The sequence below is a fragment of the Nelumbo lutea genome, chromosome 4, assembly GCF_056320005.1.
Source record: "Nelumbo lutea isolate HS-2025 chromosome 4, American lotus-T2T, whole genome shotgun sequence".
Classification (NCBI taxonomy): domain Eukaryota; kingdom Viridiplantae; phylum Streptophyta; class Magnoliopsida; order Proteales; family Nelumbonaceae; genus Nelumbo; species Nelumbo lutea.
Window position 1 is genome coordinate 50,088,643 of NC_142687.1, and position 121,896 is coordinate 50,210,538.

The 121,896-nt window shown below is 39.7% G+C and overlaps 1 protein-coding gene and 1 non-coding gene across 10 annotated transcripts; one reads left to right on the forward strand and one right to left on the reverse strand.

Moving 5' to 3' along the window:
• Positions 1 to 1,520: 1,520 nt before the first annotated feature.
• Positions 1,521 to 1,627, reverse strand: LOC148855682 (small nucleolar RNA R71). Its single transcript, XR_016095259.1, has one exon. It is a non-coding gene; the product is annotated as a small nucleolar RNA R71 (small nucleolar RNA).
• Positions 1,628 to 33,751: 32,124 nt separating this feature from the next.
• On the forward strand, positions 33,752 to 119,064 carry LOC148855683 (glucosidase 2 subunit beta-like). 9 transcript variants are annotated; one of them, XM_088984186.1, is made up of 17 exons: positions 33,752 to 34,054; positions 34,136 to 34,249; positions 34,688 to 34,783; positions 42,166 to 42,405; positions 67,746 to 67,921; positions 68,086 to 68,190; positions 68,433 to 68,537; positions 74,502 to 74,648; positions 87,530 to 87,860; positions 87,971 to 88,072; positions 88,166 to 88,267; positions 88,374 to 88,431; positions 88,594 to 88,662; positions 117,601 to 117,703; positions 118,324 to 118,385; positions 118,486 to 118,537; positions 118,628 to 119,064. In XM_088984186.1, the coding sequence occupies exons 1-17, from the start codon at positions 33,946 to 33,948 to the stop codon at positions 118,688 to 118,690; spliced, it is 2,034 nt and encodes a 677-aa protein (XP_088840312.1). In that variant the 5' UTR covers positions 33,752 to 33,945; the 3' UTR covers positions 118,691 to 119,064. The 9 variants fall into 9 exon arrangements, with proteins under 9 accessions (XP_088840312.1, XP_088840314.1, XP_088840313.1 ...); XM_088984188.1 differs by having other exon boundaries at positions 117,601 to 117,688; XM_088984187.1 differs by having other exon boundaries at positions 87,533 to 87,860.
• The last annotated feature ends 2,832 nt before the right edge of the window (positions 119,065 to 121,896 follow it).

The window sequence follows — 121,896 nt, forward strand, 5'->3', positions numbered from 1 at the left end:
ACTTCAAGTACAATTCATGACCATTTGAATGAATCAAAAAGAATTAGATTGCTGAACTGAAATTTTATAAGTTGAAATACATCAAGGAAGAATGGAAACAAGGAGAAAGAAGAAAGAAAATATAACAAAGAAACTGAATTCAAATCAAAAGAGAATGAAACTACAAATGATTTATTACAAAAGATATTTGAATCACAAACCCTCAATTCAAACTCACCTTCTTCTTCTAGCTTGCTTGTCTTGAACTTCCTTCAGCCCTTCTTCTTCTTCTTCCTTGCGCCTAGCCTTCTTCTCTTCTCTTCTCTCAAGGTGGCCGAACCTCTAAGAGTGGGAGAGCATTCCTCTCAAGCAATTGAACAACTCTCTCCCCTCCTAGAGGCCTCCTTATATAGTTTTTCAAGGGGGCTCTTGCCCCTTCTTGAAGTCTCTAGAATTGGGTGTATTACACCCCTCATGAACCATCTAGAGTGCTCCCTCCTTCTCTTCAAGAAACATCTAGGAGTTGCCGCCCCTAGCTCCCTTTGGGCTGCAATTTGGGCTACAACTTAGCTTGCTTTTGAGCTCATGTGGGCTACACTCTAGGCTGTTATTTGGGCTAAAAATGGGCTGGGCCGAAATTTTCTTCTTGCTAGGCTTCTTCCCTTGGGTTTTCCAAAGAGTTAGCTTGCACTACTTGGGCCGAATGAAACTCCCTTGCTCTCATGGCTAGGCTGGACTGAACTTGATAAATTTTGGGCTTTCTTTTCTTGCTTTTGCCTTCTTTTTGTTGATTTGGCTCCCCCTGAAATTTCATGCAAAAACCTCATAAAATATAGATAAATTGTAGGTTCATCATTGTTTGAGATAGAATTCAGGTAACTTTAACTCAGTTTGGTCGATTTGTTCCTTGGAAATCCTAGAGTGCTTGAGAAAGACTCTAAGATTTCATATCTGCTAATCAAGAACCAAATTGAGTGCAAGGTTAGAGATAACTTGCACAATTCGGTTGGTGATCATTCAAATCTGAAATGATGCCCCAGAATTTCTAGATCTTAATGCATGCATGGGGATTAGATTCTTGCTAGAGATAGAAGAATCATCACTCATGCATAGAATGAACATGCGCTTGAGAGAGTCTGTTCAATGCCTTGGGGTTTCACCAAACCAAGGTTGAATCCTAATCTAATCGAATGACCTAGAGATCTAATTGCTGAATCAAACCAGCCATTGTAAGACCGGCCATTGTTGCAAATAATTTTGTGATCAAAGCAGCCATAATTCAAATGATCCAAAACAAAGTTCAGTTTTGTAGGATGGCTCATGAAGATCCAAACTCTCACATAGCCAATTTTTTGGAGATTTGTGACACTTTCAAGCATAATGGGGTGAGTGATGATGCTGTTAGGCTAAGGTTATTCCCATTTTCATTAAAAGACAAGGCCAACGCTTGGCTGAATTCATTACCGACTGGATCTATAGCCACTTGGGATGAGATGGCTAGCTGATTCCTCTCCAAGTACTTCCCTCCATCCAAGACAGCAAAGATGAGAAATGACATCACCACTTTCTTCCAACAAGATGGAGAATCTTTATATGAGTCATGGGAGCGGTATAAGGAGCTGTGAAGGAAGGTCCCTCACCATGGACTTCCTATATGGCTGCAAGTGCAAACCTTCTACAATCGTCTAACCGAATCCAACAAGACCATCCTAGATGTGGCAGCCGGGGGCTCCATCAACAATAAGACCCCTGAAGTGGCCCATGCACTCATAGAGGAGATGGCAACCAATAATTACCAATGGCATTCAGAGAGAACACAAGTGAAGAAGCAACATGGTCTTCACAATGTGGACTCATACACTACTCAATATGAGCAAATAGGTGCAATTAGCAAGAAAATTGATGAGATGTAGATGGCAACCATGAATGTGCAGTCCGTGACATGTGATTGGTGTGGGGGAGGACACATCAGCACTGAATGCCAAGTTGGCAATCAGTTTAGGCAGTCCACAGAACAGGTTGATTTTGTTGGCAACTTTGCAAGGCAGTAGGGAAATCAGCACCACCATGCCTTTAATCCCGGATGGAGGGGCTACCCGAATCAGTCATGGCAAAATCAGCATGGACCGAAGCCTTTTCCCCAAAATAGAGGAGTTGATGACCGAGTTCATAGCCAGTGCCAAAACCAAATTTCAGAACCAAGAGGCTTCAATAAAGAACTTGGAAAATCAGGTTGGGCAGTTGGCGTAAATGATTTCAGCAAGAATACCGGGCACTCTACCAAGCAATACAAAAGTGAATCCATGAGAACAAGTGCAGGCTATCACTTTAAGAAGTGGTAAGGAGCTGCCGAAAGTAGAAAATAAAGCAAGGGCTGAAAACAAGGCAGATGCAACCCTCAAAACCAGAAACAAGAAGGAGGAGCAATCTGAACTGCAGCAAAAAAGACACCAACAGCCGCAAGTTCCCTTTCCCAATAGGCTGAAGCAACACAAGTTGAAAGAGGAATTCGGTAAGTTCCTTGAAGTATTTAAAAGTTTACATATTAATATTCCTTTTGCTGATGATTTAGCCCAGATGCCACACTATGCAAAGTTTTTGAAGGAGATATTGGCAAACAAAAGGAAATTGGGAGATGTGGCTATGGTTGCTCTAAATGAAGAATGCTCAGCAATCCTTCTCAACAAGCTGCCCCAAAAGCTTAAAGATCCAGGGAGTCTCACTATCCCTTGCACAATAGGCAGTTTAAAAATTGAAAAGGCAATATATGATTTAGGAGCTAGCATAAACTTGATGCCATATTTGGTTTTCAAGAAATTGGGGTTGGGAGAACCCCAACCTACCAGAGTTGCATTGCAGTTAGCTGATAGATCCATAAAGCATCCAAGGGGAATCATAGAAGATGTGCTTGTTAAAGTAGATAAGTTCATCTTTCCAGATGATTTCATTGTATTAGACATGCAAGAGGATGTTGAGGTTCCTCTTATCTTAGGGAGACCTTTCCTAGCTACGGGGAAGGCAATAATTGATGTCCAACAAGGGCAACTCAGCCTTAGGATTCAAGATGAGGAAATCATTTTTAAAATGTCCGATGCTATGAAACATGCATCTTCTAGTGATGATTCTTGTTACACGGTTGATGTTATTGATTATGCGGTTGATGATTGCTTTCAAATTAGCAGGATGGCTGACCCCCTTAACCTTTGCATACAAGAGGGAGGAGCTGCAAGAGATGAAAATGATGAGATTCATAGCATGGCAGCATACCTGAATGCCAATCCTCAATTTCACGGGAAGGGATTTCTCAAGTTGGAGAGCTTGGACAGACCGACAGTACCAACAAGCAAGCTTTCAACACAAGAACCTCCCACCCTTGAGTTGAAGCAACTTCCACCACAGTTGAAGTATGCTTTCTTAGAAGCATCGTCAACTCTACCGGTAATCATATCAGCAGCATTGAGCCCTTTGCAAAAAGAAAAACTGTTGAGAGTGTTATGGGAACACAAGACAACATTGGCTTGGGAGGTAGCCGACATCAAGGGCATCAACCCATCAATATGTATGCATAAAATTCTGATGGAAGATGGCAGCAAGCCCTCAGTTCAGCCCCAAAGATGCCTGAACCCGAACATGAAAGAGGTAGTGAAGGCTGAAGTCATTAAGCTCCTGGATGTCGGGATTATTTATCCTATCTCTGACAGTTCTTGGGTGAGCCCCGTGCAAGTCGTACCTAAGAAAGGTGGCATAACCATTGTACCAAATGAAAGATATGAACTCATCCCGACCAGAACTGTCACTGGGTGGCGAATAAGCCACATGCAAAGATCACTTCCCTCTCCCGTTCATTGACCAAATGTTAGAGGCTGGCCGAGCATGAGTACTCTTGTTTTTTGGATGGGTATTCAGGTTACAATCAAATTCCAATTGCACTGGAAGACCAAGAGAAGACCACCTTCACTTGCCCTTACGGTACCTTTGCCTATAGGAGAATGCCATTTGGATTGTGTAATGCTCCAGCAACTTTTCAGCGGTGTATGATGTCAATCTTTTCTGATATGGTTGAAAAGTTCATTGAGGTTTATATGGATTATTTTTCAGTCTTTGGCTCTTCATTTGATGCATGTTTGAACAATTTGGAGAAAGTGCTTAGGCGGTACAAGGAGACACATCTAGTGCTGAATTGGGAGAAGAGTCATTTCAGGGTACAAGAAGGCATAGTGCTTGGGGACAAGATTTCACAGAGAGGTATTGAGGTTGACAAAGCCAAGGTGGAGACAATTGAGAAATTGCCACCACCAACATCACTCCAAACTGTGAGAAGCTTCTTGGGCCATGCCGGGTTTTACAGAAGATTTATCAAGGACTTCTCCAAGATAGCCAAGCCACTGTCCACTTTGCTTCAAAAGGAGGTGGCCTTTGAGTTCACAGCCGAATGCCTACAAGCATTCAACATCCTAAAGGACAAGCTGATTAATGCACCCATTATGATAGCACCGGATTGGACACTTCCATTTGAGCTTATGTGTGATGTGAGTGATTCAGCCGTAGGAGCTGTGTTAGGACAAAGATTGAACAAACACTTTCAGCCGATCTACTACGCTAGCAGAACCTTGAATGATGCTCAACAGAATTACACCACAACCGAAAAGGAACTACTAGTAGTAATCTTTGCTTTTGATAAATTTCGTTCAAATCTGATTTTATCTACAGTTATTGTGTATACAGATCACTCGGCATTAAGGCACATACTCGCCAAGAAGGATGCAAAACCGAGGCTGATTAGGTGGATCCTCTTGTTGCAAGAATTTGATGTTGAGATCCGAGACAAGAAGGGTACCGAGAACCTAGCTGTTGATCATCTTTCCCGTTTAGATAATGCGGATTTAGAAGAGAAGACAATCAGCACCATCCGAGAGGAGTTTCCGGATGAACAGCTCTACTCCATTCAGGAAAATTCATCACCTTGGTATGCTGATTTTGTAAATTACCTTGCTGCACATGTTATCCCTCCTCATCTTTCATATCAGCAGAAGAAGAAATTCTTCTCTGATGTGAAACACTATTTGTGGGAGGATCCCTTGTTGTACAAGCTATGTGTAGATCAGATCATAAGGAGGTGTGTATCCAAGGAGGAGATGGAGTCGGTGCTCCGGTACTACCATGATAGAGAAGTAGGAGGCCACTTCGGAGCCAACCGCACTGCAACCAAGGTTTTGCAATCCGGTTTTTATTGGTCTACCTTATTCAAGGATGCTAATAGGTATGTGTCCGCATGTGATCAATGTCAGAGAACAGGTAACATTTTCAGGCAGAACGAAATGCCCCTCACTAATATTTTGATTTGTGAAATTTTTTATGTATGGGGTATAGACTTCATGGGACCCTTCCCGAATTCTTTTGGCAATAAGTACATCCTAGTGGCTATTGATTATGTATCTTAATGGGTGGAAGCCACGGTACCCACAAATGACTCTAGGAGGGTAGTACATTTCTTGAAAAAGCTATTCACCCGATTTGGCACACCCCGAGCTATCATTAGTGATAGGGGAACTCATTTCTGTAACACCCAGTTTGAGCGGCTGATGCAAAAATTTGGTGTTACACACAAATTAGCTACCCCATATCACCCTCAAACCAGTGGCCAAGTAGAATTAGCTAATAGGGAGCTCAAGAGAATTCTGGAGAAGACTGTAGACTCTACTTGGAATGACTGGGCAATCAGGTTAGATGATGCATTATGGGCATATAGAACTGCATATAAAACACCCACCGGCATGTCTCCATACAGGTTAGTTTTTGGAAAAGCATGTCATTTACCTGTTGAATTGGAACATAAGGCATATTGGGCACTAAAGTTCTTAAATTTTGATTCACATGCCATAGGAGCAGAGAGGCGGTTACAGCTAAACGAGTTGGATGACACCCACCGGCATGTCTCCCTACAGGTTAGTTTTTGGAAAAGCATGTCATTTGCCTGTTGAATTGGAACATAAGGCATATTGGGCACTAAAGTTCTTAAATTTTGATTCACATGCCATAGGAGCAGAGAGGCGGCTACAGCTAAACGAGTTGGATGAGTTCAGACTTGCCGCCTATGAGAATGCCAAGGTTTACAAGGAGAGAACTAAAAGATGGCATGATAGGAACTTGTTGAGACGTAATTTTCATGTGGGCCAGCAAGTGTTGCTGTACAATTCCCGTCTCCGGTTGTTCCCGGGCAAGCTGAAATCGAGATGGTCTGAACCTTTCACCATCACACAGGTTTTCCCCTATGGAACCATAGAGGTCACCCACCCGGCACAGGGCACAATTAAGGTGAATGGCCAGCGCCTCAAGCCATATATAGTGGGAGGAACGTTGCCTACTCCATCCACTGTATACTTAGATTACCGGTGATCTCATTAGACTGTCAAATTTTGGATGAGTTGTCATAAACTTTCTTGTTTGTTTTCTGTTTTTCTTAGTCTCATCAATTGAGTTTAGTTTCATTTCTATTTCTTAGGTTGCTAATTGAATAAAGCTATTGTTCTATCTCTAGTTTTATGTAACTCTCTACAGCTAGAGGCTTCCCATCAAAGGAGCTATTGCAGAGATCAAAATGATCTTCAGGGAAGTCCTCTAAACCCCTCTCCTTATTTGATATTGCCCTTCATGCCCTTACCCTCATTGTTGGACTCATTTTCACTCCCTAACACTAGGAACATTAAGGACAATGTTCATCTTAAGTGTGGGGGAATTAGTATGTAGCCATGCACCTCACTCATCCCAACACATACATACATGCATGGACAGGCCGAATAGACTGAAATTTCCCAAATTATTGCTATTTATTAGGTGAATTTTAAGAGGGAATACATTGAGTCGAGGGAATTCAAGGTAAGTGTCTGAGTTTATTCTTATGGATGATCCAAACTTATCACAATTCATGAGGTTAAGGGAGCTGAATATGATTTTCATCATGACCGGCCCTAGCTACCTTCATGTGCAGGATGCACTTAATTGAATAATTGATGATCATTTGAGCTAGTTCACATCTGAGTTGTTAATGCATGAGGTTCAATAAAAATAAAACAAAAAGAGTGTGAGATAGAGCATAAGATGCACTCACACCAAAAATTTGGGGAAAACAAAATGCGGTCAAACACTCAATGAGGTGTAGTTATAGATTTAAGACCTAGTTTAAAGTGATGGTTAATTTTGACGGTCAATGAGCTGATCTACACATTGAATGGGAGTGAAAGTTGGAACTTGAAGAAACTCATATTCTCCCCTTCCTTGGCTCTTTCATGTTTATTTTCTCCATTAATTCAATCTTTCTTGATGTAATTGAATGATGTTTCATGTAAATTCAGATCTGTAAGGGTTATTCGAATGAAATAGATTCAATTTTGATGTTTCTTGATTAGAAATTCAATTGTAGAACTGTTAGCCGAGTTGCTTTCTTGTAATCTCAGATCTGAAATTTCAGTTCATGCAATTGTGATATCCGAACTGCTATTCTGTAATCTCAGATCTGTAATTTCAGATCATGAACTTGTAAGGTCTGAATTGCTATTTTGTAATCTCATATCTGTAATTTTAGATCATGAAATTGTAATATCTGAATTGCTTGAGAGAGAATTCAGGTAACTTTAACTCAGTTTGGCCGATTTGTTCCTTAGAAATCCTAGAGTGCTTGAGAATGACTCTAAGATTTCATATCTGCTAATCAAGAACCGAATTGAGTGCAAGGTTAGAGATAACTTTCACAATTCGGTTGGTGATCATTCGAATCTAAAATGATGCCCCAGAATTTCTAGATCTTAATGCATGCATGGGGATTAGATTCTTGCTAGAGATAGAAGAATCATCACTCATGCATAGAATGAACATGCGCTTGAGAGAGGCTATTCATTTCCTTGGGGTTTCACCAAACCAAGGCTGAATCCTAATCTAATCGAATGACCTAAAGATCTAATTGCTGAATCAATTCTATGCATAGTTAGCTTGTCTTCTCAATTTGTTTGCAAGGTGTTTGATCGAATTTGTTAGAGCTAGTTTTGTAGTTAGGATTTCAAATTTGAATTAGATTTAAATTTCGGCTAATCAGATAAGAGTTGGTTGATGTACAACTAGTAGTCGCTACATAAGTCCTCGTGGGAACGATACTCTATTCATCACTTTATTACTTGTGTAGCTAGTGCACTTGCTAGTGTAAGCAAATACGCATCAAGTTTTTGGCACCGTTGCCGGGGACTTATTGCAGCAATATTAGGAACTATTAGCCACTGTTAATCTGATTTCTAATTCTGCATATTAGGATTCAGATCTGTGTTTTGTAGCCTCTATTGCTGATACAGATAGTTCTCTTTCTATTGCTAATTTGCTTTATCATTGATTTCTGTTTTAGTCTTAATAGTGTAGCTGCATTTTAGTTCTGCTTATTTTATAAAAAGAGTGTGGTTCAGATCTGTATACATACAGAAAAAAAGTTATAGTTGTTCTAATTCAGTAGTATAGCTGATAGAAGTTGGAGCACAGAAGTTAAAAGTGATCGGTGATGCAAAATTGGTGATTAGCCAGATTGGTGGAAGTACAACAGTAAAGGAGGTGACCATTCTGCCATATAGGACCCTGATCCAACGGTTAGTCTACAACCTAGACATAGATTCCAAACACCAAAGTAGAGTAAAAAATAGGTTCGCTGACGCACTAGCCACCTTAAGTTCCAAGATATAAGCTAGCACGAAGCCAATATAGATCACCATCTAGTCAGTCGACAAGCAATCAACCATCACATTAAGGGATTGGGTAGAAAAAGAGGATAAAGTAACAACAGATGATTGAAGGCATGAAATAATTCAGAAACTGAAGAGTCAGACCATAGGGACACAGGATAGCAAGTTGATCGCAAAGTTCCAACTAGTGAATGGGGTACTATATCATAGACAGTCAGACAGAGTAAGGACGAGATGCCTAGGAAAAGTGGAGGCCGAAACTGTCTTGAACGAAGTGCATAATAGTCACTGTGGGGATATCACGAGCACATTATTCTGAAAATTGCAAAGGTTAGGGTATTATTGGCCTGCGATGAAGAGGGACTCCACCAAGGTGTAATAGGAATGCAATAAATGTAACCCGCAAGTAGACAGAAGAGAATGCCTCATGGTTTGTGAGGAGGATTGGAGAATGATGTATATAGACTACCTAAAGGACCACACATTGCCCATTGATACTACATTAAGGAGGAGGTTATTATCTAAGGCCAGGCGGTTCTACCTCCAAGATGGACTTCTATATAGAAAATCACACACAGGAAAGCCCTTGTAGTGCTTGGCTAGTGACGAGATTGAAAAATACTAGAGGCAACCCATAGCTCCGAACCAACAGCCCATCAAGGACAGCTAGCGTTATACAATCATATCCTAGACTTAGGCTTCTACTGGCCAACCATGATGGAGGATACACAGAGACATGTACGCAGATGCCATAAGTGCTAAATCCATGGCGAAAGAATTCACAAACTTGTCAACAGTCTCCACCCAATCATCACACCTTGGTCATTCCACACTTGGGGGGTAGACCTCATAGGCAAGATACATCCCCCTTCCAAAGGGTACTAATCATAGTGGCTACGGATTATTTCACCAAATGGGTAGAGGCCATACCCTTGTGCAGAAAACATAGCTAATTTCCTAAGGCAGAATGTGGTCAACAGATTCGAAGGCCCAATGAAAATCCTAACAGATAACAGCCTGTCCATAAAAAATCAAGAAGTCTGTAACCTCCTAGGGCAATATGGTGCAAGATTAGGAACATCAACAATATATTATCTACAAGAAAATGGACAAGCAGAAGCCACAAACAAGACCTTACTGAGGATGTTGAGTAAAACAGTGGCCGATAATCAAAATGATTGGGCAGAAAAGTTGTCAGAGACCCTTTAGGCGTATCGCACCTCTATCAGAAATAGTACACAGGCGATGCCCTACTCATTGGTATATGGTCAAAAAGCAGTACTACCAGCAAACATACGGGCCGTATCTGCCCGAGTAGCCTTTGCGATGGGTAAGAAAGTCATACCAAAAGACATGGACCACTTACTCGTAGACAATCTCGAAGTTATAGATGAAGCTAGAAACCCAGCTTTGCAGAGGCAGACCAAATACAAACAAGCCCTAGCCACAAACTTCAACAGACTTTTGAGACCCAGAAACTTCAAAGAAGGAGACAAGGTACACAAAACAGCGATAAACGTTAGGCAGGGCAGGTCTACAAGAAAATTTGCCCCAACATGGGAGGGGCCGTATCTGATAAAAGAAGTCCATGCTTCGAGCTATTATGTATTGAAGCTGTAGACATAGAAGAAGAAGAAGACAAAACAATCAATGGCTATTGGTTGAAACCTTACTACGAGTAATTTTGTACTTCTGTAATTCCACTGCTAGGTATACTTATTTCATGAATAAATGAAAAATGTTTCAAAATATCTGCTTTCTTATTGAACTATATTGTTAATGCATGTATCAACAACTCACACTTTTGCGATAAAGTTTCTTTTTATATATAGTTTTGGTTCCGATAAAGTCAGTATGCATTTATATACTTTGATAGTAATCAAATGATCTGAATGTTATAACTTGTGTACCAATTTTCAGATATGCTCTCCATACTTGGTTACACCTCCTAGAAGCCCCAAGATTGAACTCATTCCCCGGAAACCCCGAGAACGCCCTGACAACCCCAGGCACAATTTCATTCCCTGGCAACCCCAAGCGCATTTCAATCCCTAGCAATCCCAAGCACATTCATTCCCCGACAACTCTAGGAAGGCCCTAGCAACCCTAGGCACATTTCATTCCCTGGTAACCCTAGGACAGCCTTGGCAACCCTAGGCACATTCATTTTCTGGCAACCTTGGGAAGACCCTAGCAACCCCAGGCGCGATTTCATTCCCTAGCAACCCCAAGAAGGCCCTGACAACCCTAGGCACGACTTCATTCCTTGGCAACCCCAGGTGCGGTTTCATTCCCTAGCAACACCAGGAAGGCCCTGGCAACCCCAGGCGTGATTTCATTCCCTGGCAACCCCAAGCGTGATTTCATTCCCTGGCAACCCCAAGCACGATTTCATTCCCCGGCAACCCCGGGAAGGCCCTGGAAACCCCAGGTGTGATTTCATTCCCTGGAAACCCCAAGCGCAATTTCATCCCCGACAACCTCGGGAAGGCACTAGCAACCCTAGGCGCGATTTCATTCCCTGGCAACCCTAGGAAGGCCCTGGCAACCCCAGGCATGCTTATATCACTTGGCAACCCTAGGCTTGCACTTACATCCCTTGGAAACCCCAGGCGCATCCACACCCCTAGGCAACCCTAGGGGGGGCTTCGTTTATGTTAGGTATAATCTTTACACAATCCATAAACACATATGCTTCTGTCTAACTTGCAAATGCAATGGTCCAAAAGGGGGAGGAACACACTCCACCCAACCCGCACAATTGACGCTGACACTTTGCTAAAGAACAACACTAATTTTGGTCATTGATATCTCACTTCCATAGAAAGGCTTAGATAGCCCTCTCATGCGATGGCCAAAACCTTACCACAAAATGAACATGGTTGCGAAGAAACTCTGACTTATGCCAATTATTCATACTACGACCGACCTTAACTGTATCGCCTATGAAGGGTCCCCATCGTCCTCAGACACGACAAGCCTCAACCCTGGCATCGGAGGCAGAACAGCAATGCATCTCAACCTTTTTTTCAAACATGAACCTTAATGTTCACCTTACAGCAAACTATCTACTGGTCTCTCACACTGACAATGTTGTGATATCGGACAACTCCCCATTATTAGCACGCTTAGCATTTTGTGATTTTACGTAACGTTATCGTACATGATAGTACCTCATATGGAGGAATAACACTGCTCGATCCGCGATAAATTTTACTATGTCAGTCCTAATATTAGCGCAACACTCTCCAACATTCGCAAACATTCGCAACTCTCAGAGATCTGCACTGAGCCTCCAAGATAAATGACACATGCGGTATTGTTCCCATTAATGTGCGATTAGTGCCTGATTACGGACACAATGGGACCCAACCATGATTAATCTCCACAGTACTCCAACGTACTTATTTACAACAGAGCACACAAAATGCGTAACTTCAGACAATTTGACTACCATTTGACATTCGCACTGAAACGGATTATTACAAAGTCCCACAAACAACATGATTTTCAAAGGAAAACCGCACCACAAAAAGTTTAGACTATTTCTCATATGCAATAAAGTCTTATGCGACATAATTCTATTTGTGATAAAGTATCTCTCCGGTAAGTCGTAAGAAAGGCTCCCCATAGGGAGCTCGAATTCAAATTATCATGATGAGAAGTACTTTTTACCCTCACAGTCGTAACAGAGGCAAAGTAACTAAGACACAACCACAAAAACATCGAACGACAAATTCAGCAAAAAATGGGTCTTCACATTGCACTAAGCATTTTTCTTTACAACAATGTTTTTACAATCATGAGCGAGCCCAACTCTACCTTATCTCAACAATGGACTCCAAAACCTAGCTGCACCCTTCAAAGCTCTTAAGGTCTTCTAATTCCGCCTCGTAGTCAGCAAGGATCCTCTGCTACCTAGACTGCTCAGCCTTGAGTTCCTCCAATTTACCCATGACCTTGGCAATGCTGGCTTCGACCACCTTCTAACAAAGACGCACATCCTTCATCGAACAAAATAGTACAGATTGTGATACATTTAAATCGGCCTTCCAAAATGCATGAGCCAACACCACGACCTTGCATTCGATGTCAGACATATCAAAACCCATCGCAGCAAGGGTCTTGCATGCCTCAAGCCAATAGGCGAAGTTAGACCAGGACAGCTCCTCAACAGGCGTGTTCATTATACGATCCATCATAGTGGCAATAGTGTTCAACGTAGGCCCAACAACCACTGGAAGAAAATTCGCCGAAGGGAGACACCCATTTCATATAATTGTTGAGGCAAATATAGCTACCGAGCCGGAGAAAGAGTACTTCTCACCCTCGTGGCAGCCCTGAACTTCTACAGGATCATCAGTTTGATAACCCAGAGGAGGGATATTATGCTTATCGCAATACTCCCTCAATTCCCAGTAAATCTGTACCAACTCCTCCGACGAAAAGACAAGCCTAGGCTCCGCATCAGTATCCCCAGACTGATTCTCCATGTCTTCAGGGGTCTCAACTTCTATGACGGGAGACTTCGGGGTCGATAGTGGAGGCAACAAAGGGCTCTTCACAATGAGCCGTCGTCTGTGACTACCGCCACCTGGCCCGCCTCCTGCACCACAGTATCAGGAGCAACGTTGCTACCCCCGATGTCCTCAGCAACTCTTGAACCGGGACTAGGGGGCTGCAGTGATCGCAACTTCTCAACCAGGCGTCTAATGAAAGGCGTGTTCAGCACGCCAAAAGGATACGCAGCAAATGGTACCTGTGATAAAGCTAGACACAAGCAGTCAGCACAATAGACCTGGATATGTGCAAAGCAGTAAACGATTAACGAAAAACAAACAACGCCTACATCTTGACCGGGCTCAGGGACCCCAGAAACATCTATGCTAGGTTGAACCTCCTCAAATCCCACTCACTTCAAAACGAATGACTGTATAACCGTTAGTCATCAAAATGTGCAACGAGAATATCAACATTCAAAACATGTCAAAAAATAATAATAAACAATAGCGCTCGTCTACTCACCAAATTCACCTCTTCAGGGATGAGAGATTCATCACATGGATGGCCAAACCCTGTAGGTGGTTGGGCGAAATTTCAAAAATTTCTCTTCTCCCATGTGGGAATCACATTCCCTATTTTAGAAAACTGCATTTTAAAGGATCAATCTTGAACCTAAACCAGACCAGATCTGAAACCAAAAGGGAGTGGAGGGTTATACCTAATAGGAAATAACAATAACCTCCAATGAAGGTGTTCACGCCCAAGGATAAATCCAAAGACTGCAGATCACCTTTTCTGCCAAAAGGTGATATCAAGAACCCTTTCTTGATCGCACCCAGAGTGGAGATCGAACTGGTTATGGTCGCAATAGCAGGAGAGAGCAAGAGCAGAATATAGAGACAGTCCAACTGTATGCTATCTTCTCTCTTGAATCAGTAGACTAAAGGATGAACTGGAGGTTCACCCTACTCCTCTATTTATAGCCTTAAAAAGAGGTTCTCCTAATACCATTAGAAGTTTCCTAATCCAAATCTTGTATTTGGATCTGGACTCTCTTTAAGAGATAAAGATAACCCCATATCTTATTTGCAAATAAAGATCAGCCCTCATAATCTAATTAGGAGTTTCCTTATCCAAATCTTTATTTGGATCTAGACTCTCTAAGTGGATAGGGACAATCCCTTATCCTATCTGCTGATCTAAATTCCAAAACCACCCATCTTTAATTAATCTCATTAAGCCATTTTGAATTGGGCTTTAGGCCCATTAAGTCTATGTGCTCACTTAACCTCCAAACTGTTGCCCAGTTGGATATCCTTGTATTGCGTGGGACCCAAACATTGATCTACACATCAGCCACATGGGTTCAGCCCAGCCTCTATTACAAGGCCTGGCCGAATTCACTGTAGGAGACAGTGAACCCTTGAGCCCATCACCACGGGCTCTTAACGGGCCCAACATTTACACTAAATGGTCATTCGGTCAAGCCACCTTATTCAAACCCAAGGACTGTGGGCAGAAGCAAGATTAGCCCATCAAATATTACCCTCAATGGTCTTACACTTAACCTCTCAGCCCATAATGATCAAACACTACCCGACAAAAATGACCTCTCCCTCGGCTACAAGGTACAGTCTGCACTCTCTACTCAAATGGATCCCGGGAATTAAAACCATTTGCAAACATTTTGAAACCATAATAGATATATGTATATCTCTATATAAATATATTTTGCAAAACAAATTTCAACGGTTGAAATCGACTGTCGGCAGTTTTTGGTTTCCATCAGAGAGAATGCATCCCCGATCATTCACTTTATCTCGACAAAGGGGCTGATCCTATCACTATGATCACCCACTCAAATGAATTCTCGGACTGTCCCAACATACTCAGGTTTTGACCCCTCTAAGGATCTCACTGATTGGCATATCAAAGGCAGCCCAATCCAACACCTAGTGTAGTATCATAATCGAGTTTAGAGGTCAGGTGTAACATTCCAGTTTTGCCCATATATCTCTAAGGTCCAAGGCAATACTGGAATTCTGGTCTGGTTCAGGGTTTCAAGAAAATCCACACTGCATGTACCTCAAGTCTCACCCTAGCAGTTGAGACAAGCCACCCCAACCAACTTGGCGGCACATCAGTGTCAGCCTTGGCAGGATAAATCTCCCCAGATCTATCCAACGACTATGAAGATTCTAAACTAACACGAGTCTCATAAGTGTCCAGTTTAAGGGTATTATGCAGAAACGCACCATAATAACATGAATCAAATATGTACTTTATTCATTTACCTTAAATGTCATAATGTACATCATTTTGATTAGAGCTAAGGGCATACATTGTCTAACAGCTCCCACTTGCACTTAGGTCCAATCTGGTATAAGCCGGAGTCCCATGCTTTCCACGTGTTTCTCAAACACTTTCTATGTCAGTGGCTTAGTCAATGGGTCTGCTACATTTTCTGCTGAAGCTACCTTCTGAATTAGGACGTCCCCTCTTCCAACTATCTCCAGTAGTACATGGTACTTCCTCTCGATGTGCTTTGACTTCGAGTGGGCTCGTGGCTCCTTAGCCTGAGCAATGGCTCCAGTGTTGTCACACAACAATGTAATGGGTGATGTGCTAAATGGAACTACTCCCGATTCGTGAATGAACTTCTTCATCCAAACGGCTTCTTTGGCATCTTCACTTGCGGCAATGTATTCGGCTTCGGTTGTGGAATCCGGCGTGGAACCCTGTTTGCTGCTTTTCCAGATAACAGTACACGATCCTATCATGAAAATGTATACAGAGGTAGACTTTCTATCATATGGATCTGACTGGAAGTCGGCATCAGTATACCCCTGGATCTGTAGCGAACTAGTATCGAATACCAAACAAAACTCTTTTGTCCTTCAAAGGTATTTTAGTATGTTTTTCACAGCAGTCCAATGCTCCTGCCCTGGGTTTGACTGGAATCTGCTTACCACACTCACTGCCTGAGAGACGTCAGGGCGAGTGCACAACATGGCATACATGATGCTCCCAACGGCTGAGGCATAGGGAACGTCATTCATTCCCTCAATCTCCTCGGGAGTCTTGGGAGATGATAGTGTGCAAAATTTTCATATTATTTGTATTTTTTCTTATTTAATTAGTAAGTTAATTAATGAATTGTGTTGTGTTTTAATTAGAAAATAACAATTTGGGAAGAGAGCTGAAAGGAGCCTCAACACGTGGGAGAAGACCAATCCGAATTCAGCATACAAGAAGTGGGCCCCATCAACCCTAGTAGTACGATTTCAGCATGCAAGAAGTGAGTCCCATCAATCCTAGTAGGATTCGGCTGAGTTGGAGGCGTGAGTCACCAAGAATTCTTGATAGAGTTTCAATTTCTTGCTATACTCCTAAAAAGAAAGAGAGTCAAAGTCTATCTTAGTTAGGATTTCTAATTAGAAAGATAAGGATAAGATTATATCTGAATTAAGCCTTATCCCATTAGGAGATAAGACTTTCTATTTTTGAGAATGAACTCCTAAGAGGTGCTGGAAACAGCCCCTCCCCCTAAGGCTATATAAAGGGGTTCGACTAGCACTCAAGGCACTCAATCTTGGAGACAAGAGTTCAGCAAGCAAGGGAGGAAAAAGCAGAATACGCCCTCTCCATCTAGGGCTGAAATTTCCCCATGAAGTGTGTATAAGCTTTTATTTTCTGGTTGAAGGTTAGGGAAGCTTGATTCTATAAACATTGTGAGATCTAATTGATTTTTATTTCAATTCATTGTTTATGAGTATTCATATGTTTTCTGTGATTTCCTGTGAGGATTATTTTTACTGATTAAGCAAGAAGGATCCTTTGCTCAGTCAACGAAAATAACCTATGGCCGATTAAGCCATCAATTTCATATATGATTGTTCGATTTAATCATTATGGCAACTAACATAAATTGATTATAGACAAGTTTTCGATTTATGTTAGGAGGATATATGATCTGGTTTAAACAATCCGAGCTTGTGTGTTCGCTGACCAGAATTGGGTCTCTCCCCTCATAATGCTATTAATAGATTAAATCCTAAGATCTTGTTTAGGACTATCTATTAATAAGAGAAGCAATCAAAGAGCTTGTTTTGGTTGCCGAAAATTCGAGTAGAGATTGGCTATTAGAACTTGTTAATGGCTATGACCAATTTATTCATAAGCAGATGAATTCACCCTTGCATCGATGATCAATGGTAAGAATCAAAGCTGAACTTATCTCTTCAACCAGAAACTGCCTCCCATCAATTTAATCTTTATTTTATTTTGTTTTATTTTCCTTATCTTTATAACAACCCCCTATTTCGTTTCCTTGGAAATAAATCAATCCAATCCCTGTGGAAACGACCTTTCTCATCACTATCTACAAAAATATTTAATTAGAGCAGGACTTTTATTTTTGGTTGGATTCGACACCCACCAGGAGACATACCCTTCGAGAGAGTGACTCCATGCCTGAAAGGAACATTTCCTTTCTTGGAGTTCTCCATGCTCTATCTCTTGACTATCTTGTCAATGTAAGCAAATTGGGATAATCCTATTATCCTCTTCGATCTATCTCTATAGAGCCGAAGACCCAATATATAGGAGGCTTCTCCAAGATCTTTCATGGAGAATTGCTGTGAAAACCATACTTTCACCGTAGTCAACATTCCTACATCATTCCCAATGAGTAGAATGTCATCTACATACAGAACCAGGAAGTAACCTTATCCCCACTAGATTTTCTATAAACATTGGGCTCATCCGGATTTTGCTCAAAGTCAAACTTTTTGACAGTGGAGTCAAACCAGATGTTCCAACTCCTAAAATCTAGCTTAAGTCCATATATGGATCGGTTTAGTTTACATACCATGTGTTCCTGACCCGCAGATATAAAACCTTACGATTGCTGCATATAGACCTTACGATTGCTGCATATAGATATCTTCAGTAAGATCTCCATTTAGGAACGCAGTTTTGACATTCATTTTCCAAATCTCGTAATCATGGTACGCTGTTACAGCTAGCAGGATCCTAATAGATTTAAGCATGGCCACCGGCGAAAAGGTTTCCTCATAATCGATTCCTTCTTTCTAAATGTACCCTTTTGCCACAAGACGAGCTTTGTAGGTCTCAACTTTACCATCGGGGCCCTTCTTCCTCTTATAAATCCATTAGCAACCAATTGCTTTTACCCCAGGGGGCGGATCTACCAAAGTTCAGACTCAATTGGTCTCCATTGAGTCCATCTAAGCTCTCATGGCATCTACCCACATCATTGAATCTATGTCCAACATAGCTTTCGTATAAGTCACGGGATCCTCCTCACTAGTCGTGGCTTCCACCAAATAACTATCCTAGTCATAGCCGAAACGAACTGGAGGCCTGGAAACCCGGGTAGATCTTCTAGGTTGGCCATTAAGTGGAGCTTGTGGGACACCTCCCACTACCCCTGAGCTCTCCTCATCAAAAACAATTTCTTGACGATGATTGTTCAGGATGTAATCATCTTCTAAGAAATGGGCATTTCGGCTATAAAACACCTTCTCTTCTCCTGGGTCATAGAATAAGTAACCCACAGGGCCTTTGGGTAGCCTATGAATATGCAACGGCTGGTCTTGGGTTCCAATTTTTCCGCACTCGTTCTTTTAACATGTGCCAGACAACCCCAAATCTTCAAGTGTCTCACACTTGGTTTCTTATCAGTCCAAAGCTCATAGAGAGTCTTCATAACTGATTTGGTTGGAACCCGGTTCAACACGTATATCGCAGTCTCTAATGTGTAACCCCAAAAGGATGTGGGTAACTTTGAGTGTACGAGAAGTGATCGGACCATATCTAGTAAAGTCTGGTTCCTCCTCTCTGACACACCGTTTAGCTGTGGTGTAGCAGGAGGAGCTAGTTGTGATACTATCCCATTGACCTTTAAGTAGTCCATGAATTCATCAGAGAGATACTCGCCACCTCGATCCGATCGAAGGGTCTTAATTTCTCTCCCTAACTGCTTCTCGACCTCTTGTCTGAACTCTCTGACTTTTCAAAGGATTCAGACTTTTGTCTCATTAGGTATACATAACTATACTGCGAGTAATCATCGGTAAATGTGATGAAATAAACGTGTTGGTTACGTATCCTAACACTCATGGGACAACATACATCAGTATGTATAAGGTCAAGTGTGCCTGTACATCTTTCAAATTACCGTTAAATGGCGGTTTCGTCATCTTACCCTGAAGGCAAGGTTCACAGGTTGGAAGATCTTCTATAGTTAGAAAATCCAAAGGACCATCCTTTACCAATCTTGTGATACGATCTATGTTGATGTGGCCAAGTCGGTAATGCCACAGGCACATGGGATTAACTGTATCACGGGTTCTTTTTTTGGGGATATCATCCGACGTAGTTTCGGTTATGTTAGTTTCCAGAGAAGGATGGAGAACATAGAGACCATTCTCAAGTTCTCCGTATGCGAGGAATTTGCTCCTCTCTTTATAGCCTTAAAGAAAGGTTCTCCTAATCCCATTACGAGTTTTCTAATCCAAATCTTGTATTTGGATCTGGACTCTCTTTAAGAGATAAGGATAATCCCTTATCTTATCTGCAGATAAAGCTCAGCCATCCTAATCTAATTAAGAATTTCCTGATCCAAATCTTTATTTGGATCTGGACTCTTTGAGTGGATAGGGACAATGTCTTATTCTATCTATTGATCTAAATCCCAGAACCGCCCCTCTTTAATTAATCTCATTAAGCCAGTTCGAATTGGGCTTTAGACTCATTAAGTCTATATGCTCTCTTAACCTCCAAACTGCTGCCCAGTTGGATATCCTTGTATTGCGTGGGTCCAAAACATTGATCTACACATCAGCCACATGGGTTTAGTCCAGCCTCTATTACAAGGATTGGCCGAATTCACTGTAGGAGACAGTGAACCCCTGAGCCCATCACCATGGGCTCTTAATGTGCCCAACATTTTCACTAAATGGTCCTTGGGTCAATCCACCTTATAAAAACCCAAGGACTGTGGATAGATGCAAGATTAGCCCCATCAGGTATTACCCTCAATGGTCTTACACTTAACCTCTCAGCCCATAATGATCAAACACTGTCCGACAAGAGAAGACCTCTCCCTCGACTGCAAGGTACAGTGCTGCACTCTCTACTCACATGGATCCCGGGAATTAAAACCATTTGCAAACATTTTGAAACCATAATATATATATATATGATGAACCTACAATTTATCTATAATTTTTGAGGACTTTAGCATGGATTTTTATGCCGGTTTTATTAATTTTTGTCTTAATTTAGCTTAATGCTAAGAATAAGTTTTAAGGGTAATTAATCCAAGAAAATGAAGGAAAAAGGCAAGGAAAGAAGGTTCAAAAAGACCAAATTCAGCCCAGCCCAGTTGTGGAAGCAAGAGATAGCACTTCGGCCCAAGAAGAGCAATTGGATTCCTTGAGAAAACCCAAGAAAAGAAAGCCCAGTTAAGAATGGAATTTGGCTCAGCAAAGAAGGCTCATTCTCAGACCAAAAGAGCAGTTCAAAGTATAGCTATCATGTGCTAAGAGAGAGCCTAAGTGCAGCCCAAATAGCAGCCCTTAGGAGGCTTTCAAGAGAACTCTAGAAAGTTCAAGAAAGGGGTGTAATACACCCCATTCTAGAGGCTTCAAGAAGGGGCAAGAGCCCCTTTGAAAAACTTTATAAGGAGGCCTCTAGAAGGGGGGAGAGGTGTTCAATTGCTTCAGAGGAAGGCTCTCCCACTCTTAGAGGTTCGGCCACCTTGAGAGAAGAGAAGAGAAGAAGGCTAGGCGCAAGGAAGAAGAAGAAGAAGGGCTGAAGAAAGTTCAAGACAAGCAAGCTAGAAGAGAAGGTGAGTTCGAAATTGGGGGTTTGCGATTCAAAGATCCTTTGTAATAACTCAATTGTAGTTTCATTCTCCTTTAATTTGAATTTTGTTTCTTTGTTATATTTTATTTCTTCTTTCTTCTTCTTCCATTCTTCCTTGATGTATTTCAGCTTGTAAAATTTCAATTCAGCAATCTAATTCTTTTTTATTCATTCGAATGGTTATGAATTGTACTTGAAGTTTCTTGAATAAGGGTGTTTTTGTAGATTAATTCAGCCAATTAACCTTCAAAACTCAGATCTGAATTCTCAGATCTGAGATTGCAAGATCTAAATTGTTTGAAAGAGAATTCAGATCTGCATTTTTCAGATTGGCCGAATGGATCTAAAGCTTGGAATTCCTAGAGTGCTTGAGAGAGACTCTAGGAATTCAGATCTACTATTCAAGAACTGAATTGGATGCAAGATTAGAGATAACTTGCATATTTCAGTTGGTGATCAATTCAGTTTTGAATTGATGCCTTAGATGTGTTTGAAGAAATGCATGCATGAGGATTAGATCCTTGATAGAGATATGGGGATTATCACTCATGCATAGATTGAACATGCACTCGAAAGAGGCTGTTCATGAGCTTGAGGTCTGACCAAACCAAGGCTCAATCATGATTTATTCGAATGGTCCAAATTGATAGATTGCTGAATTCTGAGATAGACTTTTACTGTTTACTCTTCTAACCTGATTTGAAGTCAATTGGGACAATGACTTAGATATATTTTAATTTAGGATTTTTAGCTTTCATTAAAGTTTTGATTTATTTGTTAATCAGATAAGAAGTACTCAATTTAGTATTGATACTTGTTTCCTAAATCCTCGTGGGAACGATACTTCACTCACAACTTTATTACTTGAACGGCTAGTGCATTTGCTAGTGTCACAATGAGCCACACATCAATATATGTATGTATGTATATCTATATATAAATATATTTTGTAAAACAAATTTCAACGGTTGAAATCGATTACCGGCAGTTTTTTGTTTCCATTAGAGAGAGTGCATCCCCGATCATTCACTTAGATGAATTCTCGGACTGTCCCAACATACCTAGATTTTGACCCCCTCTAAGGATCTCACTGATTGGCATATCAAAGACAATCCAATCCAACACCTAGTGTAATATCATAATCGAGTCTAGGTGTCAGGTGTAACATTCCAGTTTTGCCCATCTATCTCCAAGGTCCAGGGCAATACTGGAATTTTGGTCCGGTTCAGGGATTCAAGAAAACCCACACTGCATGTACCTTAGGTCTCACCCTGGCAGCTGAGACAAGACACCCCAACCAACTTGGCGGCACATCAGTGTCAGCTTTGGCAGGATAAATCTCCCCAGATCTATCCAACGGCTGCGAAGATTCTAAACTAACACGAGTCTCATAAGTGTCCAGTTTAAGGGTATTACACAGAAACACACCATAATAAATGAATCAAAGATGTACTTTATGCATTTACATTAAATGTCATAATGTACATCATTCTGATTGGAGCTAAGGGCATACACTGTCTAACAACGGGGCTAAGGGTTCGCCCAAATAAGCTCCTGAAAGCCACCAAAGAGGGTGTAGAGATATGCTAGTCGAAGCGACCAACACCCCTGAACCCTAAAATGACCTGCAATGGGAAACCTTGATATTTCAAAAAAGGTGAGCTCATGACGCCGAGTCCAGAAAACATCCTCCCGCGAAGCTTTTAAAAACTGGGCACCAATATCATCATACTCGAATTGACGCAACACTCGATTGACGGTACACAACTAACTATGTTTCGCTAGTGCGATCAAGGTAGGCCACCACACCCAGCCAAACCACCAATCACGCTATACCCACAGAAGCACTCCTAACGTCCACAGCACAATGCTGGTCACCACCCTCTCGAGCCAACATGCCAATATAGAATGGCATAACATGCAGAACGGCCTGAATATAGGGCCGCCAGGTGAAACCATCGAACGAAGTGAGTCTTACATTGATATAGCTCATCTTGAACTCCTTATGCCTATCAGCCTGCAACCAACGCTTCCCATGGTAAACATTGAACACCTTCTCTTCGAACTCATCCCCTACCATGGTAGCCACAACAACATGCATTGGAGAGAGCTCCCGAGTTGTGACACTGAAATTGAGACGCTCGCACAAATACATCCAAAGAAAGGGGGGCATATTTAACTAATACGGTGCTTGCAGCTGGGATCCATCATCTGGTGAACGGTGTCGTACAGCTGCTCATATAAGCACCCCAAAAACATAGACGCCAAACCAGGGAAAAGAAACCGCGAAGCCACATACAGAATGTAGGCGGCAAGATGTCATTGGCTATCTGACCCACATACCATTGCGTCCCTCCCACCGCGGCATTCAAACCAATACTCCAGCCAGTGTTCCAGTGGCAATTTCCCACGAGCAATGGTCCTGTCTTCTCAAGTTTTAAATGACGCAATCTCCGCAAGAAGCTGGTCATAGAGTCCCCTAAGATCATTCGGGATAGACTCGATATGCTAGAGGTGTTGAAAGGACAAGGAGCCCCCGATGGGCAATGCCAACAACGCCACCACATCCTCCACTATAACCGTAAACTCCCTAAACACGCCAACGAAGGTATGAGTTCAGCAACACCAATGCTCTAAGAGGGGTTTCACATACTTCACACCTTCCTGACCCCTCAGCCCAATATAGCAATCCACGAAATGAAGAAGACTGACATCTTGTAGCATCCTGCTATACATAGGATTTTCCAGCACGAACTGTGTCCAGGCACTATAACTGCTTGGGGACTTTGAGCTGTCAGTCCTAGGCTCTTGGCACTTGTAGGACACCGACCGATCTAATTGGCCACAGAGACACATCAACTCAATGCCCTCTATAAACCGGCATTGGGCTTTCCCCCGTTGGCCACCACAACCGCCTCCCTCTCCAGCAAAAGTTTCACTCAATCAACTTCCTTGACAAAGTTAGGGAAGGGACACTCGACCTTCTTCTACACTTTCTTCCCAGTCTTCTTCTCTGCCCTTTGCTGACGAGGAGCCATTACAAGAAAAGAAAAGAACAAAGAAAGCATTGAGATGAAATTGAAAATACACCCAGAGCAACAAAGATACAAATGCAAGGGTAACTAGAATATAGACCCGATGCGTTGCGCCCTACATGGCTTTTATAGGCAGTTGTCACACACTCGGAATACCAAACGACACCGGAGAAGATGAATAGATGCCAGTACAGGACCCGAAATGATGCTTAGCAAAAAGCAGCCCATGGTAATTTGCATAAATACCCTCATAAGGGTAGGAAGCATTGAGATGAAATTGAAAATACACCCAGAGCAACAAAGATACAAATGCAAGGGTAACTAGAATATAGACCTGATCCGTTGCGCCCTACATGGCTTTTATAGGTAGTTGTCACACACTCGGAATACCAAACGACACCGGAGAAGATGAATAGATGCCAGTACAGGACCCGAAATGATGCTTAGCAAAAAGCACCCCATGGTAATTTGCATAAATACCCTCATAAGGGTAGGATTGAATCTCGCATTAATTCAAAAGAGGCGCCACATCAGCAACCACCACCACATATATTGGATATCGAAATAATCTCACACGAGTGAACAATCCGCATTTATTATAGAATGATAAGTAAGGAGCTGCTCATAATGGCAGACACGTGGCCACCCCTAAAAGGCTCCCCTGGTCCCCATCAACCATAGAATCCCGATACGTCGCCGAATCCCCCACCATCGACAAGCAACAAGCATTGAAGAGCATCACACCATCACATAGGAGGGGCTCTGCCCCTGCCAAGCCATTAATAACATCACCCCCTGCCAATCTCCTTTTCTCGACAATAGTAGTCAAAGAGGGGTTGATGGCAACACCGATATTCCTCCTCCAACAGCCAAGGGGGCTAAAACTCACAAATTGAAAGCAAGTTCGTCCCTTGGTGGAAAGGAAACGGTCAATAGAAATGACTCTCAGTGTCTTTTTCCAATTCCCTTCCCGTCAATGGTCAGGGGGGCTAAACACACATAAATAGAGCACAACATTGACCATTGACAGGAAGCAAATTACCAAAAGACAGGGGGGCTAAGCTGTGGAATGTAAGAAACTACTACAGTAGACACAAGGCATGCAAGATCTATACAAAGCTACAAAATAGGGAAAATCCCCAGACCCAACGTATACAAGCGAATTCATTACAAAACTCAAAAATGAGAGGACAAAGTGCTTATCGATAAGCTCCCACTTACCGATAAGTAGGTGAGCTAATGTAGATATATAATGTCCGCTCAGACCCTCAGAGAACATCAAACACTAAATTAATTAACATCACGAGGTTGCATGCGAATATCCTACAATCAACTTTCCTATTGCGATGAACCCGCAACACACCATAGGTTCTGCGATGAACTCATAGAGCGCATCGCAGAATCTCGATAAACCAATAGTTCACCACACGCCTATGAGCCCATTCGCGACTCAAGCCAAGAGAAACCCAGGCTAAGCCCATGGCGAGGCTCGTGCGTGCCCAAATCCGCGATAAACCCACAGCTCATCAAAAGACGTGGTGCAACGCCATGTAGGGTTAACAAGATACCGCCCACTGGGCAGTGCCGTCATTAAATGCCACGTCAATTAAATAAAGTACACGAGAGGTAATATCACACGTGAGTAATGAGGGATCTTTAGGGGAAGGAAAGTCGATCCTTAGGGAGATCTCCACGAGACACGTGGAGAAAACCCAGTGGTGCACTTAATGATTAACAGCGAATCTAATATTCCCTTTCCCGATAGGTCATAAGTACCTTTATCTCCTACCTTTTAGGATCTCGGGATCTCCCCCATAAATAGAGATCCTCATTGTATTGGAATCCATTCAGCATCTAGCACTCAAGCACCCTTTGGCTTCGACTACTTACCCTAGCACCCTTAACCCGAAAGCCAATCTCCCTACTTCCTGGCCTCTCTCTATCTTTCAAAGAGACTGTTCCCCATGCCTTACCCTACCTACAAGGGGTATTTTGGTCTTTTAGGTTTATCTATTTGAGAGTGAAAGGTCTTTCTTGTAACTGAGTTTATTTGATATAAATACAAGTGGGTCGACTAGTGAGGTAACTTTTCCTCTACTGGCTAAACCCTTCTTCTTCTTCTCCTTCTTCTTCTTCTTCTTCTTCTTCTTCTTCTTCTTCTCTTCTTCTTCTTCCTCTTCTTCTTCTCTACTTTAAACCTAGAATTGGATGGTTGTTCACACATGGCAAAAGAAATAAAAGGAACTAATATAACTACCAACTGAATTAACTGCTAACTGAAACTAACTACCATTATAAACTAACAAACACAATGGGGACCACATTAATGTTCTCTACACTCCCCCTCAAGCCCAACCATCACAACTCTAAATAAACTTAAAATTGGGTGCCATCGACTTGAACCTCGGTGTGAACATCGTCTGTCATGGTCTCCTTCCTGCCCTAACTATCTTTAGGCTTCCCTCATCCTTCTTGGCCTCAGTGAAGATGCCAGCATCAAAATTAGGGACGACAGCTAGCACTTTACCCTTAACAGTTCAAACCCCTCCAAGTAAGATAGGCCTCCGAAGTCAGCTAAGTCCTTGTGCTTTGTTTATAGCCTTGTAAGCCTTGATAGCCATGACTGCCAACTCTTCCAACTTTTTCTCCATGAACCACAATTCCATCTTCAAGCCCTTCACAAGGTATTTTTTCGACATGGCCTTGGCCTTAGCCTTTTGGCGCCTTTCCTCAGCATCCTAAAGCCTTGCCCCAACCTCCTCAAGCTTCGCTTTCAACTTCTGGTTGTTGGCCTTAGCTCCTTGGGAGTTACCTCTAGTCTCAATCAACTCTCGCTTAAGACGGTCGACATCTGCCCTCACCTACTTCGATGATAGGGCTTGGACTTTGAGTCGTAGAGCCTGACAGAGAGGCCAGCTATAGCAAGACGGAGTAAGGATAAAACAACATATTATAACATGATAACTAGCCAATACAGGGAAAAATTAAATACTTACCTCAGCTATTTTTCCAATAACATCCCTTGGATAGTTAAAGATGACACCCGAGCCCAAGTTTGACGGTCATCGGGGAGCACTATCCCCATTGTGATTGTAGATAATGCTAGCAAACTTGGTTGATCAAGGCATATCACCCACTCGAGGAATCTTAGCCCTATAGCCATCGAGGATATGGTACTTATTGCAAAGCCTCTCTATATCTGCATGACGAAGTGTCACGGGGCTAATCGATGGGGCCCCGTGTGGCACTCGATTGGGGTCGAGAAAGCCTACAAATGCGAGCAACAACACACAAAAGGAAACAACAGTGCACACAAATTAGACAAAAGGCAACTGGTATTGCATTAATCAGTGGTAAGCACAAGCACACAGTACAGTGTCGAGGGGATCTCGTGCTTAACATTTACACGCTTATGAGCTCACTCGACTACCTACCTCCCCTCAAAGAGTATGTTAAGCTTTTGGGGGAGTGACAAGAGGATACATCAAAATACTGTACATTCGTACTACTATTTACATAATTGCCATGGGCATACCCCCCTTACAAAAGAGTACAAGGACCCAACCCAAGACACTTAGATGGCGTGCTGATGGCGCTGAAGGAGGTTGAACCATCACAGTCTCCCCCACTCAATTCAATCTTCGTCCTCGAAGATTCTTCCTCAGGTACTCGTCCAGCTTCACTGCGAACGGGAGGAGGTCTGCTGCAAGCTCCCAGGTGTCTTCTTCTGCAGGTCCCTTCCACTTCACCAGGTACTCCCATTCTGATGTTTGGGAGGATTGGGACAACCTATGGTTGAGGATGGAGTCAAGGGATCGATTCTTGGGTGGTCGGTATGATGGGTGCGGGCGTTGACTTTGGTTTCGGGAGGTGTCTTGGTGGTCAGCATGGTAGGGTTTAAGTTGGCTTACGTGAAAGACAGGGTGTACTTTTAGCCATGGAGGTAGTTTGAGTCTGTAGGCTGAAGCTCCTACTTTGGCTAGGATTTCGCAGGGTCCCTCATATTTTCTCACAAGCCCGGGATGAACTCTTCGAAAGAACCTAAGGCAGTGGGTATGGAGTTTTACTAAGGCCAGGTCACCTACTTGGAAGTTCTCGGGTCGTCTACCCAAATCGGCCCATTTCTTCATTCTTTTAGAGGCTTTCTCTAGGGAGGCTCGAGTGATGTCAAGGCATTCTTTCCATTCCCTGGTGAAAGTGAAGGCTCGAGGGCTTCTTCCATGATGGTCGTCAACGATGCTGTGCGGACATCTTGGTAGTTGGCCGGTGATGACTTCAAAAGGACTTTGATTGGTGGAGGAGTTCTTCTGTGTGTTGACGGAAAACTGCGCAATGTCCAGCAATCGAACCCAATTCTTCTGTGTGGCTGATACAAAATGGCGGAGGTACTCTTCAAGGAGGGAGTTCATTCTCTCTATCTGCCCATCTGACTCTGGATGACTGCTGCTGGAGAAGTTCAAGTTCGAGCCAAGAAGCTTGAATAGCTCTGTCCAGAAAGCACTAGTGAATCGGGGATCCCGATCACTAACAATGTTCCGTGGGACTCCCCAATACTTCACCACGTGCTTGAAGAAAATGTATGCCGTGTCTTCTGCTGAAAGGTGCTTTGGTGCTGGGGTGAAAGTGGCATACTTGGAAAATCTATCAACAACAACAACAATGGATGTATAGTCTCCCACTTTAGGAAGACCGCTGATGAAGTCCATGGAAACACTCTCCCAAGGTTGTGAGGGAGTTGGAAGAGGTTGTAGGAGTCCAAGAGGTTTGGCAACATTCACTCCAGGTCCACATACTAGTCTTCTTTAGTAAGTTGGTGAGGGCAGTGGCTCGTGCTGAGAATCCAGAGATGAATCTTCTATAGTAGTTCACGAGGCCGAGGAAGGAGCGAAGTTCGGTGACCCTGGTGGGCGGTACCCAATCTTGAATGGCTTTGACTTTAGCTGGATCCATACTGATTGTGCCGGCTCGGATTATATGACCGAGGAAGGCCACCTCTTCTGTGGCAAAAGAACATTTCTCCTTAACAAATAGGTTGTTGTCCCGCAAGACCTGTAAAACAGTGCGGAGGTGGTCAACATGTTCCTCCAGGGGTTCTACTGTAGATCACAATATCATCAATATACACAACAACAAATTGGTCCAGGTAGGGATGAAATATTCTGTTCATCAATGTACAAAAGGTGGCTGGAGCATTGGTAAGCCCAAAGGGCATGACACGGAATTCAAAGGACCCATAACGAGTAACACAGACTGTTTTGTGTTCGTCTCCTTCGGCTATACGCACTTGATAGTACCCCGACCTCAGGTCTAGCTTGGTGAAGTACTTGGCCCTGCTGAGTTGGTCAAAGAGGTCGGCCACCAATGGTATGGGATATTTGTTCTTGATGGTGAGCTTGTTGAGAACTCGGTAGTCAATACAGAGCCGAAGAGATCCATCGTGCTTCTTCTGAAACAGGACTGGTGCTCCAAAAGGGGCCTTGGAAGGCTGAATCAATCCAGCTTCCAACAACTCATTCAACTGTCTGCGTAGCTCGACCAGCTCAGGAGGAGACATTCTGTATGGCGGACGAGCCGGTGGTTTGGTTCCAGGCTCCAACTCAATCTTGTGATCAACTTCTCTCCTTGGGGGAAGCTTCTTCGGCAATGTGGGAGGCATGACATCCTGAAATTCTTCTAGTGCCATTGTAATCGCTGGCGGGATATGCTCAGTTGGTGGATCAGGCAGGTCGGAGTTCACCAATGTGGCTAGGTAAGTGGTCTCTCCTTTCCGCACTCCATCCTTGAGTTGCAATGCTGAGAGCATCTTGGGGGTGGACGTGGTATCTGGCACAACTGGAACCATGCAAGGAGCCTGGTCTTCAAATATGCACACTTTGTTGAGGAAGGGCATGGGCACCGCCTTTACTTGAGTTAAGAAGTCCATGCCGAGAACAACCTGGAAATCATCCATGGGCACGACTGAGAGGTCTATCATCCCTTCCCAGTCACCAAGTTGCAAGACCACCCCATGAGCTACACCTTGTATGGGTTTGGCATTAGAGTTCACAGCCTTCAACCATCCGGCTTCCTTGGTAGGTGCAAGTTCTACTCGGGATGCCTCCTCCATAGAAATAAAGTTGTGGGTAGCACCGGTATCCACCATGGCTCTTGTGGGCTTACCATTCAAGCGAATGTCTACATACATCAGTCCCTTCGGCTTTAACTTCGATGCTCCTTGTGGGCTCGTCTTTTTCTTCATTGCGTTGAGTCTTCGTAGAGCCCCCATTCTTGTCTCCCCCGGTTCCTTCTCCTCCTCGCTATGCTCATCATCACTAAGCTTTGCAAGCAAGGCATTGAGCTTCCCCCGACTAGGACAATCCTTAGTCCAATGCTTTCCCTCACAGATGAAGCAAGGTGCCGGAGGTGTTCTCTTCACAAACTGGCCACCCCTGTATCCAGTGTCTCCTTCGGGTCTCCTGTAGAACTTGTAAGTGTTGGGTTTACTTGGCCCAGAGTCTCCCTTGGGCGCGTAGTAAGGTTTCCTGTCACCTCCCATCTTGCCTACGCCCTGATATGAGTTGGGTTTGGGGCCGTCTTTGCTTGGTCGCCTGTTGTCTACCAGTTGTTCAGCAACGGCCATGGCTGTGGCGAGGTCCTTTACACCTCGTCTCTGGAGTTCGAGCTCAGCCCATTGTTGTAGGCCGTCCATAAAGTTGAAGAGGAGGTCTTTGTCTGACATGTCCGTGATCTCGAGCGATAGCGCGGAGAACTCCTTCACGTACTCATGCAATGAGCCCGTGTGTTTTAGGTTCTTGAGCTTCCGACGGGCTTGGTACTCCACATTCTCTGGATAGAACTGGCGCTTTATCTCGCTCTTGAACACGGACCACGTATTAATGGAGCATAATCCTCGCTCCACATCGGCACATCTCCTGCGCCACCATAACATAGCAACATCAGTAAGATACATAACAACAGTACGCACCTTGGCCGCCTCCTCGACGAGTTCGGCGGCAGTGAAATATTGTTCCATCTGCCAAAGGAAGTTGTCAAGCTCCCAGGCATCGCGGGTCCCTGCATATGAGGTAGGCTCGCGGACTTTGATCTTTGGAGGGGCTGGAGCAGCAGGTGTGCTGGTTGTACTGGCCATCAGCCTCTTCAGAAGGGTCACTTCGCCCTTCAAGTCTTCAAGCTGGATCTGTAGGCACTTCACCAGGTCTTCTAGTGGGTTATCTGGTCTGTTGGAGCCGTCACCGGACTGGTCCTCCAATCTTTCCACGACCGATGCTACGGTCTCAAGGTTGATTTGAAGCTCGTCCACACGGCCACGAGTTTCGCCAACCACTGCTTCACAGCGCATGATGCGCTTGTCCATGGTCGCAAGCCTGTCAACTGACTTGTCACGCTTGCTATGCTTTGAGCTGACGCCTTTGTCTTTGGGAGAGCTACCTCTAGGCTCGTCCTCATCATAAACCCGTGAGACCCCTTCCTGGATCTCCTCTCGCGTGTCACGATTCTTCATCCGGCTGGTATTGTTGCGGGGCACGAAAGGAACTCGTTGCGCTTGACAACCGCTAGTGTCAACGGGCTCTGATACCAATTGTCACGGGGCTAATCGACGGGGCCCCATGCGGCACTCGATTGGGGTCGAGAAAGCCTACAAATGCGAGCAACAACACACAAAAGGAAACAACAGTGCACACAAATTAGACAAAAGGCAACTGGTATTGCATTAATCAGTGGTAAGCACAAGCACACAGTACAGTGTCGAGGGGATCTCGTGCTTAACCTTTACACGCTTATGAGCTCACTCGACTACCTACCTCCCCTCAAAGAGTATGTTAAGCTTTTGGGGGAGTGACAAGAGGATACATCAAAATACTGTACATTCGTACTACTATTTATATAATTGTCATGGGCATACCCCCCTTACAAAAGAGTACAAGGACCCAACCCAAGACACTTAGATGGCGTGCTGATGGCGCTGAAGGAGGTTGAACCGTCACAGAAGGGTGTTGTCCAACTCTGATTGCACTGCCTCGTGCCCTCACCCTCGACTTCATTCCCATTGATCTAGTTACCCTCGGATTCAACTGATCCCTCTCTTTCCCCACTCTATAGGTTCACCACCGAAGTTCCACTGGGAGTGTCACCCCTCGGAGCCTTTGATCTTGTTGACCTAGTACTCTCCTTTGACATATTAAAAGTTTGGCGACTCGGCCCCATGAGCAACAACCCTCTTTGCAAGACCTCCGGCTTTGGAGGTCGAGAGGAACTCTCGAAATTAGAGCTAGACTCTTAGGATGTGGAATAAGATTGACTAGGTGGGGTCATTTCAAGAGCATCATAAGCCTCTCCTCCCTTTTTTTAGGAAAATGAATGGTCCAGATTTGCATCCAACAATTGCCATTGCCTGGACTCAATTGCCTGCATTGCCAACCACCATGTGGCACTAGCCTCGATAACCAAAACAATGCCAAGAGGTTTGGCCCTAGTTTGTCTCCACCCTTTGGGTCAGACCTCTTGAACCAACACATGTGTGTCCCAAGTCACGATTTTTACCAATGGATGAATACATGGAGTGACGTCAAGCACAACCACTAACTTCATCTCTCTACTCCCTTCGCCCGAAGTCGAGGTCTATTTGCTTAAGCCGACAACGCACACCACGCTAACTCCTAGGCGACACTGACTATATAAAGGACCCTTGGCCTTAGGTATCTCACTTATGCATACTTGTATTCTCAATTTACTCTAGCTTACTGAGACCTCATCCTTCTTTGAGCCCTCAACTAACTTGGCTATTTGATTACTCGCCCTTGGGACAACATTCTGGGGACTCTTAACATCTTATGATTGGTTGCAGGTTGGCCCCTTGGCCTAAAGAACTACATGTTATATTGTTAAAGGCTTCCAGGTTACAGCCTTTAAGATGAAAATATTTTGTTTTGTTCTTTTCTAGGGTCCCGACCCGCCTGGGCTTGTGTCTTAGGCCTGCATTGGGCCGGCCTAGGGTTAAGCCCATAATAATTGATGCTAAGCCTGGCCCACCCAAGCCCATGATCACCATTGGGCAGTCTTAGGGGTGAACAAAAAACAAAAAAATCTGAAAAACCAAACCAAACCAAAAAATTGGTTAACCGAACCGGTTGGTTTGGTTTTGGTTCGGTGTTTTTAAAAATCAAAGGTACCGGTTCGGTTTCGATTAACTAATATAGAAAACCGGTGGTTAATCGAATTGATCGGTATACATATATTTCTATATATTTTATACATTTTTATGTATATTATATATTATATATATTTTAAATATTATAAATTAATAAATATGCATTATATATAAATATATATTTGTAATATATGATATATTATTTATTATTTAAAATATAATATTATATATATAATTTTTTATTATATATTTATATATATTTTTATAATATATTGTAAAAATCAAAAAGCCAAAAAACCGATGAACCGAACCGATCAACCAGTTAACCGACGGGCTTCGATTTGATTTTGGTTACCGGTTTTCCAAAAACCGCTAGTACCTGTTCGGGTCAAAAAAACCGACGGTTCGTTTAACCGAACCGTGAGCACCCCCGGTCTATCATTCATGCAAATTGTTCGTTTATGGACCCCTAGCAGTCTCTCTCTCTCTCTCTCTTTCGTACAGAAGCTATTTATGATTTCTGTCTTTCTGAAAGACTGAAACAGAGAGTAAAAAATTTCACAAAAAAATTGCCCGTCCATCATCGCTATTTGGTTGAAAAGAAATGCATGTTTAATTTATTTGATTCGCATTATTATCTGGTATTTCTCTGTTTGGATTTCATTCGATAATGATGGGAACCTGTCGATTTTCTCTGCTGCTGGGCATCTTCTTTCTGTTTTCAATTCCCAGATCAGGTTCTGCTGCGTCGAAAGATTCACATGGAATTGCTCCCGAAGGTGAGGACTTATTTATCTTCGTATTGTTTGTCTCTGGTTTAAAGTAAACTGAAATATTTCTGGATTTCTTCGACTACTCAGATGATAAATACTTCAAGGGAGAGGTTATTAAATGCAAAGATGGATCAAAAAAATTTACCAAAGCTCAGATGAACGATGACTTCTGCGACTGCCCGGATGGAACTGATGAGCCAGGTTTGCCATTGTAGCCTTTTGCATCGACATAATGCAAATGGGTATTGCATTTGTTCTCTATGTCTCTATGAGGCTTTTCTGGGTGATTTTGTTTTCTGGTCTAGGTGTTTCGAATCTTTGGCTTGGTTGGTTTTTACTGCTAAGAAGTACAGAAAAAAGCGGACATTAGAGATCATTTTGAATATATAGAGAAGGGAATTGATTAGTCGGGTTATTATACTGGTCTGGGGTCTGAACTGATCATAGGGATAGACGCTACAAAGTCTTTTATTCAAAGGAACTGGTTATGGGATTTTGGTTTTCTTATGTGTTTGGGTCTTTTTGTTACATTGTTCATTATGTTGGTCGTTAGTCTGGAACATAGAAGCTGGCCTGATTTTTCTCTACTTTCTATAAATGTTATTGTCAATGTTTAGATATCAGTTTTCTGATTTGCAGGCACATCGGCATGCCCGGGAGGGAAGTTCTATTGTCAAAACGCAGGATATGCCCCTTCTTCACTGTTCTCTTCAAGAGTCAATGACGGCATTTGCGGTGAGAATGGGTTTTTCCTTTTCTGAATTCGTTGTTATTGTAAAAAAGGTGATTGGTGGCAATTTGATTTTATGCTTCTAAAATTAGCTAACAAGACATTGAATTAAGTCAATTTGCTTTATGCTTCCTTTCAATCTCACTATAATGATGTCTGTCTGGTCTATTTAGTTTTAATATTTCTTTATAGTTTTCATGTTAAAAGATTGTGTCATGTCCCATGTTATTAGTATTTTATTATTATAATCTAGTATTTTAACTAACAAACCGAATGGTTTAGTTTAATAATGTCTATTTTATTATTATAATCTCAAAAAATCAAGAATAAAGTATACAATAGCACCATGTAGAAATCACGAAATAGCTAGGCAATTAAGCAAGAGGACCCTCCATGGTTGCCTTTTCCTCTCTAGTTATTGCCTTAACAACTATGGTTCTTATCCTTTTGGATTGTATCCTTTGTACATGTTGAGAGTATATATGGGTGATATGACAATTTAGGATCCATTTCTTATAAATAAGGGCACTCTTGCCAATATCTTATCATAAATAGGGGCATATTTGTAAACCCACTTTATCTTGATTTTAATGTAAAGAGGGTCGACTACTATAGGGTTGGTTGAGCTTTCTATTTTCTTCCTAAGCAGTTTGGTCAATTCTTCTCCTCAGTTCTCCTCTCCTTTTCTTCTTTTTTCTTCTTGATCACTTCTCCTACTGCAACTCTGATTCCATAACAGCATATTAACATGGTATCAGAGCAGGGAGAGTGAGAAATCAGAAAAGAGATCTCTCTTTCCTTATTTGTTTCCAAAAACTTGGTTCCCTATCTTATTCTGTGGTGATTGCACCAACCAAAGGACTTTTTCTTTGTGATCAGTGATGGTTATTACCATCACAGCAGTCGTGATAGGTGATCATTGAAGGGAGACCCTCTAGTGGGTAGAAACCAAGAGACGGCAATTGTTTTGTGGAGATTTCAAGTCTGAAAGTATGTGTGGTGTGATTTGACTGGAGGTGTGATGAATAGAAGTGATTTCTTCAAGTCTGAAAGTATATGTGGTGTGATTCAATTGAAGGAATGATCATATACATGATTTCCTACCCAATTTGATGATTGACTTTAAGTGAGTGACCATGAAGAGTGATTCATCTGGTGACTGGGTTGGTTCTTTCTTATTGTATAATATTATTCAACAGTTATTGAGTGCAGAACCTGTTAGACACCTGCTTATTTGATCCTTGTTGAATATGAATGATTCATCAATTGTGATGGTATCAAAGGCATGTGTGTTCATATGACATCCATAAAGTTAAATGGAACTGGTAATTATGCTGTATGGGCTAAATCAATAGAAATGCAGCTGGTTTACATGGTCAGGTATTCACTAAAGGTTCTGTGTGTGAGATATGAAGGAAGTGATAATGAATCGGATGGAGATATTAGAGAGAGACTCAGGCTCTTGGACGTAGTCTGGTTGGTCATTTTTTTAATTCCGATCTAGATGTGGAGAAGATTGAAGGTTGGGCTGCTGCTGAGTAGCGACCTGGGAAGCCTTTTCAGGTCAGACATTTGAATGCTGGTTTCTTTTTGTTCACTTTCAAAAGTGAGGAGGCAAGCAATGTCCCATTGTCCTGAGAAGTGAACAGAATAAGATTCGTTATCCTGACCTCAGAATGGGAAGGTGGATTCCTTTAGTTGGAGCAATCAGGGATATGGGTCCTTTAAACATGGTGTGGATTACTGTGTTCGGGATCCCTTTGCATGCGTCAAGTCTTCAAACCTTCAAGGCTGTGGGAGATGCTTGCAGAAGATTTACATTTGTTGGTCCTAGAACAATCTCGTGGAGGAATTTGATTGCTGCTTGTATTTTAATCGAAATTGATGAAATCCACCTTGTCTGGATGCCCCTGTCTCTTTGATTTGTTGGTGAAAGTTTTGACTTAGGCTGGTTATAGAAGGTTCCTACCCAGTAAGATGGATCGTAAATATGAAGAGGTGGAATGAGGAAGATAAGAAGGTTTTCTTGCATTCTGGTGGACTTGGAAGGAAGACGAACAGTCAGGTCGAAGGAGAAGGGTGAAAGGTTGATGATGAGGATATTTTTGGAAGTAAAAACTTCAATGGTTTGGTTGGAGATTTTTCCTTGGACCGCATTGAGATTAATGATCGGAGAGTCCCAAAAAGTGTTGAAAGTGGTGGGGCCCATGTGGATTCAAGTGATGAGGCATTTATGAAGATAAATGGGGCTGTTAAGGGTTGTCTTTTATTAGAAGGTGATGGTGATAGGGGGAAAGCTAGTCCTCTGGGACATGTGGAAGATGAAAAAAAGGAGGAGGGTGTTGGGGTGGTTAAAGAAAAGGTGGGTTTTGGAACTTCAGAAGCCGAGGAGGCGTCTTGGATTGGAAGAAGTTATGGAGGGCCAAATGTGGTTTGTGACTCGAGAGTCAGGCTCCCTAACAGAGACGAAGTGATATCCAAGAAGCATCGCTGCAGGTTAAGGGTTTTGAAAAGGAGAAAATTCAAGCAGAGTCAAAGATTCGGGCTTATGGTTCAATCTGAGGATACTGGTAAGTGGCTCTTGAGTCTAATTGTTGAGGCTGTTCGTGTGGATTTCAAGGAGGGAGTTCAATGTGGTAGCTACGAGAATAATTTTGATCCAAAGGAATTCCGTGGTGGAAGAAAGGAGACAAGACTTGGTCAGCAAACAGGTAAATTTATTTCCTGGGTGATTTCGTTGTTGAGCTATCTCCTAATTCATCCCCTACATGGAGATTGGATGTGGAGGATCAAAACACTGGCCTTTCTCCTAATTCATCCCCTCCATGGAGATTGGATGTGGAGGATCAAAACACTGGCTCTTTAGAAGGCCAGAAGGAGGGAAGGTGGGCTTGGGGGAAGCATGGAGTCAGTAAGGTGGGAAGGAGAGGGCAAGGAAGGAATGTTAGGAAGGGATGGTTGGGAAGGAGGCGAAGACAAGAGACCAAATGCTAGTTGCTGTGCTAAGGCTTCAGAAGAGACTTTGGACAAGGATGGGGAAACTGGTTGATCAGCAGAGTGCGAGGAATTCCAAAAGCTTGATGTTGCAGTTAGGAGGATTGGGGTCAATCTAGGTCAGAGAAGAAACGTGAACACGGAAGGAGACGTTAAACCTCCAGAAGAGATGAAGAAAGTCAGAGAGACAAGTTTTATTTTGTCCACGTGTTGAATGAAGAAGAAGTTTGTAAGCGAATGAGGAAAGGTCTGGGACAAGGATGACAGCAGGTATGACAAGTCATTTGAAGCTGAAGACTAGATGCTTTTGCAGTGGGGGGGGGTATCTGTTTTCATTGTGTTTGATTGTGTCTTTGTTGTCTTTTCTTTAGCTGGTTTTGGGTGTTACCTTAGCTCCCATGTCTGGTTGTAATCAGTTATCTTTTTCTATCAATAAAATTTTATTGTTTACTCTTCAAAATTAAAAAAAAAAGAAAACTGAAGTGCATCACATACTAGAAACCAAGATATGGTGATCTTAAGTATGCTGAATGGATTTAAGAAGATGCTCAGATAAAAACCTGGTTGTGGAACTCTATGGAGCCTAAGATTAGTGCACCTTTGATCTTTCTTGATACCTCTAAACAAATCTGGGGTCAGTGCAAGAGGATGTACTCGGGTAGTAACAATATTATCTGAATTTATCAACTAGTCCAAACATTCTTTTGCTTATAGCAGGGAGATAAATTATTGGAAGATTATTATTCAAATATGGTGTGTAAGGCCATGGACTGTGGTCTCACTCTGAATGCCTGAAGAGGGTGGTCTGAACTGGGGGGAGGAGAAAGAAGAGGGAAGAAGATCTGGCCAGACCCCAAGAGGGGTTGCCTACATGCCTAGATTGTCTTTGAAATGATGTTTGTGGTTTGCTTTCTAGCATTTTTGTTAATTAAGTAACCATTAGCCCCCAAAATTTTGAGGAATTTTACAAGTGATTAGCCCCCAAAATTTCGAGGAATTTTACAAGTACGTGGCCTCCAAATTTTCTTGAAAATTTTAAGCAAACCAGCCCCCAATTTTCTAAAAATTTTAAGTAAATCAGCCTCAATTTTCCTTTTTTGAAAAAATTAAGCAAAACAAACCCCAATTTTTTTTGAAAATTATAAGTAAATCAACCCCAAATTTTCTTAAAATTTGTGAGAAATTAGCCATGGTTGCTTGGAAGGGGTCAACCCCTAGTGTTGGCAGGGTAACATTGAGTAGTGTAGGGCTAAATGTTTTGTATAGTAAGCCTGCAAAATTGCATAACATGATCAATGGTGGGTTTGAACTCATAATAGTATAACACTAGGCCATGGGAGGTTTGAACGTGGGAGGTCAGTTGAGTAAAGCTGTAAAGGTGTAATTTCCTTGTGCAAGGCCGTGGGAAGCCAATTGAGTAAAGCTGTGGAGGGGTAATGTCCTCGGGCAAGGCCATGAGAGGCTAGTCGGATAAAGTTGTGAAGGGGGCTCCGCCCTTGGACCCCCGACCACGCCCCTCGAGACAAGCCCGAACAAGTCTGTGTTAGGGTCTGAAATTCTTATTTCTCACATAAAACCTGGGAGAGCTCTGAGAACCCCCTATTTGCTAATGTTGTTCATTCATTCATTGTAATAAAATATCTTCTTAAAAGGCAATAAAAGTTATAAACTCATTATTTTTTATGTGAGAAATAAGAATTTCAGACCCTAATGTAGACTTGTTTGGGCTTGCCTCGAGGAGTGTGGTACAAAGGTGACTCATAGAATCAAGAATGCAATATGTTTTACATCACATTAGCTACTTGAAGCAATGCAATTAAGGAGAAAAAGAGATTGTGGGTTTTACATGCTTGAAAATGCTTTATATGTTTGCTTTTATTTTTAAATTTTCATTTGAATACGCTTTACATGTTATGTTTATGTATTTAATTTTAGATAATAGGTTTTTTAAAACGTTTATTTTAAAATTTAAGTTTATATTTTTATTAATATTATGTTTAATATATTTTGAATTTTTTGCATTTTTTTTTAAATTTTTGGCATTTTTTGAATTTTCTGACTTATTTTTTTATTTTTTAGCTTTTTTCTTTGTAATCTTGCACCTTGCGCCTCAGGCGCAAATTGGCCCTTGTGCTTTTAAAATGCTGAGATGGACTGCTGGAATTATTTGCAACAGCTCCTTAAGTTTTCTGATAAAACTTATGTAAAATCCAAGAGGAAAAAGCTCTCCCAAGTTTGGACTAAATTGACAATCTCCCTTGCTAGTTCAATTGATGAAAATATTAGTCTCTAAGACTGCTTTCAAATCTTTTATAGACTTTGGTCTTTCTAGAGTTCTATTATGAGTTAAGTAGGAAGCTTCCAACTAAGTTAGAAAACTAATTAAAAGATCACACTCTAAATTAAGAGTGCAACTTACCGCTGAACTCATGTTGTCCAACAAGTGAACTCGCCCAAGTGGTGTTGGGCCTAGAATTCAGCTTAGTTAATGTCATACAGTAACACTTGTGTCTTAGCCACCCTATGAGCCCAAGAATATTAATTTGGAAAGTGTAAATGTCCATCATGTTTTTGGTCCTAATTAGACACTTGCAAACAATCTCTTAGCTAGTAATATGAAAAACACTACTGATAGGGGAGGGCCTATTCCCCAATTTCACAAGGCAGTGCCACACTCTTCGCTCAAATGGATCCCAAGATTAAAACCATTTGCAACCCTTTTATTGAAATAAATTATTTGTTAATATAAACACACTTTGCAAATCTGATTTCAAATACAAGTTGACATCCACTACCAACGGTTTTAGGTTTCCATCAGAGAGAGTGTAAACCATGATACTCTCCTTGTCCAACAAAGTGGCTGATCCTATCACAATGATCACACACTCAAGTACTATTCCAATCTACTCCAACATACCCATGTATTTGACCATAGAAAGATGTCATTGATTGGCATGTCAAAAGCAGACTAGTTCGATACTTTAGTGCAATATCATTATCAAGTCAAGAGACCATAAGCAACTTTCCAGATTAATCCAACAGTCACCAAGGTCTAGGATTAAATTGGAAATGGTCCCATTCAGTGTTTACCAAACACCCATTCCTTGTACCTTAGGTCCAACTTGAGCACTTGAGACAGATTGCTCCACCAGTTCGACAGTACAAGAATGTCAACCTTCGCATTACGAACTCATGTTTGTTCATTGGTTGAGAACATTTAAGCTCACATAAGCCTCATAAATGTGCAGCTAAGGGGTATTGCACAGAAACATACCAATTGACACATGAAATAATAAATGTCAGTGTATAACATCCTATTGAAGTTGAGGGCATACATTGTCTAACATTCCATTCCTTAGAAGGTCCTTTTCTATTGGTTATTTGTGTTTTTATTTTGTTACACTGTTATTGCTAAAATACATCCAAGACTCCAAGTCTCTATTCTGAATCATACTTTTTTTTTTTTTTTATCAATAAGCCTCCATTCTGAATCATACTTGTTACTTCATGCCTTGTGATTCTATAATTTAAAGACAGTTATTGGGAAGATCAAGGGGCTGATGTATTCTAGTTTTCTTTCCTGAAAGAATTAGGGTGTTTTAATTTTAATTTTTTTAATTCATTAATACAATAGGAGCTAATTATCTTTTACTTGACTCCACTTTTGTTTTATCGCATCCTTATTTTGCTTATGTTCTGTAAAGGGGTTTTCTATTAGGTGAAGGCTATTGTATTTGGAGTTGGTTCCCTGGTCTTACTTTATCATGAAAGAACACCTTTCTAGCTGAGTTCAAGTTGGAGAACTATGAATTCTTAACATCTTAATGGAATGTTTATTTGCAGGTGGTCATTTATTCACTTGTTTTTTTCTCTTTTGATTAGTATCAAAAGATGTAGAGAAGACATTACAAGGAGAACAGCCATTGCTGACTAAACAGAATACAAATCAGGGGAAAGGCTTGGCTGTTTGGAAAAAAACATCCTGGGATGGTTTGAAGGTTCATATGCATGGGTGTGGGGTAAAAGAGTAATTGCAATTGTTGATAGAAAAAGAGTAATTGCAATCAATATTCATTAAAATGATAAAGAAAGAAGAACTAAGTGGGTTAAGATGTCAGTGCAAGAAGCTTCAAAGCTGTTTTCTCCAAACAGCCAAGCTTTTCTCACAAATCAGAACCCCCATAAAAGGCTATCCTTGTTAACCCCCATTCTTGCAAGTCCATCAGCTAATTCATTTGTTGCTCCGGGCATCCATCTGAACAAGCAGTTTAAGTTAGAAGCCAGAATTCGATCTGAACAAGGCTATTTACTTGTTTTTTTAGTTGATATTTCTTCACCTATTTCATCCCGCTCCTTATTTTTCCTTAATATTCTTTTTATGTATAATAAACAGATTGTTGTGATGGGAGTGATGAATATGATGGTAAAGTGAAGTGTCCGAACACATGTTGGGAAGCTGGTAAAGTGGCTCGAGATAAACTGAACAAAAAGATTGCAACATATAAGGAGGGGGTCATTATAAGGAAGCAGGAAGTAGAACAAGCAAAACAAGCAATAGCCAAAGATGAAGCAGAATTATCGAAGCTGAAAAATGAGGAGAAGATACTTAAGGATCTTGTTCAGCAGCTAAAAGGTATAGATTCGGCACATCACTCTTCTTTTTTAAATTGTAACATTGCATTTGTTTGGGGCCGTTGCTTGGTGCAATGGTAAAAATCCTGGGCTGATAAGTGTGAGATGTGGAATCAAGTCTAAGAGCAGCTGCTTTTTTTCGTAATGATTTAAAGTATAATACAACATAAATGTAGGACATTTTACTTGCATATATAAAAAAGGAAAGGGTATAATATAAACATTTTAATCATATGAATATATCAAAAAAGTATACTTGAATGGAAAGTGTTTCTACTGTTGCTACAGTAGTCCGAACCAGTAAGGAGAAGAAAGAGAAGGAGAAGAAGAAGAAGAAGAGAAGAAGAAGAAGATGAAAGAACTGTCGAACCTGATAGCTAAACCCTATTAGTCGACCTCTTAATAGTGATTAGGCTCTAATTAAATGTACAAGGACTAAACTGCCCCTACTTAAGTATGGGACAGAGAACCTCTATCAAGACTGCCACATAAGCTCATAATTTAACCAAGGTGAGTTGACTAATCTACCCTTATTCGGCTAACTCTAACACTCCCCCTCAAGCTGGAGAATATATGTCATATAATCCCAGCTTGTTACATATATAGTTCACTCTCCCTGAGCTTAAGGCTTTTGTAAACAAATTTGCCCACTGATCACCTAAGCTTACATGTTCTGTGCTTATCTCTCCAGTAAGAACCTTCTCCCTCACAAAGTGGCAATCAATCTCTATGTGCTTTGTTCTCTCATGAAAAACAGGGTTGAATGAGATATTGAGCGCAGCTTGATTGTCACAGTACAACTTCATAAGTTTATCCATGTGGAACCCGATTTCTTGTAGGAGATTCCTCAACCACACTAATTCACATGTAGTGTGTGCCATGGCTCTGTACTCGGCTTCAGCACTGCTTCTAGCCACAACCGTCTGCTTTTTACTCTTCCACGTCACAAGATTTCTTCCAAGAAATGTGCAGTAACTTGTAGTAGATCTTCTATCAGACACAGAGCCCGTCCAATCTGCATCTGTGTACCCAACTACTTCAAGCTTTCCTCCTGGTTTATACAATAGCCCACGGCCCGGAGCTCCCTTCAAATATCTTACAATTCTAAGAATTGCATCCCAGTGAGATATACGAGGGTTCTGCATAAATTGGCTCACCACACTAACTGCAAAGGAGATGTCTGGTCTCGTGATAGTTAAATAGTTCAGCTTCCCCACTAGTCGTCTATACCTTCCAGGATCATCAAATATTTCCCTGTATCACTGCCCAACTTAACATTTGGTTCCATAGGAGTCTCAGCCGGTTTTGCACCTAACAGTCCTGTTTCGTCCAATAGATCGAGAACATATTTTCTTTGGCACAGGTTTACACCTTGTCTTGATCTAGCAACTTCTATACCCAAGAAATACTTCAATGTCCCAAGGTCTTTTGTTTGAAAATGATTTTGCAAAAAGACCTTGAGTTTGTCGATCCCCAATTTGTCACTGCTAGTTATGACAATATCATCCACATAGATCACTAATAAAATCTTTCCAGCTTCTGAGTCATAGCTGAACACTAAGTGATCAACCTGGCATTGTTTCATTCCAAAATTCTTCACCACTTCACTAAACTTCCCGAACCAAGCACGAGGCGATTGTTTCAACCCATAAATTGCCTTTTTCAGTCTGCACACATTACCAGCCTCCCTCTGAGCAACAAACCCAGGTGGTTGCTCCATATATACCTCCTCTATAAGGTCACCATGAAGGAAGGCATTTTTTATGTCAAGTTGAAATAAGGGCCAATCATACATAACTGCTAGGGAAATTAACACACGGACAGAGCTAATCTTAGCCACTGGAGAGAAGGTCTCCATATAGTCCACTCCATACAACTGTGAATACCCTTTAGCAACAAGTCTGGCTTTCAGACGCTCCACACTACCATCTGGCAAGTATTTAATAGTATACACCCATTTACAACCCATAACATGCTTAGCAGGAGGAAGAGTAGTGAGCTCCCACGTGTGAGTATGCTGAAGAGCAGAGAGTTCCTCCTCCATTGCCTGCCTCCACCCAGGTGAACTAAGAGCCTCTTGGACATTGTTAGGTATGGAAATAGATGACAATAGTGAAACAAACTGGCGATGTGAGGCGGAAAGGCGAGATACTGAAACAAAATTGGAAATGGGATGGAGAGTAGAACTACGTTTACCTTTCCGTAAGGCAATGGATAGGTCAAGTCCTGAGGGTTCAGCAACAGGAGAAACGACAGGATCCGCGGACAAGGTAGAAGCTGGAGGAGGGGCCGGTGTCGTTCAACGTGTATACACTTGCCGAATTGGTGGTCGTTCAGTAGGGATCTACACTGGATGAGGTGACGAGTCAACTCCAACAGGAACACCCGGAACGGGATCACTGACCGGAAGAGGAAGAGGAAGTAAAGGTGGAGACGAAGATGCTTCAGTTCCTGAGAAGAAGGGAACAAACTCAAAAAAGGTGACATCAGGACAGACATAGCACTTCCGAGTAATGGGATTGTAACACTTGTACCCTTTTTGAGTCCGAGAGTAGCCAAGAAAGACACACTTAATGGAGCGTGCATCCAACTTGTCTATTCCAGGACTCAGATTGTGAACAAAGCACACACAGCCAAAGATACGAGGTGTTAATGGAAAGGGAGACAAGGTGGGGAACAAGATAGAGAAGGGAGACCGACCATGAAGAATAAAGGAGGGCATTCGATTAATGAGGAAACACGCAGTAAGTACAGCATCACTCCAAAACCGTTTAGGAACACTCATATGATGAAGAATAGACCGAGCTGTTTCAAGGAGATGACGGTTCTTCCGTTCAGCCACCCCATTTTGTTGAGGAGTGGATGCACATGAAGTTTGATGAATAATGCCATGCTGTTCTAAATACTGTTGAAAGGAAGTTAGAAAATATTCACGACCATTATCTGAACGAAGAACTTTGATTGGAACACCAAATTGTGTACGTATTTCAGCATGGAATTTTTGAAAAATGGAAAATAATTCACTCATTTCTTTCATTAAATAAATCCATGTCATTCTTGAACAATCATCAATAAAAGTGACAAAATACTTGTAACCATTATAAGACTCTATTTTGATCGGGCCCCAAACATCTGAATGAACCAAAGCAAAAGGACTCAACATACGACTTTCAACTCTAGGACTGAAGGAAACACGACGATGTTTCCCAAACTGACATGACTCACACTGTAACACTGACAAATGACTCAAAGACGGAACTAGTATCTTGAGTGCCTTGAGAGAAGGATGTCCCAGTCGACAATGCCACTGTAGAGGAGTGAGTGAAGTCTGAAGTGCAACTGACGATCCACCATCGTCAAGATAATACAATCCACCAGCTTCATGCCCCCCACCAATCTTCTTCCCCGTCCTGAGATCCTGAAAAACACAAGAGGAAGGGAAAAAAGTAACAGAACAGTTAAGAGTCTTGGTTAATTTACTAACAGACATAAGATTGAATGGAAACTTAGGGACATATAGAACAGATGATAAAGAAAGAGAAGCCATGTCAACATTGCCAACACCACAGATGGGAGAGGAGGAACCATTGGCAAGGGTAACAGTTTGAGATGTGGAAGTTTCAGAGAGAGAAGAGAACACACCTGGAGTCCCGGTCATGTGATCAGAGGCTCCAGAGTCAATAATCCAAGGAGAAGTTTTAGATGACAGGCAAGCTATACCTGAGTGGGCAAGAGTAGTAGTAGTGTGCTGTGAAGTGGACTGAAGGAACCGCTCATACTCATCACGCGGTACACTCACCATCTCCCTTCCGGAAACAAATGTAGATGTGGAAGGAGTTAGGTCTGGCTGTTGATTATCACTGATATCAACCCCACCAGCAACAGCATGATTGGCCCATTTAGAGGGAGGGCGGCCATGAAGATCATAACAGAAATTTACGGAATGTCCTTCCCTGCCACAGTGGGTACACTTCCTTGTATAGCTGCCTTTTTCTTTGCCACGGCCTCCCCCTGAGTCACGACCACCACCACGGCCAAATATGGAACCACCACGACCTCCTCGGGAGGCATGTCCTCCCCCTTTCGTACCACGTCCACCTCCTCTAGCTGTCACAAAAGCTGATCTATCAGACTGTGTGGGATTCTCTGTCTGTCCCAAAGAAATCCTGCGAAGCCGAGCAAATACTTCCTCAAGTGTAGGAAGGGTAGAGCCCCCCAATATTTGGGCCCTAACTGGTTCATACTCTGATTTCAACCCCACTAAGAACCTTGTGACATCTAGTTGTTCCCTCTTTTGTTGCTGAACCTTAACATCTGGAGTGAGAGGATGATAGACATTGAGTTCATTTCTGAGGTTCTTCATACTAGCATAGTATTCTTCTAGGGTTTTATTTCCTTGTTGCAGACCAAAGTACTCCTGATAGAGCTGATATACCCTTGTAGTATTATCTTGCCCAGAATACAACTTCTTGGCATGTTCCCATATGTCCTTAGCTGTATCTAAGAACATGAAGTTGACACTTATTTTGGGTTCCATACTGTTCCATAGCCATGTCATGATTTGAGCATCCTCTTGTTCCCAATCATCAAACCCTGGAGAGTCAGCCGGTGGTTTATCTTCTTTCAAATGCTTCACTTTTCTCTTTGCCTTGAGAAAAACTTCCACCGACTTGGCCCATGGAACATATTTCTCACCATTCAGTTTAATTGAGGTCATCTGTACGCCTAGATAGTCAGAGGAAACCACCACACTAGGTTTCTGATCACTACAGCCATCTCCCATTGCTGCCATGATACTCTTTCAATGCTGCCTCTAATCTGAGTTCCCAATCACCAACTAAGTGCTGCTGTCAAGAGTTTGATGTTCCAGAACCTACAGCAGTCCCTAAACACAATGATAGATACACACGCCTTTGTTCTTATCCACACCACTACTGATTTCACAAAAAAAACACAGACTACACCGACATTAATTCAGCACTTACTAACCACATGCAAGTTCTCTTACAACTACTCAACAGAGTTTGTGCATCACAAGCACCACCACACAGCCATAGCTGTCACACACAAGACCAACAAAAACTCAACTAGTACCATTGCATTACACCTTGCACCATTCGGCCACCTACAGTAGCAGCCCTTACACCATTTGGTCACTGTAAACACAGCCTGTTCTTGGAATTTTTCCAAGAACCAGGGCAACAACCAACCTAGTTCTCTAGGTTCTGATCAGTCCTCTCAAGTTCTTGAAGATTTTCAACCCAGAAATACCAACAGCACACAGAGGAGAGATAACCAACCTTCGTTTGAGAGCTTCAGCCAACCATTCACTGCTGAAGTTGTTTTCTTAGGAAAGGAGGTTCTGTGCACCAGAAAAAAGAAGAGCTGTGATGTTTCAGGCCTGGGACGAACCACTTTTCTCCATTGACAGCCCAGAGAAGAAAAGGAGAGAACTGAAGCACAAACTGAAGTTGTCATGAACTGAAACAGGTCACGAACTGAAGTTGTCACGCTCTGATACCATGTTTCTACTGTTGCTACAGTAGTCTGAACCAGTAAGGAGAAGAAGAAAGAGAAGGAGAAGAAGAAGAAGAAGAGAAGAAGAAGAAGAAGAGAAGAAGAAGAAGATGAAAGAACTGTCGAACCTGATAGCTAAACCCTATCAGTCGACCTCTTAATAGTGATTAGGCTCTAATTAAATGTACAAGGACTAAACTGCCCCTACTTAAGTATGGGACAGAGAACCTCTAATAAGACTGCCACATAAGCTCATAACTTAACCAAGGTGAGTTGACTAATCTACCCTTATTCGGCTAACTCTAACAGAAAGCATCACACTTGTTTTTGGTGAATGTCCTTTGATTGGGAACTCTGAAGAATGTCTCACTCACCGATTTTTTTTGATTAGTAAATAGCAAGAATTTTATTAAAAGAAAAGAAGTTACAAAAAGAGGGTGATAGACAGCACCTGAGAACAAAGAAAAGAAAAGAAAACAAAACAAAAGAGCCATCTATCAAACTAGATAACAGGCTCTGCATTACATATTTGATATCCCAGGACCTCTCCTAACCCACTCCCAAAATCCTCCTTTTTTAGTTGACTGAATTCATGAAGAATCAACACCCATTCTACCACTGATCTGCCCATAGCCGCAACCATCTTCTCCATGCTACAAGCCTTGTCTTCGAAAGTCCTCCTGTTTCTTTCCTTCCATATGTTCCAGCATATTGCAAATGGGATACAACTCCATAACACCCTCACCTTCTTTCTCCCTGATAGCCTGGGCCATGTAGAAAAAATCTCTGTTGTTGAGGTTGGATGAAATCCAGAGACCCTGAACATGGAAGTAAACACTTTCCACAGGAATCTTGAAAAATTGCATGAGATGAATAGGTGAAACGTGTTCTCCTCCTGAAATTATGCTTTATGGGGTGCCTTTCTATCATACACAGTGAGATGATAGATGCATTTAAATACTTTGAGATAAGTGGGGCTAAACCATAAGGTTAAACAAGTGGTACTTAGGCTGTCAATTGTGAGACTGCAGGTGCTACCCGAACAAAAGTTTAAAATGTCAACATTAGTTATCCAAATATTGGAAACATGTGGGAAGTGTCATGGAAATATTGTAAAAATAAGACCTGGTGGAAACATTGTGAAATATGCAGAGATATATAATGGTATTTTATGAAATGGTAACCTACATACATTTCTTTAGATTATTTTGTTCCAAACCATCAAAGCCTAGAAACTAGGGTTAATAGACAAAATAATACCCTGCAAAGTTGTCTTGTAGACTTTAAGAGTTAAAACTACATACTATAGTAAGTTCAAGAAAAATTTAAATTCACAGAAAGTGCAAATTATTCTACATTACTGCCACTACACATTTACAATACTGTTGCCAACTCATCATGTTACTGTATCATTTCATGCACTCAGCATAGTGCTGGTTTTTCATTGTAATATTTCATGTTAGTACCTATAGAAATGGAAATATGTCATGGAAATATATTTTTTTGATCAATAACAACAGCTTCATTAATAATAAGAAAATTGTGAAACTTTAGATACAAAAGGGGAGATAAAATGTCTTAGCTCCCCATTAACAGAATACAATGAAAGAAAATTAAAAATTAGCCCAAAAGATCGACTCCCTATTCACCCCTTGCTTGGCCAACCCATCCGCAAATGAGTTGGCATTCCTCTTCACCCAGCTCTATTGTATCTCAATGTCCCTACACAGCCATAAGAACTTTTTCTTTTCATTGTTGTAGCTCCACAATTCACTGTCCTCTTTCTTCAACCAACTAACCACCACCTTCGAATCACCTTCCAGGATCAACCGGCTGATATTTAATTCCTTTGCTCTTCGATTTCCTTCCAACGCTGCAAGGATCTCAGCCCTAAGAGAGTCACCTTCTCCAATAGGGCCTGAGAACAAAGCAATAACAATCCCTTCCTCATTCCTAAAAACTCCTCCAATCCCAGAGGGTCCTAGATTCCTTACACTACTGCCATCTGAAGGGATGAGAGATCCATTATATGGATAGCTGAACCCTGCAGGTAGGTAGGGCGAAATTTCAAAAATTTCTCTCTCCCATGTGGGAATCACATTCCCTGTTTTAGAAAATCTGCATTTTCAAGGATCAATCTTAAACCTAAACCAAACCAAATCTGAAACCAAGAGGTAGGAGAGGGATATACCTGATACGGAGTAGCAGTAACTCCCAACGAAGGTGTTCACGCTCAAGGAAAACTCCAAAGACTGCTCCCACTGAAGATGACACAGTGTAGGGTGGAGCAAAATCAGCAGGGTCCGTCCAACGAACCGAATTCTTCAGCAAGAATTCAATGGAGGCAGTGAGCACGACTTCTGATCAGCCTTTCTCCAAAGACTGATATCAAGACTCTTCTTGATCGCTCCTACAATGGAGGTCGAATTGGCAGTGTGGCAGCAACTGGAGGAGAACGCAAGAGCAGAAGATGGCGTAGCTGTCTTCTCTCTTGGTGATCTGAGATCTGATCTCTGGATGCTGGTGATGGGCTGAATGGTTCGCCCGCTCCTCCTTTTATAGCCTTAAAGAGAGCTCCTAATCTCATTAGGAGTTTCCTAATCCAAATATGTATTTGGAAAAGGAGTTCTCTTTAAGAGATAAGGATAAGACCTTATCTTATCTGCAGATTAGATCAGCCCTCTCCTAATCTCATTAGGAGGTTTCTAGATCCAAATCTGTATTCAGATCTAGACTCTCTGAGTGGATAGGGATAAGACCCTATCCTATCTGCTGATTTAATCCCAGATCCGCCCCCTTATTTAACTAATCAAATTAGGCCAGTTCGAAATGGGCTTTAGGCTCAATAAGTCTAAGTGCTCAGAATGCTTCCAAACTGCTGCCTAGTTGGGCTTCTTTGTATGGCGTGGGACCCAAACATTGATCTACACATCAGCCACATGGGTTCAGCCCAGCCTCTGTTACAAGGCCTGGCCGAATTCACTGAAAAGACAGTGAACCCCTTGAAGCCCATCCGTATATAAATATATTTTGCAAAACAAATTTCAACGATTGAAATCGGCTGCCGGCAGTCTTGGTTTCCATCAGAGAGAGTGCATCCCCGACCATTAACTTTGTCCGACAAAGGGGCTGATCTTGTCACTATGATCACCCACTCAGATGAATTCTCAAACTGTCCCAACATACCCAGGTTTTGACCCCCTCTAAGGATTTCACTGATTGGCACATCAAAGACAGCCCAATCCGACACCTAGTGTAGTATCATAATCGAGTCTAGGGGTCAGGTGTAACATTCCAGTTTTGCCCACTTATCACCAAGGTCCAGGGCAACACTGGAATTCTGGTCCGGTTCAAGGTTTCAAGTTAAACCTACACTGCATGTACCTCGGGTCTCACCCTGGCGGCTGAGACAGGCCACCCCAACCAACTTGGCGGCACATCAGTGTCAGTGGCTTAGTCAATGGGTCTGCTACATTTTCCGCTGATGCTACCTTCTGAATTAGGACGTCCCCTCTTCCAACTATCTCCCGCAGTACGTGGTACTTCCTCTCGATGTGCTTCGACTTCGAGTGGCTCGTGGTTCTTTAGCTTGAGCGATAGCTCCATTATTGTCACACAACAACGGAATGGATGATGTGTTGGATGGAACTACTCCCAATTCATGAATGAACTTCTTCGTCCATACGACTTCTTTGGCAGTTTCACTTGCGGCAATGTATTCGGCTTCGGTTGTGGAAACTGCCGTGGACCCCTGTTTGCTGCTTTTCTAGCAAACAGCACACGATCCTATTGTGAAAACATACCCAGATGTAGACTTTCTATCATCTGGATCTGACTGGAAGTCGGCATCAGTATACCCTTGGATCTGTAGTGAGCTACCATCGAATACCAGACAAAACGCTTTTGTCATTCGAAGGTACTTAAGTATATTTTTTCATAGCAGTCCAGTGCTCCTGCCCTGGGTTGGCCTGGAATCTGTTTACCACTCACTGCCTGAGCAATGTCAGGACGAGTGCACAACATGGCATACATGATGCTCCCTACGGATGAGGCATAGGGAACGTCCTTCATGCCCTCAATCTCCTCGGGAGTCTAGGGAGACATCTCCTTGGAGAGAGTGACTTCATGCCTGAAAGGAACATTTCCCTTCTTGGAATTCTCCATGCTGTATCTCTTGACTATTTTGTCAATGTAAGCAAATTGGGATAATCCTATTATCCTCTTCGATCTATCTTTATAGAGTCGAAGACCAAGTATATAGGAGGCTTCTCCAAGATCTTTCATGGAGAATTGCTGTGAAAGCCATACTTTCACTGTAGTCAACATTCCTACATCATTCCCAATGAGTAGAATGTCGTCTACATACAGAACCAGAAACGTAACCTTATCTCCACTGGATTTATTGTAAACACAGGGTTCATCCGGATTATGCTCAAAGTCAAACTTTTTGATAGTAGAGTCAAACCAGATGCTCCAACTCCTAGAAGCTTGCTTAAGGCCATATATGGATCAATTTAGTTTACATACCATGTGTTTCTGACCCGCAACTATGAAACCTTGCGGTTGCTGCATATAGATATCTTCAGTAAGATCTCCATTCAGGAACGCAGTTGACATCCATTTGCCAAATCTTGTAATCATGGTATGCTACTACAGCTAGTAGGATCCTAATGGATTTAAGCATGGCCACTGGCGAAAAGGTTACTTCATAATCGATGCCCTCTTTCTGAGTATACCCTTTTGCCACCAGACGAGCTTTGTAGGTCTCAACCTTACCATCGGGACCCTTTTTCCTCTTATAGATCCATTTGCAACCAATTGCTTTTACCCCGGGGGGCGGATCTACTAGAGTCCAGACTCCATTGGTCTCCATTGAGTCAATCTCAGCTCTCATGACATCTACCCACTTCAAGGAATCTACGTCCAACATAGCTTCCGTATAAGTCACGGGGTCCTCTTCACTTGTCGTAGCTTCCACCAGGTAACTATCCTAGTCATAGCCGAAACGAACTGGAAGCCTGGAAACCCGGGTAGATCTTCTAGGTTGGTCACTACCTGGAACTTTGTGGGACACCTCCCACTACCCCTGAGCTCTCCTCATCAAGAACAACTTCCTGACGATGATTGTTCAGGATGTAATCATCTTTCAAGAAATGGGCATTTCGGCTACAGAACACATTCTATTCACCTGGGTCATAGAATAGGTAACCCACAGAGCCCTTGGGGTAGCCTACGAATAGGCAACGACTGATCTTGGATTCTAATTTGTTCGCACTCGTTCTTTTAACGTGCGCTGGACAACCCCAAATCTTCAAGTGTCTCACACTTGGTTTCTTTCCGGTCCAAAGCTCATAGGGACTCTTCGGAACTGATTTGGTTGGAACCCGGTTCAACACGTATATCGCAGTCTCCAATGCGTAACCCCAAAAGGATGTGGGTAACTCTGAGTGCACGAGAAGTGACCAGACCATATCCAATAAGGTCCTATTCCTCCTCTCTGAAACACCGTTTAGCTGTGGTGTAGCAGGAGGAGCTAACTGTGATACTATCCCGTTGACTTTCAAGTAGTCCCTGAATTCGTCAGAGAGATACTCGCCACCTCGATCCGATCGAAGGGTCTTAATTTCTCTCCCTAACTGTTTCTCGACCTCTTGTCTAAACTTCTTGAACTTTTCAAAGGATTCAGACTTATGTCTCATTAGGTACACGTAACCATACCGACATAAATCATCGGTGAATGTTATAAAATAAACGTGTTGGTTACGTGTCCTAACACTCAGGGGACTACATACATCAGTATGTATAAGTTCAAACGTGCCTGTACATCTTTCAGGCTTACCGTTAAATGGCCGTTTCGTCATCTTACCCTGAAGGCAAGGTTCACAGGTGGGAAGATCTTCTACAGTTAGAAAATCCAAAGGACCATCCTTTACCAACCTTGTGATACGATCTATGTTAATATGGCCAAGTCGGTAATGCCACAGGCACGTGGGATTAACTGTATCACGAGTTCTTTTCTTGGGGATATCGACCGACGTAGTTTCGGTTATGTTAGTTTCCAGAGAAGGATGGAGAACATAGAGACCATTCTCAAGTTCTCCGTATGCGATGAATTTGTTATTTCTTTTGATAGTAATCGTATTACTAAAGAAAACAGAATATCCATCCGCACACAATTTTGAAACAGAAATCAAATTTCTTCTCAAATTTTGTACATAAAGACAATCTTTCAGTACAATAGTTCCTTCTCTGAAAATTAACTCTACGGTTCCTATAGTTGCAGCTGCAACACTTGCAGAAGTCCCCAAGTAAAGAGTTACTTCTCTGTCACTCAGTCTTTTGCTTATCCTGAACCCCTGCAGTGAGTTACACGCATGAGTCGAAGCCCCGAAGTCAATACACCAGGAAGCAGAAGTTACCAACAAATTGGTTTCTATGACACAGGATTCAAAATTACCTTTATTGGATTCCAGGTATTGAGGGCAATTCCTCTTCCAGTGGCCGGTCTGTTTGCAGAAGTGACAAACATCTGATGCTCTGTCCTTCTTCTGCTTCTTGGACTTAGTGGCCTTCTTTTGGGGCTTTCTCTTAGCCTTCCTCTTTTTCTTGCCCGACTTGCTTGTTTCAACAAGCATAGCAAGAGACTCATCCTTCTTTATCAGTTCTTCGGCCCTTTGCAACATATTGTTGAGTTCCTGAATGTTGACATTCAGCTTGTTCATGTTGTAATTAATGATGAACGGATTGAAGGAAGGAGGCGGAGAATTCAGGATGACGTCTACATTCGTGACATGGTCCAGCCCGGATCCAAGAGCCTCAAGTTCATTGATATAGCCCATCATCCGAAGACAATGATCATGAACCTGCTGGTTTTTGGACATCTGTGCGGTCATGAACTGCTTCAAGACCTTTTGGCGAGTAGAACGGTTATGTTCTTCATACATTGTCTTTAGACTGTCCAATATGTCCTTGGCCAGCTCGATCTGATCGAACTGCCTCTGTATCGGATTGTTCAGGGAGGCAATGATGTAACACCGGGCTAGGGAATTTTTCTCTTCCCATTCTTGGTAGTCCGTCCTGCGGGCCTCAGAAGCCCTATCACCCGGATGCTCCGGGGCAAGGTTTTTAGCCACCTTGTCCAACTTTTCAGAAGTTAGGACCAGCATAAGGTTACGGTACCAGTCAGCATAGTTTGGTCCTTTCAGTTTGTTGTTATCCAACAGCTTTGCAAATTGTCCATTTGCCATTTTTGGTAAAAAGCAAACATTAGTCCACAACCTAATTTGATTCATGTTATCTACATAGATATGACTTTTAATCTATGTTCCATTTCCATTTGTTCATCTCTGAGATTTCCCTCTCATCTCAGTGACGGAGACAGCGACTTATGTCTGGAAATGTGGGAAATCACATAGGGTGCATGGAGCCAACTGTTTCAGCTGCATAACCCCACCACCTTTCTGTGAAGGATCATATCCACTCATCGTATGAGCTTTCCCTTTGGCATCTGTCAGACAAGGTTCATTGCCATTTTAGGTTAAACCTTTCTGTCCAGTGAGTGCTCATCCATCATATTTGTGAACGCCAAGGTACCGTGAGAGAGTCTTCCATTTTAGGATAGGCCCCTCCCACATCGGTCTATGATGCTCCTATCATCTTATGAAACATTCCAACAGATCCAGCAGCAAATGGATAGCCCGATTTTATGGTGCGTTTCCTCATTAATAAAGGACCCATCTTCATGCTAATGATGGAAGGCCTTTAGAGAGTTCGTCATATGAATCTCCCTATCACATGCACTCAAAGATTGTAGGTTCTTTCTTATTTTCTGGTTTAACCCCTGCAACCTTTAGCTCCATGGCTCGTAGGTTTCTCATGTTAACCTCCAGCAGAACTCCACCCAAAGATCTTACGATTTTCCTTAGAGTTGACGGGAAGTCCTAGAAGTTTGATCAAGAAGCTACCATCTCTTGGCTCTACTTCATTGCAAACTGGAACCCAGTTCTGTATCTGTATCAGTCTTCCTTCTAGTTGGACTGTGCTAAAGTTCAGTTTCTTGTCGCCAATATCTAAAATGGCTTTCTTCTCAGCGAAGGGTAATAAGACTGCATCTTCTTCTAGGCCTAGTCTCTCTGCAACTGCTTCTAAGACCTTCGTCCGGTCCTCTGTCGCCCTGTCTGCCATTAAAACCATCCTGTTCTCCCGAATACCTCTCCCTTCTTCAAGTGCTATTCTCCGATGTTCAATCAAACTAGATACCAATACTTCAGGGCTTTGCACCTTGTAAGGCTCCGGGGCGCACAGATTGGTTGGGTTACATTCCTTCGAGCTCCTATCGGGTTCTTCTGCCACTCTCCCCTCAACCTCCATGAGAAATGACTGAAGATTAAGGCTCTACTTCATTTGGTTTGGTTTGGGTTTTTGAAAAAACTGAAGCTTCGGTTAACCTAAATGAAAATCCGACGGTTAATCAAATTAACTGATATATATATATATATATATATATATATATATATATAATTTACATGTAGTATATTTTATATTTACTTGCTAGGCTGTTAAAGAGTTGAGACTCGTATTCATAAAAAAAAAAAAAAGAGTTGAGACTCGTGCCCCGAAAAACACCATGAGTCATGAGTGTTGGTCTCTTGGATAAACAAAATATAAAAAAGATAAAAACCAAGAGACAAAAAACCAAGTACAAACGTATCTTGGTCTCCTGGATAAACATAATATCAAAAAGACAAAATCCAAAAAGTACAAAAACCCATTTGGTCTCTTGGACAAACAATTTCAAAAAAGACAAAATCCAAAAGTTCAACAATCAAAGCCCATCAGTCATTTTGTATCTCCTGCTAATGGTGTCATTTGGGATTTAAGCCTTAGGAGGGGTTTAAGGGACTTTGAAACTCAAGATGTGTCTAGTTTAAATTCGTTAGACAAGGATTCCTTGATTTCTTGTGTGTTTTGCTAATGGAGAGTCTACTCACCACTTACTAATCTCCTATGGTTTTGTCTCAGTAGAAATCAGCAGAAATATAGAAAATATAGAAAGAGAAAGAAAGAAAGAGTGGAGCACCTGAAGAGCAGAGGATTCAGCATGACAAGATAGCAGAGGTGACATGAGGTGGTCAGATTGGAAGTGAATTGATGAAAGAAAGATTTATGGAATCAGATCGGAAGTGAATCCACAAAGCTGTTATTATTTGTTGGGGAGACATGAGGTGGTGAAAGGAGATCATAATAGAAGCAAAGAGATTCAGATTGGAAGAGTCGAGATGTAAAGAACTGGATTATTTGGAGTTTTTAAGGAAAACTGGACCTCTTTGTTCATGTCGGAAGACGCAGTAACCTGGTTTAAAGGACTTCTGGATGTGGCTGTTAATGCTGTTAGATTACCAGAATGGAGGAACAGTCTCAAGGAGGAGGGAAGGTTTTATGATGCAGTGATGAAGAGAAATGAGAAAGGTTGGTTCTTTGCCTTCACAGAAAAGCTGGTAGATATAAGAATAGAGAGGATTTGTGTCCCAAGTGGATATCAGAGAAGGGGCTGGGCCTTGATAGCGGAGGCGCTGCAGGAATTTCAAGTATGGAAGGAAAAATCGAAGTTAGAAGGGGATGTTTCGAAAAAAGTGGATTCAAAAGCGTGTGAGCTTGAAGAAGAGAATTTCAATATCATGACGGTGGCTCGATCGACGATGGCTCCTCGGGTGGTTCAGTTTATGGTTCAAAATTGATCATTGAAAATATGATTTTCTAAATGGGGAATACGATTCCCAGTTGAAGGGAGAGAAAAATTTTTAAAATTCGCCCCTTATTCCGCAATCTTTGGGCGTCCATAGGATGGATCTCTCATCCCTTCAGAAGAGGTGGTGACCGTGGTGTCTTGAAAAGATGGGTGGGGCAGGCTTTGCCTCTTGGGTTGTTGGTTTGGGCAAATCGAGTCGGGGGGCCCAAAAGATGTGAGGCCAATTTCTACTAAGGACTGGTTGGGGATTGTCCTTGCTGTAGATTTAAAAGAATCTACAAGAGGAAAGGATCTAAGGTCAATTCCAAAACATAGAATTGTCTGATAAACATTGGTGAAGCTGACTGTTTAAAAGCTGATTTAGCTAAAAGGCCCAGAACATCGTTTCCAGTAATCAAGATGAGAAAGCACTTACAAGGGAGAGGGGGAAAGGAAGATTAATGATAGAGGAGGGAAGAAATGAGAGAAAAAGGAAGAGTTCAGGTAGAGATTGGAATGTAAAGAGGGGAGAGGGAGATAGGAAGGAATAAAGATGAAGAACTCCCCAATGTAAATATCTCGGTGAAAGGAAAAATCGACATTGACCAAATAGTAGACGGACAGGTGGTAGTTGGGAAATCTCTAGGCCTTTTCTTTTTGGGGGGAGATGTGGTGGTAAGGAAGGCAATCAAACATTTTGAGCAAAATAGAAGATAGGAAATTAACAGGACGAACACAGTTGGGGAAGGGGGCGAGGCTTGGGAGGAAGGTGAAAGAGAGGAGTTAGATATTGTTGATGTTATGAAGAGTGAGGGGAAAAATTAGTAGTGTCGTAGGTAAGAGGGGGGAGGTTTGGATGTCTGTGGCTATTTTATGTTGGCTCTCGGGCTCAATTGGTTTTGTTCAAAGGGATGTTTCAAGTATTGGTTGTTGGTTTTCTTCTGTTTCTTGGGAGGTTTGAGCCTGTTAGATGTTTGGGGGTCTTTTGTTCTGGGCGTTGGGTGCCTGTTGTTCTAAGTCCTTTTTGGAGGTGCTGCCTCTTCACCACTTTAGGTTGTATTTGCTTTTTTCTTTTTTAATTAATTTTCTTTTTTGACTGTTCAAAAAAAATCATAGCCCATTTCTTTTTCTTTTTTTTGGGATCAGTAATAGAAAATTTTATTAAATTTATAAAAAAAATAGAAGATTTTATTAAGCATAAGAATCAATAAAGGATACACAGTGAAAGCTTCCCACAAAGAGGCGCGAGGAGCAGCCTCAGGTCAAACAAAGAATTACAATTTAGCCCAAACAAGCTGATTCTTATACACCCCTTGTTTATCTAGAGAATTTGCTAATCCATTTGCCGATCTCCTTTCCCATTGAAAGATGATTGTCATATTTGTGGTCAGCCATTTGTATCTTCTCAAAGCCCCCTATAGGGCCAAGCCACTGTTTCTGGTTCTTTCAACCACCCGATTACCAGTTTCAAACCACCTTCAAGACTTCAATTGACAAATGTTTACAATTCAATTCTTTGGCAAATATTGCTCCTTGTAGCACTGCTTGGATTTCTGCATTAACTGAATCCCCCCACTACAATAGAACTAGAGTTTAAGGAATGGCAATGGGGTGGGTTCAGGGCAAGGCAGCCCTCCCTGTCCCCGCCCCATAGCCAAAATCTCCTACCCCGTCCCCGCCCAGTCACTGGTGGCGGGGCGGGTTTGGGGCTGGCACCCTTCCCCCCGTTGGGGATGGGGAATCCTCGAATTTTCTGTCCTGAAGAAACTACCTAATATGCATCAAATTTAGGGGTATTTTAGATATAGGAATATTGGAATTTGGGGTATTTTAGAATTGTGATTATGGGATCAAGGGAATTTTAAAAATTAATATTAAACCTAAGAATATTTTAATAATTTACCACCGGATTCGGGGTGTTTTTGGAGAATTATATAGAAACCCTGTCCCCACCCTGTTTCCGATTTAGGGCAAAAATATATTCCCCATCCCTGTTTAAGATCGGGGAAAACCCTTTGTTTTATGAGGAAAACTGCCATCCCCATAGAGTATAAAGCAACAATTAAACCCTCTGCATTTCTGAACACTACCCCAATACTATAAGGCTCTAGATTGCCTATGTTGCTACCATCAAAGTTGAGCTTGATGACACCTTTAGGAGGTCTCAACTAATGTTTTTTCTGTTAGAAAGTTCAGAATTGGAAGGTATCTGGGGAAACCCTGTCCCCCCAAGGGTGGAAGCTTTTCCTTGGCTAGTGGCGTTAGATAGCATTTTGACATTGAACCATCTTCAAAACAAAGGTTTTCACTTAGCTAGCAGATGCTATTTTTGTGAGAATGCAGAGGAGAATGCATATCATTTGCTTGTTGAATGCCTTTTTCTCCAAGTTCATTTGGGGCTTCTTCTATGGGCTTTTCAAGACTAGCAGGTGGTCTAAAGTCAAATGGGGAGTTTCATTCGGGTGGAAAAATGGAGAAAAGCCTTTCAACTGGAGAAAAAGAAATTCCTGTTGGAGGAAATAACCAATAGAAGGCAGAAAAACCTGAAAATAAGAGAAGACCGACGTGCAACAATTTTAATGGATTTAGAAGTGGTGGATTGGTTTAAAGGCTTCGTAGATGGTCTACTGTATGCAGAAAGAACACAAGATTGGGGAAATGAAATGACGTACAAAGGAAAGAGATTCACAGTAGCAAACAAAAGAAATAGAAATGGAGGATTCTTAGTTTTAACAGAGTTCTTTGGCAAGGGGAGAAAACAAATGATATGTATTCCAGAGGGACAAGCTAAATAGGGGTGGAGGGTGATTGCCGGAGCACTAGAGGAATTTAACCAGGGGAAATGGGAGAGACTGGACAACGAACAACAAGATAGAAAGAAAGAATTTAACTCAGAGATCTCAGGAGAGAGAAAAGTTGGGAAAACAAACCACTCGTTCTTTCCCATCTCAATACTCTCTATTGAAACCATTTCAAAGGTTTTGTGTGAAGAAAGGAATGCGGACTCGGGCAAAAGGAAAGTGGTTAAAAATCAAAATAGAGGTGGAAGACTGGCAAAAAGTGTTGCACATACTGGTGGAGTCAATTAAGCCAAAGGAGAAAATCACCCTGTAACCGTTTGATAAGTGCCAGGCTCTTCTGGACATGGCCGAACCTCAGTGTGAAAATAGAATACTTGAAACATCACTTGGCCAGATTGCAAGAGAAAATTGGTCGCCCTCTTGTAATGAAGTGAATATTTCTCAAAAATCCCTAGTGATCAAGATCCTAGGTTTACCCTTTAACCTTTGGCAGGAACACATCTTCCATAGGATTGCAGCGGTGTGTGGAGGTGTTCTGGAAGGATTCTCCTTGCAAAACCTCCAAGTGGTAAAACTCGAAGTGGCAGGAGCAAGAGTGGAAAAAATACCAAGAAACCTGGACATTTTCGCCGACGATTGTTGGAGAATGGTGTGGCTGGCGTCGGAAGTTGAAGCGTCTCTCTGGAATAGTTTGGAGGTTGAAGAAGGTGCTGACGTGGACTGTTGGTGAACATGTGGCATCAGCTGGGTGGATCGCCCAAAGGGCCAAGGTGACCAAAATAAGGGGGGAACTGAAACGTCGCGTGAGAGACCTGAACAACTCTTGTCTTCATTTAAAGGAGTAAATTCGAAAGTCTTTGAATGGGATCCAACGGCCTAGATAAAATCATATGTTCAGGTGTTGAAGTCTAAAGGTGGGCCAGCTGGCGTCTTGAATGAGAAGGAAAATGGAAAGTCTAAACTGGGTTCCTACAACTCGACCCAACCTCTTCTGCAGGGTCATAACTCATAAGCTTCAAAACAGGTCACGTGACCTCTTAAACAAGCATGTGCGCAACTCTTTTGCACCTTTGGGGAACAATGATTATGGTCTATCATCGTCCCAATCGGTTCTGTTCGTTCGTTATGTCCCCAAACAGTGGCGGCGATCAGAAATCCCCCTTCTCCTCCTCCTCCGGCTGCTAGAAGACGTTGGTGAATGGGATGAAACTTAAATGGAGATAACTCCACGACGCTTGAGAAGCCGAACCCTCGATATAATAGGGTCACACAAGGAGACTCTGAAGAGGACTTAGATTGGAAGGCGTTGAGAGATGTGGAAGAAGATGAGGGAGATCTTCCGTCAAGTATAGGTAGCATAAACTCGACAAAGGCCTGTAACTTCATAGACTCTGAAGACTTTGGAATTGAGCTGCTCTTCATTGAAGATGCTGGTACGGAGATTCTGGAGACCCAGGATTCGGGGGTTGGTAACCCTACTGTGGAAAGTGGGAGGCCTACAGGTGATTCGCAGAGAGAGAAGAAAATAGAGACAAATCAAGAACAAAGACAGGATTGCAGCTTCATGGAGAGGGGTTTCCATTGCAAACCGACCATGGAACCACTTGAGGAACAGCTCCCCCCAGCTGCGCAGGTGGATACTGTACGAACCCGAACCATCAGGGATTGTCTTAGGAGAAACCGGTGAAAACTAGATTCAAGATCAGGGAGTCTCTTTCCCCTTCCTCTCAATCCAGTTCTTTCTTCGCCCCCTCTTTACTGTCATAGCTCTTTTGGTACTCCTTATTGTAACCTTCAGTCTTTGGTTTTGTAGCTCCAGCTGTTGAAACGTCACCGGTGGAGGATAATGACCCATGTGCGATAGTAAAAGGTGGGGGAGGAGGAAAAGAAAATGAGGAGAAATTGATTTATGTGAAGGAGTTGGAGAAGGATGCTGGGGGGAATGAAGTTGTTGCAGGTACTCAAGAGAAGGAATAGGCAGTCTATTGGTTAGTTGAGGGAGAATATGGCTGTAGAGAGACACCCAAAGTAAAAGGAGAGGAACAAAATGAAGCCAAAAGGAAGTTCGCCAAAGGAAAGGTCTATCTTAGAAAGGAGGCAGAAGATGATAAAAAAAGAAAGAGGAGAATGAATGAGGTGGAAAGGCTAGCCTGTGGTGTTTCCTATGAGAAGACTGCATATAGGAAAAAGGAGAAGAAAAGAGGAGAATAGGAATTGGAAATGAGTTTGGGTCTGGAAAAAGGAGAATCATCAGGAATGTGATAAGAAAAGAGAGACCGGTTATAGTCATGATACAGGTGACAAAGCTTTCGGATTTGTACAGAAGGTGGATAAGAAGTATCTGGAGTAGCAGGGGTCTAAGTTGGTCTTTTGCCCCGTCGTGGGGTGCCTCGAGTGGGATCCTTACAATGTGGAAGAATGAGGAAGTTGACTGTCTGGAGGAATTAATAGGGCAATACTCAGTATCAATAAAAGCCAAGAGGATGAGTGATGGAAGGGAGTGGGTGTTGACTAATGTGTATGGGCCGAATTCATATAGAGAGAGGAACACATTCTGGGAAGAGCTAGCTGCAATCAGAAGCATTTGGGAGGGCCCGTGGTGTTTGGGTGGGGATTTCAATGTAATAAGATATACAAATGAGACAAACAACCCCAACCAGCCTTTAACAACTAGTATGAGACACTTCAATTCCTTGATTGAGTCCCTAGAACTAAAAGAACCTACCTTGTTATAAGCCTCTTTCACATGGTCAAATCTCCAAGAAAACCAAGTTTGCTCAAAACTGGACAGATTCCTTTTTTCCATTGATTGGGAAGAGTTGTGGGGAACATTGACTCTGAAAGCCCTACCTAGAGTGACATCTGATCATTGCCCTTTAAGCCTCTACCAAGAAGATCTTATTGGAGGCCCCACACCTTTTAGATTTGAAAACATGTGGCTAGAAGTTCCAAATTTTTTGCAAAAGGTAAAAGAATGGTGGTCAAAAGGTGGGATAAGGGCTAGAAATAAAGTGGTGAGGTTTTCCAAGAAACTGAAAAGATTGAAGGAAAAGGTCAAGGAGTGGAACAAAGAGGAATTTGGAAAACTTGAGATCATAAAGGAGGATTTAGCCAGGAAGATAGAGGAAGTGGACCAAAAGGAGGCTCAAAAAGAGTGTGGGTTGGAGGACAGAGTAGAAAGAAGGAACTTAAAAGTGCAACTGGAAGAGATCCTAAGAAAAGAAGAGATTTCTTGGAGGCAAAAATCTAGATGTAAATGGCTTTTGGAGGGGGATGGAAATACCAGATTTTTCCACTCCCTAGCAAACGGGAGAAGACGGAAAAACCAAATTTCTAGTATAGAGGTGTGGAGAGAAGAATAATAACTGCAAGAGAGGAAATTGAAAGATGCTTCGTGGATCATTATAAGTCAACCCTAGCATCCTTTGATGAAAACATTGTAGAAGTGGGAGATTTACAGTGGGACAGAGTGCCAGAATCTGAAGTTGTCCTACAAGAGCCTTCACTATTGAGGAGATACATGAAGCAATATTCTCGATGGATAGATCTAAAGCTCCGGGGCCAGATGGATTTTCAATGGCTTTCTATCAAGATTGTTGGGAAATTTTGAAAGATATTAATGGATGTATTTGTGGAGTTCTATCAAGAAGGAAACTTGCCACCTGGAGCAAATGCAACTTTTATTGCTTTAGTGCCAAAAAAGGAGGCCAAAACCCCTAAGGATTACATACTGATAAGTCTAGTGGGTAGCTTATATAAAATCATTGCTAAAGTCCTGGCTGGTAGGTTGAAGACTGTACTGCCCTATGTTATCTCTCAGAACCAAGGAGCTTTTGTAGAAGGGAGACAAATTGTGGATCAAATCTTAGTGGCAAATGAGTGTGTGGCAGCTAAGAGAAAACAAGGTGGCAAAGGTTTGATTTGTAAATTGGACCTAGAAAAAGCTTATGATATGGTGGATTGGTCCTTCTTGTTGAATTTAATGTAAAAGATGGGGCTAGGTGAAAGATGGCGGATGTGGATTAAAGAATGTATTATCTCAGCACACTTCTCTATTTTGATAAATGGGGTAGTAAAGGACTTCTTCCAGGCTAAAAGAGGACTAAGACAGGGTGATCCCTTATCCCCATTCTTATTCACCTTTGTAGCTGAGGCTTTGAGTAGACAGATCATCAAGGCTGATCAAGAAAACCAGTTCAAAGGTTGGAGAATGGGTAGATCAGAAGTGGTGGTGTCTCATTTGCAATTTGCTGATGACATAATCATTTTCTGTGAATGTTGTGATGAATCCAGTCTAAGGAATCTGAAAAGATTGGTGGATGAATTTCAACAGGCCTCCAAACTAAAAGTCAATTGGGGAAAAAGTTGTATAGTTGGAATCAACATTGAATGGGGGGACATCCAAGCCATGGCAAATCTGCTAGGTTGTGAAGTGAAAAATTGTCCTATGGAGTACTTAGGTATGCCCTAGGGTGGGAATCCAAAAGCCGAAAGTTTTTGGAAACCGGTGGTAGAGAGGTTCATAAAGAAGTTGGCAATGTGGAAGAGAAATTATATATCCTTGGGGGGAAGAATTGCCTTGATAAAATCAACCCTAGCAAACCTACCCACTTATTTCCTTTCCACATTTAAGATCCCAGTGAAAGTAGCTAGGAAGTTGGAGAAGATTATGGGGGACTTTTTGTGGGAACCAGGTGAAGAAAAGAAAGATCATTTAGTGAAGTGGGAGCAAGTCTATTACCCTAAGGAGCAGGGTGGATTAGGTATAGGGAACCTATTAAAGAAAAAACAAGGCCCTTCTAGGGAATTGGCTGTGGAGATTCCCTTGTGAAGAAGAAAGATTGTGGCATAGGGTCAATAAGAGCTTACATGGTGAAGCAGACAACGGCTGGGATGCAAGACTAGCCCCCAATGCAGCTCCATCTTCTCCTTGGAAGGCAATCTTTGAGGTATATCCAACTTTTCTTCAATTTATCAGGTTCGATGTTGGTTGTGGTAACAAAGTTTTATTCTGGGAAGACCTTTGTGTTGGGGAAGTGCCTCTTATGATCAAATTCCCAGACCTCTACTCCTCATCAAACCATAAAAATAAACCTGTTGCTAGGCTTGGTGTGCTTTCAGATTCAGGGATCTCTTGGGATTTTGGTTTCAGAAGAGGGTTGAGGGAAAATGACTGTGAGTCTCTAGTGCTTTTGATTTCAATACTTGAGAAGGTCTACTTGGACCAATCTATAGCTAATTGTAGAGTTTGGTCCCCAACTTCTGATGGTTTATTTTCCTGTGCATCTTTCTTTGGTTTGCTCACTCACATTGATCCTATGGGGGTGAACTTCCCAGTAAGAGAAATCTGGTCTAAACTGATCCCTCCAAAAGTACAAGCTTTTTGTTGGGAAGTGTTCCTAGGGAAGGTAAACACTTGTGATGTGCTACAGAAAAGGAGGCCAAACAATTGCCTCTCTCCTCATGTGTGTGTCCTTTGTTTGGGATGTGGTGGAACTCTAACCCACTTACTTTTATCCTGCTCTTTTGCTTCTGGTATTTGGAATGTTGTTTGTTCTCTCTTTGGATGCAGATGGTGTCCCCCACAGGATGTGGTAAGCCTATTCAGCCCCTCCTTCCTGTGTCAACAGAAGAAAAGAGGAAAGTGCTTATGGAAGGCAGTAAGAGCAGCTACAGTATGGACTATATGGGAGGAAAGAAACCTAAGAATCTTTTTTGGAAAAAGCAAAACAAAGGAGGAAGTTATTGAAGCCATAAAAATCAGAACTGCACATTGGGTGAAGACCATGGAAATAATCTGAAACTACTCCACGAATGAGATCCTAAGAAATTGGGCTGAAGTAGTACAAACAGATATACCCAAAGTACCTGTATGTATGGAATGGAAGCCACCAGCACTGAACAAACTAAAACTGAATTTTGATGGGAGTTCTCTTGGCAACCCAGGAAGGGCAGGCATAGGGGGTGTGTTTAGAAATCATCTGGGTGTGGTGGTGGCACTCTATTCAGGACCAATAGGTTTTGGTGATTCAATACAGGCTGAATCTCTAGCCACTTCAAGGTCTAAAGATGGTTGAGCAGATAGGAACAACAGACTTAGAAATAGAAGGAGATTCACTATTGGTCATCTCTTGGGCCAAAAACACCACATCAGCACCTTGGAAGCTCAAATTTGTCTTCAGAGAAATTGACACAATTGTAAGGAAGTTCAACTCTAAGTTTAGTTGGGTCAAACGGGATAAAAGTGGGATGGCGGATACCCTAGCAAAACAAGGGGCAAATAGATCTTCCTTGTACTGGGCATAATTGTAACTAATTACTGGAGATTGCAGTTGGTCGCTCTGCAATCTTTATCTATTGTAACTTAATTTCTCTGTTATTAATGAAAACTTTTTTGCTGATAAAAAAAAAGACTAGCAGGTGGTCTCCTAATTCAGTGGAGGAGATTTTCTCCAAGTGGCCAAATGTAAGGGGAAATGTTAAGGCAAAGGGTGCCTGGAGCTGCATTCCTTTTGCTGTCTGCTGGGAAATTTGGAAAGAAATAAATAGAAGAATATTTGAAGAGCAGGCTCGAACAAGGGAGCATATCACATTACTATGCTGTAAAAGGATTATGGACTGGGTTCTCATTCTCCCAAAGTTTGAAGGAATTACAAAAGAAGACCTTGGTTCTGGTTTTTGGAACATTCTGGAGCTGGCTTAAAAGTTTCCCTTATGTTTGGTTTATGTATCTCTCTTTTTTTCTATTGAGTGTCTCCTTTTTGTTTGTTTCACTCTCTTTTGTAGCTTTGTTTTCTGGTGATATCTCATCACTATCAGATGTACCACTTTCTTTTATTAATAAATTTTCTTTTTTATTTATTACCAAAAAATAAAAACTCTCATAATAGAGCTTTTGGCAACCAATTCACATTTATTCCTCCCTCGTCAGTTGTCACTTTTCCAAAACTGAAACCCCTTTTCTTCTTCCCCATCTCTTTGGTCGTCTAAATCCACGAGTTCTGTACTTTTGTTGAGTGTTTTCTCAAGAAAGCACTGTGTTTTCAAGAATGAGTTAAAGGGGAATGGAAGTGATAAGCAAAACATTCTGTGTGGCCAACCAATGAGAAGCATTGGAGAAATCTACAGAAAAAAACCTACCTTGAGAGAAATATCTAAGCTCCAGAATTTTTGGTTTGTACTCTCTTTTACTATTTAATATTAATGAAATCCATAGTTATTGATAAAAAAATTAATTGTTAATGTGAATCTTTCTGTTGTATAACAATTAACAGCACCTTTTCTTCTTCCTTACAGGTCGTAAGGAACAGATAGAGAAGGCAGAAGAACAGGAGCGCTTGGAGAAAGAGAAAGAAGAGAAGAGAAAAAAGGAAGCCGAGAAGAAAGCTGATGAGGAAAAGAATCAAGCCACCGAAACTTCTTATGGTGATGTAATTGGGCTTTTGGAGGACCCTTCAGATGAAACTAAAGTGGTAATTATTGACTCTGATGCTTTACTTTTATTTATCTCTATGGTATTTCATCTTTTTCATCTGTTATCCTACAGTTAAAAGAAGAAATCACCTTAATTATGATATCTTCTTTATTGATAAAAAAATGATATCTTCTTTCATGTACATATGTGATCAATTTGAAGTTTGAAGCTGAGAAGAAAGCTGAAGAGGAAAAGAATCAAGCCACTGAAACTTCTTATGATGACATAATTGGGCTTGTTGAGGACCCTCCAGATAAAACTAAAGTGGTAATTATTGAGTTTTGATGCTTTTACTTTTATTTACCTCTGATGTTTCTTTTTCATCTTTATCCTACAGTTAAAATAAGTAATCACCTTAATTACGGTATCTTCTTTCATTTACATATGTGATCAATTTTCACGTTTTGGCCTTTGATATCTTTAACTCTTTCACCTTAATTATGGTATCTTCTTTATTGATAAAAAAATATGATATCTTCTTTCATGTACATATGTGATCAATTTTGAAGTTTGAAGCTGAGAAGAAATCTAATGAGGAAAAGAACCAAGCCACCGAAACTCCTTATGATGACATAATTGGGCTTGTTGAGGACCCTCCAGATAAAACTGAAGTGGTAATTATTGAGTTTTGATGCTTTTACTTTTATTTACCTCTGATGTTTCTTTTTCATCTTTATCCTACAGTTAAAATAAGAAATCACCTTAATTACGATATCTTCTTTCATATACATATGTGATCAATTTTCAAGTTTTAGCCTTTAATATCTTTGACTCTTTCATCATAAGTCAGTATGGAAAATAAAATTAAAAAAATTTATCTTTGCAAGTTGATGGCTTTAATTGATGACAAAAGCTCCTTAAACATATTGGGTAATGCACCTTAGTTATCATTGGCAGAGTACCTTGTTGCCTAGGCACTTACATTCCTGTCTAGGCATGGTCTGCACATTGGTTTTTTAAAGAAAAGAAATTATAATATAAAATTTTTGTGCCATATTGGTATACATATATTTTAACTTTCTTGTCATTTTAGATTAAAAAATAATAAAGAATATCCAATAATAGTGAAATCAAGACACATTATATGATATATCATTCATTTCACAGGGCTATATCATTTCTACTTGTAAATTGCACTGTTAACAGCCATTTGATTGTCACAAAACAAATTAACATGTTCTGTAATTTTTATACTGATCTCTAGAAGGTATTTCAACCATATTAACTTACAAGTAGAATGTGTCATGACCTTATGCTTTGCTTTTTCTTTGTGCCTAGCCATGACATTCTGTTTCTTGCTCTTCTAAGTTACTAAGTTGCCTCCTAGAAATGTAAGAAACCAGTGATAGACCTATAGAAAGATGATCGGGCCCAATTGGCATTTGTTTAGCCTTCTAACTACAAACTACTGTCCTTGTATAGTAGACTGTGTTTTGGTGCACCCTTCGAGTATTGCAGAACTTTGATGATGGCTTCCCAGTGAGATGTCCTAGGACTGTGCGTGAACTAGCTTAACATTTTCACACCAAAGGAGATATTAGGTCCAATGTTGGTTAGGTGCTTCAACTTCCTAACCAGTATCTAGATCAAGTGGTTCTACCTGATTATTGATTCTCTTCACATTAGGATCCATCATTGTATCTATTGGCCTTACTCCTGGTAGAGTTAGTTAGCATGTTATTTATGTTGCTGTTAGCATGTTAGTTAGTTATTTCAGTTACTTTCAGCTGCTGTTTATTTGTGTTAACCGTAAGGGCAATATTGTAAGTTTATCATGTTTTAAGTTATTAATATAAATAGCTGAGTGAGGCGGCAATCATTAACTGACCCACAATCTTTTCTGGCATCTCTTTATGATTTCTCTCTTCTTCTCTCTCTCTTCTTTCTCTTCTATTCTCTGAACTTTTTCTTATTGAATTCTCATCTAGAGTAGGACTAGTTAGTCTCTACAAAACAAGTTGGTATCACTTATCAGAGCCAACCTAGGGTTTCTCATGTGAGTCTAATCAGACCGATCACCGATTGCATGAGAACTTCCTAGGGTTGGAAGTTTTAGCAAGAATAGTCCATCGGCTTGTTCTTGGAGATTACTGGTTGAGTGCAGCTGCTTTTCAAGAGGTTGTAGAGCCTTGGAAAGTGTCCAATGATCAGGAAGAATCAGAGGGAAGGAAAGAATTTCAAGATTAGGGTTCAGACAAGGATTGGAAGTGGCAGCCAGGCCTTTCTGGGTAAGTTTCAGTTTTCTTTTGAGATCGATAGCAATCAGAAGTTGGTTAGAGTGATCTGGAAGGAGCGGTTGTTTTTCTCTTAATTTCTCTGAATTGTTTTTAGGGTTTTCCCAAACATATGATCAGTTCTAGTTGGTTAAACCCTAGCCATTCTGACTGTTATTGGTTTCTGGGCAACAGTTAGATCTGTTTTAGCAATCAGATTGACTGATAATAATTTTTGAGAAATTATTAGATCTGTTTCAACATTTTTGGGTGTTTGCTAGACCCTTTTCAACATTCTAAGTGGGCTGTTAGCAATTTCTGGGTGCTAATTACTTCTATTTCAGCATAAAAAGGATTCTTTTGATAAATTTCTTGATAGAGATGACAGGAACTTAGTTAAAGACTCAAGGGGAAGGTGTGTTAGGGGCTGGAAACATAATTGAAAATACTTTTCAAATTACCACTGTCAAATTCGATGGATCAAATTATTTGGAATGGGCTCAGTCAGTTATGATGGCTATTGGGGGTAGAGGTAAATTAGGCTATGTGATGGGGGATGTAATGAAACCAGTCAAGGAAGACCCATTATATGCCAAATGGGTTCAGGGGAACTATTTGGTCATGGCTTGGTTGTGCAAATCCATGGAGCCTCATATCAGCCGAAATTACATGTGGGCCAAAACTGCTAAGGAAATTTGGGACATCATGAGAGAAACCTACTCCCAGCCACTTAATGTTGCTAGGGCCTATGAACTGAAGTGTGAAGTCAATAATCTTAATCAAGGAGAGAAACCGGTCTCAGTTTACTTTTCTACTTTGAACTCTTTGTGGCATGAAATTGATCACCTAGGGACAATTGAGTGGGAAAGTGAAAAGGATGCACGGACATACAGAAAACAGGTTGAAACCAATAGAGTTTTTGAATTCCTAACTGGTTTGAATCCAGAATATGATATTGTGAGGCAACAACTTCTCACTAGAGAGAGTTTGACCTTGTTTCAGGCCTATTCCATAGTGCACAGTGAAGAAAGTAGGAGAAAAGTTATGCTACAATATCAGCTTGTGGATTCAGCCCTAGCAGTAGAGGATGATATACTCAGATGTTTTAAAACATTGGTAAGTACATGACCTAGATAGCCAGGACTAACATTGTTTAACAATAATGGCCTTAAAAGGTAGAGGATATATTCAGATGTACACAAGTATGGATGGAAAAACCTGTAGAGACTCATATGTCTTTTACATATTCTTTCCTTCTTTGGCTGAGGGGCATAACTGTCTTTTCTCATCTTTGTACACAACTCATATATAAGATAACATTTTAGGGCGCTTGAGACAGTAGAACACACCCTTTTATTCTGGTTCTCTCTCTCTTTTGTTCGAACTGAGTTGACATGGTATCAGAGCAGGTCTTTCAACCTGTCTTTGGTTGAAATCTGTTGGGTTTGTGAGGTCAACTGAAGGTCTACCAGATCGACCTATCTACATTAACTTTGGATCTCTCTGGGTGCTGTATTGATCAGCACAAGTTTCTTATTTTTTTTTTGAAAATTGCCATCAGCCCTAGAGTTTTCCCTCTTTCTCTTGATCGGCTACTTCAGTCACTGTGAAACTTCAGATCTGAAGTCAACCAGGTCTGCTTTAATTATTGCTACAATTTATTTCTGGTTTGGATTGCATTTGAGGGGTGCTTTGCTCTCTTCCTTGTTCGACAGTCCAGGAAACTTACATTTTTTGAAATGTCATCAGTTCACAACCTTATACTGGCTGATCTGTAATTGGGTTTTGATCTCTCATTGTGGTGTGATTGGACACACATCTGATATGAAGTTTTGGCTTACTTGGACCTTCGGCTGCCCTTTTTTCTTGAGTTTCTTGATTTATTGTTGCTGAAATGGTTGTGGAGAAAAGGGATATTCTCCTAGTGAAGTTCAATGAGACCAACTATGCTTTCTGGAAGTTCCATTTCCAGTTCTATGTTGAGGGAAATGGCCCGTGGGGGATTGTGGGTGGTTCCACAAAGCAACCCGATGAGTTTGATTCCAAGGGGCTGAAACAAGGAAGATTGATAATGCTAGAGTTGTGTCTTGGCTTATTGGTGTCACTGAAACTGATATTGCTGTTCCAGTGAGAAGTTTCTAGACTGCTAGTGAGATGTTCAACTATATGGAAAAGGTGTATCAACAGTCCAACATCTCTCATCAATATCGGATTGAGACGGAGATTTTTTCTTATAGTCAGGGTGAGAAGAAAATACAGGAATATTATGTTGGCTTTGTGAACCTATGGAGAGAATATAAATTGGTTCATATTGGGTGAATCCACTTCTGCATGCTGCATTAAAACTTTGAAAGAACATTTTGATAGGAGGAAGATCATGCACTTCCTAATGCATCCGAGACTTGAGTATGAAATTATAAAGTCAAACATTCTCAATAGGGGTACTCCACCCACACTTGACACAGTTTTGGAAGAACTTCTCAGAGAAGAAACTAGGCTCACTACATAATCGACCATGGGTCCATAGTCCTATGAATGCAAGGAGTATGGGCATGTCATCTCACATTTCTTGAAGAAAAATTTGTGTACTTATTGTAAGCAACATGGGCATATAATCGCTGAATGTCCTACTCGGCTAGTAGGGAAATGGTCCAGGTCCTAAGAATAATCAATACAAGGCCTTCCAAACAACAATTGAAGGTGCAATTACATGGAATACCACCTCTTCAGTAGGAAAGGATGGGAATTTTGGAGTTATTACAGATGAAAGAATCTGGTAGCTAGTATCCTCAACCATTTCCTTTGTGTTTTCAGCTATCGGTTTCTTTGGTGAGTCATCCTATTAGTTCCTCTCCTAGTCACTTGTGGATCATTGATTTTTGTGCCTCTAATCATATGACAGGGGTATACACTAGTCAGTCTGTTAAATCCAAGTCCTTTAATAAGCATATTGTCATTGCTAATGGGCAAAAAATGGATTTGTTGGATGTAATGATCTATCTTTGTCTGCATTTGTTAATTCCTTCTTTCATCTTCTTAAGACTATTTGTTCCCAAACTTATAACAATTTTGATTTCAATTGGCCAATTAGTTGAGGATGGTAACATTGTTTCCTTTTCCCATGATGGCTGTTTGATACAGGACTAGTGCACTGGGATAGTGAAGGGGAAGGGGCGTAGATTGGGTCGGTTATTTTCCTTGGAACTCAAAAAGACATCGGAACGTTCTTCCACATCTTGTTTTCTTTCTACTACCCCTAGTTCTAAAGTTGTTTGCAAAAATTATTTATGGCATAGGAGATTTGGTCATCCCTATGCAAATAAACCAGAGTCTTTGTTTCGTGATGGACTTTTGTCTTCTAAAGGTACTTCTTTTAATAATGTTAATAAAGATTGCATTTCTTGTTGCTTGAGTAAGAGCTATGTTTTACCTCTTCCTTCTACTGCTGAACATGCTTTTGTTCCTTTTTTGTTTTCTTTTAAAGGGCTACACAATAGGGGGTAGCCCATCCCCTAATCCATAACCCCCCAACAAAGGTGTAGGCGGGATTAGATCCCAAGTCTTCGCTACGACCAACAAGAGACCTTATCAACCAGTTGGTTGGTACCTTGCATGCCTTTGTTCCTTTAAACTAGTACAGAGTGATATTTGGTCGTCTTTGGTTGTTTTAAGGTTGTGATATAAATATTTTGTTACATTTGTTAATGACTATACTTGTTTTACCTGGATATATTTTTTGAGAAATAAATTTGAGGTTTTTCCCACCTTTAAAACTTTCTTAACTAAGATCAAAAACCAGTTTGATGCAAATATTGGGGTTCTTCGTTCAGACTCGAGGGCGAATACTTTGATGGAGACTTTAAAACCTTCCTTAGAGACTGTGGAATTCAATCATAGAGATCTTGTCCTAGCATTCCGCAACAAAATGGAGTGGCAAAGTGTAAGAACAAACACATTTTGAGCATTGTTCGAACCCTACTTCATGACTCCCATGCTCCTAGTTCCTTCTCGGTGGAGGTGGCCAACATTGATGTCTACCATATTAACCTTCTTCCTTCGTCTATTTTGCATAATATCTCTCCTTCTCAAAATATGTTTCATTGTTCACTTGACTTTTCTGTTCTTCATGTCTTTGGATGTGTATGCTTCATTCACCTTCCACCACACAAACGCACTTCACAATCAACAAGTATGCTTTTGTTGGATATAGCCTTGACCTTAAGGGTTTCCTTTACTATGACCATCAATTTCGTTGGGTTCGTTTATCTTGCAAAGTTATTTTCCTTGAAAATATTTCATTTTTTGCCTACATTCCTAAACTACATCCTACTTCCATTTCGATGCTTCATTCTTTTGATTTTGTAGGCTCTTTGGATTCAGCTCCTATCCCAGAATTGCTTTGTCTTTTTCAGGAAGAGGCTAGCTGCTCTAGCTCCAATAGGTCCGCCCCTTTCATCACCAAAAGCTGGTCCATCATCTCTAGCCACAAGCTCCTCTTCTTCTCTTGACCCTGTAAGTACACCTGCACCTGTTCTTTATCCCCAACCATGCTTTGATCCCGATTTACGTCGTTCATATTGTGTTTCTTGCCCTCCTGACCGCTTTGGTTTTCCCTCAATTGTAAATCACACTTGCAATAATCTGAATTAAAAGAAAAGAAATAGGAGAAAAAAGGAGATTGAAGAGAGAAAAGTGGAGGAAGAAGATGAAAGAAAAGGAGGAAGAAGAGAGAGTAGTTCAAAACCTCTCTTTAGCCCCCAATGATCTCTTTTATTCTTTTGTTGTAAAAAAATAAAGACAATTACATGAGTGCCCTTAGTAGGGCGCCCATCACTAAAGACAACAATAAAAAACAATAAAAAAAGAGACAGCATGCCCATAACTAAGGCCTATTACCTACTAACACAAATCATAAACATAGCTTAAAGAAAACAAAGAAACTAAGGCCCATTGGGCCCATTATCTCTACATTCCCCCTCAAGCTGACCATAGATATCAATCATGCCCAGCTTGCTTACACAATGTTGTAACTTTGCCTTGGGGACACCCTTGGTCAGAACATCTGCTAATAGTTGCTCTTAGACAATAAAAGAGAGGCAAACTTCTCCAAAAGTGACTTGAGCTATGTTGATTGCAACCTGATTATCATAGTAAAGCATTAAGGGCTTATCATGTGTAATATCCATCTCCTCTAGAAGTGACTTGAGCCATAAAAACTCCAAAACTTCATGTGCTGTTGCCCTATATTCTTCTCAATTATTTTAAACACGGAGGCGTGACGCGAGGCTTTCCACTACCTAGAGGCGTGAGGCGTAAGCCGCCCGAACACAAGGAGGCTTACGCCTCCTTAAGAGGAGGGGGGGTTAAGAGGAGGATGAAGAGGAAGAGGGGATCTCATTTTTTCTTTACTTTTAATAAAAATCTTTTATATTAGGAAGAACAAGGATGCATAACAAAGATGCATAACAAACCACTTTCTTTCCCCATATCTTTTCTTCCTTCCCTTCCCTTTTTTTTTTTTTCCTTTTCTCTTTTTTTCTTTTCTTTCTTTTTCTTTCCCTTCCCTTTCTTTTCCTTTCCTTTCCTTTCCTTCTTATATATACATATATATATATATATTTTAAAATAAGGTAGTGAAGAAATTCTCCTTTTTTTGAATATTTTATTTTTTTATTCCATGTCATTTTTGAAACAACCAATGAGATGCACTTTCCCAATAACCTAAATAATCTCTTCTCCTAAAATTTCTCCTAAACTACCTCCCCCACTATGCTCCACTTTCTCCAAAATCATCTTTAATTCCTAAATATCTTCTAAATTATCTCTAATTCCTAATTATCTCCAAAATTATCTCTAATTTAGTAGAGAGTTTATCTCCTAAATTATCTCTAATTCTTATTTATCCTCTCCCCTACTTTTTATCTATATCTATTTAAAGAAAGTTTGGACTAAAAAAATTAAGAATTATTTAAGTATTCTAACAAAATTATATAATAACTTTAAAATATTTATTAAAAACACAAAAAATAATTTTATATTTTTACAAAATATATCATGAAATTATGTACTAACAATTTGAATTATATTTTTCTGAATTATCAATTTAAATGTTTTTCAAATATTTAATAATATGTAATACATTTAAATAAATAAAATTCAAATAACAAAAAATTTTAAGTATTTTATAGATTATTTAAATATTTAAGTAACTAAGTATTTATCATAACTACATTTTAAATAGTTAAAATAACGAAATTATGTAATAAATTAAAAAAAATTCTTCAAAGTAGAAAAACAATTATAACATAATATTGAAATTAAGAATAATTTAATATATTACAAAATTAATAATGAAATTATTTAATAATAGTATAAATTATGATTTTATGGATAATTAAATTCATAAAATAATTAATATTCATAAATTAAATATTTTACATATTATTTAAGTATTTAAATAACTAAGCATTTTAAATAACAAAATATTTAACATAACTAGATTTTAAATACTTAAAATAAGGAAATTATGTTATAAATTTAAAAAATTTGAAAAGTAGAAAAATAATTATAACATAATATTGAAATTAATAATAATTTAATATTTTTACATAGTATTGTAAATAACTAATTTCACTTATTTCAAGTAATAATTTGAGAAAATTATATATATTAAACTCTTAATTTGTATTTATTATAAAATTATATATACTAAAATTAATATTTATTGTATTTCAGTAATTATTTTTTGTTTTTTGTGATAAATGTATTTTCAATGATTATGTATAAATTTATTTTGTTTTGTTATTTAATAAAAATCTTTCAATAATTATTGGAGATTAAACTACTATTATTGAAAATTTTTAAATTTAATTTCTTGTGCTTATTGTATTTATTGTATTTTTGTTATAACTTATTGATTAATATTTATTAGAGTTTAAACTATTATTTGAGATTATACAATTTATTGACTAAGTTAATATATTTTTAGTATTTATTATATTTTTGTAAATATTGTAAATATTGTATTTTTTCGTTATAAATATATTTTCAATAATTGTGTATTTTTGCTATAAATTTTCAACAATTATTGGAGATTAAACTTTTGTTATTTATTAGAGATGAGACTATTAATTTAGTTGAAATTATGAGCGTTCATGAGTTGGTTCAGTTTGGTCATAGGCTATTTGGCCAACCAAATTGACGTAGTTAGGTTGGTGAGTTGGTCAGCTGAAACCGACTTACCTTTTCTAAAAACTGACCCACTCAAGTTGTATCGGTTTGGGTCGGTTTTTTGGTTTGGTAAGTTAGTTCAAAAGATTTAAACTTAAAAATTAAATTAAATTTTAAAAGTTACAGTGCAATTATTAAAAAATAAATTTAAAAATTAGATTTTTGATATAAAACATTTTATACTTAGAAATATGGGAAATTTTCCACTTTTCCATATTAAAAATTATATTTAAAAATAAAATATTAATATATATCAATTGTTAGGTCGTTTGATTTTGGTCGGTTTACAAATGGCCAAAGTGATCCAACTTGGTCGAATTGGGAAATTTTTTAACCAAAGCCGACCTAAAATACTAGAAAACCAACCAACTCGGGTTGAGTTGATCGGGTTGGTTAGTTTCATCAGTTTGATGAATAAACCTAACTGAAATTAATTATCATTATTTTTGTATTATTAAAAAATTATTAAAAGTAGTATATAAAATATGAATAATTATTAATTATTTAAAAAGTTGTAAATATAAATCAGTTGTATACTCTTATGTGTTTCTATTTGGGTCATTTACTATAACACACCTTATAGTTTTACATATTTACTTAAACCATCTTATAGTTTTCATTTTACTAAAACATCCCATATATTTTACAACTTATTACGCCTTAGGCGTACGTCAGTGCCTCTGGCATACGCCTCAGGGCGTTTTGGGAGCGCTTTGCCAAGAGGCGCGCCTCCAGGCGTACGCCTCCCACGCCTTTTAAAACATTGATTCTGCTTTAGACAAGGACCTAGCTACTATAGACTGTTTCTTACTCCTCCAAGAGACACTGTTCCTTGCAACCAAGGCACAATAACCCGATGTGGATCTCCTATCATCAATACTACCAGCCCAATTGACATCTATATAAGCCTCTAGCTTCATGTGTCAATGCCTAGAGAAGAGGACCCTTTCCTGGAGTTCTCTTCAAGTAACATAGAACTCGTTCTGCAGCAGCCATATGTTTGTCTCTAGGGGCATGTAAACTGACTGATCACATTAACCGCATATGAGATATCTAATCGTGTCATGCAAAGTTATAACAACTTCCCTAAAAGTCTCTGGAACACTCCTCTGTCTGCCAAAAGCTCACCATAATCGGTTGAGAGTTTATGGCTAGCATCAATAGGTGTAGAAACAGGTTTGGCACCAAGTTTCCTAGTTTTCGTGGATCTAGCACATACTTTCGTTGGGAGATGAAGATGCCATCTTTAGACCTAGAAACTTTGATGCCCTGGAAATATCTCAATTTCTCTAAATCCTTAATTTCAAATTCTGAGTTAAAGGAATGTCTTGAGTGCTTGAACTTCCTCTGTAATCACTCCCTATAATGACAATATCATCAACATTAGCAATGAGGAAGGTAACCTGAGTGCCTGTTCTCTTCACAAGCAAGTTATGGTTGGACTGTGTTTGTGTATAGCCAAATTCAACAAGTGCAACTCTAGATCTATCAAACCAAGCTCATGGGGATTGCTTGAGGCCATAAGGAGATTTCTTCAACTTGCATTACCTTGCCCTGCATTTCCTTACCATACATATCCGATGGAAGTGACATAAACCTTTTCAGTCAAGTCTCCATTTAAGAAAGCATTCTTCGCATCAAATTGATATAAGGGCCAGTCATAACTCATTGCCAAGGATAATAGAACTCTAACAATGGTCATTTTTGCAACTTGTGAGAAAGTCTCCATATAATCAACTCCATATACCTGAGTATAACCCTTGGCTACTAGCTGAGACTTATACCTCTCAATGCCTCAATGGTGCCATCAGCATGATACTTGATAGCTGAGACTTGACACATTCTCCATTACTTTTTGTGTTGGTGGTGGAAATGTTGAGTAGGTTATTAAACAAATGTGTGGAGGCAGGTTTGTTTAGGGGCTTTGAGGTGGGGAGAGAGAGGCTGACTATTTCTCATTTACAATATGCTGATGATACTTTGAGCTTTGTGGATGCATCAGCAGAGCAAGTGCTATGATTGGGGTAGGAAATGTGCAGTAGGAAACTATTGAAGAATGTTCCCGCTTCATTGGGCTATTTGATAGGTGAATTCCCTTTCACATGTTTGGGATTACCTATTGGCGCAAAAACTTCACTATCTACATGGTAGCCAGTTTTGGGTAGAATTGAGCAAGGGCTAGCAGGGTCTAAGGGGAAATATGTGTCATTTAGGGGGAAGATTATCATCAGTAAAAGTGCCATTTCAAATCTTCCAAATTTTCATTTGTCATTGTTAAATTTCTGTCGGGGTGAGTCAAGAAGTTGAAAGGCTTCAGAGGGAGTTTTTATGGAATGTTAAAAGTGGCTCAAAAAAAGTTTCATTTGGTGTGATGAGAGTGTGTGTAGGGAAAAAAAGGATGGTGATTTGGGGTTAGAAGGGTGAGGACTTTCAATCAAGCTCTTTTGGGGAAATGGGTTTGGAGGTTTGGGTGGGAAAAGGAGGCTTTATGGAGGAGGGTTATAGCTTGTAAGTATGGAGTAGTGAGTCTTGGGTGAGACCCGAGGGAGGTTAGCTCTTCTTATGGGGTGAGTGTGAAAAGGAATTATGAAATTTCAATCAGCTGTAAATTCTCGTGTATCTTGGAAAGTGGGGGATGGCTATAGCATCAGAATATGGGAGGATGTGTGGTCAAGTGTAGGGAAGTTGTGTGATGTCTGTCCAAGACTGTATAGGCTCAGCAGGTCTAATGTTACAATTGCTCAATGTCTTGAATGGATACATGGGGAGGTGTGCTGGTACCCCAACTTTAAAAGGCCTTTGCTTGATAGAGAAATTGAAGAGTGTTTGGCATTGTTATTTAGGCTGCAGGATGTGGTGATTCATCTAGAGCCCCGGATGCTAGATGGTGGAAGGGAAATAGAAGTAGCAAATTTTCTGGAAAATCCTTCTATAAAAAATTCTGGCTCAAAATCAGATAGAGGCATCATGTGGGAAGAGTGTGGGGCAATTCAATTTTCTTAAAGTGGAGGCTTTTGCTTGGCTGGTTGTGAGAGACAAGTTCTTAGGATCATTGGAAGAAAAGAGACTTAATCTTTGCATTTTTGCAAACAGATGTGTCTCATGTGAAAGTGCTGAGAATGTTATGCATTTGATAGTTGACTGCATATACATAACATGTATTTAGTACTTTTTCTTTCGTCTCTTCAAGATGGGGGGATGGGATCTCGATTACCCAAAGAAATTTTTGAGAAGTGGCCAAAGGTGAATTGTATCAAGAAAGCAAAGAAACATGTGGAGCTGTATTCCTATTGTGGTTTGTTGAGAGGTGTTAAAAGAACGAAATAGAAGAATCTTTATGAACAAGAAGAGCATTGGAAGACTTTGTGCTGTCATCGGTTGGAGATTGCTTCATCCTTTGTTGATTCTTCTAGAGTCTGAGGGTCTCAAGAAGGAAAAATTTGGAGCTAATTTTTTGGTCTTCCTTGAATGTGTCTTAGTTGGATTGAAAGCATATGTATTTGATGGCTGTTTGTTTCTATCTTTTGATTTGTATTTTGGGCAGTGTTTTAAAAGCGCAAGGTGCAAAAAAGGCACAGGGGTCAGTTTGCACCTGAGGCGCAAGGCGAGGTGTGCGCCTTTTTACGCAAGGCGCAAAAATTAGAAAAAGGCTAAAAAATAACAAAAAGCCTGTTAGCGTAGGGGTATTTCTGTCTTTGTACCTTGATTGATGTTGCTGATCTGTAATGTTGTGTTGAAACTTGTGCTCTTAACTTAAGTAAGGGCACATAGTTGTTTTCAGTTAGGTTTTAATAATAATATAAATACTTACTGGCCGACTGGGAGAAGTCAAGTTGACTCCTTCAATTCGAACCAGAATTTTCTCTTCTCTCTTTCTCTCTTTCTCTCTTTCTCTCTTTCTTTATCACTTTTTCTTCTTCTACATAACTGAACTCAGTCAGGCCGAACTCTAAGGCAGACCTGAATTATAACATGGTATCAGAGCTAGGTTAAATCTGCCTAGATTTCTGCTTGCCTAGGGTTCATTCTCTGCGCACCCTATCTAGGGTTTTCCTCTTTTTTTTTGTGTTCGATTGGAGATAAGGGAAAGGGCTGAAAAGGAGTGATCGCCCTCTTCCCTTGGGGGTCTCTATGCCTCCAGTCAGGTCGTATGTGGTCGGTTGCTGTGATTTCTGAGATCGCCCTCTCCTAGTAGAGGAAGAATAGAGGGCCGAATTGTGTGTGGCTGTTGTGTGTGGACTGCTCTCCTGCTCGCATGGGTGTTACTTCAGCGATAAGGTAAGAGATTTCAGTGCATGATATCTGTTATGGATTAAATAGGAGGTGTGTTTCAGACCATTTGCTAGGGTTTCGGCCAGTAAGTGCTAGGGTTTATGCTGGTTTCTTTGTGCATTTTGAAGGAAGAGATATGATCATATAGTGGTGAGATTTCAGGTAGTTGTAGGAGTAGGGTTTGTGGTGTGAGCACACTTTTTAGCAACAACAAGCGCTGAAATCAGTGTGACAGGTGTGATTTAGGGTTTGTGGTGTAAAGAGCACACATTCCAGCAACAATTAGTGCTGCAATCAATGTGACAGGTGTGACCTAGTGGTGTATAGTGTGCAGATCTCAGTGATAATAGAATTTAGCAAGTGTGCAGAATTGGTGATAACATAATGGGAGACAATAATGATTATAAACCTAGTGTGATGGTGCCTACAGACTGCCTGAATGTTCAGATGACCTCCATTAAGTTAAATGGAGAGAATTATGTGCCTTGGGCTAAATCCGTTGAAGTCTTTCTGAAGGCAAAGAAGAAGGTAAAACACATCAGAGAGGAGAAACCCTCCTCTGACTCTCACGAGTATGAAGACTGGGAGCAAGAGGACGCTCAGATCATCACATGGTTGTGGAACAGTATGGAACTCAGGATTAGTGTGAACTTCATGTTCCTTGATACTGCCAAAGATGTGTGGGACCATGCGAAGAAATTGTATTCGGGGCAGAACAATACAACCAGAGTTTATCAGCTTTATCAAGAGTACTTTAATCTGCAACAAGGTAATCAGAGTCTTGAGTACTATGCCAACATGAGGAACATACGTAATGAGTTGAATGTCTATCATCCTCTCACTTCTGATGTCATGATTCAGCAACAACAGAGAGAGCAGCTTGATGTGACTAGATTTTTGGTGGGACTAAAGTCTGAATATGAACTAGTACGGGCTCAGATATTAGGGGGATCATCTCTTCCGTCCCTAGAAGAGGTATTTGCTCGACTTCGGAGGATTTCTATCGGATCTACTGAGAACTCTAATATCTCAGATAGATCTGCCTTTGCTGCATCGAGAGGCCGTGGTGGTAGAGGTGGAGTGGAGCTCGGGGAGCTCAGTCTGGTCGTGGTGTTGGTAGTGGTTCTGCATATGGCCGAAGTGGCAATGGTGGGTCTACTTATAATCGTGGTGGTGGTCGTACTGGGAGCAGAGATTCAAGGGGAGCCTGTGGTAGAGGACTTAGCTCAGGCCCGAGGAAGTGCACTCATTGTGGTATGGATGGACATACCATCAACTATTGTTATGATTTACATGGTCCTCCCTCAACTTGGGCCAATCATGCCGCGACCGGTGATTCAAGTTCCAGCTTTAGACAGGAGAATCATTCATCTGACCAGTTGCCTCCTACATCCACAGATGGTCCCATGAAGGAGATGGTGAGTGTTCCCCATGATGAATATGAGAGGTTTATCCAATCACAGCAGAACACGACGACTTTTGCTCACTTAGGTATGGCTTGTCTGGCATCTACACCCAATCCCTGGATCATTGACTCTGGAGCCTTCGATCACATGACTGGAACTCCAGGTATGTTTTCCTCATCTCATTGCTCGACATCACAATCTGTCACCCTTGCTAATGGTTCCACATCCTCAATTTGTGGTGTTGGTAATGTTGACCTAGATCCTGTATCCCTCTCATTAGTTCTGTATGTTCCTAAATTGCCTTTTAACCTTATGTCTGTTAGTTAGATGACCAAATCACTTAACTGCTCCATTACCTTTTATCCTTCTATGTGTGTCTTTCAGGATCTCAAGACGGGGATGAAGATTGGTGGAGGGCATGAAGCAGGTGGACTGTATTATCTTGATGGTGGTGGTGGTAGAACTTCAACAGCTCTCCAATCATCTCTTTCTCCTCTCCAGTGGCACTGCCGATTTGGTCATCCGTCGCTCAAAGTATTGAAGTCCTTGGTTCCGTCCTTGAGTCAGCTTTCTGTTTTGGATTGTGAGTCGTGTCAGTTTGGGAAACACCATCGTGTTCCCTTTAGTTCTAGGGTTGATAACCGTGTGTCGAGTCCTTTTTCTTTAGTTCATTCAGATGTTTGGGGTCCTTATAAAGTAATGTCATATAATGGATACAAATATTTTGTCATTTTTGTGGATGATTTTTCAAGGATGACGTGGCTCTATTTAATGAAAGAAAGAAGTGAACTGTTTACCATTTTTCAAAAATTTTATGCTGAAATTCATAACCAATTTGGTACCCACATCAAAGTTTTTCGTTCTGATAATGGCCGCGAATATTTATCCTCTTCATTTAAGGAATTCCTGGACCAACACGACATTATAAATCAAACCTCGTGTACCTACACCCCACAACAAAACGGGGTGGCTGAGAGAAAGAATCACCATCTCCTTGAAACAGCAAGATCCCTAATGCATCACATGCATGTTCCCAAACCTTTTTGGAGTGATGCAGTGCTTACCTCTTGTTTTCTGATTAATCGGATGCCCACATTCATCCTTGATGGTCAGTCTCCGTTTCAGGTCTTGTTTCCCACTTTGTCTCCGTTCCTTCTTACGCCGAGAGTTTTTGGGTGTGTCTGTTTTGTCCATAATCTGGGTCCCGGGAACGACAAGTTTGATGCCCGTTCTCTCAAGTGCATCTTCCTTGGCTATTCTCGGACCCAGAAAGGGTATAGGTGTTACCATCCTGGTTCTCGACGGTCCTTTGTGTGTGCTGATGTCAGTTTCTTTGAGTCTACTCCGTTCTTTTTGGGGTCTGGTGATGCTTCTTCCTCCTCATCACCTCCTCCTCTTCCACTTCCCGTTGTCGATCCTCCTCCCTTTGTTCCAGTCGTGACCAAATCCTTGCCTCCGGTGCCACCACCTATTGAACGCCCACCTATCCGTCATGTGTATACACATCGCCCACGTGCACCAGCTACTACTCCTCCGGCTACATCTCCGTCGACGGATCCAGCACCAGACCCCCACTTATATCAGCTTGATATCAAGAATGCCTTTTTGCATGGTGACTTACTCGAGGAGGTCTACATGGAGCAACCTCCAGGGTTTGTTGCTCAGGGGGAGGATGGTAAGGTGTATAGACTAAGGAAGGCTATATATGGGTTTAAACAGTCTCCTCGAGCATGGTTTGGTAGGTTCAGTGAGGTGGTAAAGAAATTTGGCATGAAACAGTGCAAAGTTGACCATTCTGTATTTAGTCATGACGCCGGGAGGAAAAATACTGTTGGTGGTGTATGTAGATGATATTGTTATTACTGGGAATGATAACATTGGTATTGACAGGTTGAAGACTTATCTGCAGGATCACTTTCAGACAAAGGATCTGGGTAAACTGAAATACTTCTTGGGGATAGAGGTAGCGAGGTCCAAGTATGGGATTAACCTGTGCTAGAGGTAGTATGTGCTTGATTTGCTAGAAGAAACATGCTTGTTGGGTGCCAAACCAGCTGAAACACCCATGGACACAAATACCAAGCTAAGTAGTGATATGGGTGAAGTGTTTGAAGACCCTGGCAGATACCGATGACTTGTGGGCAAACTGAACTACCTAACCATTACCAGACCAGACATCTCATTTGCAGTTAGTGTGGTAAGCCAGTTCATGCAAAAACCTCTGATTCCTCATTGGAATGCGGTTATGAGAATTGTAAAGTATCTAAAAGGAGCCCCGGGTCGCGGTCTGATATACAAGAGTGGGGGAAAACTTGAAATAGAAGGGTATTCTGATGCTGATTGGGCCGGTTCTATGTTTGATAGGCGGTCCACTACAGGCTATTGCACGTTTCTGGGAGGTAACCTGGTGACATGGAAAAGTAAGAAGCAGACGGTTGTGGCAAGAAGCAATGCAGAAGCAGAATATAGGGCTATGGCGCATACCGCTTGTGAATTAGTGTGGCTAAGGAACCTTCTACAGGAAGTAGGGTACAACATTAACACTCCAATTAAGCTCTATTGTGGTAATCAGGCTGCAGTTCATATCTCCTCTAATTCAGTGTTTCATGAAAGAACCAAGCACATTGAAGATGACTGTCACTTTGTGAGGGAGAAGGTGCTGAATGGAGAGCTAGACACTACACATGTTAATACAGGAAATCAATGGGCTGACTTATTTACAAAAGGCTTGAGTCGGGGAAGAGTGGACTACATATGTAACAAGCTGGGAGTATATGATATATACTCACCAGCTTGAGGGGGAGTGTTAGCGTAGGGGTATTTCTGTCTTTATACCTTGATTGATGTTGCTGATCTGTAATGTTGTGTTGAAACTTGTGCTCTTAACTTAAGTAAGGGCACATAGGTCTTTTCAGTTAGGTTTTAATAATAATATAAATACTTACTGGCTGACTGGGAGAAGTCAAGTTGACTCCTTCAGTTCGAACTAGAATTCTCTCTTCTCTCTTTCTCTCTTTCTCTCTTTCTCTCTTTCTTTATCACTTTTTCTTCTTCTACATAACTGAACTCAGTTAGGCCGAACTCTAAGGCAGGCCTGAATTATAACAAAGCCAAAAAATTCAAAAAATGCAAAAAATTATTAAACATATTATTAATAAAAATGTAAACTTTAATTTAAAAAAAATGTTTTAAAAAACCTATTATCTGATATTAAAATAAATAAATATAACATGTAAAGCATATTCGAATGAGAATTTAAAAATAAAATCAAATATATAAAACATTTTCAAGCATATAAAACTCACAATCTCTTTTTTTCTCAATTGCATTACTTCAAGTAGCTAATGTGATGTAAAACATATTAGATTCCTGATTCTATGAGCGGCCTTTGTACCACGCTTCTCGAGGCAAGCCCAAACAAGTCCATGTTAGGTCTTAAATTCTTAGTTCTCACACAAAAAATAATGTTTGTATAGTTTTTATTGCTTTTTAAGAAGACATTTTGTTATGATGAATGAATGAACAACAATACCAAATAGGGGGTTCTCAAAGCTCGAGTTGCCAAAAGGGGCGTGGCACGGGGGTCGGGGGCGGAGCCCTTGGCCCAACCACTAGACCCAAAAAAGCAAATAAGTGTCAAAGTTTCAAAAGGCGCACACCTTTTGAAAGGGTTGCACCAAGGACTTGGGCGAGGCGCCTACCCTGAAATGCGCCTAGGCGTGCCTTTTAAATAATTGATTTTGGGTGATGGCTCATCACCTATCACTTTGTACATTTCTTTATTTAATGAATTTTCTTCTTTATTTATCTTCAAAGAAATAACCAAGCTTGTCCTATGGGGTTGGTTACATGAATCCTGTTCCACCACTGAATTTTGTTATTGGGATAACAAGGGTCACCATCCCTAGATTCTAGTAATTTTGAAGGGGAAAAATTTCAGATCATCTCAAAACTGGTGAAATCCAAGAATATGCAATCTCTCTTGTTTGACATTCTAAAATCCACACAGATTACTTCCAAATTGTATTTCCCATTCCTCATTACTAACCACTTTGCACCAATGATGCTTCTCCAATTGATTCATGAGCCGGAAGTTAAACAACATTTGAGAGGAACTAAAGTTTGCTTGCTAACTAAAATAATATCATACTAGTTTTAAGTATGATGACTTTACAAAAGATGTCGGCACATGAGACACTATACCTCAATGGACATAAATAGCACATAATGCTGGAAATTAATGTCCAAAGTTTTGTAACTTTTACATTTTGGCAAAGTTAAAGCTTCTCAACTTCTTTCTAGTTGAATAAGTTATATTTGGAAGCTGGTAATACTAATAGTTTTTCTTTAGCAGGAGCTGTATCTGAAGATTGCAGCTAACTTTTGTCCAATTTAGAAACTTGATTTAATGGAGTTGCAATTTAATACCATACAATTGGTATATGTTACCTATTCCACAATAAATTTTGTGGGCTGCTATTTCAGCAGAATGAAGTATCTGATAATACCGAGGGATTGTCAAAAGAAGAGTTGGGACGTCGTGTTGCTTCTCGTTGGACAGGAGAAAATACCGCATCAAAAACCAAGCAATATAATGCTGCAGAAGAGGAAGGCCATAAAATTGCTGAAGAGGCCCCAGAGAGCAAACGCGATGAAGTCTATGGACATTATGCTTCAGAAAATTATGAGGATGACCCAATATATGATGATGAAGACATTGAAGATGGAGATATCAATGATGAGTTGAATGAAGAGTATCATGATGATTCTAGCACCTCCTACAAACCTAAATCCGAAGATCAAACAGATTTTTCAGGTATGTGACCACTTGTTTAGTACAAGCATATATTTCCTTTTGCAATTTACTGTTGTTTTTAATTGCCTAAATGCTTCTATTTTTCTTGTACTGCTTTGTTCCATATTTAGATATTAAAACAAGTCGGCCATCTTGGTTGGAGAAGATGCAACAAAAAGTTTTGAAACTTTTACAGAAGCTTAATCTGTTCCAGACTCCAGTGGATAAATCAGGTAGAAAATCAAAACCTTAAGATTCGCGATACTTGGATGGAAAACAGATTCTTAGAAAACAATTCATTTTTTTTTTCCATTGTGCTTCTTTAGAAGCTGCTCGTATTCGAAAGGAATATGATGACTCCAATTCAAAGTTGACTAAAGTACAGTCAAGAATATCAACTCTGACTGAAAAGCTAAAACATGATTTTGGTATGTTCAATAATTGGATTCCCAGACTTTATATTCCAATATCATTTCTCAGAGAAGTTGTTCATAAATTTGTTACTTATGATTCATTATTTTCTTTAAATTTCAGGTCAGCATAAGGAATTTTATTCATTTTATGACCATTGCTTTGAGAACAAGCAGAACAAGTACAGAAACTTCCTCTTCTTTTTTCAAATTTTTGATAAATTTCCCCTTCTTTTTTCATTCTTTAATGGAAAACTTTACTACTGTCACTCTTCTTTATTGGTGCTCATTTGCACTTGTACTACATACTTGAGCTTTTTGGAAATGTACATCCTTGCTTTCAGGTACGTCTACAAGATCTGCCCATTTAAAAAAGCTTCCCAGGTGGAAGGTCATAGTACCACCCAATTAGGGTATGTACCTCTGATTTTCATTTTTTCCTAATTGTTATAGTAAAATTGCACCTGACAGATGATTCCTCTAAGGTACTTTCTTTATTGGGGAAGCCTATGGCTCTATTTGGTGAGACAATGTGGCAATATTTAAAGGCATATACATAAAAATTTTTATGGGGTTGTGATGTATTTCCACCCTGGCAATCCTAGAATAGAACTTAAACTAGGTAGCTTTACTTTCTGACAAGTTATTTATTGTGGACTGTTTCTATATTTTTTTTTTGTGCACTCTTATGAATGCAATGCATCAGATAGCCTACACAACAAAGAGTGAAATGTCAACACTGAAATGTTTACTGACAAAACCCCAAACCACCTTGTTTATGTACTGGAGCAGTGAAATGCCAACACTGAAATGTTTACTGCTATGAATGATACACATGCAAGTAGTGGCTCAGCTGGAGGGCTTTAGAAGCTGGACCTATGCACTACTGAAGAATGGACCTGAATGCATTAGATATTCCAAAACCATTTACTGGTCTTTCTGAACAGCAATCTCACTTGATAATTGGTTGCAACAAACATGGCCGGCTGCTAACATCATCATTGCAAAATATTGATGTCAGTTTTCATGGCACGAAGGCGAGGCTAGGCGACAGGGGGGGTGCCTTGTCGCCATGGTTTAAAGTATCGATACGATACACCCTGTATCGGGCGTATCGTATCGTATCTTTTGAAAACGATACGCTCTGAAACACCTGTTTCCAGGTGTTTCGGAACCCCAACTTTTTTTAATAAAAAAAAGCCTGTTTATAGCTTCCCAAAAAACCAAAATTTGAAAAAAAAAAACTAAAAAAAAAGTTTCGGGCGTTTCTAAGTACCGATACGATACTGCCGATACGCATATCGTATCGATACTTTGAACCTTGCTTGTTGCCTAGTCGCCTAGGCAGGTGTCTAGGAAATGAATCTTTTTAAGTAAAAAGCATATATCCTAGGATAGTTCCCTAGGTTCCATAACCATATTTCCTTAATAATAATAGCTCATCAAGAAAAAAATATTTCCTTAATAATTATCCCTTTTTTTCATAAGAAGAGTATAAACTTCATGTTAAAGTATAGAAAATCAACATATTCATGAGAAGAAAAAGAAGAAAGAAAAGAAAATTCAAAAAATATATAGGGGCTGAACCCCTATTTTTGTTATATAGAAAAGAATAAAAGAAAACGTGTTGAGACAAAATTTTAACTTACTACTGCTTCAGGTTTTGAAGTCTTTGAGGGTTCAATATAGCAGTTAGCGATGTCTATGTTGATTCAACCTTAACAAATAAGAAAATAATAAAGAGAAATTAGTATATAAACACACAAAATGAATGTTTTAGTTTAATAATGTCTATTTTATAATTATAAACTCAAAAAAATTAAAAATATAAAAGTATTTTATGACACAATACACAAAACTGCTTGGTGATTAGGTGAGGCGATCTTCACCTCGACGACTTGACGTCACCTTGATAACTATGAGTAGGATGTATGGTGGTCTGTACTCACTATAAAGGCCATTACCCAATCTTGATTCCAGCTATATGGGGTCTTGGAAGGGGTAAGCTGAGTATGATCCTAAGCTTTATTATTTTTTTTCATACAAAGTGGCTCCTCTCAGATTTGGACATGCATTCTCACACTTGCCAGCCTGAGATTTTACCATTAACCAAGTAATTTCCCTTCAGCTATACTCACTGATAACACAAGAATATAACAAGTACCTAATAGAGCACATTTATGTTAAATTAGCAACTAAAGAATGTTAAAACTTTAATAGAAGAATTCTTTTCATTATTATAAGTCAATACTGTTATTCAATAAAAAAATACTTTATACTAAGAAAAATTAAGATGAAGATTAGCATAGTGAGAAAAAAAAGACAAGGGGAGGATCCCTTATTCTATTTAATGTAAAAAGGAGAGTGCAGTTGTAGGAAAAAATAAACATCTTTTATCCTGTGCTTATTTCTTTCTATTTCCATTCTCAAATTTTTGGGTTTTTATATACCAATAGTGAAACTTTAAAACAAAGCATAGGTAAGCACTAGAGAGACAGGGGGGGAGTGTGTGAGAAAATTTATCTAAAACACATACTAAATGATGCAACCTGTTATCAGACCTGCAAGAGAATGAGAGAAGTTTGGAGAAGAAGAGAAGAGAAAGAACTGAATGGGCTGCCACAATAGAAAGTCTCAGCTGGTCCTAGATCTTTTATTAAGATTGTAAACATAATGGTACAATAAAGTACAAAAGTACCCCTGATTAGTAACACCCATAACTAAATACTTAGAAACACTATTGGACCCAATAACTAAAGTCCACAAACAGGACTAAGACTACTTGTCTAGTAGAGATTGTGATCAGTCCTACTCTAGATGATAATTCAACAAGAACAAAAGAGAATAGAAGAGGAAGAAGAGAGAGAGAGAGATAAAGAGAAGAAGAAAGGAGAAAGAAGTCGAAGAGAGAATTTAGGAAAGGGGTGTGGGTAATAGCATACATTGCCACCCCACTCAGCTATTTATATTAAAGATTTAAAAGATAACTAACTTACAATAATGCCCTTACTAACATAACTTATCAGGAACTAAAGAAAGAAACTGAAATAACTAACTTACTGACACTACTAACATGCTGACAACAACATAAAAATCCCTCCAACTCTACAAGACTTAATGATAGATATGTGACAGGCCCATAGGCCTCCATGTGAGAATCAGCCATTATAACATTCCCCTTCAAGCTGAGCATAGATATCAGTCATGCCCAGCTTGCCTAGAAGATCATGAAACTCCACAAACCCAAGTTCCTCGGTGAGAACATCTGCAAGCTGTAGTTTTGAAGGTATGTAGAGAATGCATAGTTCTTTGGAAATAATTCTCTCCTGCACAAAGTGTCTACCATCTCTCAACCTCTATATGTTTAGTTCTGTCATATTGCACTGGATTGTTGGCAATGTTAATGGCAGCATTGTTATCACAATACAATCTGAGAGGACTATCAATCTTTATGCCAATGAGTCATAGCTCCATACTTAGCCTGCACTTGATCTAGCAATAACATTCTGGTTTTTACTTCTCCATGTGACTGGATTACCACCAACAAATGTAAATACCCTGATGTCCACTTCCTGTCCCCTATGGAACCTGCCCAGTCAGCACCAGTAAAGTTTTCAACTTCAAGTTTGTTATGCTTGTTGAATAATAGACCTTTCCATAGGCAATTCTTCAAGTATCTGAGAATCCATTCAGCTGCCTTCATATGAGGGACCTTAGGAGCATGCATAACAACATGGACAACATAGGCAATGTTTGGTTGAGTAAATCAACTTACCAAGTCTTTGATATCTTTCCTTGTCAGGATAAACCTCATCTTTTGATTCTTGAAAGCTATGATTCTATTCTATGGGAGTATCAACTGGTTTACTCCCCATCATTTCTGTCCCTAACAAGTCAAGAGCATACTTTCTTGACAAATGTATATGCCTTGCTTTGATCTAGACACTTGAATCCCAAGAAAGTATTTCAGCAGTTCCAAATCCTTGATTTCAAACTCTGATGCTAAAAGCTTCTTTAACCTTCTTATTTCTGTTTCATCATTCCCAATTACCACCATATCATCTACATATACAATAAGAGCTGTGTGATTTACACCATATCATCTACATATACATGTGCCTCACCAGATATATCTGGGAAAGTGCCGAAGTCAGGAAGATCAGGAGGAGAGTATGAAATATTGGGAGTATGCAAGCACACGATAGGGGGAGGAGAAGAAATCTCTTCCACCCGACTAGTCTCCCCTTGAAGAGGATTCTTGGATGGTTCAAAGAAGGATTGAGACTCAAGGAAAAACCGAAAACCACATCTTTAGTAACAAAATTTCATTTTGGATCCAACTTGGTTTTCTTAGGATTCTTTACATGAATGAAGCAAACACAACCAAAGACTCTAGGAGGTGAAGGGAAATCTTCTTCATTTGGACAATACGTAGAAAGGAGTTTTCATGTCAAACACCTTGGATGGCATCTTGTTTATCAGATATGAAGCATTAAGAACATCTTGGGACCAATAGCTTTTGGGTACCTTATGTTGAAATAGAAGAGTCTGAATTGTTTCAAGTGTCCGTTCTTCCTCTCCGTGACATTGTTTTATTGAGAGGTGTATGCACAAGAGGACTGATGCAATCACCTTCATATTCAAAAAATATATCCAAAGATTTTTCAAAATATTCTACTACATTGTTAGATCAAAATTGCTTAGTTTTATTGCCAAATTGTGTTTCCACCATTTTGTAAAATACTATTGCAATCCATTGTACTTCTTCTCGACTTTTCGTCAAGTAAATCCAAATATGTCTTGAATGGTGATCGATAAATTGATAAAAAGAGCGATAGCCATCAATGGAGACAAGGAGTGAAGGGCTCTAGACATTAGAATGAACCAAATCAAAAGGAGCAAGAACATCTTTATTAGAAATTGGATAAATGGTTTTACATTGTTTTGGTAATTGGCAAACCTCACCCCCAAAAAAGACTGACTAAAAACAAACTGAAATAACTTTGGAAATAACTCTCTTTTTATGAATAATAAAGCATTCATTAAAAAATATTTTAAGATGGGTTTACAGCTGATTCAACATTTAGTTTTCCCAAGAGGTGCGAGATGCAGCCTCAAAAAACAGTATAATTTACAGCATAGCCCAGAATAATTGACCCCTATTCTCCCCTTGCTTAGCTAGTAGGTCTGCCAGCCTATTTCCCTATCTTCTCTCCCACTGAACTCTGACTGTTATATTAGAAGTTAGCCATTTGAATCTTCTCAACGCCCCCCTGAAAGGCCAAACCTCCATCTCCGGTTCTTTCAGCCATCCTATTACCACTCTTTCACTAATTGAAAAGACAAGTGACCTAACCTAGCATGCCACAAATACACCCTAGCTACTAACTCATTGTTATCATTCTCAGTAAAACAAGATAAGTGCATGGCAGGCTAGAATCCTCATTGAAGGAGTAAAGGTCTCCCTCTTCATGATCGCTTCTAATCGTTCTCCTTGTCAACCTGTCCTGCAAACACAATGAGTAGGAAAGAAGGTTATATTATAGTCTAATCTTATTGTAATTTAGAAACAAATAACGGGTTAGAAACAAATATGGAGACTGTTAGAGTCGACAGTCCAGGGGTGTTTGAGTCATTCCATAATGTTTTACTTTAAGTTGTTTTATCTATTGTGTCTGAGATTGAATAGTGTGTCCCATACATAAGGAGGGGCACAAAGGTCCTTGTACTAAAAGTTAGAAATATATATATATATATATATATATATATATATATATATATATATATTACTTTGGTTAGCTGGGGAGATTGATTTTTTCTCTTCTGGAGACCAGCCAAACCAACTCTTCATCTTCTCCTCTCTTCTCCTCTCTTTCCTTTTTTCTTTTTTTATTTCAGGAAGTAAATCAGGTCTGATCGAATAACTAACATGGTATTGGAACCCTGATTTTCTTCCTTTTTTTTCTCAGCGCCATCAGCACATTGACTTTGAGGTTTCTTGGTGATTACTTGGAGGATCGAAGAGAGAATAAAAAGAGACTAGTTGTTTCTTGTCTAGACAGGTATCCATGCCTCCAGTTGTAGTAGAAATTGCTGTTTCAGTGGAGTTTTAGAGAAACCCTCTAGTCGATGTACCGAAGAGGGACTGTCAGTGATCAGTTTGTGTGCAACAGTTCATGTGGGGTGTTTCAATGATCTGAATGGTCACAATTGTGGATTTCTGGACTTCTTGTAGTTGGCCTATTAACAGGTATGTGAAGAAGTGATTTAATGGATGTTTCTTGTTAATGGAAGTGAATAACAGGTGTGAGAACAGTGATGAAATCTGTTACACCACATGTTTCAGAGTTTCTGTGTGTGTTTCTTGCTGATAGAAGTGGGTAATATGTGTGAGAACAGTACTGAAAAGTAGTATGGGAAACCCTAGGACAGAACAGTGATAAAAAATAAAATGTTATGATTCCCCCTGATTTTCTGAATGTACAAATGGCACCTACAAAGTTGAATGGTGAGAATTATGTGCCATGGGCCAAGTTTGTGGAGGTCTTTCTTAAAGCCAAGAAGAAGGTGAAACATGTGAAAGAAGAAAAGCCCTCAGCTGATTCCCAAGGATATGGTGATTGGGAACAAGAAGATGCATAGATTACGACATGGTTGTAAAATAGTATGGAACCCAAGATCAATGTGAATTTTATGTTTCTTGATACAACTAAGGAGATATAGGATCATGCCAGGAATCTCTATTGTGGACAAGATAATACTACAAGGGTATATCAGTTCTATCAAGAATATTTTAATCTACAACAAGGAAATCACACTTGAGGAGTATAGTGCTAGTATGAGGAACCTTTGGAATGAGCTAAATATCTATCATCCTTTGACATCAAGTGTTAAAATTCAGTAGTAACAAGGGGAGCAACTAGATGTGACCTGATTTTTAGTGGGTTTGAAGGCTGAGTATGAACCAATTAGATAGATCAGCCTTTCTTGAGGTGTTTGCACAACTCCATAGGATTACTATTGGGTATTTAGGGAGTCCCACAGTCTTAGATAGATCAGCCTTTGCAGTGATGAGAGGGGGAGGCTATGGAAATAGAGGAGGTTGTGGAGTTTAGGGAGATCGTGGTGGTGGACATAGTGGAGGTCGAGACTCAAGGGGAGGTCGTGGTAGAGATTGTACTTATGGGCCTAGGAAGTGTACACATTATGGGATAGAATGACACACACTTATGGACCACCTTCTACATGGGCCAATCATGTAGCAACAAGAAGTGGCGATGAAGCAGTTGATACATAGCAGACTAACCAAACACCTTTTACATCTACTATTGTCTTTGGGAAGGAGACGATGAGTATTTCACATGATGAGTATGAAAGGTTCCTTTAGGCTACTGCCCAACAGAATACAACTACTCTTGCCCACTCAAATGTGTCTTGTTTGGCTTCCAAACCTTCACCCAGGGTTATCGATTTTGGAGCTTCCAATCATATGACTGGGGCTCCAGGTTTTTGTTCCTCCCTTTCTCCATCTTCTATATCAAAAGCAATCACTTTAGCTAATGATTTTACTTCTCCCATTCGTGGTGTGGGCAATGTAGATATTGCATCATTGTCTTTTATCTTCAATTCTGTATGTGCCCAAATTCCATTTCAATCTAATGCCTATTAGCATATTGACCAAATCTCTAAATTTTTTTGTAACCTTCTTTCCTAATTCTTGTGTTTTTAGGATCTCAAGACGGGGATGAAAACTGGTGGAGGGCATGAAGCTGGTGGATTGTATTATCCTGATGGTGGTGGTTTGACAGTAACTCGCCAGTCCTCTCTTACATCTCTCCAACGCACTATAGACTTGGTCATTCTCTCAAGACACTTTAGATACTTGTTCTGCCATTGCGTTGTCTTTCTTCATTGAAATGTGAGTCGTCTTAGTATGGGAAACATCATCAAGTTTCCTTTAGTCTACAGTCGATAGTTGTAGTTCATGTCCTTTTTCTTTAATCTATTATGATATTTGGGGTCCAAACGGAGTTGTGTCATACAATGGTTATAAGTACTTTGTAATTTTTGTTGATGATTATTCAAGGATGACACGACTTTATCTTATGAAAGAAAATAGTGAATTGTTTTCCATTTTTCAAAAATTTTATGCTGAAATTCGCACTTAATTTAGTGTTCACATTAAAGTTCTTCGCCCTGACAATGGGAAATAATACTTCTATACCCCATTTCAAGAATAACTGGAACAACACGGGATCATCCATCAAACCTCTTGCACCTATACACCTCGACAAAATGGGGTGGCTGAATTCCAGAACCGTCATCTACTTGAGATTTCTCGGTCTCTTTCGCATCAAATGAGAACGTTTTTGGAGTGATATTCTTCTTACAGCTTGTTTTCTCCCTTTCCTCTTATTCCCAGAGTTTTTAGATTTGTATGCTTTGTTCATAATTTGTGCTTGAGGATGGACAAGTTTGATGCATGCTCTACAAAGTGTATCTTTCTTGACTACTCTCGAACATGTAGAGTATCTTTCTTGACTACTCTCGAACACAAAAGGGCTTGAAGTGTTGTAATCCATCTTTTCAATGTTCCTTTCTATGCCCTAATGTCACCTTCTTTGAGTTTATTCCATTCTTTAGAAGTAGCGATGTTTCTTCTTTACCTCCCATGCTTCCACTTCCAATAGCTGTTGTCGACCCTATTCCTCTTATTCTTGTTGCTCCCAAGTCTTGATCTCCTCCATTGCAGGTTCCTATTGAGCGACCACCTATCAGGCACATGTATACGCATCGACAGATACCGACTTCTCCAGTTTCTTCTCCATCAACAAATCCGATAGTTGTTTATAACCTTGTGGTGCCTTCTTAGTCTGACCTTGATCTTCCATTGCCTTGCGTAAAGGTAAACGTAGTTGTACTTTGCATCCTATTTCTAACTATATTTTTGTTTCTCATCTTTCTACTTCCCATCATCAGTTTGTTTCCCTTTTGTCTATTGTTTCTATTCCTAAAAATGTCTAGGAAGCTTTTACCTCCCTAGAGTGGCACCAAGCAATGGAAGAGGAACTCTCAGCCCTTATCATAATCACATGTGGGATCTTACCACTCTTCCTCTTGGTAATCATGTTGTAGGTTGTAAATGGGTGTATACCATCAAGTACTTACTAGATGGAAGCATAGAGCGCTTGAAGGTTTGGTTAGTGGCCAAAGGGTATTCTTAGTTGTATGGTGTGGATTATATAGAGACATTCTCTTCTGTTGCCAAGATTGGCTCAGTTTGTGTTGATATCCTTAGCAGCTATGTATGATTGGTCCCTATTTCATCTTGACATTAAAAATGCCTTCCTACATGGTGATCTTAGTGAAAAAGTGTATATGGAGCAACCACCAAGGTTTGTTGCTCAAGGGGAGGATGGTAAGGTGTGTAGACTTAAGAAGGCAATTTACAAATTGAAACAATCTCCCCATGCATGGTTTGGTAGATTCAATGAGGTAATTAAAGATTTTGGTATGATGCAATGTTAGGTTGATTATTCGGTGTTCAGCAATGATTTTGAAGCTAGAAAGGTTCTGTTGGTGGTTTATGTAGATGACATTGTCATTACAGGTAGTGATAAGTTGGGGGTTGATAAATTGAAGGCTTTTTTTCATGATCACTTTTTTTTTGTTTGATAGGTAAAAAATGAAAATTTCATTAAAATAAAAGAAAATACAAGAAGGTGATTAGTCATCACCCATTAGTCATCCTTCTTGGAATTTCTTAACTTTTCGACCAAGCAGAAAAGATTTCTGAAGCAGAATTTGGCAGAAAGTCAAGTAGCCCAAACATTTTGGTGAACAGTCTCCATAAGAAATCAGTAGACTTGCATTTGATAAACAAATTTCTGACACTCTCTTCTTGTTCTTGCATTGCTAGAATACTGTCCATTGCCAGTCAGTAGCCAGGCAAATGCTTCTATCCTTGGGGGAATTGGATTTCCCCATACTCCTGACTAGATTGGATTCAAACTGCTTTTGCAAAGTGCTAGATAACATTACTTCACTGAAAATTTTCCATTTGAGCACTCCTTCCACCAGAGTTCATCCCCTCCTCTGAGGCGAAATCTTCACCTCATTTAATTTTCCTAACAAATTTATGCACTCCACCTCTCTATCCAGCAAAGGCCGCCTGAATTTTGGACTCCGTATCAACTGATCTCCTCTTCTTTCTTAGCAGCTACTAATATTAGATTCAGCCTCAGCCAGCTTATACAATCTTGGGCACAACTCAATCAGCTTGCCTTCCCCACTCCAACCTTCCTCCCAAAACCTGATTCTTGAACCCTCTTCTACTAGGAAGCTTATTAGGCTTCTGAATTCCACATTAAAACTCATTATCCCCTTCCATATCCCATATGATGACCTTACTTCTCTAGGTTCACAACCCAACCTTACCACCCCATATTTACCCAATACCACCCTCTTCCACAAGGACTCCTCTCTCCCTAACCCAAACCTCCATAACAATTTCCCCAACAAAGCTTTGTTGAAAACTCTCAGCCTCCTAATCCCTAGCCGTCCCTCTTTCTTTGGTCTACATACCTTATCCCATCTCGCCAAATGGAATCCCCCCCCTGGCCCCTCCCAAAGGAAATCTCAACCTTTTTGCATGACCACTTTCAGACAAAAGATCTTGTCAAATTGAAATACTTCATGGGAATAGAAGTTGCATGATAACTTTCTAGACTATTATCTTATTCGCAATCATTATATAAAGCTAAGAAACTAAGATCAATAACAAATTAGTAAATGACGATTTACTGATTTATTATGCATTTTGATGTTTTTACAAGGTTATTCGATATTTTCTTTTCTTATTTTTAATTCTGATTTATTATAAATTCTAATATATTTATTTCATACTAGTAAATAGAAATACATTTATTTTGATTTTTTAAATATTAAAGTTATAATACATTATGTCTTATTATAAATTTAATAAGCTAATTCTCCTTTTTGTAGCATTAAGATTATGATAAATTCTGATTTCTTATAAAACTTAATGAATATATTATGATTTTTAATACTAAATTTATAATAAATTATGATTTAGTATAAAATTTAATAAATTTATTCTGATTTTTTATATTAAATGTAGAATATGATTTAATATAAAATTTAATAAACATTTTCTGATTTTAATAAATGTTTTAAAAATACTAGTTAATATTTTATTACTTGAAAAATATTTTATGTTTTATACTTTATTCTTTTGTTTTTATTTTTTGTTAATTATTTTTTTTAAAAATATTTTATTTGAAATATTAAATAGAAATTATTAATGGAATAATTTATACAAATATACTGTATTATATTAATATAATATTACTAATATATTATATTATTAATGCACATTAGTCGACATCCTATCGACATAGTAGGAAAAACTATCTTTTTTTTGGTTATTTGGACCGATTTGGTCAACATTTCCAAAATATAGGAAATGTCGACTGAAATAATGTAATTTTTATATTACCATCCATTTCCATGTCAGTGAGCCACGACATTTACATATGTCAAGCGACATTAGCGAAATGTTGCGACATTTGAAACCATATAAATTTGTGTCAGAGGAAGTATGTGCTTGACTTGTTAGAAGAGATAGGATTGTTGGGTACTTAACCAGCCAAAACACCTATGGAACCCAACATCAAATTAAGCACTACTACGAGTGAAGAATTTGATGATCCTAGGAGGTATAGGAGGTTAGTGGGTAAGTTGAATTAATTGATATCTGGCACTACATTTCTTTTGCAATGAATGTAGTCAGCCAGTTTATGCACTAGCCTCGGGTTCCCCAGTGGAATGCAATTTAAGAATTGTGCAGTATTTGAAAGGGGCTCCAGGTCATGGAATATTATACAAATCAGGAGGAAGCCTTGAAATAGAGGGTTATACATATGCACATTGATAGCTATAAATATATAACTCTAGCAAGTGCACTAGTTATCAAGTAGTATAATAATATCGTTCCCACGGGGATTTAACAAAATAAGTATTAGAATCACAGTCTTCCCTAATTATTTGGACAGTCGAAATTTAGATTTTAGGAAACAAGAACTACTGAAAATAAAGACTGGAACAAAGAAAATAAAAACAAGGGTGATCACTAATCGAGTATGCAATGATGAAATCGCTAGGACTTTTGGTCCACCTAACCAATGTAATGAATATTGATGGGTCCATTTATCCAAGAATAATTGTTATTCCCATAAGCTGAGATTTTCACAAATTTATTTAATACTCTCTCGAGATATACTAAACCTACGCCCATCAGGTAACCCTTCGATCTCTCGAGTAGAGCTCTCAAGATGGAAGTGCATTAAGTCTAAGAAAACCATTAAATTCAGATGAATCATGTATATATATCTCTATATACCATTCAATTCACACTATGAATTATTCTGTCAATTATGTGAATTCCTCTCTCAATTCATTCACATAACCCAAATCAATTAAGAGGTGGCCAAGCTCTTAATTGCATTAAGCACAATAATTCATTGACTTTATGGAAATCACAATCTTGGATAAATCAAGAAGATAAAAATATATTCATTAACATGGTTAGGCTTTCCACAGTCCTAGCAAGAAACAAATCAGTTCATAATGGAAGAATTAAAACAAACAAAGGGGAAGAAAGAACTCTTGAATTCGCCCATGGTGCTGAGATCTCCTCTTCTTGAAGTTTCTTGAATTCTAGAACCTTTCTTGAACCCTTCTTGACTGATTGCTCCTTGCTCCTTGATTCAAATCAGAAGTTGAATGATTGAATGATTCAGTGATCAAGTGATCAAGTGATCCTAAAGCTGGTCCGCCCCCTCCTTTATATAGATTAAAGGGGAGGGGGTGGTCTCCTACTTTCTCTTGAAGTTTATCTTACAAGAATAGAAAGTCCTTTTCTTATCTCTTTATCTAATGAACTCAATACTAAGGTTACATCAAGAATTTAGATCTGGAAGGACTCTTCTCAGTTTCATGTTGTTCTTGGATTCGTAATAGACCTCCTCTGCGAATTGGGCTTCAGCCAGGCTTTTCTGCGAGTTGGGCTTCAGCTGCGGGTTGGGCCTTCCTACGAAATTGCCCCGACTTCGGGCCCGGATTTGACTTCGATGCAGGCCGAATCTGCGAAAGCCCAAAACATGAAAGTTGTGGCTTTTTCTCTTATCTTTTCAGTGGATCTTGAATCAACCCATTCGGAGTTCGGAGACGCGAGTTAGACCCAAATCACTGAACGATGTCGAAACTGTGAAAAATCATCCGATTTGTCTTTCTTTGCTCTTGATGCCCTCTTTCATACCCTGGACCAAAATACAAGAGATATGAGTCCAATTAGATGTTAATTTAGTATAAAAGACAGAATAATTGGGGATAAAAATATGATAAGTTCTACTCTCATCACACATTTGGCTGGCTCATTGTTTGATAGAAGGTCTACTACAGAGTACTGTACTTTTCTTGGAGGAAATCTGGTAACATGGAAGAGCAAGAAACAAACAGTTGAAGCAAGAATCAGTGCTGAAGCTAAATATAGAGCCATGGCACACACAACTTGTGAGTTAGTGTGGTTAAAGAACCTCCTCCATGAGATTTGGTATACACTCAACAATCCTATGAAGTTGCAATTTGACAACCAAGCTGCAATTCACATTGCATCTAATCCTTTCTTCCATGAGAGAACAAAACACATGGAAGTCAACTGGCATTTTGTAAGAGAAAAAGTGCTTAGTAGAGTGATAAATATTGTACATGTGAACACAGAGAGCCCATGGACTGCTTTGTTTACTAAATGGTTGAGTCGAGGAAAAGTGGATTATATATGTAACAAGCTGGGATTATATGATATATACTCTCCAGCTTGAGGGGGAGTGTTAGAGTTGACAGTCCTGGGGTATTTGAGTCATTCCTACTTTATGAGATTGAATAGTGTCCTGTACATAAAGGGGGGCACAAAGGTCTTTGTACCTAAAAGTTAAAAATCTATATATATTACTCTGGTCAGCTGGGGAGATTGATTTTTTCTCTTCTGGAGACCAGCTGAACCATCTCTTCATCTTCTCCTCTCTTTCTCTCTTCCTTTCTTCGTCTTCTTTCTCCCTTCTTCTCTCTTTCCTTTTTTATTTCAAGAAGTAAATCAGGTCTCATTGAATAGACCAGACTTGAGGGAGAGATCCTTGCTTAGGTTTTCCTCCCCCTTTCTAGAAATGGTGGTGAGGGAACCATCAGCTACCCTCACCTTGTCTTGTCCAAAAAAAATCTGATATGTAGTGAACAATGAGGACTGATGTGTTATGTGGTTGGTGGCACCTGAATCAATGATCCAAGAATGAGACTGAAGGGAACTAGAGACACTATGGGCAGAAGTTGTACCAATCTTAACAAAAGAGGAGGAAGTGGGGTATTTCTCAACTGATCTGTTTCTCGAGTAAGGATTTTCACCTTATCAGCAATAAAATCCAAGAAGTTACCTTACTAGCAGGAATAGTGTTCTGTCCCTTTGGTAAAGTAGTAACTGATATGCATGTTTCTCAGTTTCTGAACCATTCTGCAACATTAGAAGTAGCAACATTACCTTCTGACACCTGTCCCTTATGAGGTTTACCTTTTATCAGTGCAGCTGGTTTTAGGTCTGGATGAAGTGTCTAACAAGTATCCCTAGTATGTTTCTCTCCCTCACAATGAGAGCACTTCAGGTGCTTCTTATAACCATTTTTTCTTGTAGGATATGTGGAAATCAGGGATGATTGCTCAAAGGACTAAGATTGACTCTAAAACTTCTGCAAATCTGGTAGTTCATCTCACTCCAGTATATGTGACCGAATGTTCCCATACATAGGGTCCAAACCTGCCAAGACTCTCCCCTCCTCTACTTGCTTATCATACTTCTTTTGCTTCAATGCACCAATTTCCTGAGTCAATTTTGTAGATCCTAACATTCCTTTTTTTTTTTTTCGTTGTGCATAGGTTGTGGAAATTTCCTCAAATCTTTGATGCAGTGGGGAAATGCTGAACAGTCCTGGCAACTCTTACTGTCATAGAGGCAAGTAACCAGGACATCATAGTCGCATTTTCCTTGCATAGCATATTCAGCCTCTTCTTCCTTGGGTTGCTTAATTTTTCTACCAATATACCCATTATACCTCTGGAAAAAATAACTTTGCTGAAATTGACCATTCCCTGAAGTTTTATTCATCTAACAGCACATTGGTAATCTGTAGACTGTGTAGGTTAGAGTTCTCTAGGTTAGAACCCTTCCCGGTTGGTCTAGTGCCCTTAGTTGCACATCTCCTGAAAATGAAGACATCCTTGAGTTTCATACAATAAACAACTGCTACTAATGTTAAAGGAAACTGAGATGTGGGGGATTGAAGCACTTAACAAACCTGAGACCCTTCTTTTTTTTATCAGCAAAAAAGTTTTATTAAATATTAAAGATTAAAACTTGGTACAACTGTAGGACGATTCCATTGTAACAAAAGTTTACAAGTTTTCCTAGAATAGATTCAGTCTGCCTACTCCCTGTTTAGCTAGAACATCTGCTACCCCATTTAGCTCTTCTCACCCAGCTGAAATTTGAATTTAATTGCTTTGCTATGACATCAATTTCCCTAAAAGCATGTCTATATTTCCAAGGTGCTGCTTTTTTTTGCTTTGCCCATTGATTTACTAGTTGAGTCACCTTCAACTTCCAAGTCTCTAAGGCCAAGCTGTTGTGCTAATCTCAATCCTTGTAGAAGTGCCAAGATTTCTGCCTTGATTGAGTCTCCTAAGCCAACTGGACCTGAATACATCACCACCACCAATCCTAGATTACTCTTCTTATATTACCCAAACACACCCTAAACTTCTCTTAGACTGTTTGGCTACTGTGAACACTGTCAACACTGCTGTCAAACCCCTAACAATGCATTTGACTGCTGGGAAGACTGTCAACACTATCTCAGACCTGCTTCTAGGTCTGAGATTTATCAGACCTCTCTAGTAGCTGGGTGGCTACAATTGTCAAACTTACCCTAATTGGGCATGAAGCTAGGGACCTCCCCTTGGTCTTGGCTTCCAAAGAAAAAGCCTAAAACAGAGTTCTAGTTAGGTGATCGGTTCTAGGGTTTGTTTTAGAACCCCAATTAGAAAACAGAGACAGGAGAAGTGAAAGATAGGAAAGAAGTGCAGATCAACCCAGTCAAGGAGTGATCTTCAGAGCTCTGGTACCATATTTTCTTGTGCATCCTTATTTAAATCGTTAGTGTTGCCCAACCCCCCTCCACTGTCTTTTCCTGTGAAGTGTAAAGTGAGTCTGGTGTGCTCCTAAGTCCTATCCCTCCAAAAGTTGGTGCCTTATTCTGGGACGTCTTTCATGGAAGCATTCATACCCATGATTTATTGCAAAGATAGAGACCCAACCGGTGTATTATGTGCAAACCAAATGGTGTGAATGCATACCACTTATTAATCTCTTGTCCATTTGTCTACTGTATTTGAGATTGGTTTCTTGCTTGTTTAGGATGCAGGTAGACTCTTCCTATTAGCTTGGACACGTTGTTTCATGTGACTACATTCAGGTGCCCAAAGAAAAGAGGTAGAATCATGTGGAGATGCACAAGAGCTGCAGTACTTTGGACTTTGTGGAAGGAAGGGAAGACAAGAATTTTTAATGTGAAAGAAAGAAGCAAGGAGGCAATTATTGAAAGCATCACATTGAGGGTAGCACATTGGGTCAAGAATATGGACTTGTTTTCAGACTTCACAATTGATGATCTTTTCAAAAACTGGGGTGCAATTCCAGGTTCATCTAAAAAGCCAAAATAAAGAAGGATTGGAGACCACCATAAAGGGGGTAGGGGGTGGTTGAAGTTGCATTTTGATGAAAGTAGTGTGGGTAACTTAGGGCCATTTGGAATTGAGGGAGTAATAAAGGATGAGAATGATACTTACAAAAAAATAAATGGTGAGAATGGGGTTGTACTTGCAATTCGGGTCCAATAGGGGAAGGAAGTTCTATCAGGGCAGAGCTTATGACAGCAGTGTTTTGGGTGCAAAAGTTTCAGGAAATGGGGGTTGATAGATTGATTAATGAAGGTGTCTCCAAAATGATTATTAGTTGGTTAATTAAGTGCAATAATGCTAATTGGAGTTACAGAAATGAAATCAGATGCTTTAAATGATTCTCAAGGGATATGCAATTAGAAATCCAATAGGCACAAAGATCAGCGAACAATTTGGTAGATTGGTTAGCTAAAGAAGGGGCTAGTAGGCAATAGTTATTTTGGGTTCAAATGTAAAAGGTGTGTTTTTGGGTGAGATAGCAGGGGCCATGCTCACAAAATCTCTTTGAAATGTAATCTCACAACGTCTTGTTGAACTTACTAATTGCTTAATTGATGGATTTCTTGATCTTTGTTACTGGTAAAAAAACAGAGGATTCTCAATCTAATAAAAATATGGTATCAGATCAGAAGATACAAAAGTCAAGATGGCAAGTAAGTGACATATGTAAAGAAGAGAAGATTGCTAAAAGGATGCACAGAGATGCTATTAGGTCTCTTAGTCTAATATTATTCATATACACAGTTTTGCAATGTTTTTTGAGTCTGCAATTGGTTTTTTACTAACAATTCCATGTTTTTAGAAATTTTCCTTGATTTGTTTTGATTCTCCAGATATTTTCACAAAATTAGCAAAATATCCTCGAAATTTCCCAATATATACATGGTGAAATATCTACTCATGTTGAAGAAACTATGGGGTTGGTTGAGCTCTATGATGTTATGTAGATTCTTGATATTGAAAGGAGCAGGATTTCTAAGTTGTAGGACTAAATCTAGAATGTAATATTACTAGGAAGCACAAATGAAGTCCAATCCCTGGTTCACAGTGAACAGAGCAGCAAGCATGTAATACTCTAGGTGCCCTTGCTTATGTCAGTGTGAATCCCAAGATGTCACCATCGCCAGTTGATTGAGCAGGGGAAGAGAAATTGTATGTCATTTTTACAAGAAACCCAAGCATACAAGGGAGACTTGTTGGAAGTTGCAACACAATCTTAAGCTTGCAATTTCAAGACCAACAAGAGGGGTTCATTAACTGAATTTAGACCAGCCAAGAAGACAAAGACTCTCCTGAGAAAGTAACTTTCTATATGCTGAAGCATCATCTTCACTTTTCCAATCAATGGTTCTGTAAACGGCTTGTCACCTTGCTTTAGGCTGATGATTCAAGTTGAATTTGATAGATTCTAGAATAATGCTTTCGTTCAGAGTAAGCTGATTTTGCTTGGTCTCCTTAGCCATTTCAGCCCACATGAATGTGCAAAGCTTTTTTGACTATTTTGCTGGTAACTGGACAAAGAAGAGGGGAAGAGAAGCAGTTATTGAGGTAATCACCGTAAGCATAGTTTACTAGGTGAAATGTATGGCAATTTTTGAAGATAACCCTATAACGGATTTGCTGAATAACTGAAAGGAAGTGGCATCCTTAGCTCCTAGTAAAAATGTTCCCCATCCTTTGTGGACTCCACCAGCTTTTGGCTTCACTAAGTTGAACTTTGATGGCAGTAGTGAGAGAAACCCCAGCCCTTCAGGTATTGGAGGAGTTTTTATTAATGAGGAAGGTGAGGTTACTGCTATGTTTTCAGGCCCAATTGGGGAAGAGGACTCACTCCAAGCTGAAATTATGGATGTTTTGGAAGGTGAAAAAAGGGTCAGGAGCATCAATAGATTGATCGTTGAAGGAGATTCGAAGCTGGTAATAGAATGGTTATAAAAGGAGGATAATGGCATGTGGAGCTACATTAATGAAAGAAGGATTATTAAGTGGACGACTCATGGTATGGAAATGAGACTGCAGTTGATCAAAAGGTGTGCAAACTCTTTTGCAGATGCACTTGCTAAACAAGTGATGAGAAGGAATCAAATGTTCTTGGCTACATTGTAATTTTACTGTTGTTTATTTATTTATTTATTTATCTATTTTTTTTTTTGGGGGGGGGGGAGTTAAGTAAGTTTATCTCCCCCCATTTTTGTACTTGTTTCTCCTTTCTTTTCATTAATAAATTGATACTGTTATTGATCAAAAAAATTAAAATTGTATTTTTACTAATTAACATTGCCCAAAAAGAAGGCTTTATTCTGACAACAAGGAAAGGTATTCCAGGATCAAATTTAGCCTGCCAGTAAGGAAAGCAAGAGAAATGTGTTTCTACTTTGGGTGCAAAACCATTTCTCCACATGGATGGGGTTGCAAACTGATCTGATTAACACAATTCAAATTTGATCCATTTATAATTGGATTGAATATCAATCTCACCCCAATCTGGTCTGATATGGTATGATTCAATGAAAGTTGTTAGAGCTAGCCGAATAAGGGTAGGTTAGTCATTTTATTTCTGTTAAGTTATGTGCTTATGTGGCAATTTTAATAGAGACTTCCTGTCCCATACTTAAGTGGGGGCAGTTTAGTCTTTATACTACTAATTAGAGGCTAATCCATATTAAGGGTCGACTGATAGGGTTTAGTCTATCAAGTTCGACTGTTCTCTTCATCATCATCTTCTTCTTCTTCTTCTTCTTCTTCTCCTGGTTCGAACTACTGTAGCTACAGAACAAACATGGTATTAGAGCAAGACGTTGCTCTCTAAATCTCCTCACAGATTCGTGACCTGCTCCTTTCTATTCGTGACCTCATTTTTTTCTTCTTTTTGGGCTGAAAAATGGAGAACACAGATTTGACCTAGGTCTGAGAACACCTCGGTCCTTCTTCCTCTGCACAAAACTTGACTGTTTTTCAAGAAAAAAAATGACAACTTCAGAAGTGGATGGTCGATTGAAGCTCTCCATCGAAGGTTGGTTACCTCTTTTTTTTTGTGTTCTGTTGGTATTTCTGGGTTGAAAGCCTTCAAAATCTGCGGGGACTGATCAGAACCTAGAGGACTAGGTTGTTTGTAGCCTTGGTTCTTGGAAAAAGGTCCAAGAACAGGCTGTGCTTACAGTGGCCGAATGGTGTAAGGGTATGTTTGACCCTTTTATGTTGGTCTGTAGTTGTTTTGAAGCCTTTGTTGGTCACAAGTGACCTGAATTGAATGACAGGTTACTGCAGTGGCAGTAGTTGATGTTTTCTTTGGACTTGTAGTGCCATCTGAAAAGGTCAGACAGATCTGTACCATGTGTGGCAGCTATGGTTGTGTGGTGGTGCTTGTGATGCTCAATCTCTATTGAGCAGCTTGAAGAGGGCTTGTATGCGGTCAGTGAGTTGCTGAATTAATGTCAGTGCGATTCATGATTTTGTGAAATCAGTAGTGGTGTGAACAAGAACAAAAGTTTGTGTACCTATCAACTGTGTTTGGGGACTGCTGTAGTGTCTGGAACATCAAACTCCTAACAAAAGTACTTAGTTGGCGACCGGGAATTCAGATTAGAAGTAACATTGGAAGAGCATCATGGCAGCAATTGGAGATAGTCGTAGTGATCAGAAACCTAGTGTGGTGATTCCCTCTGACTATCTGGGTGTGCAGATGACTTCAATTAAACTTAATGGTGAGAACTATGTACCATGGGCCAAGTCAGTAGAAGTTTTTCTCAAGGCAAAGAGGAAAGTGAAACATGTAAAGGAAGATAAACCACCTGTTGACTCTTCAGGGTTTGATGACTAGGAACAGGAAGATGCCCAAATCATGACATGGTTATGGAATAGTATGGAACCCAAAATAAGTGCCAACTTTATGTTCTTAGATACAGCTAAGGACATATGGGAACATGCCAAGAAGCTTTATTCTGGGCAGGATAATACTACAAGGGTATATCAGCTTTATCAGGAGTATTTTGATCTACAGCAAGGGAATAAAACCCTAGAAGAGTACTATGCCAGTATGAAGAACCTCAGAAATGAACTCAATGTCTATCATCCCCTCACTCCAGATGTTAAGATTCAGCAACAACAGAGGGAACAACTAGATGTCACTAGGTTCTTAGTGGGGTTGAAATCAAAATATGAACCAGTTAGGGCCCAAATATTAGGGGGCTCTACTCTTCCTACACTTGAGGAAGTGTTTGCACGGCTTTGTAGGATTTCTTTGGGACCTACAGAGAATCCCACACAGTCTAACAGATCAGCATTTGTGATAGCCAGAGGAGGTGGGCGTGGTACTAAAGGGCCTCCCGAGGAGGTCGTGGTGGTTCTGTATTTGGCCGTGGTGGTGGTCGTGACTCGGGGGGAGGTCGTGGTAAAGGAAAAAGTAACTCTACAAAGAAACTTACCCATTGTGGCAGGGACGGACATTCGGTGAATTTCTGTTATGATCTCCATGGCCCTCCTTCTACATGGGCCAATCATGTAGTAGCTGGTGGGGTTGATGTTAGTGATAACCAACAGGCAGATCTAACTCCTTCCACATCTACATCTGTTTCCGGGAAGGAGATGGTGAGTGTACTGCGTGATGAGTATGAGAGGTTCCTCTAGACTATTTCATAGCATACTACTTCCACCCTTGCCCACTCAGGTATAGCTTGTCTGTCATCCAAACCCTCTCCCTAGATTTTTGACTCTGGAGCCTCTGATCACATGACCGGGACTCCAGGTGTGTTCTCTTCCCTCTCTGAAACTTCCACATCTCAAACTGTTAGCATTGCCAACAGTTCCTCTTCTCCCATCTGTGGTGTTGGTAATGTTGACACGGCTTCTCTTTATTTATCATCTGTTCTATATGTCCCTAAGTTTCCATTCAATCTTATGTCTGTTAGTAAATTAACCAGGACTCTTAATTGCTCTATTACATTTTTCCCTTCCTTTTGTGTTTTTTAGGATCTCAAGACGGGGAAGAAGATTGGTGGGGGGCATGAGGCTGGTGGATTGTATTACCTTGACAGTGGTGGATCGTCAGTTGCACTTTATACTTCACTCACTCCTCTATAGTGGCATTGTCGACTAGGACATCTATCTCTCAAGGCACTCAAGATACTGGTTTCGTCTTTGAGTCATTTGTTGTCTTTACAGTGTGAGTCGTGTCAGTATGGGAAACATCGTCGTGTTCCCTTCAGTCCTAGAGTTGAAAGTTGTATGTTGAGTCCTTTTGCTTTGGTTCATTCAGATGTTTGGGGCCCGATTAAAATAGAGTCTTATAATGGTTATAAGTATTTTGTCACTTTTATTGATGATTGTTCAAGGATGACATGGATTTATTTAATGAAAGAAATGAGTGAATTATTTTCCATTTTTCAAAAATTCCGTGCTGAAATACGTACACAATTTGGTGTTCCAATCAAAGTTCTTCGTTTAGATAACGGTCGTGAATACTTTCTTACTTCTTTTCAACAGTATTTAGAACAGCATGGCATCATTCATCAAACTTCATGTGCATCCACTCCTCAACAAAATGGGGTGGCTGAATGAAAGAATCGTCATCTCCATGAAACTACTCGGTCTATTCTTCATCATATGGGTGTTCCTAAACGATCTTGGAGTGATGCTGTACTTCGTGTTTCCTTATTAATCGGATGCCCTCCTTCATTCTTCATGGTCGGTCTCCCTCTCTATTTTCTTTCCCACCTTGTCTCCCTTTCCATTAACACCTCGTATCTTTGGCTGTGTGTGCTTTGTTCACAATTTGAGTCCTGGAATAGACAAGCTGGATGCACGCTCTATTAAGTGTGTCTTTCTTGGCTACTCTCGGACTCAAAAAGGGTACAAGTGTTACAATCCCATTACTCGGAAGTGCTATGTCTGTCCTGATGTCACCTTTTTTGAGTCTGTCCCCTTCTTCTCGGGACCTGAAGTATCCATGTCTCCACCTTTGCTTCCTCTTCCTCTTCCAGTCAGTGATCCCGTTCCAGGTGTTCCAGTTGGGGTTGACCCTTCACCTCCTCCAGTGCAGATCCCTACTGAACGACCACCGATCCGACACCTGTATACTCATCGACAGACACCGGCTCCTCCTCCATCTTCTACCTTGTCTACGGATCCTGTTGTTGCTCCTGTCCCTGAACCTTCAGGACTTGATCTTCCCATTGCTTTACGAAAAGGTAAACGTAGTTGTACCCTCCATCCCATTTCCAATTTTGTTTCAGTCTCTCGCCTTTCCGCTTCACATCTCCAGTTTGTTTCACTATTGTCATCTATTTCTATACCTAAGAATGTCCGAGAGGCTCTTAGCTCACCTGGGTGGCGGCATGCAATGGAGGAGGAACTCTCTGCCCTTTAGCATACTCACACATGGGAGATCAGTACTCTTCCACCTGGTAAGCATGTTGGTTGTAAATGGGTGTATACTGTTAAATACTTGCCAGATGGTAGTGTGAAGCGTCTGAAGGCCAGACTTTTTGCTAAAGGTTATTCACAGTTGTATGGGGTGGACTATATGGAGACCTTCTCTCCAGTGGCTAAGATTGGCTCTGTCCGTGTCTTAATTTCCCTGGCAGCTATGTACGATTAGCCCTTGTTTCAACTTGACATTAAAAATGCCTTCCTTCATGGTGACCTTATGGAGGAGGTATATATGGAGCAACCATCTGGGTTTGTTGCTCAGGGGGAGGAAGGTAAGGTGTGCAGACTGAAAAAGGCAATTTATGGGTTGAAACAATCGCCTCGTGCTTGGTTTGGGAAGTTTAGTGAAGTGGTGAAGAATTTTGGAATGAAACAATGCCATGTTGACCACTCGGTGTTCAGCTATGATTCAAAAGCCGGAAAGATTTTAGTAGTGGTCTATGTGGGTGATATTGTCATAACTGGTTGTGACAAATTGGGGATCGATAAACTAATGGTCTTTCTGCAAAATCATTTTCAAACGAAAGACCTTGGGACATTGAAGTATTTCTTGGGTATAGAAGTTGCTAGATCAAGACAAGGTGTAAACCTATGCCAAAGAAAATATGTTCTTGATCTGCTGGATGAAGCAGGATTATTAGGTACAAAACCGGCTGAAACTCCCATGGAGCCAAATGCTAAGTTGAGCAGTGATACAGGAGAAATTTTTGATGATCCTGGAAGGTATAGACGACTAGTGGGGAAGCTGAACTATTTGACTATCACGAGACCAGACATCTCCTTTGCAGTCAGTGTGGTGTGCCAATTTATGCAGAACCCTTGGATACCTCACTAGGATGCAGTTCTTAGAATTGTAAGGTACCTGAAGGGAGCTCCAGGCCGTGGGTTATTGTACAAACCAGGAGGAAAACATGAAGTAATTGGGTATACAGATGCAGATTGGGCAGGCTCTGTGTCTGATAGAAGATCTACTATAGGTTACTTCACATTTCTTGGAGGAAATCTTGTGACATGGAAGAGTAAGAAGCAGACGGTTGTGGCAAGGAGCAGTGCTGAAGCCGAATACAGAGCCATGGCACACACTACATGTGAATTAGTATGGCTGAGGAATCTCCTACAAGAAATCGGGTTTTCCATGGACAGACCTATGAAATTGTACTATGACAATCAAGTTGCACTCCACATCTCATCCAACCCTGTTTTTCATGAGAGAACAAAGCACATAGAGATTGATTGCCACTTTGTGAGGGAGAAGGCCCTTACTGGAGAGATAAGCACAGAACATGTGGGCTCAGGTGATCAATGGGAAGATTTGTTTACAAAAGGCTTAAGCTTAGGGAGAGTGAACTATATATGTAACAAGCTGGGATTATATGACATATATTCTCCAGCTTGAGGGGGAATGTTAGAGCTAGCCGAATAAGGGTAGATTAGTCATTTTATTTCTGTTAAGTTATGCACTTATGTGGCAGTTTTAATAGAGACTTCCTGTCCCATACTTAAGTGGGGGCAGTTTAGTCTTTATACTACTAATTAGAGGCTAATCCATATTAAGGGTCAACTGATCGGGTTTAGTCTATCAAGTTCGACGGTTCTCTTCATCTTCTTCTTCTTCGTCTTCTTCTCTTCTCCTGGTTTGAACTACTGTAGCTACAGAACAAACAAAAGTATTTAATCAAAACGACAACTTCTTAATTAAGATTCTAGACACTTTCTCACAGTAGTACTTGCTAATAGTTTTCCTAAAGCAATTCAGCTGATCCAGATAACTACAAACCTACCATGTTATGGTGCATAGATATCAATGCAATGTCCGGAGAACCAGACTAGGCATAGAACCAGAGAAGGGAGATGTTCACGGGTTAGAGGTTCAACCGGGGTCAAACTGTGATGACGTGGCATATATGTAATTATGTATATATGCTATGGTCATATAAATATTAACTTTTAATATAATTAAATATGGTGGATGGATGGCAAATTCCTTAATTTTTAAAGCAAATGATCTAGGTTCAAGTCTCTTAATTTACATTTTCTTTAAAATGTGTATGTAATAAAGTAACATATACAATAAAGTGTCATTAAATAACACAAGAGGTAGACTGGTAATTAAGCAATATATGAAAATAAGAGGTCATGAGTTCAAGTCTTGTCGAACATGTTTTAAAATTTCAATTATTTAATGGCTTCGATGGTTTCATGAAACCAGGACTGGTTTTCTGGTTAAACCGTCTAGCATAGTTGTCAAGGTGATGCCTAGGTGACAAGGTGCCCTTGGAGACTCGCCTCGCCCAGTCACCAAGTAGTTTTGCGCACTATGTTATAAAATACTTTTATATTTTATATTTTTTGGCATTATCTATACTACTTTAAAAAGCACGAATGGCCTTAAGAATATTTCTGGAATTTTCTAAAGACAAAATCTACCCCTCTATATTTAAATTTATTGATAAAAAATGAGGGAAAATAGGGTAATTGGTTCTTGATATTAAATGAGTTGAAAATAGGTAATTTAAAGATATTCAATTCATTCAATTCTCTTCATTAAATCTAACATTTAAGTTATTAACTTGCATTCATGTTCATTGAATCATATATTTAAGCCATTTTGTTTCTTCTCGTCATTAAGTTCTATTAATTAAATCCATACTTAATAAATTAGTAATTCCAAATTTTCAAAAACATAAAAGCTTATACTTTTAAAATCTACCTAGCAAAAATAGTGTTTTCATCTAGGTGGTGGTAAGAAATTAAATCATTTTGGGTCAAATGGGTTAATCCATGTTGCCACGACTAAGTAATAAAATTAAAAATAAATAAAATAAAAATTAAAAATAAGAAAATGGGGACATTTTTAACATACATATTAAACAATAATAAGTATCATAAATAAGAAATGTTTTATTAATAATGGAAATGGAATGTAAAATTTAAAACCAATTGGAAATAAAAATATTTTCCTATATTCTCTCATTAAATCCTATATTTAAGATATATTTTTCTCATCATTAAATTCTTGTAGTTAAATTCACAATATTAATTTTAATAGTATAAATATAAATATTTTGAAAAGTAATTTGAAAACAAAACCATTTTCTTCCCTTCCGGTGGTGGGCAAGCAATTCAACCATTTGGGGTCAAATGGATTAATAAATAATGCCATAATTAAATAATAAAAAATTTAAATAAATAACTATGAAATGTAAGTAGTATTTTTATTAATGATAAAAATGGAATGCCAAATTCAAAATCTACCTAGAAATTAAATGATGTCATAGTTATATAAAAAATACAAAGAATCACAAAAATAAAAAAAAAAAAGATAGAGAATTTTGGGGACATATCTAATGTTATATATTTATAAAAAATAAAATATCGGGTACATCTCTAATATTGTGCATTCATTATATTAAACAAAAATAAGTTTTATACATAAGAAATAATTTTATCAATGATGGAAATGTAATACAAAATTTAATGTCAAGCTAGAAATCAAACAATTTTTATTTTTAGATAGTGGATTAGTGGTTTGAGTCAAATGATACCATAGCCAACATGGGACTTTTAGTCCATGTTGGACACAGCAAAAAACCTATACTGAAAATAGGTTTTTCAGTTTTTCTCGCACTCCCTTTGTCTCTCAATCTCCCTCCCTTTCTCTCTCACTCTCACAGTCATCTCTCGATTTCCCGCTCCCTCAGTCTCTTCCACTCTCTCAGCTTCGGTCTATAGGCAAATCAAAACCTCTCTCTCTCTCTCCCTCTCTCTCTATTGTTCTCCCTCAATCATTCTCATTCTTCTCCTTCACTCTCCCTGTCGGTCAATATCTCCTCCCTCAATCTCTATCGTTCTCCAGTTGGTGTAAATTTCATAGCTAAGAGTTTCTTGTGATTTTTTGTCAAATTGGTGTAATAATTTTTGAACCATACCAAGTTGGTCTCATGTTCTTTTATATGATTTGATTAATACCATATAAGTGGAAGAAAATAAAACAAACGAGAGAGGGAGCGGGAGAGGAACTAAGGAGAACGATTGAAATTAAGGGAAAATGAGAGATAAACCAAGGAAGAGAATGAGAGAGATTGAGGGAGAACTATAGGTAGAGAGAGAAAATGAGAGAAATTGATATAGAGAACGTAAATACAGAAACCAAAAACCATTTTTATTTATTTTCAAATCACATAGTCGTTGAGCAGATAAAGATGACTGTGAGTGAGATGGTGTAAGGGAGATTGAGAGAGAGAGAGAGACTAAAAACTATTTTTTTGTTTTTTAATTTTCCAATCACCCAACATTAAAGGGCAATTTTAGTATAAGCTTTTTGTTGTGTCCAACATGGATTAATAGTCCCATGTTGGCAATAGCCACATAAGCCTCCGATGACATGGCAAGGGTTTTTATAATTCGAAATGTAGAACCAGTTATCAGAGTTAATTTGGTTTATGGACCAACTTGTAGCCTAATTTTAAATGTATAGCCGGCTCCGACTATAATTTTCCCTAATTTAAAACTAATCCAAAAGCAATGCTATTTTCTTATTTAGATGGTGGGTCAATGATCCAACTTTTCCAAGAAATCCATGATGTCATAATTGAATAACAAATGTTTAAGTTTATTTTTAATCATATTTTTACTTTTGTTAATTTTCAATTTCTATCTTAACTATGATATATCTAAAATTCAAGTAATTAATATGAAGAAAATTTTCTCACGTGCAATGTATGTGCTTAATTACTAGTAATTATAAAATAGGCATTATTAAACTAGAATACTCATTATATGTGTTTATGTACTAATTTCTTTTTATTATTTTCTTATTTGTTAGGGTTTAATCAACACAATATTGCTAACTGCAGTATTGAACCCATGGTTCAAAGAATCGATACACCTCTATGTATCGGCAGAGTTGTATCAGTACTTATAGCAATACTTCCCCTTCATTTTTTAATATATATATTATTTTAAGAAATGGGTTTCCGAAAACACTTGTAAACATGTGTATTGGGGCGCCAAAGATATACACCCGATACAGGGTGTATCGGGTGTATTCATTTTTGAATATACATATTATTTTAAAAAATGGGTTTTCGAAAACACTTGTGAACATGTGTATTGGGGCGCCAAAGATATACACCCGATACAGGGCATATCGTATTCGATGTTTTGATCCTTGATTGAATCCCCAAAGATTTTAGAACCTAAACCAATAAGCAAGGGAAGAACTTAAAATTTTGTCTAATCAACACATTTTCTTCTTACAGATCTTCTTCTTCCACCTTTTCTTTTCTTCTTTTCCTATAACAAAAGTAGGGGTTCAGTCCCTATATGAAAATTATGGATTTTCTTCTTTTCTTCTCATAAAATGTTGATTTTCTAAACTTAAAACATGAAATTTATACTTCTCTTATGAAAATTATGGATAACTATTAAGGAAAAATGGTTATGGAACCTAGGGAACTACGCTATGATATATGGTTTTACTTAAAAAAAATCCATCCCCCAGGCTACTAGGCGACAAGGTGTGCCCCCCCGTCGCCTAGCCTCGCCTTGGCGCCTTAAAATCTATGCCGTCCAATCAGCCGGTTTTCACCAGGTTTTTAGCAAATACGGTTATTGGGGTGTGACTGAACTGGCCAGGGCCCTGGGTCATGGTTCAACCAATCTGACCGGCCGGTCTGGTCCAGTTTCCTAAACATTAATGTCATGCATCCATTTATATCCTTGCGAGGATTAGCAATCAAAATTCCATGTTTTACATGATAGATTGAAAGAAAAATCACTGATGCAGAAAACAATAGAATGCAAGGACATGTCTTAACATGATAAGCTTGCCAAATATCATATTGGCTGAGAAAAATGGCTGATTTTCAATTCTAAAGAAATAAGCTTTTCTTATGATTTCACAATTTAAAACAAATCTAGAATTTAGGAAGTGATTCATGTTCTTTTGATATGTATGAAATTTATGCCCTATCCTAGCCTAAAAGATGGTTTATTTATTGGAGGGATGATCTCTTACAGTTTTAGAAGTTACCAACTAATACTTTGTCCAATTTTTGAAGGCACTGGGAGAAATTTGAGGACTCATACAAAGTCATGATATTCTCACATGGTGATAGATGCTGGAATGGGCCTGATAGAAGCTTGAAGGTACCAGAAACCATTGTATATCCCTACTGTGAGGATCTTCTGAGATGTGAACATTCATAGCTACCCCTTTTTTATTTCCCAGACCATAAAAATCCTGGATCCTGATGGGTTGTTCATAGTGTAAAGCCACACCAGTCAAGTACACCATGTGATATTGTCAATGCAGTGATTTAAAAGGAATGCCTGGGTTTTTACATTCTTGAATATGTTTTATATGTTTGATTTTATTTTTAAATTTTCATTTGAATATGTTTTACATGTTATATTTATATATTTTAATTTTAAATAATAGGTTTTTTGAAACATTTATTTTAAATTTTAAGTTTATATTTTAATTAATATTATGTTTAATATTTTTTTTTATTTTTGGCATTTTTTTGCCTTGTGCCTTGGGTGCAAATTGCCCCTAGTGCTTTTGAAACACTGTCAATGACTATGCAGACTATTTCTTTCTCTGACCAAGAGATGTGCTTTGTTGAAGACTGGTGTGGTATTTGGGCTATGAACAATTCAAGCATTGGCTCAACCATGTTTCCTAGATAAAATGGCATGTCAGTTCGAGGAGATTCCAATAAGTAATCACTTGAACTGATCCTTGGAGTTTATGCAATTCTCAGCATGAATGCTTTTTACAGGTAAAGCTTAGGTGTGGATTGAAGAATGAGCTAGCTGATGTAGATGAACCCAGCCGTTGTGAGTAAGTATCCCCAACCCTCCTTGCTTGTAAAAATAAAAAAGAAAACCTCCTTTCTCTGGACTGACTCAGCTTTGTCCTCATTTCTCTTTATCCACTGTAGATATGTAGCAGTGTTGTCAACCCCTGCTCTATGCTTAGAAGAAAAGCTTAAGGTACTTTTTCTATTCAACCTAGGAGATCATTGCTATTTTTTCTGATAATTAATCTCTTCATGAAAATATGAAAAACCATGAATGTGACAGGAACTGCAAGATAAGCTAGATTTAATGAACAGAGGACAACCACAGAGCCACGATGAGCTTTAAACTGCTTGTATTTACCAGGAATGCGCTCAGGCATTTGAATGGGAGCACTATAGAGATTTCTTGATGTAGAGATGTTCAAAGGGTCTTTTGGGGCCAGTCATCTGGAGACTACAAGCCAAATGTGTAGTAGCCTCCTTAAGTTTTTTCGATTTTTTAGCTAGTTTAGCATTAGAGTTGTAATTCTCTCCAAAGATGACTCAATAGTGAGCTAACTTTTGATTCTAATATTAACCAGTCTTGCATCCAACCTTGCTGAGATTTTTCACCATTACAAATTGGTGTGGTCAGTTTTATGTCAGTGATTTTCCGCTGTATTGAGACCTCATCAATAGTAAGGCTTAAGGTAATGAGATATATCTTCCATACTAAAGAAATTCAGCATATCAAATTGTTAAACACGGTAAAATCCTTTATTTCACTGTACTGCAATATTGAATCGAATTCGATTGGAATCTGGCACAAATCCAACGGACAAAATCTGATTCACTTCTTTTGGTAAGAAGATTCAAATTTGAATATGAACGAATCAAATATGGATCTTCTTATATATTATTCAATACTTTTGCAGCCCTAAGTGTTGCCCCAGGCCTGGCCCTAAAATGTGTTGGCTGATGAGGCTGTCTATAAATGATGACCTTGTATGCAAGGTTCAAAATATTGATATGCCTGATATGCCGGTAGGTGTATCGGTTTCCATGTTGACCTAAAATGGGGACATGTGGAATCGGTTTCCATGTTGACTGAAACATGGTATGGCCGGAATGGCCCCACTTTCAAACATTCCACCCTATGCTACGCTTGAAACATTCAGCCAAGGTTTAAAGTATTGGAAACGCAAAATATCAAGATACACTTTGGAAACGTATAGATACAGACAAAAAATCAAGATACGCATGGATACACTAGAAAATCCAAAAAAAAAAAATCCTTAAAAATGTTAGTAATAATAAAAATGAGTTTTATGTGAGTATAACTAATTTATTTAAACATAAAAATCATTCTTTAATGATTTATATAAAGTATCGGGATATAATTAGTAACCATTGAAAAATAATAGAAGAACTAAAATGTGTGCGTGTATATATATATATATATATATATATATATACTAATATTTATTAGTTGATATTTCCTTGAAATCATTTATTAATTAATATTTATTATATATAGATTTAGATAATATTTATTATGTATACAAGTTAATATATACCTTAATTTTTAATAAATAAATATAACTTGTATTCATCTTATTATTATATAAATATTAATAATCAAATTTATAGAATTTGTTGGGAAACATCCACCAAGGCAAGAAAGGTTACTTTAAGTATAAAAAAAACGACATTCTAATAAGTAATTAAGGTTGGCATAACGGTTAATTAATTATTGTTATAAGCAAGTGACTTGAGTTCAAAACTTGTTACCTTTGGTTTGTGATTTTTAACAAGTTATTTCACTTAAATAACATTTAATGACATATTAAATGCTGTAATCAAAGGTAACTTAAATGAGAATTTAATTAAATTATATTAGCATTTGTGACGTCTCAAACTTTAAGACTTAATTAAAATTGATATTAATGAGAGAGAGAAGGGATAATTTAAAAAGAAGAGGGAAACTAAATTCGGGTGATACATAATGTGTATCGGCACATTTCGGTTTGTATCGGCTGATACAAAGCTGATATGGATCCGTATTAGTCCAATACGGACGAAAAAATATGAAACATGTAATTATATATGTTCCATGTATCGGAACTCTTCCGAAACGATACGTATCGGCTAATACGTTGCAAAATTTAAAACCTTGCATTCAGACATTTAAATTTTAAAAGGTCATCATTTATAGAACACCCCCTATAGTTTTACTAAAACTTATCATTTACTAAAACATCCTTGTTTCACAGTTTTACTAAAACTCTTCCAATAGTTTACATTTTATTAAAACACCCCCTATAGTTTGCAACTAATTTACTTAATCAACTTTCCATTAGACAGAAGTGGAAAATGATATTTTTAACACCACATATGTTGAAACAAATTTAATCAAAAGAAAATAAAAAACGGAGATTTCATTCATATCCCTGCTAAAACATGGGCAACCACTATTTCATCAATTGTTCCATTGTTTTCTCTTCGTTTTGCTAAAAACCATACATTTTTCTTTCTAAAAGCTTGATCTAAAGTATTAGGGGTACATTTGGACACAGGCTCATGCCTTTAAACATTTTCTACTTGGTTTAATCAGTTGCAAACTATAGGGGGTGTATTTAAACACAAACTATAGGTAGGCTTTAGTAAATCCATGAAATTAGGGGTATGTTTCAATAAATGACCCATTTTAAAATGTCCTACCTTTCTTGCCTTTTATGAATCTCACATTTAATGCCTTCTAACATTGCACTTAACTCATATCGGAACATCTATTTATATTCCATTTAATCTACATGTATATCAAAATAGCTCAAGTAGGCAACCATTTTCAAGATTGTCCTATTATCTCTTGTTAATTAGGCCATTGCCCATGGCCCTCTCTCCTCCAAATAACTCATGCCACCAATTCTCTTTCTTATCAATTACTTTATTAAATTTCGTAGTTCTATGTTATATCCAATAATTCTTATAGCAAAAACAAAAAACAAAAAGGAGAAAAACACTAAGAAAAGAACTTGAACCTAGATATCTAAGTTAAATGATAATAAATCTATGACCAAATTATGCTCAAGTAGGGAGGGATTCGAGGTGAGCTGAGTTCGATTCAGGAAAAAAAAATGAGGCTCAAGTCCGAGTTCAACCAAGATTCAAGCTAGATACATGAGCTCAATTCGGCTTGACTCAAAATCTCATATGTTTAATCTCAACTTGGCTTGACTTCACTAGTGAACCGAGCTTCATATAAAAATAAAAAAGTTATACATATAAAAAATAAAAAATATGATATATAAGGTAAACTTGATTAGGTTTGCGAGCTTCAAGAGATGATTTTTATTAGGATGGTTTGAATAGCAAATAAGCATGTATATTGGACTTATGTTTAGCTCGAAGCTCAATTTAGACCAAGCTGAATCAAGCTATTTACAAGCCAAACTCAAATAGCTTGTGAAAAACTTGGTTCGTATCTACCCCAATGTTGAAGGTTCAATTAAAATTAATAAAAATAATTAGTTTTACAAATAAATTAATAAAAATAATAATCTTATAAAATTA

Coding starts and splice junctions, on each gene's coding strand:
- LOC148855683 (XM_088984186.1), top strand. CDS start 33,946: ATGATGGGAACCTGTCGATTTTCTCTGCTGCTGGGCATCTTCTTTCTG. Junction 88,073..88,165: donor GACTCCAGTGGATAAATCAG/GTAGAAAATCAA, acceptor GTGCTTCTTTAG/AAGCTGCTCGTATTCGAAAG. Junction 118,386..118,485: donor GATGAACCCAGCCGTTGTGA/GTAAGTATCCCC, acceptor TATCCACTGTAG/ATATGTAGCAGTGTTGTCAA.